At 38.6% G+C, this 121,896-nt stretch overlaps 5 protein-coding genes across 10 annotated transcripts; 2 read left to right on the top strand and 3 right to left on the bottom strand.

The window, feature by feature from the left end:
- Nucleotides 1–3,142: 3,142 nt before the first annotated feature.
- LOC129243990 (protein fem-1 homolog B) lies at nucleotides 3,143–39,161 on the bottom strand. Of its 3 annotated transcripts, XM_054881538.1 has the most exons (10): nucleotides 28,222–28,286; nucleotides 28,033–28,129; nucleotides 11,294–11,576; nucleotides 10,868–11,220; nucleotides 10,404–10,793; nucleotides 10,151–10,333; nucleotides 7,532–7,761; nucleotides 4,442–4,544; nucleotides 4,247–4,379; nucleotides 3,143–4,142 (listed from the first exon to the last, which is right to left on the bottom strand). In XM_054881538.1, the coding sequence occupies exons 1-10, from the start codon at nucleotides 28,239–28,241 to the stop codon at nucleotides 3,979–3,981; spliced, it is 1,956 nt and encodes a 651-aa protein (XP_054737513.1). In that variant the 5' UTR covers nucleotides 28,242–28,286; the 3' UTR covers nucleotides 3,143–3,978. The 3 variants fall into 3 exon arrangements, with proteins under 3 accessions (XP_054737513.1, XP_054737512.1, XP_054737511.1); XM_054881537.1 differs by lacking the exons at nucleotides 28,033–28,129; nucleotides 28,222–28,286 and adding an exon at nucleotides 38,691–39,161 and having other exon boundaries at nucleotides 4,247–4,373; XM_054881536.1 differs by lacking the exons at nucleotides 28,033–28,129; nucleotides 28,222–28,286 and adding an exon at nucleotides 38,691–39,160.
- LOC129243991 (uncharacterized) lies at nucleotides 33,734–35,955 on the bottom strand. Of its 2 annotated transcripts, none has more exons than XM_054881539.1 (4): nucleotides 35,868–35,955; nucleotides 34,482–34,980; nucleotides 34,257–34,422; nucleotides 33,734–34,178 (listed from the first exon to the last, which is right to left on the bottom strand). In XM_054881539.1, exons 2-4 carry the CDS (start codon nucleotides 34,974–34,976, stop codon nucleotides 33,955–33,957), a joined length of 885 nt encoding a protein of 294 aa, XP_054737514.1. In that variant the 5' UTR covers nucleotides 34,977–34,980; nucleotides 35,868–35,955; the 3' UTR covers nucleotides 33,734–33,954. The 2 variants fall into 2 exon arrangements, with proteins under 2 accessions (XP_054737514.1, XP_054737515.1); XM_054881540.1 differs by lacking the exon at nucleotides 35,868–35,955 and adding an exon at nucleotides 35,505–35,523.
- On the top strand, nucleotides 36,261–37,769 carry LOC129243992 (uncharacterized). Of its 2 annotated transcripts, none has more exons than XM_054881541.1 (4): nucleotides 36,261–36,403; nucleotides 36,658–37,187; nucleotides 37,244–37,406; nucleotides 37,467–37,769. In XM_054881541.1, the coding sequence occupies exons 2-4, from the start codon at nucleotides 36,663–36,665 to the stop codon at nucleotides 37,649–37,651; spliced, it is 873 nt and encodes a 290-aa protein (XP_054737516.1). In that variant the 5' UTR covers nucleotides 36,261–36,403; nucleotides 36,658–36,662; the 3' UTR covers nucleotides 37,652–37,769. The 2 variants fall into 2 exon arrangements, with proteins under 2 accessions (XP_054737516.1, XP_054737517.1); XM_054881542.1 differs by having other exon boundaries at nucleotides 36,261–36,407.
- Nucleotides 39,162–42,904: 3,743 nt separating the features above from the next.
- On the bottom strand, nucleotides 42,905–55,126 carry LOC129243413 (maternal protein exuperantia). Of its 2 annotated transcripts, XR_008582304.1 has the most exons (7): nucleotides 54,995–55,126; nucleotides 54,737–54,825; nucleotides 54,155–54,400; nucleotides 53,225–53,377; nucleotides 50,701–51,616; nucleotides 50,314–50,616; nucleotides 42,905–44,273 (listed from the first exon to the last, which is right to left on the bottom strand). XR_008582304.1 is itself a non-coding variant. In XM_054880390.1 (6 exons), exons 3-6 carry the CDS (start codon nucleotides 54,335–54,337, stop codon nucleotides 50,372–50,374), a joined length of 1,497 nt encoding a protein of 498 aa, XP_054736365.1. In that variant the 5' UTR covers nucleotides 54,338–54,400; nucleotides 54,737–54,825; nucleotides 54,995–55,126; the 3' UTR covers nucleotides 49,657–50,371. The 2 variants fall into 2 exon arrangements, 1 of the variants encoding a protein (XP_054736365.1); XM_054880390.1 differs by lacking the exon at nucleotides 42,905–44,273 and having other exon boundaries at nucleotides 49,657–50,616.
- Nucleotides 55,127–59,054: 3,928 nt separating this feature from the next.
- Nucleotides 59,055–62,699, top strand: LOC129243414 (MIP18 family protein galla-1). The gene is made up of 5 exons (XM_054880391.1): nucleotides 59,055–59,230; nucleotides 59,342–59,688; nucleotides 59,764–59,876; nucleotides 61,893–62,043; nucleotides 62,117–62,699. Exons 2-5 carry the CDS (start codon nucleotides 59,469–59,471, stop codon nucleotides 62,212–62,214), a joined length of 582 nt encoding a protein of 193 aa, XP_054736366.1. The 5' UTR covers nucleotides 59,055–59,230; nucleotides 59,342–59,468; the 3' UTR covers nucleotides 62,215–62,699.
- Nucleotides 62,700–121,896: the final 59,197 nt, after the last annotated feature.

Genomic DNA, 121,896 nt, shown 5'->3' with positions numbered 1-121,896 from the left:
CTACATAATTCCCATTACTATTGAGGCATGGGTTTGATGGTGAACGAGGACAAAACGAAGTACCTCCTGCCTTCAAACAAACAGTCGGCGCACTCGCGTATCGGCACCCACGTCACTGTAGACAGTTATAATTTCGATTTTGTAAGAGACTTCGTTTATCTAGAAAGCAGTATTAACACCGATAACAATGTCAGCCTTGAAATCCAACGTAGAATCTCTCTTGCCAACAAGTGCTACTTTGGACTAAGTAGGCAACTGAGCAGTAAAGTTCTCTCTCGACGAACAAAACTAACACTCTACAAGACTCTCATCATGCCCGTCCTAACGTATGACGCAGAAGCTTGGACGATGACAACATCCGATGAAGCGACGCATGGAGTGTTCGAGAGAAAGATTCTGCGTAAGATTTTTGGACCTTTGCACGTTGGCAACGGCGAATATCGCAGACGATGGAACGATGAGCTGTATGAGCTTTACGACGACATAGACATAGCGCAGCGAATAAAGATCCAGCAGCTACGTTGGCTGGGTCATATCGTCCGAATGGATACAAACGCTCCGGTTCTGAAAGTATTCGATGCGGTACCAGCTGGTAGTAGCAGAGGAAGAGGGAGACTTCATCTGCGTTGGAAAGATCAGGTGGAGAAGGACTTGGATTCACTTGGTGTGTCCAATTGGCGCCGGTTAGCACGAGGAACAAACGACTGGCTCGCTTTGTTAAGCTCGGCCAAAATCGCGTAAGCGGTTATCGCGCCAATTAAGAAGAAGATTGAGGCATTTATCGTATCTTGGGACCAGCTTTTGTATGCCATCGTCAAAGAAGATTGCCATCTGATTAGACAACCACTGCTTCACTTCAATGCACTGCCCAATCTTTTGGTTTTGTGTTCATCAGTCAGCCTTTTTGGCACCCAGCGTGAAATTAATTCCCGATAATTTAAACGCTCGGACACAATTTCGTTAACAACACTTCTTGAGACAGCAGAAAACTTTTCAGTTAAGGACGAAATCGTAAATCGTCTGTTCTTTTTCACTTTACAGTCCACTTTTTGAATCAGTTCATCGGTAATGACTGAAGGTCTCCCACTTCGTTCCTCATCATGAATGTTTGTGCGACCATCTTTAAAGGCCCTAATAGTCCGGGAGCCAGGAGTCATTATGAACTCATCATTTCATGCCGACTAATTTTAATGCTGAAGGCAGACGCCATCCAATGGATGACGAAACCAACCGTCAGCTGGTCCAGTAGCGGTGGGTACGTGCGTGGGATGCTGCGAAACGTGTCCAAAAAAAATTTTTAACAACTCATTTAATAAATAATAAAAAAAATAGTCAGCTGCGCGGTAGAAAGAGGAAAACACGTCAGCTGAACAGGTGAACTTGTAAAAAAAAATTGAAAAGTAAAACTACTTTATGCCGATTGAAATTTGTTTACATAATTTGACACATATGAAAATATAATAATGATGGTCAGTTGCGTTTATAGTGGTGGAAAGACCGTCAGCCGAAGCAAGAATGTGCCATTGCGTTCAACTGACGTGTTTTCCCCCCTCTACCGCGCAGCTGACTATTTTTTTTTTATTTTACTAAATGTCAACAATACTCGTACATGAAAAAAATTTCAGGCATCCGTTTGAGAGCGGGCTAATGTGAAAAAGAGAAGAAACCCAGGTTATCTGGTTATGCGCTGGATTCGGGACCCGCCAAGTAAAAATCCTCCCCCAATTGAAAACAAAACAGTGCCTCGGATGAGAATATGCTTACTCTGATGACGACCACTGCAAACAACCAAAAGATTATGATTCGAGGGTATGCACCTGAACTGTCCGGTCTCTTAAAGGGGAAGGTGGCTCTGCCCGGCCCAGTACGAGTCAAGACTGACATCACTGCCATTCAAGAGATGCGATGGACGGAACAAGGCAAAAAGAACATAGGACCCTTGCGACATCTACTACAGCTGCCATGTAAAGGAGCGCAAATTTGGTGTTGGATTTATAGTTGGAGAGAGACTTCGTCGCCAAGTACTGTTGTTGTTGTAGCAGCATAAACATTCTCCATAAATATAAGTATATATAGGGACTGCTGCTGAATGGACAGTCCTTGGCCGAATATAAATTCGGATCGTTCCGGTAACGTAGAACCGACTGTAGTGGGAACGTCGCCAAGTACTGTCGTTCACTCTAGTGGACGAGCGTCTCGCAATAATCCGCATCAAAGTGAGATTTTTTAACACCGCGCACATATGCGCCCACGCATCTACGGAAAAGGATGATGCGACCAAAGATTGTTACTATGAACGCCTAGAACAGTGAGCACAGCGCCCGTCGCGACATAAAAATCGTGCTTGGCGACTTCACCGCCGAGGTGGGCAAGGAGTGAATTTGTGGTTCCACAGTCGGAAAATTCACCGTGCACAATCAAACATCCGGTAATGGACAGAGGCTGATCGACTTCGCCGGGCTCGAAGTCTATGGTCTGCAGCAGTCGATAGTCTGCAGCACCAGATTCTATTATAAAAAGATACACCAAGCTGTTTCCGGATCGAAAAACGCGAAACCAGATCGATCATGTTGCGATAAATGAAAGACACGTTGCTAATATTTTAGATGTACGAACGATTGGAGGACTCACCGTCGCTTAATGGCTCTTAGAAACACCTTTTTTTATGTTCGAAGCCAGCATCTACACCTACTTATATAAATATATTATATATAATTGGCGCTTACACCCTTTTTGGGTGTTTGGCCAAGCTCCTCCTCCTATTTGTGGTGTGCGTCTTGATGTTGTTCCACAAATGGAGGGACCTACAGTTTCAAGCCGACTCCAAACGGCGCATATTTTTTATAAGCAGCTTTTTCATCGCAGAAATACTCTCGTAGGTTTGCCATTGCCTGCCAAGGGGGGACCGCTATTAGAAAAATGTTTTTCTTATTTTGGTATTTCACCGAGATTCTCTGAATTTCGCACCAACTCATTCAACTACGGCAGCCACCTACTTATTGTATGACAATGCAAAAAAGCTACTTGGCTGAATATCATAATTGAGGGTATAAAAACTTACGTATTATTGAGCCTTCCAAAGATGACTTATTCGCACATTTTTACACAAATCATTTTTTCCTCCGAGTAAATCACCAAACCATCGTTTTGTAAGTCAGCTTACCGTTAGCTTATATTTTAAAATTTGTTATACAAAATTTTGACATTTATATTTATCTATTCATACTCGTATTTTGGATGAATGATTTTCATTATTGACGAATCGCCTACACAGATACATACAACATTTTCACAATTATTATAACGCTACGCTATCATCATCGATTGAATCGTAAAATTAGGGTTTGAGTCGAAAACTATTCACTGTTACAATAGTTAGATAATTTACAGATACACATAGATATTCAATCGATTTTTATATGCGCAATGCGTATTTTTCACCAATTAAGTGCGCGAGAGTTTTGTGTTGTGCTCGGCTTTATCACACTCACTTGATGACTTTAGATATAATTTGTGTTAAATGATTATTTATGCATTTACAACTAAAAATTCAGTCCACATTTTTCATATACATGCGCTTGGCAAAAATATTTGGCTATAATATAATATTTCAAAAACAATTAAAATATTTAAAAACAAAAAGCTTCTTCTTTTCATATGAACATAATTTGCCACAAATGTTTTAAATTTGACATATTTCAGTAAAAACAGCACGCAATTGTATTAAATTAAATAGTCCACTATGCAGATTATATCTTCTCCAATATTGCTCAATATCGCTGTGGCTAAAAAAACAATATTTTTTGCTGGATAACCAGCGTTTAGTTTTTATAAATCTAAAATAAATATTCGACTTCAAATATACAAAATTACAATACACCAAGAGGAAGTTGATAGAATTCGCTCAGCCCAACCGCTTCTACGGGCCACACTCACTTCACTCGATTGCCGCGCCAAAAGCACCAACTGCAGCAACGCTTACGCGCAGAATTTTTCAGCGCTGTGCATTTGTATAAAAGCTTCCAACGCTTTAGGTATGAAGCCCTGGTATTTAAGCTTGTGGAAAGCGATACAACGCGAAGCAATACATTTCAAGGACGTCAATGAGTTCTGGTAGCTGAGTATAAGGTTGCTAATAGCAGCTGCGTTAAAAGAAATCAAATTATTAATCAATGCTAAGTACTAATTTGGGTACTCATTTATGTACTCATTTATCTACTTTTGTACGCGCTTAAATTAGGCTTACCTGCATTACCAACTTGTGCTGCCGTCAAGCCGTTCGCATTCACCGCATCCAAATGTGCACCGGCATCCACAAAAAGTTTCACAATCTTTTCGGCTTGCGTCACAACGTGTGGATTATCGCGTGGATACTGTATCTGAAAAAGTGTAGAAAGAACTTGGGTATACTTTGGGGTGCGGCAAGCGCCTAACAACTTACACTTGAAACGAGCGTATGCAGGGGCGTATTGCGATCACGATCGACAGCCGTAACTGAGGCGCCTACGTGCACCAACAGCAATGCAGTGCGGAAGCAAGGGAAACTAATAAAGAATACCAAATATGTTACGATATGTTATGATGTACAGTGACTCGCAGTTTATTTGATGCAGCCAAAAAAATGATTAAAATATTAAATACATTTTATGGTATTTCCATTACAGAAAAAAATTTAATATTTTTTTATTGTTAAACAACATGTTTTACTTAATATTTAACAAAAAAGAAAGAAAAATATGGCACATTAAAATAATTCAGTTACAGTTTTGAGCCACAGCTTAAGGGGGGGTAAGGGATAAAAATCGATTTTTTTTTTGCATGTTATTGTAGTAAAACATTTCAAAAATACCGTGTTAAAATTTTAAGTCAATCCGAGCAAAACTTTTTAAGTTATAGAGCATAAAGCCGAGCCGCCTCAAACATCTGCCGAGACGCAGCAGTTGCGCGCGTAGTCCGTTACAAACTTTAAACGCGGTTTTCTCGAACCTTTTTTTTTAAAGTGCGTAGTCATTGGCATTTGAAAACTACTCAACCGATCCTTTTGAAATTTTGCACACATATTTTACATATAAAAAACCTCCCCCCAACGTTTTTTTTTCGCCATTTTTTTTATATTAAGGTGGTTTTACACCTACAAAATGGCGGCATTTTTTCGTCAAAAATCACTTTTTACTTCAAACGACTACCAAATGGCTGAAAATGAAAATAAATCGTCAAAATAAACGTTGGGGGGAAGTTTAACTCATACTTTAACTAAATTATTCGATTTTTTTGATTTCAGATGATTCTACGCTGAGATATGCTGACTACTGCAAAATGTATTTTTGAAAAGACGTCTACGTAAATGTGCTCTCATTCGCTCATTTTGCAATATTTTTACATGAAAATTTTATCAAATATTCTTGAAATGTTACTTTATAATATGCAACAACTTTTAATAAACTGACTTGAACCGTTTCGCTACAATAAATTCATGAAAAAAGTGTTTTTTCATTTATTTCGAAACGACTTTTTTCGGCACGGCGGGGATGAAAACAAAAAAGCTATTCAACCGAATAATTTGAAATTTGGATATGTTGTTCACAACATGTATAGCTATCGTCGGAACTAAAGGGTTTTTCAATTGGCGCGGGTCGACTTTGGCGCCCTGTGGCAGCCATTTTGTTTCGGAGACATCTGTCAAATCTTTTGTTTATTATTCAGTTGTTTATGCCAAATCATCATGGTAAGTTACACGATTGAACAGCACGTTCAAATGATAAAACTTTATTATCAAAATGAGTGTTCATTAACGCAAACGTTGCGCGCATTGCGCTCATTTTTCGGTAGACGTGGTGGCCCTTCCAATTTCTTATGGCCCATATTGAACCATATGGACCTAGACGGCATGTGGTTCCAGCAGGACGGCGCTACGTGCCACACAGCAAACGCCATTTTATTCCATTTCAACATCTACCCGCCCTTATTGAAAACCCCTTCAGAATCATAATTTTATTTAAATAATTTCCTATTTTTTAAACTAAAAAACTAGTGAAAAAACCCGATTTTACGAATTTTTTTTTTTCAAAAGTGCGCCATTTTGTCAATTTTTCATTTTTTCGATTTGTTCTAGTTCCGACCATAACTGCACTCTTTCTGATTAAGAATCTTCTTGAATTTTGTGTTTCAGATGAGTAGAAGTTTCGAAATCATCTACGCCGTCCGGGTTCGATTTTTCGAGAGGGTCATCTTCAGCGGCATTTTTATAATAATAAATATTGTTTCAAAAGTAAAAAAAAATTTTTCTGTATGCTCAATAAACGTACTAATAAGCTCGAAAAGTTGAAACATCGTTTTTTAAATTTTTAATGGCAAAAAAAAAAATCGTGAAAAAGGTGATATTTTCGTGCTCTAGACCACCGGGTACCCTTAATATTTCGATTTCATGATTACGGCTAATACTTAGTGAGGTTATACCTTTTAATTCAGAACAGCTTTTAATCGGGAAATCATAGATTCTACAAGTTTTTGCTGTATGATCGGAACTAATTTTATTCCATTCTTACTGTAGTGCCCGTTTCAGATCAGAAGCATTAGAAATATTGTGGTTTCTTATTTTATTTTCCAGCACTGACCACAAATTCTTAATAGCGTTGAGATCTGAACTCTACACATGTGGGCAGTTCCAGATAAGCCAAGTTTTTACAATACCAGACGTATGCTTGAGATGGTTGTCTTGTTAGAACATAAACTAATCCCTAATGCCCATTTTATACGCACTTTGTACTAAATTATCTTTTAGCAGATCCAGATACACATCTCTTTATTCATGTTCTCTTCAATAAATGTTAAATTTCCAACGCCTGAGTAGGACATGCAACCCCATACCATCACACTGCGCCCGCCATGTTTAACTGCAGAGCGCAAATTACATGGTTGAGGCGCGGTGTTTGGTTTTCTCCAAACGAACAGTTTCGGGGTTACAGATCTTGCCTAAGTATTTTTCGACTTCGTTCGTTAATTTTTGAGCGCTTAAATCGAGTTTTTTCTTTAACTTTGCGAACAATCCACCTCTTATCTGCATTATTAAATATTTTCTTTAGCGCAGTTCTGCCCTTATCTTCTATCCTGTTTTCGTGGCGAAACCTTTCCGTAATGTGCTGGACAATTGAGGAAATAATAACAACAATTTCTGCAATTTTTTGTTGGCTTTTCCCCTCTTTATAACGACGAATAACGTCTTCCTTTTTTCAAGTCAGGTCCGTTCAACTATTCTTTACAACAATTTTTTGAGAATGGCTTAAAACGCTAAGCTGAACAGAAAAAAATACATTTCCCCGTTATTGCATACTCAGAGAAATTATAAAATATACTGCATCATTTAAGCTGTGAGCATATTTTGATGAGAAAACTATGCAAGTCGTATACATTTTTTTAATTAAATTTAATAAACATCGAATAATTTTCTTTTTTTCTAAAAAAGTATTACCTGGATCAAATAAGCTGTGAGTCACTGCATGTGTACATACATATTTACTGTTAGATCGCTTACCGGCATATATCACTTGTATAGAAATCATCAACAGGCGTCACGCCGTTCACAGCCAAATGTAACAAAGTCTGTCCATCCGCCAGACGAGTATCGCATTTGATAAATTTCAATATGGTTGAGTAGAGTTGCTCGATTTGAGGTCGTTGAATATCGATATTGGTGTGCGCTAAGAGTTTAGTAATTATCTTGATGAGGTAGAGGGCAGTGACGACGTTCTGTTCATTTTGATCCTAGAAATAAATTTGAAACTTAAATTCTACATAGCTTGAATATGAATTTATGTATGTATATGCATAAATTTGATAACACATTCCATATGTCGGAGGCGAGAAGGAAAAGTTGAAAGACGGTTGGTCTGGAACATTCCATTACCTCAATGTCACAAAGACTGCCTGGCTATCAGTGAAAATGTATAATAGATATCATCTCCAGGTATTGCTTCACATTATATCAGTGTCACGGCTTTTATTATTGCCATCAGCTCAGGCTGAAAGACACTGCAGTGCTCGGGGAAGCTGAAAACTGAAGGAGATTTCCAGATGCACGGAATATACACCTCCGTCCACCCTGCCCTCGAGCTTTGAGGCATTAATGTATACATGGATGGACTCGCACTGTCTTACATCGTCCTGTTCCAAAGTTCCAAATTTTGTACAAAATTCACAAAAATTTTACAAATTTTCGAAAATTATCATCAAAATTTTGAACTTCTTAATCAGAATTTTTAGAAAACTTCTGGATATGCAATAAGCGGCCGCCGTAGCCGAATGGGTTGGTACGTGACTACCATTCGGAAGTGCGCAGGTTCGAGGTCCCGAGCACGAAATAAAAAAGTTCTTCTATTGGCGGTCGCTCCTCGACGAGCAAGGGTAAACTTCCCGAGTGTATTTAGGTTAGGTTGAAGCGGGTGCCCTGTGGACAAACTCATGCTCATAGCCCATTGTGATGCCGCATGGGGAACTTGTACTTATATCTCCTAAAACCAGTATGTAATTTAGAAGAATCTCTGATTTCCGCAGAAGTGAAATTTTCCAATACATTAAAATTTTTTTATTTTCTTTATTCACTCCTCTCGGGAGCATAGGACCTCGACAAGACTCTTGTCTTGCGTTGTTTCATTAATTTATTTGATTTCTAACAGGGTAGGTGATTAGCCTGCCGCTACCAGTCCTAATTACTAGTTCTGCTCCCAGACGTTCCCATGACAGTCGGTTCTACGTTACCGGAATGACCCGGATTTATATCCGGCCAAGGACTGTCACTTCAGCAGCATTATACATATATGGGGAATGTTAATGCTGCTATAACAACAACAACCAGTTCTGTCGTTGCTTAGGAACAACGCCTGATTGGAGCGCCATCTGCGTCTCACATTTTTCAGCCAGAAGGATCGCGCAGATGGTTGAGGACTTCGCTAAATTTGATGTGCATGCGCTATTACCGCGGTTGCTCACTTCCTCTTGCTGGCGCTACTGATGCAATGCGTAATTGTTTGTTTTTGCTGTTTTAGCAGGCACAATACACATATTGAGCTGACTATTTTGCGGGAGTAAGGATGGAAAAGATAAGTTTTTGGGTTGGAGGAATGAGATTTTTTTTGTTTTTTTTTTTTAGAAACAGGGAAAGTAGGTAAATTTGAAAAAGTGCGAGGAACGTGCTTTACGTCGGATTCGAACCCACAACTTCTGGTATGGCAGGCTAGTGCACTTACGCTAGACTACCGAGGCCGCTAAAAAATGATCTACCTAAAATGGTAAGCCGTCTGGATAGAGCAGGACAATGACACAGAAGGTGCAAGGTCGTCTTTTCCTTTTCGTCATCAAGACAACTTCTGCAGAAGTCATGAACTTGCACATCCATCCTCTTGGCGTGCCTACCTATTAAGCAGTGCCCCGTAATAACTGAAATCTGTGTGCTAAGACTATGCTTATTTTATCTTAAGAGAGATTCTGTGCGTTTAGCATTGAGAGTCGAGCGATTCTGCAGGTGATTTCATTGCGCCATCTTTCATTCGCTGTTCTTGGGATTTATTTAAGGATCAGTAGCTTGCATGTTTGTAAGGGTATGTCTGTGTCTATGTATCAGTATATTTCTCCTCATAAAAAAAACCTCTGTCAGTCGGAGACGCCGTAAAACCGTACGACCCTTCATTTGTGGAACAACATCAAGCCACACGCCACAAATAGGAGGACGAGGAGGAGCCCTAATGGAGTGTGCGCGTTAGTAAAACAAAGTGTAAGTTTAAAGTCTCTCGTTTGACCCAACCCATCTTACAACCCGTTCTCTTTGGTTCAATCGAAACAATATCACAATTATGCATATCATAAGTATTTAATAGGCCTCTTCTATTCGCCACATCTCTGCTCGCTATGTCTCTGCTCGGCTCACTTGACGAAAAATTGGCATGTGAAAGCAATAGCAACGTTATCAAGCAAGATTCGCCGCCAGTGGGTATGGTTATACCCCATGAAACTGGTATAACTCACTACAAATAAATGCAGTTTTAGGCAGCTCTATTCCAGCGCTGCCTAGATATGTTTGTTTATACCAGTTGCTCCAACTATTCGCCACTTGCTAACGCTTGGCGAAAAGAAGAGGCCTACTATGAATCATATTTACCGCCAACATCTGCGGTACATCCTTAGGTCCGGGATGCGCTATTTTATATTTATTATTCTCGATTTCTTGCTGACACTTCACCAGCACAGATAACACAATGGAAAGATCCAACGTTTGTTCCTCCAGCCGTAAAATCTGTGAAAATAATTGTGCGAAACGTAGCAAGTCGCGTTCGACTGAAACCTGCAAGGAAATTAGATATATAAAAACACAGTAAGTATAAGCGTATATCCCCAGACGCTTAGACACTTACATTATTGATCATGCGCAGATCGATAGCGTAATTCCACAATACTTGGCACTGTGCGAAGCGTCCTTGGTCGGCCATTACTGCACCTCGATACACAATGGGCTGCGGCAAGTCCGGATAATGTTTACCCAAAATGCGTTCGCGTATCGTTAATGCCTCCATGTGTATCGAATGGTGGTTCAGTCGTATGGCCTGCAATTCTGGTATATTTTCAGTTTCGAACCAATCGTCGTAGGCGGGCACCGGCGCCATTACGCGTTTACGTATCACTTTTTGTTCGTCCGCGTAGCGCATCTCCATGGCGCGCATCAAATGCTGATAGGCTTTCGTGACGTCATAGTTGTCCTTGTCATTGGCAAATGAGGCACCCATTAACTCGATTGCAATTATTGTCTGGTGAAGAAACAAAAAGGTGAAACAAATTAGCGTTTGCCAACTGCTATGTGGCTGTGTGAGCGCACACTTACCTCATCTTTTGTCATCAGTCCCGGGCGTGAAATAAACATCTCCACTACCGCTTCATGGGTACGTTCGGCCGCTTGCAGAACAGGTGTGAGCCCATGCTCGTTTTTTTGCATGCGAGCGCCATGGTCAAGCAACAGACGGCACACTTCGAGGTGGCCACACTCAGCAGCATAATGCAGCGCCGTGGCGCCACAAAGCGCCTGCTCATTTGGATTTGCGCCGTTCTTCAGCAACGTGTCGACAACATGGGCGTGCCCTTTGTAGGCGGCAATCATAATAGATGTGTTATTATAGGTGTTGGCTAAGTTCACATCGGCGCCATGTTCAATTAGATATTTAACTATATCCAGGCGACCTATGTGTAAAAATGGAGTAGATATTAATGGGAATTAAATACAATTCTCAACTGACGAAGTATGTACGCGTACCTTCATAGCATGCAGCACGAAGTGGTGACGATTGCGCTTTCGTATTGTGATTGACATCGGCACCGCGTTGCACCAATAACTTGACTACTTGCAAATGGCCCATGCCGGCGGCAACCCAGAGCGCAGTGGCACCATAAACCAGCAGACCGTCAAAAACGACATTGCACTCGCGCTCCAGGTCGATGTCGTATTGGGTGAGCAGCGTCTTAACGAACGTCACATGGCCCACCATAGCGGCCATGGTGAGCGGCGTAACTGCTTGTCCGTCGACTTCATCGAATTTCTATAAAGGCAAAGAAAATTTATTTATGATTAAACGATTGTACTTAAATAAATGTTCTTAAACAAAGAGACGAAATATCAGGAGTGAAAAACATTGAACTTTTACATATCAAGAACACAACATATGTACGTATGAAGTTACGTGCATTAGGGTGGTCCAAAAAAAATTCTGTTTTGTAGGAGAATTAAGTACTGTATTTTAGAACAGACAGTGACAAACCTCCGAGTGTATTTTTCCTCATAAAAAATATCAGCCGTTCAGAATCGGCTTAAAGCTGTAGGTCCCTCCCTTTTTAGAACAACATCAAGACACACACCACAAATATGAAGAGGAACTGGGACAAGTACCCAAAAAAGGTGTAAGCGCCAATTATATACAGATTTGTAATTTCTGTAAGAACAAAACCGGTGATTTTTTACATACTTAAGTTATGGAGGGAAGACTTCTTGAACTTCCTGAATAGTCACAACTGTGGATATCATAGAGAATGTGAATATCCCGATCCCCTAATCGTTGACGACTGCTCTCTCGTTCCGCTAACCGACTATGGCTGACGAGGTGACAATAGCGAGAAATGAGGTTCAGCGCACTAGACAGGACTATTTAGCTGCGCCTTCAACGGCCTGTTGAGACACGCGTAACTTTGGCACAATCACGTTCTAGATATTATAAGGAGGTTTAACTCCTACTTAACCAGAATCAATCCCGACATACTCAGTAAATGCCCGGCAAGTGAAGTTATCCCTCACGATACTAACCACCTATTCATATGCCCTCTGAAATCCACTCACTAAACACCGCTATCCCTCTGACGATGACGATCGATGAGAGCCTAGCCGCACTGGCAGAGTCTATCTATCTATCATCACTGAGCAGCGGCGGTACAGCTTCTCGCAAATGTTTACTATATTGAATCTTGCTGAAATTTTTTGTTTGTACATTACCCGGAAACGTAAGTCCTTCTCAATGTAAATGATATTCTGGTAGATTTGCATGTTCATCCAACGAATCATACCAGTCTCCGGCGACCATAGTAATGATGCATACTTGACAATTGTACGTCCATTTCCATTATAGGCGGGGCTAGCAACGTTTCTTTGTCATTGCCACGATGGCTTTTTTGCATATTTTTTCAACAATCCGATTTTTTTAAATACGAAATGAACAGTTTTAGTTTCGAACAAGGTCATCCGATGAAGGAATATATAAAGAATATACCCGCGAAATTTAAAGTAAATCGGTCCATTATAACTTGAGATATCCTTACCGCCAGCTCGAAAAGAAAGTTTTGAGAAAAACGCATTCAAAGTTGAGTTGAAGTAGTCAGGTCGGAACCGATGCCATGTCTTAAAAAATGCTATAACTCATGAAATAATAGGAACTTTAACAAATCCTCTTAATGACATATTCTTAAATGTCTAAACTTGGAATATATGCAAAAAACAAAATTTTGATTTTTTCAAAATTCTACGCTAGAAAACCTTTTTTTCTGTATAATTTTTCGTCTTGTCTTTAACCACATTTTTTACTGCTTCGATATAAAAATTACATTACTTCTACTTTTTATCAAATTATATATGGACCACCCTCATGTGCATGCGTGCAAATGGCCGTTAAGAATTTGCGCCGTTAATAAATGAACATTAAAAGAGTTCGGCGAAAACACAATTTTTTTCATTAATGTAAATAAATAATATACATATTTACAAAATTTGCCAAGACATTTGGCGGAGATTGAAACAGGAAGGCTGCCGAAATTTTTATTTTTTATTCTTTGGTTTTGTTTTGCAGAAAACCTAACAATTCGAAACATTACAAAAACATTAAAAACCAAAGAAACACGGGCATCATAAAATATTTATTTTAAGTAATATAAAGAAAAATTGCTCCTTTCCAAGTATTATATGATATTACTTCAGGCCGCAAAAAATCGTCTAGGAAATCTCCAAAAATTACATTTAATGTGAAAAATGTGTAGTATTTTATCCCCGACTTAGATTATTATCTCTTAAATAAAAAAAAGTAAACAAAAAAAATAAAAATAAAAAAAGTAAACAAAAATTAAAAAAAAAATAAAAAATTGTTATATTTATATTTATAAAATAGACGTAAATTTCAGCAAAAGCGGACACCATTAAATGATTCCTTCATATAATGGGTTCAAAACAATAAAGATTATTGTCCAAAATTATATAATATAGCACCCCGCTAGTACGTTTTTTGTGATTGCAGATTTTCTCGAAACAATGAAATTAGAATTACAAATTTTTTGCATTTTATTTTTGTTTTGCCCAATTTTTATTTCAAAAGTTTAAGGCCCTCGCCTGGCTTGAAATGGAGTTTTCTGTTGTTTCTTTAAAAGCGTGAAAACGGAAACGAACAAAGATTTTTTATTTTTGTTTTCAGTATTTTACTTCTTTATCCATTGTTAAAAAAAAAAATTTTTTTTGGCCATGCGAGGTTTGTTCAAAATCAAAAAAATGTTAGCCTTCAAAAAATGGACATCCAAAAAATGAACTTCTCATAAATGCGTGTGAATGAAGTTTTGCGAAGATTTGAGTTAGTTTAAACTTCATTTTTTTGCATTACAGATCTCTCTATCCGCAAACTAGAGTTTGAGGGTCGTGTTAGGCCAATCTTTCCAAATAGGCAGGATTGGATCGAGGGGAAAATCTGAACCGAAGCTTGCACCTCTGTCTTCACTGACGGTTCCAAGATGGAGTCGGAAGTCGGAGCAGGGGATTGCTCTAAATCAGACAATTTAGTTTTCAAGCAGAAGTCTTTGTGATCCTGCATACTTGCAAAATGCTTAGGGAACGCGGGAGCGTGGGATATATTAACATTTTCTCCGATAATCAAGCCGCGATCAAGGCTCTGACGACGCCATGGTGCAGAACGAAACTAGTAAACTCCTGTCAGGAGGTGATCAAATCTCTTGGGTGTGCAGTTAATATTTCTCTAATATGGGTTCCAGGACACAGAAACATAGAGGGAAATGTAATTTCTGATGAGGAAGGCGACTGAATTGGCCTCAGAGACCTTCTACCCGGGCATCGGCATCCCCCTGACAGTTATTAAAGGGGAACTATCAACAGCTCTGGCTGGCTGTAGATATCTGCATGTTGGAGGTCTCATATTGGTATCAAAACGGCGCTTTGGAGCTACTTGAGGAGTGCCAGACTGGCACTTCAACCATTTCACCTACCTACCTATTCGCTCAACAGATCAGTCGTATCGCCGCTTATAAAAAAACATCAACAAACTGGCAATGTTGCAACCGTTCATAGTGGAAGAAGACCGGGAAAAACGACAGGATAACTACTTGATAAACAGACATATTCAAAAGCGCTCAACCGCTGGATATCTTCCAGCCAAAGTAAAAAATTTAATGTTTGTCAGTTAGTAATCTAACAATTAGAAGACGAGAAGTTGAAGTCAGTTGTTCAGTCGAGGCCGGCTAAGAAGAAATTCATTTCAAAAGTAAATATGTAGGCCTTTAGAATTTGCGAAAGCTTAGATTGGACGGCCCAAATATGGAAGGCTGTGTTATTCTCGGATGAATCGAAGTACAATATAAAAGGTTGCAATGGTATAAAACATATAAGAGGACCAAAAGGGCATCACCCTAAGTTTTGCATTGCAACTACCAACTACGGTGGTGGTAATATATTGGTATGGGGTTGTTTTTCTAGACAAGCGATCGCCAATTCATCGAATATTAGGAGTAAAGGACCAATTCATATACACCGACCTTTTACAAAACGTGTAGCTGCCATACGCGGAAGAAGAGATGCCATTGGGATGGAGGTGCCAACAGGACAACGATCCTTCACACACGTCTAACCATAGTAAAACTTGGTTTCGACGTAGACATAGACGTTTGAAAGTGGCCAGCTCAGCCACTGACCTCAATCCCATTGAGAATTGATGGGAGATCGTTAATATGAAATTTAATAGGGAGAAATGTAGAACCAACAACGAACTGTTTGAAGCTGTAAAAGGAGCATGGGCAGGCAGATCGAAAGATGTTAATGATAACTTAATATCTTCAATGTCTAAAAGATGCGCTGCAGTCATCCAAGATAAGAGATATTCTCACAGAAATGTATTTCTTTACAACAATATAGAGGGTACTTTAGTTTGATCCATTGAATTTTTGAAGAACGCACAACCAATTTTTCATTATGGATTAGGTATAGGAATAAGTTTCCGTCCTTTCTTAGCCAAAGTTACGAATTATTTACATGATATTATGTGAAGTATATGCCATTGGAAGCTACAACTTTACTCCATCTTTCAGGCAGCATACAGACTCCTCTGAGGAACAATTCGAGTTCCTTTGACTTGATCCATTCATTGAGCAAGTTTGCGATGCTCTAGTAAGAAGTGAACCACTCTCCAATAAGAGCTAACAGCGTTGTTCGGAAGAGATGGTAATTCGAAGGTGCAATGTCTGGAGAATACGGCGGGTGCGGTGGGGCAAGATTTCCCAGTTCAGTCTCTTCAAATATTTCTGGACCGATTTAGCAACATGTAGCCTGGCGTTGTCATGCCGCAAAATCAGTTTGTCATGTCTACCGTCCCATTCCGGCCGCTTTTCTTTGAGAGCTCGATTCAAACGCATTAGCTGCAGTCGGCAACGATCGCCACTGATGGTTTCAGATGGTTTAAGGAGTTCATAATAGATGACACCCTTCTGATCCCACCAGATGCACAACATAACCTTTGAAGCATAAATATTTTTTTTCGCTGTCGATGGAGCTGGTTCATCTGGCAGGCCCAATAGCTTCAACCTTTAACAACGCTTAGGGTTATCATAATAGATCTATTTTTCATCGTCAGTGACAATGCAATGCAGAAAACTTTTTCTTTTCTACCGTTCAAGAAGCATCTCACACGTCACCAAACGTCTCTCGATATCCCTCATCTCTCTCCTTCAATTGATGTGGCACCCAGTTACCTGCTTTCTCGACCATTCCCATCGCGTGCAAACGTTTACCGACGGTCGATCTGTCAACATCCAACGCTTTAAACATATCATCAAGTTCGACATAAGTATTCATCCAATAATTATTGTAGTTGAGTATCTTCGAATTTTTTCGGTGCCCCTCGCGATCTTTATCAATCATGTAGAAATTGCCACATTGGAAGCGTCGAAACCACTCTTTACAAGTTGTATTTGATGGAACGTGATTACCGTAAATATTGATCAATAAACGGCACGTTTCAGCTACACTGTTTAGGTAACTTTAAAAGGTAATAATGAAGCATGACTTCCCACAAATGCTGTTTTTTTCGGGACGAACGTAGACATTTTTTACAACAGATAAAAAAGGATCTTTACGCTTCAAACGAATGTCAACTACTGCGATCGAGATCCCACATATACACCTTCAATTACCAGTATATTACTAGAGTGAACACAAAAATAGTATCAGCAGCGACACCTCTTTTACGAGGGCGGAAACTTATTCCCATACCCAAAATACCCTATTATCTGAAAGTACCGGGAATATTTCAATAAAACAAAACAGAGTTAAATTTCAGGTAAATTTATTTTATCTCCTTCAAAATCTGACTCGCCTAAAGCAGCACACATGTGCCAACGTTTAACCCAGCCCTCCATGCACCCCTGGTAGGCCGACGAAGGGATGGCCTTCAGCTCCTTCGTCCACTCTGTTTGATCTCCTCTATCGACTGAAATCTCCTTCCACGAAGTGGTAACTTCAACTTGGGAAACAAAAAGAAGTCCCACGGGGCCATGTCAGGTGAATACGGTGCTTGTGAGATGGTATTTACTTGGTGTTTGATCAAATAATCCAGCACAATTTGGGCTCGATGCGATGGCGCGTTATCAACCTACAAGAATTGTTTGCCCATATTTTCGGCCGCCCAGGCAGACACTAATGATCCAATGGCGCTAAAAAGTGACATATGTATGTCTTACAGTCCTGGTTGGTTGATTGGTTTGAGTGGTTGAGAATCCAACTAGCGCTACCGCATCATTTTGTTGCCACATCCTCGTTACTAACTTGTTTACCAGTTATTTACGACATGACTATGTCCAGTCTGTGCGGTTTAAGAACCTTATTAGGTTGTTGACTTCTGAGCCCGACAGTTGTTCGAGACTCTCGAACAGCGGTTTGCTCAGGGTTAACATTCTGTCCTTCCATAGGGCAGGGCACTCACAGAGGAAGTGGAATATTGTTTAGTTTTTCTCCTACCAACGTAAGAAAAAAATATCGACCGGTTCCCACGTGCGCGATTCGTTTGAATTAAACATTCCCGGTACTTCCTGATCTTAGGATATTCATTTACCAACATTTGCAAATTACTAAAAAAATGCCTACCGAAATTTTAATTAATTTTAATTTACTCCAATTTCTGATCCTAATAATCATGCCACCATAAAAGCTGTGCGACAAATTCGAGTCCACATTTTCACTAATAAATACTCCTCTGCTAATTATGCAGCAGACCGTTCAACGTATCAAAAAATTTATGGCCGTGCTAGCCGAATGGGTTGGTGCGTGATTACCATAGGGAAGTGCACAGGTTCGAATCTCCTTGCATGAAGCACCAACTGATAGAAAAAGTTGTTTCTAATAGCGATCGCCCCTCGGCAGGCAATGGCAAACCTCGAGTGTATTTTTGCCATTAACTCAACAAGCTCTTTATTTTGATCATTTGAAGCGTCGAAGCTTTTCCGATTGGGCACTGCAAAACTTATGTTAATATATATTTCTGGGAAAATCCCTTATATGCATGAAATTAGAAATATTTTCACAGTCACTAGTTACAATCGTGGCTAATAATCATTAATAAGTCACTAATGATGACTAGTACGAGGCAGCTGCTGGCTGGCTAATGCCGACATTAATCAAAATAGCAGCGTGTGTAATGAAAATATGTGCATAGGTATGAGTAAAGTATGAGTGAAGCGTGCGTATCATTTATGCTTATTAAACAAAATCAAAGTCAAGGTCTTTGCTCTTGGTCTTTGTGCCACACTCTCCACCCCCACCAGATTACAGGCACACATCGCGTGTGTCTATGAAATTCTTTGTTCGACTCTTTTCGCGATCGCCCTCAAACTAGCGTAAAATGTATTTATAGGAACAGTCCTCAATGAGCGGCAAACGGTCGCGCACATGTGCTTGATGTCCACTGTTAGGCGAGAGGGGGGCTACTCAAATTGACAACCCACCTAATATTTGAAATGCGTTCATGGGTCGACGTTTTTCGTGCGTAGTAGGAAAGAAAATAAATGTACTCGTGCTTACATTTTGTCTTAGATGATACGGAATTTATAATTCGAAAGATGCGTAGAAAAGACATCGTCATGATTTTATTTATTTTTTATATACAATATATATTTTTTTTTAATATAGTATAATTAATTTGTTTAGTGAAGTTTAGTGAATTCTGAGATTTTAGCACAATGAGCATCGATAGCCAAGTGCTGATGGCTTGAGCTGCTGCGATCCTCCCCTTCATTAAATTAATCAAATCTGAGAGCGATATTTGATTTTGAATGGTTTTACGCGCATTATTTGGAAACAAAGCAGCAAATCAAACTGATCAGATGAAAACTCAATAAGCTCCCCTAGGGTCATTGTTGTAAAATGTAAACTAAATAGTTTCACGATGACATTTACTGATATTAGGTTGGGGAAATCCATTACTTTTTGTGTAAATTTTATGCGCAAATGGTTTAAAACTGTTTTGATCTTTAGCTCCTGTGGGCGGAAGGTGAACTTCGATTATTTTTGTGATTTTATCTTTAGCATCAAAAATGCTGAACGGAATAGACGAAACCAAAATTACACGTAATTAGCTGCTCCAGTATCGGCACCATTCACCTTTTCAGTGATCTGACTTCCATTTTCGATTTTATTAAAGAAAAACTGAAAAATGTACCGAATTTTCTCTTTGTTGTCGTCCATTGTAAACACCCTGTAACTCACAATTGAATGAACAAACCAAAAACAGCAAAAGAATTTTTTTTTAGTGTAAAATGTGCAGATACTTTAAGTTGTTTGATCGATACTTTCCGAGATATCGATCACTACAACCGTCTACTGAAAAATAATCCATTTCTTTTTCTCCAAACTAATACTAATTTCTATTACCTTGGTGTAGAGTACGCCAAATAAGTTTTTAGAAGGTAATTTCATGAATTCTGAATCGCTATAACCATTGTGCCATTTTTTGTGGTTTTCCCAAAGCTTAAATGACCACATTAATGAAGACATTTTGAAGCAATATAAATATAAGTAAAAACATAAAATAAAAATTGCTGTAGTAGTCGATGGTCATATTTTCAATCAACCTACGAAAGCTGAATGGATGGTTAGGTTATGCTTCGGCTTGTTTGTTTCGGAAGTTTTTAATAAGCAAAACGACAAAATCTGTGCTAAAATTTCTGAAGACGCAAAACATGTTGTTCCAAAAGTTCAGGGTGACCACCATCTACCCTGCGTAATGGTTTGGTGAGGAGTGTCTTGTAAAGGCGTTATATCTCTTCATTTCTACGAAAAAGGGGTTAAGATCGGAGTAAAAGTGTACCAGGAGAATGTCCTAGAAGGCGTGGTGAAGCAGTTGAGCAGTACTTTCTTCAATGGAGAGCGTTGGATCTTCCAGCAAGATTCCGCTCCAGCCCATAAGGCAAAAAACCACCCAGCAGTGGCTAAAAAAATATATCTGGTTTCATAGACGCAAAAGATTGGCTGTCTGGAAGTCTAGATATGAATCTATTGGACTAGAGTTTGTGGTCAGGATTGGAGAATATGGCCTGTGGAAGACTTCACAGAAACTTGCGAGTCTCAAACAATCTTTGGTTCGAGTAGCGACGTCAATATCCATGGAAACCGTGCGCTCTGCAATAGCTGAGTGTCCTAATCGTTTGAAGGCTTGTGTAAAAGCAATTGGTGACAATTTCAAATGAGAATTCAATTTTTTTTTAATATTTACATGATTAAATAAAACTGACTTCATTAAAAGAAGTATTATAATTTCGAAAGTGTCATAATAATGTACAAAGTTTAGAGTTTTGAGTTATATGGTTTTTGTTGTAGAATGCAATATACATACATACTTTTACCATTAAAAAAAAACATTTTTTAAAGATGATAATTCGTCGCGTTCCTATTATTTTGAACACAAGTGTACATATGTACTTATACATATGTATATGGATATACGCAGAATATTATGTTGGGAGAATGACCCTAGACACACCAGAAAGCTGGCAAAGTACTGGGTTGGAGACAATAGTATTGAGGTCGCAAATGGTCAATTTCGTTGAAAAATATTGGGCTGGAAGTAAACAACAGTATGGGATACTAACTCCGAGACAAATATAAGAAGCAGAATCATTCTTCTGATCAGATGTGCGAACCTTATGGATTCTATAGGATTCTATAAGGGTCGTATTAGTACTCACTAAGTACACCTAGAACTTAGAAAAATTTACATTTTTCTTACAATATTATTTTACTCTTTACTACTATTGTACTGCTCCATGTAATAAATAAAAAATTTCAATTCGTCAATGGAATTAGGAAAGTCGGTTGCAAGAGTAACAATTATTTAAAACTTTGGTTGAATCAGGCGGATGAGCCTACAAGTTAGAGCCAAGATGCCTAAATCTAATGAGAGCGGACAACTGCGTAGAAGGTTCTGAGATGTATTCACTTCATTCACCATGCAGCTGCCGCAAAAGAGACTCGAGGTAATGCCAAGTCTCACTGCAATAATCGAAAGCTGCGGCTTTGTTAGTCTTAGAAGTTCCCGCGAGCTCCTTCAATATAAGGGTAATCTTGCAACTTTGCCAGTTGGTGCCCTTAGCCAATGCTCACTGAGTTAACGCGAACCTCACCTTTCCAGAAGCAGACCACATGTAGTCAGCCAATGACAGATTCGCTATCTATTTAGCTTATTACCACCGCAATTTCCTGCAATATCTCTGCGACCAGGTACTCATGTAAGCTTAATTCCAAAGTGTTCGAATGTGATCGAAAGGGAAGTCAGGCATTTCCCCCGATTAGTTGCGAGTGCTTTTCGCTCGGCTTTCGGAATAGGTGTTTGCACTGCAATGGTTCGGTAGCCTGAACTTGATGTTTAATGAACACTCTTCGACCGATTTTTCCGCTTAACTTTGAGCTTTCCGTGAACAGATTCACCGAATCCCTCGTCTTTAAGTATCTCAGACCAACCTACGCTTTCCGTTCCATATCCGGCCAAGGACTGTCATTTCACCTATTGAGAATGTTTATGCTGCTACAACAACAACAAAAACAACAACGCTTTCTTTATGAATATGTGAAAGAAGCTCCTTTCTCTTCTACATACATCTAGGGGAAAGATTGCCTTCTTAATATGCTCATACTAATATTGTTTTTTTTTAATATAATATAATATTTAAATTTTTCAATTAACTCGGAATTTGTTGCTTTGCTATAGAATTGATACATGTTATTATCGAATAATCTAGTTACAATCTGGATTAAGGTATTCAAATGGTAAACTCGTAGCCACTAGCCAAGGGGTATCCCCATGTAAAATACACCAGTAACTCATATGAAAAGAGACCGATTCTTTTCTTTACGTTCTACAAGTAGGAACAAAACAGCTGAACAAACAATTGAGAAAAGCGTGTTGAGTAAAAATCGCTGCCCATCACAAAGGCCATGCGCTGATAGTAAATGTTTTTGTCATCCTTTGTTTTTCTTTTTTCACAGAAGCGCGCGTCGTTTTTCTTCTTTTCTATTTTGGCAAGCGGACAATGAACGGCATCTTAGCGAATTATCTATTTATGACACATAACATCGTATTTATACTGTGATGCGAGTCTTATTTTTCCGAGCTCTTTTTGGGATATGACAAAATCCAGTGTTTATTATGGACACATCAAAATACTCGAGTATATTTCAATGTGTGCATTTTCACACCAGCATTGGGCGTGTTTTTGTACCAAATAATTTGTAAAAGTCATTACAAGCGATCACTAAGTATTTTAGTGCAAAGAAAAACTGTAAGAAGAAGAAAATAGTGCACAAAAGGAGGAGAAAGTAGTGTGAGAGAGCAGTGACATTTCAGTTTGAGGGGAAACTGTGAATTCGTGTTGGGCAAATTTAAAACAGTAAACACAGCTGATTGCAATTTAGATAGATAAGAAAATCGAATTCAATAAATTTAAACGTAAAAGTAATAATAATAAAAATAATAAAATAATAATAAAAATAATAAAATAATAATAAAAAGCATTAATTTACTACTTCAAGCAATAAATACTCTTGTTTTAAATTTTTTGGCACTTGTACCCTGGGCAATTTTAATTTACTACAACAACAGTTGTATGTAAGAACGTAAGGGAGGAGTTTGGGGAAAAAGAAATGCATTATTTTATCGGTAGATGACTGTAGTGATCGATATCTCGTAAAGTTTCGGTCAAACAATTTAAAGTTTACGATCGTTGACAAGGTGACATTTCACACTAAACAAATCCGTTTGCTATTTTTTGTTGTGAGTTACTGAGTGAAAATTCGGTACAATTTAAAATTTTTCTTTGATAAAGTCGAAAATACAAGCCAGGTCCCTGAAATTGTGATAGGTGTTTATGATGGGCGGCCGCCGTAACCGAATGGGTTGGTGCGTGGCTACCATTCGGATTTCAGAGAGAACGTAGGCTCGAATCTCGGTGAAAGACCAAAATGCCGGTCGTCCCTCGGCAGGTAATGGCAAACCTCCGAGTGTACGAGGGGTGCTTTTATATTTCGGGATTAGAGAACAAAAACAAATTTTAATCATCGAAAATCACTTTATTGTTTTTCAAAATATTCTCCATGAAGATCTACACACTTTGGCATGCGTTTGAACCAATTGTCGAAGCACTTTTGCCACTCTGAATGAGGTACCTCCAAAACATGCATTCTGAATGCCGCAACCGTTTCTTCAGGTGTCGAAAAACGTTGACCTCTCAGTTTGTTTTTTACGTACGGGAATAAAAAGAAGTCATTCGGTGCCAAGTCAGGACTATACGGCGGATGACCCATTAATTCGATGTTTTGGGTGCTCAAAAATGCAGTTGTTTGAGCCGATGTGTGAGAGCTCGCATTGTCCTGGTGAAGAGTGATCCGTCTTTGGCGATTGGGTTTCCTAATTTCTTGGAAGACAACTGGCAAACAAATGGTTGTGTATCACTCAGAATTTACTGTTCTGCGTTGTTCTAGTGGTACGGTTGCGACATGTCCAGTTTTTCCGAAAAAACAGGCGACCATTTGCTTGGAAGTGCTTCGTGCGCGAACAACTTTTGTTGGATTTGGCTCATCTTGAAACACCCATACGGTCGACTGCTGTTTACTTTCGGGCTCATACGCGTAAATCCATGATTCATCCCCTGTCACGATGTCATAGACGTGTTTCGAAACCCCGCGATCGTATTTTTTGAGCATTTCCTTCGACCAATCGACACGAGCCTTTTTTTGAGCGATTGACAAATTGTGTGTGATCCAACGCGAACAAATTTTTTTGACAGTCAAATGTTTATGCAATATTAAATCTATGCTGGTCCCACTAATGCCTAAGATTGTCTGAATCTCACGATAGGTCACATGACGATCTTGCAATATCAGTTCGCGCACAGCATCAATGGTTTTCGGGACAACAACTGATTTTGGACGACCTTCACGAAATTCGTCTTGGAGTGAACTACGACCACGATTGAATTCACCATACCATCGATAAACACTGATCCTTGATGGAGCTTCATCGCCAAAAAGTGAATTAAGTACATCCATGCAATGTTGCTGAGTTAATCCACGTCGAAAGTTGTAAAAAATAATCGCACGAAAAAGTTCACGATTTAATACCAGTTTTGGACCGAGATGAATCTTTTAAGTTACTGTAAACAACACAAATAGCGCTGGTATTTCAAAACGTTCTGAGTACGTAAAAGCCAAAAAATGTCAAACTTTGCGATACAGCTGTCAGTAGCCAGATTGCAACAGCAGGGTTGCCAAATCCCGACACATAAAAGGCACCCCTCGTATTTCTGCCATGAAAAAGCTCCTCATAAAAAATATCTGCCGCTCGGAGTCGGCTTTAAACTGTATGTGCCTCCATTTGTGGAACAACAGGAGCTAAAGATGGGCCATAAAACAGTTCTAGCCATTTGCCCAAAAATTTTACGCAAAAATAATTTCTTATAACTTTTTTTTCCCCAACCTAATATCAATATCGGAGAATTTAGCCTTCCATACTAGTTTGCAATGGTGACAGGTTTGGGAAATCACTTATGATCTGTTCATCAGTCACAGTTCAAAGTAAGTTGCGGACATTTTGAACTTCAAATTGAGGTTCCAAATTGATTCGTGTTGCTCAGTGAACAATCGACGATCAAAACTGAAAAAAAAAATGTACACGCCAAAAGTGCGTATCGCATCATACGTTCTGTCAAAAATGTACCGGGAATTTGTTCAATAAAACGCAAAATAATTGTTTTATCATCAACATTTATTTTGTCGCCTTCAAAATAGGCTCTTTTCGAAGCAATACACAAGTGCCAACGATTAGTCCATTCATCAAAAAGCACGTTTTAAAGGCGTTTGAAGAAATCTTCTTCAGCTCCTTCAGCGAATTCTTCTTAATGGCCTCTTCCGACTCAACGCGGCGTCCCTTGAGTGGCAATTTCAATTTTGGGAAAATGGGAAAAGGAAAAAGTCACAGAGCGCTAAATCCGGTTACAACGATGGTTGTTCGATGATATTTGTTGAGTTTTTGGTCAGAGAAGTGTTCACAACATGGGTCTTGTAAGACGGTGCGTTATCATGGCGCAAGATCCATGAGTTTTCTTTCCACAACTTGGGCCATTTTCTACGCACATTCTCTCTCAAACGTCGCATAACTGCCAAATAATATTCTTTATTTGCAGTAGAACCATTTGGAATGAATTCCGAGTGCACAACACCATGATAATCAAAGAAAACGAGTAGCATGACTTTCACTTTTGACCGACTTTGACGTGGGTTTTCGGGTGTCGGCTCATGTGGAAACTCATACACCCACGTCTCATCACCTGTTATGATGCGCTGGATAAACGTTGGGGCCGAATTCACTTGCTCAAGCATGTCTTCAGCCACCTTCTTCCGATGAATTTTTTCAAAGAAATTCAACTCCCTTCGAATGAGTCGAGAAGCCACGTGTCTCATGCCCAATTGATGGTGAAAAATGTTGCGAATTGATTCGTGAGACACACTATGGTCACGAGATACCTCCCTCAAACTTAAATGATAGTTTTCCAGCACCATTTCTTTGACTTTGTCGACGACTTTGTTTTTATCCGTTGAAGACGTTGATGGGCGACCAGATCGGGACAAATCTTCCACGACTTCCGTGAGCCACGCATAGACCTTTTGTTCCCTAGCGATACCAGATAGAGACCGACCTCTATGAATACTGAAAGTAAACATCATGTAGGATGTCAGCGCTTTTGGCGAATCTAAGCAGAGCTGGGAGATCCGCATTGGAGACGTCCTCCAGACCCTCAAATAATGGGGCTCGCAGGCATTTTAAACGCGTTTTTAATAATGCCGGACAAACGCGCAGTAGGTGTTCTGAAGTCTCCTTAACATCCTCTCTGCATTTGACCGTGTTAGCAATCCCTATCTTGTACGCATTTGCAGCCAATAGATTATGACCTGTTAGCATACCTATGATAGTTCTGCAGTCGTTTCGCGAGAGCGTAAGTACGAATTGAGTCAGTTTTTTGCCGTTAGTTCTACACATAACTTTTACTGTTTTGCATGTGGTCAGATTAGTCCACCTACATAGCTTCCACCCGCTTTTTCATGTAGTCGTCCATTTCGTTAGATATAGTATTTAGCGGTTTTTGTATGTCGTTCTCTTGTTCAAATGGTGCCTAATAGCACTTTTTACTATCTCATCTACTATTTCATGTCCCATAATGCCTTTGTGACCAGATACCCAATAGATATGCAGGCTACTATTTGCGGCTAGTCTTTCTATGGCCTCCCTGCTTCGTTGATCATTTTTGGACTTAATACAATATGAGCTTATTGCTTTTATTGCTGCTTGACTGTCCACCTATACATTAATTATTGAGTTCTTTCTTGTTCTTGTGTAGGCTAGCTCCGCGGCTTTCCCCACAGCAAAAACTCCCTCTTGGAAAATACTGCTGTGGCCTGGCAGCTTGATAGGCTGCCTTATCCCTTGTTTTGAGCAGTAAATGCCCACTCCCATTCCGTCTAGAGTTTCAGAGCCGTCTGTATAGATGTGAAAAGTCCTATGGCCAGGCTTCATGCCTTTGTGCCATCCCTCCTCTTCAATTGTAGTACGAAACCTTCTCTCCCAATTAAAGTACAGAGTCATGTAGTCTGTGTAACCTAAGCTCCACTTTCCTATTGAGCTGTGTCCGAAGGTGCTACAGGTGAATACTCCAGCAGCCACTAACCTCCTCGCGGATTTCGCTGCCAGGTTTTCGAAGCCAGGTTCAAACACACAAAACTTAAGACAAATTCTTTGTTCGACATTTTTATCCATAGTGAAAATCGCAGAGCACACCTGCGATTGACTGATAAAATTAAATACCAAAAACTAGCTAATTGCCGGATCACGCTCAAACTCTGCGACACTATAGACGACAGTTGTATCAACATTTCAGCAAAAAAATGTCGACTCGCGCTTTTTAAATAAACAATTCCTGATATTTTTTTGACAGAATGTTTATCATTTTTTCCACTTTCGATGAGATATGCGTGAACAACCAAATCCTTCGCGCGGTTTTTATGCCATATTTTTTATCTGCGGCGTTTTTCCCCATAAAAAAACGATGTTTACATTTTCAAAAATATTTCTCAACTCTAAACTAAAGCAAAAAATACTGCAGATTTTCAAACATCCTTCCAGTAAACGTCACTGCATACGAACTTCGTTCTTATTTGTGGTGTCTGGCAGCAACAACTTTTCGCTAAGTTACACAACTTTAACAAAAAATTATTTAAAAACTATAAGCCTCCGGAGGGTGCAATTTTCAGTTTTAGAATGGGGATATACCCTCTTAACCTCCTTTTTTCAAAGCATACTGAAAATGTTCCAAGAAAACAAACACAATTATGGAACCACAGTTTTCACATCAAAGCAAAACAGGCACGGAAACAACGCGTTGCACTGTAGAGAAAAGCTTAGCCTACGAGTATTGAAAGGAAAATGTGTTATAAGTAGCTGCATACACACACACAAATACATATTTGTCACTATTGTACGGAGGTGAGTTTAAGAAACAACTGCATTTATTGGCGTAAACACACACAGCTAGATATTCGAAACCTACCAAAAATCCTTTATCATCTAGTTTTTAATAAATATATTCCCTCTAAAATTTTCACATTTCAATCACCCTTTTTCCCCCTTCAAAAATTCTGTAGCTTCAACTCACCGCAGGATATGAAATATACGGTGAAATGGGCGTCGTACTTGTGCCCCTCCAGAATTTCGCACCAGGCCAAGCTGACTCAAATAAACGTTTGCGAGTTCTAAAAATTTAACATTAATTGAAAGAAAAATAAAAAAAAACCAAAATTATAGTTTTTTTGCATTTATCTTTGCACAGCTATTTTTATAGTACCGAATTCGTTCAGAATTCATTTGTCTCCTTCCGTACTTTATTTGTTACACTACTTCACAAGGATATAAAGCCAACTGTTTTTAGTCTGCGCATATCCTTTGAAGTTGGGAAAATTCGATAAAAATTCAGGAGCGTGCGCTAGAAAAAATACATACACAGAACGTGCGCCCAAGTGTGTGTTTGCGAGAGGAGTTCCTTTAACGCGAACTCACCGCCATATGTGCTTTATCCTGTGCGCATACAATGCACGCGCTCCCCTATTTTGCATGCAAACTAACTGTCGGCGGACGGCGTTGTGTAGCCACATATACATTCGTACATATGTATATACACACATGTATACACATACAATGGCACCTCATGTGTTCCAAATGTACGTACAGATGTTTATGCGAAAGGAATTCGGAAAGTGTCATGTGAGTGAGGGTTGAAATTTGAAATTGACTCGCGTGGCGTCAAACAGACAGCTGATGGTTACAGTTTTTGTGTTGTCCTGCTGGGAGAGTAGCAGAGAGTAAAGCTATGAAAATTACCTCTCACAGTCACAGCTGCTCTTTGACATATCCACCCTGCAGGCAACAACATCAACTATCCCTGTAGGAAAGATGTTTCAGCGCTGAATGAGCACACAGTACAATTTCGGTATCCCCATAGCGCCTACAGAACGAGCCAGCTTCAAGGCAAATAAAAATAAAAAATATAAAAAAAAAATATCGAAAAAAAACCTGAACATGGGATAGGATTAAATGGCTTTAGCGCCGAAATAATTGCTGGACATGTTTCTACTACTATTAAGCCGAGGTACTGCAGTGAATTATTTATCAAGAATTGGAAGTCCTCGTAACTTTGTCCTGAGGCAAGAAATCTCAACGTAGCGGCTAATCTCATGTTTGGTGTAATCGTGTTGCGTCCATACACAAAAAATTATTCATTATAATTTCTAGAATCCGACAATTCAAGACGATTTAACAACTTTACGTGGTATCTGCTTTCTTCTTCTATTAGCAAATCAAACATTTCCCCACATATGAGGCGCTCGCCATTTGTGGAAAACGACAGCGAGCATGTTCGTCGTCTGGGCTGCATATAGAAAAGAGAGCAAACGTAAATGGATTAATGTTTTACATTTACGAGAAGTCGACCAATTTGGTGCTAATAGAGGGGGTGAAAAGACGCGCATGATGTTGTTTTAAAATAAAACATATACAAATTTAGATTCTTTGCCTTTTAGCCACATGAGGACCTCTGCCGTTTAGGCGCTTTCTATCCATGAAAGAATAAGTTTCTTCAAATTTTTTCACCAACCTTGAATTTTCGACTCATTCGGACGTCTGTTTCCAGCACGAAATTTACGATATGTGGTTCTTAACCATCGACCATTTCCATAATAAGTTTCCATTACTTTTATTTCGATTTTAATTGAAATAATTGCAAAGAAAAGCAATTATTTGAAGCCCTAAAGGTCCCTGAAGAAAGCTTGGGGTAAAGTGTCTCCAAGTCGCTACTTTGGCCGACTATTTTGAGACATTGACAACGAAGCGTCTACACGATTTGCTTTGTCTTTGATGGATAGAGAAATTTTTCACATCAGCTAGCGTTGAGGCCTTCATACCGAGCTCGTTGCTTCATTACTTGGCAGTTTTCGGTATATTTTGTTTTTGTAAATCAAACGAAAGCGCCAAGTAAACAAGCGCAGCGAAGGCAAGCTTGGCAAATTTGATTCAAGAATGATAGATTACCAGGTTTGCTATTTAGCTATGGTGAAAATGAAAATTGTGAGGGGAAGTTTTGACGCCCCATCACTTGTGCATTCGGCAGCCGAATTCGACACGATCTTCCACATGTATTCACACATTCGTCCAATCAGTCGTTGTTCAGATGGCAACGAAGTGTTGCCATTGGTTGATTTTTTTCGTATAACACTGACACAATTTCAATTTTTTCTCATTTTTAACGACTTAATACGGAATTATGTGTAACTAAGGCGGATTGACATGCGGCCGCCGTAGCCGATTGGGTTGGTGCGTGACTACTATTCGGAATTCACAGAGAGAACGTAGGTTCGAATCTCGGTGAAACGCCAAATTAAGAAAAAGTGTATTTCTGCCATGAAAAAGCTCCTCATAAAAAATATCTGCCGTTCGGAGTCGGCTTGAAACTGTAGGACCCTTTATTTGTGGAACAACATCAAGACGCACACCACAAATAAGAGGAGGAGCTCGGCGAAACACCCAAAAAGGGTATACGCACCAATTATAATATATATATAATGCGGATTGACAACTATACTTAATCCCCATAATTTAAGGGGCAGATACCTTCAAAATTTCGAAAAAAAAAAAATTTTTTTTTTTCATAAAATGTAAATATATAATCCTTTAAGAATGTGTCAAAAAAATTTTGAACGTAAATTTAAGTATTTCTTATAATATAGATCGTCAACCGTGACGACTCTATTCTTTGCGTTCGGGCGCTGGGAGAGGTATACCTACATAGTTACGTTGTATTCAAACTTTAGACGCGTTTTTCTCAAAACTATATTTTTCGAATTGACGTACACGATAAATCGTAAAGTTATTGATTTATATTTTGCACACTTTTTTATGATATTACTTTCTATGTGAATTTAAGTTTATCAAAATTTTTCGAAAAAATAATTTTTTCGAAGCAAAATAGTAGGAAGATTCGCCCCAAAACTCATTTTTTTTTTAACATTTTATTCCGTAATTTTTTTTTTCATTTGTTTTTCATTCATATAGAAATTATGACATTGATAAATAACATCAGGTCACTGACGCCGATGCTACAATGCCCGTCGATTGAGAAGCTCCGCTGCGACCTTCCTGGAAGAATTGAGCGTACATCCGCCATTTTAAATGATTAAAATAAAAATAAAAAAATTGTATATAATTTTAATGTATAAATTAACTGTATGCCAATTTAAAAAAAAATATATTGACTTCTTCATTTTAAATAATTTCAATGAAAATCAGGGAAAATATGGCCGTTTATAGGTAGCTGTCCCCTTAAGAGGATTAAGGAATTTTCGATGGCAACATTGCCGAAAAATGACAGTTGGTATCTATTGTGAATGAAAAATAATCAAATGTCAAGAATGATAGAAAGAAGATTGCGCCCATCAGAGCGTACGTGACGTCACGTTTGCAGTGTTGTGCAGTATTGCCAACCATTTGCTCTTCGCAATAAATTTAGTGCTTTTTTATACCGAAAATGCGACAATTTTTAAGTTTGGTGTTTGTTTCTTTTTGTTTTTAATTTAAGGCTACCGAGACTTTAGGTTAAAAAAAACTGTATTGTTATACAAAAGAAGTTTAAAAAAGGCCACTCTGAGAAGATTTTAGTGCTAATGAAAATTAGTTGATTCTTATAAAATTTAGTAGTTTGAGTAAAGTTAAATAAAACTAATTGAATTATTGAACTAATTTTTAAAAAATGTATATTTTACAAAATTATAAACATTACATTCAGTGTTGTCAACCATTTGCTCTTCGCAATTTTTTTACTCTTAAAAAATTTGATAATTTGAAAGTGAAAATTTAATTTAATTTTTTTAATTTTTACACATTTTAAAAAGCCTTTGAATTTACTGAATGCGAATTGAAACCATAGAGGTGTAATCGTTCCTCCCGGCCATCAATCCTTAGTGGGACATAGGGCATCAATAGATGAATTCATTGTAAAAATAAGCCACAAAATACCAGAAAATACTAAAGAAACTATACAGACATTTTTACGAAAAGAGTACCTTATCTAGTTACAGAACTTCAAATATAGCAAAAAAGTCGTTCCCTTAACAAAAGAGTTTCGCTTAACAAAAAAACTCATAAATTAAATTGTACATAAGCATAACACATTTATTTAAAAAAAAAACGCACATTCTACAGCCAATTTGTCACGCATACAAAGTTCTTTAAGTAACACAATACAAATTTCGTGTTTTATTTTCTTTAAATGGGCATTTAGTGCGTTTTTATATCCAAAGCTAGGCAACTCTGCAGTAGCGAGAGAGAGATTTGACTGCCGAAAGCAGAAGAACACCAACAACGCCGGCAATCGCGGGCAATGCCACCAGATGTTAAAAAAAAGTAAAGCTAAATAAAACTGAGTGGATTATTTAAATAACTATTAAAAAATGTATATTTTACAAAATTATAAACATGACATTTTAATTAGAACAACTAGAAAAATGTCATGAAGAAAGAACTAAAGCTCCGAGACACAAAATAATAAAAATAACAAAAAAAAAAGATAAATCAAGTTACGAAAATGGTAATCTGGCCATACTGGTGCTAAAATCACGTAACTAGTTGTCAAATTCGCTGAGCGCAAAGTAACGGGACCACGATGGGCGCCATCTCATTATTCTTTGCATCATGATCAAATGTTTAAAACTAAGAGCAAGAAAGCCTGGATGCAATGCTAGATTGCACTGACACGCTCGAAGTTTCATTGTTTTTCATCATCTTTTGGCTCTACAGCTCTTCGTGAGCTTTGGCCTGCTGGTGGAACGTGGGACCTCCATACGTCTCGAATGTTTGCGACTTTTTTCCAGTTCGTTATCCTAAGTTTCTGGATGTCGTCCTCTAGTTCATCGGTCCATCTTGTTCTCGGCCTTCCTCTTGCTCTAGTGTTGAACGCTCTGGCTTCTACGATATTCTTCTGCGCCCTCGTACCGTCCATTCTTGTAATGTGACCCAGCCATCTTAACCGCTGCTCTTTGATGAAACGTATAATATTTTCGCCCTTTATCAGTTGATCTAGCTCGTCGTTCCATCTTATCCGCCACTCGCCGTGATCTTTGATTGCTCCGAAAATTCTTCTTGAGTACTTTTCGTTCGAAGGCTTGCAGTTTTGTTTTATCTGCTTCATTGTTTTTAAAAAAAACTTTAAATTTAAAATTAAATTTTTTTTTTTCATAAATAATTATTTTTAAATATCAGGACATATATTATTTGTCCGTTTTTGTTGCCTGCGATCCATCTTTTACCGACAAAATTATACAATAAACAAATCAGTTGTTTTCTAATCCGCGTAACAACCGACTGTCACACTACAATTTTAATCAGATTAACTGCTCCGGTAATTCGGAGTAGCGCCATCATCTGTCAATGCTATAAAGATACTTTTTTCGATTAGGCACAATTATGAATATAATCCGGGTCGTGCCGGTAACGTCGTCGGAATGACAGCTCAATTTCATAAGTCTGGTACTACCACTGGATCTTCATTTTTGATTTTTGTGTAACAAACCCCGAGTACTTCCTCCAGTTTGTGATGTGCGTCTTGATGTTGTTCATCAAAATAGAGGGCTACAGAAATGCCTTTGATGATTTGTAATTGCTTACTGAGAAATGAGCGCAATCAGATAAAACGTATATGGAATTACACAGTTAACAACAAAGCCAACCCAAATCCAAATAAAAATGCACAAATAATTGGATTCTTTAATTTCTTGCAAACTAATTGAAAAATTGTAAACGTTTTTTTTTTATTTGCATACAAGAGAATTAGAACCATAACGTTAAAAGGGCCACCAAAGTATGTAAAAAGGTTTTTACAAATAAAAATTCAATTTCAATTCATTTATACACTAATAAATTACTTTATGAAATTCAAACTATGTATGCAGGTATGCATTCGGTATCATACATTGTGACAAAACCAATTATCTGCAACTTGGAATCGTGCAAACTTAAAAAATACAGTTGTTTATTACGGCAACATTGTGCCATCATAACCATTGAAGCTCTGCTCATCTTGTGTTGTCAGATCATTATCCATAAGTTCCTCATTTTGTGTTTTTGCACTAGCCCCCAGTCTTTTACGCTGATTGCGCATATTTTTCCTCCACTGATCGTGTACGTAGTTGAAAAAGCGCATAGTGCGTTCCATGAAAAAGACAGCATCCATGTGATGAAAACGTTGCAGGAAGCACTCTACAAAGCGATAAAAATGGATTTAACGGAGTTATTGCTGCTACAGATTCCTAACCAATGTACAGAGCTACTACATACCTCGAAAAATGTCTGTGAATATGTAATTTTTAATAGCACGCTTTTTGCAACGGCCATTACCTCTGTACGAGTAATTTTCGGCCGCCTCATTTTTAAAAACGCTACGCCATATATGTTTTATATATTTGTCTGGTTCATCAAAGAGGCCTTGCAGCAGCTCAACTCTCTGCAAAATGAATTTTATAAATTTTAAATCCCGTTAATATCGAGCAATTCAAAATTCACCAGTTGGTCACATTGATCTTCGTCATCTTTGAAAATAGCATTCCAATCTTCGAACTGTTGTGCAGTTTTAAACGGTTGCGTAGGCATGACTCGTGCTTGAATATTGAAGAAGTCCAAGACAGGTCGACTAACTTTTGCTACACTTTTTACTTCAACTGGATCTTTGAGTTCTTCCTTACTGGCATTTTGTGAATTTTTCGAATTTGACGATTTTTTAGCTTTTTTCAATTTGAAACACTCAGTTTCACTGTCGCTATTATTGTAACGACTAAATTTTGGTGGTGGCGTGGATATGCTTGGACTACAGCTACTTTCTCTTTTTAATGTCTTGCCGCTGGACGCGTTTCCCATATTTTCGGTAACTTCGCGTCTCAAGTCAACAATTTGCTTTGTTAATCGATGAAATAACTTTTCGAAAGTTTGACGCATCGTTAACAGCTCTTCCATAACCTCATCGCAGCATTTGCAGCGTGGATTGCCGGATGGTTTTGGCATTTTTCTACAAGAGTATTTGAATAACATTTCGCGAATTGTGCATTAATTATTTATTATTTAGTTTAAAGAAGACGAGAAATACAATCCTATGTACATACATACGTAAATATGTACACGCATACATACACACATACATATATCGCTATGGTAGATTATTCAAAAAGAACGCTCTGCTTTGATTAAAATTAGTTCAATTCCATGAGTTTCTTGCTTACTTCTTCGCAACACCGACTAATGCACTTATAATTAATATTTTGTCAATACATACTTCAGTTTTAAGTGGTGGAGTACTGGTCTCAAGATTAACCTACCCGGCATGTAATGAGAGAGGGTATAATAATAACAGTAGGTATGTAGGTATCTAGTATGCCAGAATGCGATACCAACTCTCCCAGCTTGTATGTGGAATGTATGGAACATGCATGTGAACTATTTACATACTTATGCATATCTTAACATACATATGCACGTATGTATGTACACATATGGTCCGATTTATGTATCTATATTGCATTATAAGCAATGTACCTACAAATATGCGACTTTTCTCGTATTTTATCAAAATAGAAAAATTTGGATAAATGAGAATGTAACGCCCAAGGAGTTAAAAAATTTCAGCATACAAATAATATATTCAAATTGGTATAAAAGATGCACAAAAAATTAAGATACGGACCAATGGTATATGTACCATATATACTATATTTATAAGTATTGCATTTCACCGAACTAAAACTTTACTTTAATTATACACTTTTACTAAATTCATTACACTAATTTGTTTATAACCCGATTTTTGAACTTGTACCAAGTACGTATGTGAACTAGTTAAGCATCCATTTCTTTGCTGTTATAAAAGGAGCAGTATAATTTTTTCCTATACACAATTACCTTTTCTAGTATTGATTGCGAATAAATGTAGAAATATCTCCGTTTTTCTTCAGTATTTCTTGATGACTTACGGAAACTGACATTCGCTTCTAATTCTCATTCCTCTTTCATGCATTCTGTCGACAATCTACCGCGTTGCCAACTACACCAATATCCAGTGTAAATGTTTCTCAAAGACTACAGTGTTTTTCATTGCAATACTATAAGCATTTCTGACATAAAATCATTTGTAACTTATATTTAAACATAAATATAAAATACTTCAGTGCAATAATACCAACAATTTACATGCACCTTACAGCCCAGATACACATTTAAAATATGATTTCACGGCATAACATAGTTGGCAGCGCGTTTAGTTGCTAATTGGTATGCATGACAGCAGAATGAGAATAGAAGCGAATGTCAGGGTTCGGAAAGAGTTTAGAGAGCCTCAAATAAAACGTGTGGAGATTTAGAGCGAGTTTCGAAAATAAAAGTTGTGCGCCAAAACAAAAATATTATTTTTAAAAAATTGAATCACATAGACAAGAATTGTGGGTATATACGGCGTAAAGAAAGAAGACATTATTGCGCATTCAATAGCATTACAATTAGTTTGTTATTAACGAGTTCACTTATTCTTAAATAGCTACATACATATGTATATGGTTGTTACTAATTTAAATACACACACACATATACGCACCACTATACGCATTTATTTATAAACGTGATTTACGCACCCTTTATGCAGCCATTTACACAAATGAGTTATTGATTAAAGTTATTGCTTTTTCATTCAATTTAGTTAAAATGTCGGAGGCAAGCAATATTACACGCTGTAATTGTTGCAATGAAGTCATGGAGGAGCTGTTATCAATGCGAATATGCTTTGAAAAATTATTTCATCGATTAAAAAAGGAAATTCTAGGACTGAGGCGCGAAGTTATCGGCGCTTTGGAAAGCAAATCTCCATTAAAAGTTACACATGAACCTAAAGCTGCATCAAAAGTTTTAAAATCTGCGCTCCAAGATCCTGCTGCTGTGCCTAGTGAGGAGGCTGTGCCTACAATTGACTTAAACATTAGTGACACGGATAATGAAAGTGTAAAATCAAAGAAAATTAAAAAATCTGCTGCTACCAAATCAAGCACAAATCCAAGGAAAATAGAGAGAGTGGGCCCAGATGTGTCATATGTTGCGTCCACAGCCAGACCAGTTTTGGATTTCTACAACATACAAGCGCGTGTTATGCCTACGCAACAATTCCGAGATGCGCAACAATTTGAGGATTGGAATATACTTTTGCGGAATGACGAAGATCAGCGGGATCAGCTGGTGGGTATGACATACCAGTTAGGAATATGAAAATGCCTCATATTAACTACTTTTAGCGTGTTGAGCTAATGCAAGGAAACTATAAAGAACCAGAAAAGTACATCACACAAACTTGGCGTAATATTTTCCACAATGATGCTGCTCATCATTATTCCTACAGAGGAACTGGAAGAGACAAGCGTGCAATTAAAGATTATATTTTTACGGATATTTTTAAAGGTGCGTTTGTGTATATAAGAATAATACCGAACTCTTTGTGTTACAAAAAACCTCTTACAGAAATCTTTTTACAACGATTCTACCACATGGATGTAGAGTTTTTCATAGACCGGACGATGCGCTTTTTTAAATATGTGCGCGATCAAAGACGTAAAGCGGCATTGAAGCAGCGAAAACTGCAGGAAAAGGATGCGGCGCCAGAGGCAGAAAACGAAGTTTTGCAAGAATCAATGGATGACGAATGAAGTTTTGTGTGTTAAGACAAATAATGCAACCTTGCCATAGTTAAAGACCGGATTTGATTTGAACTAATTTTACCATGACAATATAATTTGAAGTATACCTGATTTTAACTGATATTAATAGTGTTTAAAAAAATGCGTTTTGATTTGTATATAATATGATGATATTCAGGATATGCATACATTCCCATACACACACATTCCCATGACAGTCGGTTCTACGTAATCGGAACGACCGGATTTATATCCGGTCAAGGACTGGCACTTCAGCCGCATTTCCAGTATATGTATGGGAAATGTTTACGCTGCTACAACAACAACATTATACTGCATTTGAATTAGTGACACCTAAGATTGAATGGGGTAGCAGAAATAGAAAACATTTGTTTAAGTGCAAAGCGTTAGATTAATTGCGATTCTGAACTTGTGAGGGAGTACCATTTGGTGGGTCTTAGTACGAGGCTCACTGTAAACACAAAGCATCAAGTTATAGTCTATTATATTGCATTAGCAGGCAATCATAAAACTTCGATTGCATTCTTGCGCTAACAAAGCTTCTTAAAAACGATCTGCTGTTCGGAATCGGCATAAAATTCTAGATCCCTTCATTTGAACGCTGTTGTTGCAACGAAGCACACCATAAATTGGAGCTAAAATTCAGTTAAGAACGTAATAAAGCATGTACGCGCCAAATGAAGCGGCAAGGCGTATCTATGTGACTGACATTTATCATATCTTACCGACTGCAACCATATCGCATATGGCTGATTTTGAAAGAAATTAACTAAATCAATTCTCTTAATATGCTATGAACAAAAATAATGTTGTGAATCATGTTTCAGCACGTTCCCAGAGTAAATATACGTAAAATATATTAATTTCTTATGCTGCTTCTCAGCCGTTTATAATTAGTGTCAAACCTTTGCGCAAAAAAAAAGAAACGAAATTACTTATTTAATAATCACAACTCGCGAAAAATCACACTAATCATATAATATACACGCAAGCATATATAGGCATTGATAGGTATAAAAATGCTCACCAAATTCACTAAATAATTGACCAGCTCTCTGTTGTGTATATCATTGGTGGCGGCCAGTAGCCGTTTGGCATGATCCAATCTGGCGGCGTAGTAAATAGTTATAAGCAAGGGCGCATTCACTTTTTCCCCCGGAAAACGGAGCTGTACCTCCTCTGCTAGTTCTTCCATCATCGCGATCGACAACGCACGCACCTCGTTTCACATAGAACGTTAAGATCACACGTATTATAAAATTTTAATAACTCCACAAAAAGGAAAATTCGAATTTTTTCCCCAATTTTTTTCACTCTTCTTGATTTTATTCTTTCCAAATAGGTTGGCACTTGGGTATTTATTGCGATTTTATCACTATATAATATAAATTAAACGCACTTTTTATTTTATTTTGCTCCCTCCCACCCACTTCTCAACATATTTTTCACAATGATTTTCCGACCGCAGCTGTTTGAAAACTGACAAAGTAGGGAAAAAAGATTATTCACAAATTTTACGCAGCTGATCGGCTGCGGAGTTGCCAACAGCAAGAAACATAAATAAATACAGTGGTGAGGAAGAATATGTGCAGCGCTGTTGAGAATGCAGAGGTAGCGCCTTCCGCAGACTACTACTTTGTTCTTGGCAAGGCGCATTCATTAAAGGTGGTGGCACTAGACTAACAATAATGTTCTGTACGTTTGATTGTCAAAGCAAAGTATTGGGCAATTAGAAAACAAATAATGAATTCGCCTTGTTTCATTCTGAGCTGACAGCGACATGGACACGGCGAAAGAAAAAAACAAATCAGCTGATTTACCAACACCACCTTTAATATATTTGCCTAGGTTCTTGGCGAATAGCTGTTGACTGTTTGACAGAATCACCCGGGACCCGTTTTGAGTAACGTAAAAGTGTGGCGTGAAGCGTAATCAATGAATATTCTGATTTTTTAATTGAACAAAGTAATAAAAAAGTGCACGTGTTAAAAAGCGCGAATCATAATAAAATCTATAAATGCAGTTTTTTCCTTTATTTCCTCTTGCATTCGTTTATTCTACCTCTTATTTTCTTCTGTTTATTTTGTGCCCGCGTCATGGACTCAAATGACCGAATCTCGTATTCCCTCATTTTTGAGTGCATGCACACTCTTTCATAACTGTCGGATTTACTGAACGGAGCCAAGATTTTGGGTATAAATAAATCAAGATGAGATTTGCACTTTTGTGCAAAGGTTTTCCGTCTCAGCGGTAAGTTTTGAAGGTGGCTTTATTTTAAAGAACTTAATACTTCCCTTCCGCTGTAAAACTCGACTTAATGTAGCCAAAGAAGGTCACATTCAGCCTTGGTATCACGTTAACTCTTTACGTGCCGGCTCATAAAGTCGACTATCTCATCTACCATGCACGTTAGTCCATTGCAGTTAAATTGCAGAAGCTTCAAGCTTCTTGGTAGGACTGTTGTAGCTCGGGATGTGAGGGATGGGTGTAGGGCTCTGCAGCAGAGGGCAAAGTTGTCAGTTGACCACTCACGGGTGGTGCGCAGGTCAGAACATCTCCGAAAGTGGCACCAGCCATTGCAAAAATTGCATTTGACTGATGCCAAGTTCCAAAGTATTCTGGTCTGACACACGGAACAGACTGTGTGGGGGGCCAAGAGCTGCTCGTTTATCCCCGCACTGGGGTTGGAGCAGGAGGAAATCGGCTATGTTTGGGGAGTTGTGTTGCGCTGCTAAGCTCCTTACCGTGTGGGTGTGGGTTGTGGTGGCGGTTGGTAGTGCTGGCCTATCAGGGGATGTGGTAGTCGTTAAAGCATTGGAAGCCTGATGGCGAAGGCAACACAAGGCCACATACCGTGTGGACCACTTCCTATGTGACTTAAGGCCCAAACAGGTCTTAAGGTGGGCCCACTCGTTGCACTTATTGCACCTAACCGAGGTGGAGTTCGGGTAGAACCGTTTATGGCAAACGCAACAATAGAATACCCCTGCCTCAGGGTGGGATTCAATACCAGCTCTAAGGAGAAGTATATGGAGCAAGATTGCTGCATGAAATTGCTCCTGTGGCGCGATAAAGGGGGGATGATAAACGGTTTATTAAACAGGGCAGGTTTACTGGGACTGGAGCCCTTGGTCGGGAAGAACCCGAGTCATTCCGGTAACATAGAACGGGCTGCCAGTAACGTAGAACTGACTGCTTTAATTTTTTTTAATTCCCGCTGATTATTTGTACCCGTAATTTTTTCTTCCGCAATTTTTTCTTTTTTTTTAATCTCGCACGATACAATTTCTATTAGAAGGCCTATTTCTCGACATGGCTTTTTTTCGGAAGCAAAAGCTAAAAGTTTACCATTTTTCATTTCTTCGTTTTGCAAATATTTGTCTGCTCTCTGTTTTTTGTTATATTTGTCTACTCTCTTCTTGCTTAATACACATGATGTTGTTTTTGTTGCTTGATATGTGAACTTATTTCTCTTTACGTACTTGCGAAAGTACAAGTAAAAATATTTTCTCTAAAACACAATAGAAAATGTAGGTAAACTTATTGTGCGCTTATAATCAGGAAACGGGGTGTAGTCGTTTTGCTCACAAAATTCAACCACTTCTCCTTTTACAGTCTTTTGACGTTCACACATCTCCAAGAGATGTAAAAATATCATATTGAAATCAAATTTGAAATGTAGTCTCATTGGCTCCGTAAATAGGTGAAATATTCGTTACTACTTTTGCTTGCAGAACATTTTATTATTTGCATATTCAGCAAAAACAAGCAAAAGGTACAGCCGCATTGTGTTTCTGCTACTTTTGACGTGATAACGTTTTATAATTCGATTTAGCCGGCTGTACGCACGAAAAAATGTGTCGTTACCTTACTCATTTGTCGTTACCTTGCTCATATGTCGTTACCTAGCTCATTTGTCGTTACCTTGCTCATTGCCGTTACCTTGAATAAACTGCAAGCGAAAGCGCGGAACGAACGACAAAGCAAACGAACGGCAACGTTCGACATCTTGCTCTCTCCTACTTAAGTGAGCGTATATATGTATGTATATACGCATATGTACATATATAAATTCACGTATTTGTATTTGCATATGCCTTCTTATTGATTATTATTAATTTGATTTACTTGAAGAATTTAAAATAAAACCAAGTTTCTTAATAATACCTGTTGTTTTAATGTTATTATTATTAATTTTTTTATTATATATGAAAAAAAAAATGTATGGTAATATTTACCACATACCTTATAAGATATGTTGTAGACTAATATATGTATATAAACATGCATATACATATACAATTTCGCGCAATTTTCAAAAAGAACAAATCTATATGTAAAGATGCATACAAGTCATATGGACATATCAAATATACGAATCTATTCTGTACGCAAGCAAATGTAAGCTAATGTGCTTGAACTGCAAGCGAGAGCGCGGAACGAACAACAAAGAACACCATCGGCCCCCGCGTTCGGCAACGTTCGACATCTGGCTCTGTCCTACTTGAGTGAGCATATATATGTATGTATATGCGCATTTGTATATAAATTCATATACTTGTATTTGCATATGCCTTCTTCCTGTGTGCATGATAATGAACCATTTCTCTGTTGAGAATAGGAGATGATAGGAAAAGTAGGAAATGAAAGGCGTGTGTTTCGAGTGTAAAGTGTCTTGAAAAAGGCAAATCGATGATGTTGCCTCTTAGTGTTGTTGACTTATTAACGTCTGATGCACAATCGAAATTGAACATATCTTTCATGAATTTGATAAATGTTTCGTCATTTTTCACGTTTGTATAAATGTAACTTGACCTATTCCATTGCAATTCCATTTACTTCCTCCTCTATATCCATACAAAATATCTATCAAACAAATAAAATTAAAATGTTTGCTTTGAAAATTGCAACCATTCCGTCAATATTTTCTTATTACGTTGTCACGTTAAACTATCGTCAGTAAACCGACTTTACAGACAACCTCTTTTTTTTCAAAATGTTAGCCACAGCAACCGAAGTGCGCTGCAGCGCTGCCATGTGCAGTCGCTTCTGCTATTCATTTTCTTCTAAATAAAAGCCGCTGCCTACTGTTCGTTTTGCCAACGTCGGTTGTGCTGTTACGGTCGCTTGTTGTCAAAGCCAAAGCAGGAATACAAATCATTGCTGTAGAAAATATTCAAGCAAGTTTAAAAACCCTGACTCAAAGTTCCATTTCCCACATCTCCCACTAAAATACGTCAATTAAAATTGATTTTTGAATTTTTATTTCAAATAAAGTACAAGAAGTCACAACAGAATATTAGCAAATTTTCTTTTTGAACAGAAACAATACAAAAAAAATGTACGAATATTTAGTTTTTAATTAGAACTCGGTCGTTTTGTGGCGCATGAAATAAGAAAATGGACCTCTTTTCGAACTGGATCCATTAACTTGGGCGGGAAAATGCAATAACATTTCATTGTATGTAAAAATAATTATATCTGCAGTTCAAATGTAAGATTCTGCTGCATTGCAATGCAAATATGAGCACAATTATGGGCATACAAGAAAATGTATGTATGTATGTGCGTCTGCACATACCTATGCATGTTAGACTGCTATGCCTATTTATTACTCATGTGCGTTGTATTGTTGTTGAATCTACTGATCTAAGTTAGATTATTTGATATGTTATAATTGTTTTATTATTGTTTTAATGTTGTTGTAAATAGTTCAGCTATAGTTTTTTTTTTCATTTTTCTTTTGTAGAGTTCATACATACTAAAATTAAAGTGGCATCTGGAACTAAGCGGAATCGGTTCCATATGGATTCTGTTCAAAGAAATAGGCATTTATAAATCAGCTTTAAGATTCCTTGATCTCAGAAAATTTTTAAAAGTGTAAATGTAGTGTGATATGTATGTATGTCGTCACTACCAGATATTCTTCTCTGTATGTAATATTTTTATATTTTAACAATAAATCAATAATAGTTTTACCCCTCACGCCATCGGCATAGACTTGCGAGGTTTGTTAATAAACTAAAAATGAAAATTCCGCTTTATCCCGCGCACCTTGTGGCCAGCTAGCTGGCATTGATGAGAGACAAGTTGTTTGCTGCAAATCACCAACAGATAAGTCAGTCTCTAATTGTTTTGTGCTCCGCTGTTGATTCCACTTCGACAGGATCACGCTTTGTCGAGGCGATCCCAGACATGTATGGTTATATGTAATTGTTAAATTCAATAATTTTTGCTTGCATTGTCTTGCGGAAAATCAATTCTTGTTACTGGCATTGAAAGCATCCAGGTATGGTTGATTGTTGTTGCATTTCAAATGTCGGTTACTTTGGCTTGATTTATTCGCAAAAATTTGGTTAAATTTCAAAGTACACAAGTAAAATTTTTTTTTCACAGAAATTTTGCGCAAGGAGTTTATGGGGTCGGCGAAATTTTTTCGTTCTCCTTTTTCATTTTCTTGGTTATTTCATCGGATCATGCCTCCTAGTGTTTGAGCGAATTAAATTTGTTTTTTTTTTTCGTTTTGCTATGTATAACTGCAACGCACCAATCAATTTTTGTGTTTTGCTTGTGAAGCTAAACAGTGGGGTTTTTTCGCTTTAAATTTGAGCTAAAATTTGAAAGAAGTATTTTTTAAATAAATGGTTGCGTGACAGGTTAAAAAAAAAATATTAAAAAAGAAAAAAAAAAATTAAACAAATGAAACAAAGCAAAAAAAAAAATAAAATAAATGCAGGAAATAAAGCAACAAAAACAAAAAGAAATGAAACAAAGAAAAAAAAACATTTAAACAAAGCAAAAAATAAAACACAAATGAAAAAAAAAAACAAATGAAAAAAAGAAAAAACGAAACAAACAAATAAAAATAGAAAAAAAATTAAATAAAGCAAAAAAAATAAATAAATGAAAAAAAGCAAAAAAAAAACAAATGAAACAAAGCAAAAAAAAAGGAAAAAAAGAAACAAATGAAACAAAGAAAAAAAAAAAACAAATGAAACAAAGCAAAAAAAGGAAAAAAGCAAAAAAAGAAACAAAGAAAAAAAACAAAGCAAAACAAAAAATAAATGAAATTAAGCACAAAAAAAATAAATAAATGAAAAACAGAAAAAACTCAAATGAAACAAAGAAAAAAAACATGAAACAAATGAAAAAAGAAAAAACAAAAAAAAAGCAAATGAAAAAAAGGAAAATAAGAAAAAATGAAACACAGCAAAAGCAAACAAAGAAAAAAAGGAAAAAAACAAATGAAATAAAGAAAAAAATTAAATAAAGCAAAAAAAACAAAAATAAATGAAAAAAAGCAAAAAAAAAACAAATGAAACAAAGCAAAAAAAACATGGAACAAATGAAAAAACGAAAAAAAAAATAAATGGAACAAAGCAAAAAAAATTAAAAAAAAACAACAAAGCACAAAAAAAAATAAATAAATGAAAAAAGTAAACAAATAAAAACAAAAAAATGAAACAAAGGAAAAAAACATGAAACATATGAAAAAAGAAAAACCAAATGAAAAAACGAAAAAAAAAAAATAAATGGAACAAAGCAAAAAAAATTAAAAAAAAACAACAAAGCACAAAAAAAAATTAATAAATGAAAAAAGTAAACAAATAAAAAGCAAAAAAAAAAACAAATGAAACAAAGCAAAAAAAAGGAAAAAAAGCAAAAAAAGAAACAAATGAAACAGAGAAAAAAAACAACACGAAACAAAGGAAAAAAGCAAAAAAAGAAACAAATGAAACAAAGCAAAATAAAAAATAAATGAAATTAAGCAAAAAAAAAATAAATAAATGAAACAGAAAAAACACAAATGAAATAAAGAAAAAAAACATGAAACAAATGAAAAAAGAAAAAACAAAAAAAAAACAAATGAAAAAAGGAAAATAGGAAAAAATGAAACACAACAAAAGCAAACAAAGAAAAAAAGGAAAAAAATAAATGAAATAAAGAAAAAAAATGAAATAAAGCAAAAAAAATAAATAAATGAAAAAAGAAAAAGAATGAAACACAGCACAAAAAACCAAGAAAAAAAAACAAATGAAAAAACGAAAAAAACAACCAATGAAAAAAGAAAAAAAACAAATGGAACAAAGCAAAAAAAAAATTAAAAAACAAAAAAAAGAAACAAAGCAAACAAAAAAAATGAAAAAAGAAAAAAAAATCGAACAAAGCAAAAAAATAAAAACAAAAACTTAAAAAAAAAACAAAAAAAACAAGACAAATAAAAAAGGACAAAAAAAATCATGAAAAAACACAAAAGTACGTTCAAGGTGTGCCCAAAAAACTAGGAATCAAAACGGCATCTTTTAAAAATAGATATTCTGGCAAGTTCTACCGTACCCTTACGATTTCTTCTCATGCACACTACAACATTATAGCAACACCAACAACACTTCTTTTTTAATATTGTACATATCTCCAAAAAAACCAAAATAACGCAAACATTTTCAAGATTTCATCAAAACTTTCAGCTTTTTAACCAGAATTTTTAGAATTCTTCTGGGTATGCAGTTTTATGACCCATTGAATTTTAGTAAGTGCAAGTTTCTTGCGAATGCTAGGGATACTTTGGAATACCTACTTTGCAACAGCCCTGCTCTTTGTAGGGAAGAAAAGACGCGACCAAAAGTTAACCTTGATCCCCCCCGTGCTTACCTATGGTTGCGAACTATGGACACAAAAACTACTGACATTAAAAACTACTGACCGATGGTATTGGAAAAAAAAATATTGCGAAAATTTTTAATTTTTTTTTGGAGGGTGAGGTAGAGTTCAAAATGCCTTCGCACTTACAGCGACCGTCGTCTACTGCGTCGTGTGATGTGGCCACTAAAACGATCCCTCCTCTCCTTCTGGGGAGACACCCTTCCCGGAACTGCTTTCTATATTACTTCGGGAGGGCCCAGGACAGCACACATAAAGGACCAATTCTATTCACCCACCTATATAAGGACCTGTAAGACCGCAAGACGGTACCCATCGAATTAGATATAACCATGAGCTGGAACTATTAACAAAAAACGAAACGGTGATAAGATTTATAAAAACTCAGAGGATAAGATGGCTCGGACACGTATTTAGAATGCCCATGGAGAAAACAACTCGAAAGGCAGTTGATTTACGCCCTGTTGGAGGCCGAAGAAGAGCACGCCCGAGGAAAAAATGTCTTGAAGACGTCGAAGTTGACCTTGGAAAGCTAAATGAGTGGCTGTGGAAGGAGGTATCCTTGGATAGAGACAGTTGACGCAAGGTTGTGAATAAAGCAATGGTTCACCAAAGACTTTGATGATAAGAGGAGAAAAAAAAACCAAAGTTTAGAGGGTCCGTCACTCGAAGTGTAACCAACTTTCGACTACTTGCTCAACTGATGCACGGGCATCAGCTGTCTGTTAGCTGGCTAAATGACAGTACAGAGTATTGTTTGCAAGCGCGCGGAAATCTTGTGAATGAATTTTAAACGTAATAGTATGATCGTACAAGATCCAAAAGGCGCATGCTCTCACACCAAAACAGCAACAAGTCAGACCTGAGACAGCGGAGTTGCCTCGCTTGGCCGAAAGCGGTCAATTTCCGAAAATTGTGTTTTCTGACGAGAAAATTGTTCAAATTGCACAACTCGTAAACTCCCAAAACGATGGAGTTTATTTGACCGACCGTTCATACGAGAATTTGAGTCATCGATTGACCACCAGGAGGCAGCACCCGCCACAGGTAATGGTTTAGGCCGCTGTAACCGTAGATGGGTGCCCTTCAATCGTTTTCATCTAGCCTGGCGTCAACGTAAATGCGAAATATTATCGGGAAAATATTCTGGAGGTTGCTTTGAAGTCGTGGGCGGACAAACGTTTCGCTGGCAGACCATAGACGTTTCAACAGGACTAGGTACCGTCTAACAAAGCACGAATGAACCAAGAATGGCTAAACAACAACATTCCGAACTTCATAACGTCCATACAATGGCTCTCAAATTTACCAGGCGCGAATCCGATTCTCCAAACGGATCAAACGGAGAATCACTCTTGCTAATAGGTGTTACTATGGGCTAAGTAAGCAATTGAGTAGTCGAGCCCTCTCTCGCATGACCAAACTGACACTTTACAAGACGCTCATCATACCCGTGTTGCTTTATGGCACAGAGGCATGGGTAGTGTCACAAAGCGATGCAGCCGCTCTTGGGGTGTTCGAGAGAAAAATTCTTCGTAAGATCTTCGGTCCTGTGCGCGTTGGCGAAGACTACTGTTCAAGAATGAACCACGAGCTGTATGAGCTCTACGCCGACATTGACGTACTTCAACGCATCGCCATCCAGCGCCTGCGTTGGCTAGGGCATGTCGTGCGTATGGATGAAGAAGCTCCAGCAAAGAAGGTGTTCGAGGGCGAAGTCCAAGGGAGCCTGGAGAGAGCTAGTGAGGTCGGCCGTAACTCGGTAACGGATTGTTATCGCCACCTAAGTAAGTAAGTAAGAATCCGATGGATTAGTATCCTTGGGCCATTTTGGAGAGCAAGGTCCAAACTAAAAGATTCACCAGTCTCAAGGCGCTTAAAAAAGCCATTGTCCGAGATTGGAGAGAGATACCTCACATTCGGGCAACTTGCGATGCGTTTCTGGACCGTCTCAAGGCCATTCTTTTTTTCCTTGTTCACTCCACTTGGGAGTATAGGGCCTCGACAAGACTCAGTCTTGCGTTGGTTTCGTTAATCTTTTTGATTTTTGACAGGGTAGGTGATTTGCCTGCCGCTACCAGTCCTAAGCGGTGGAATTTCACCTGTCGTTGCTTAGGAACAACGCCTTCTTACTGCTTGGATCACCATCTGTGTGTCAAATTTTTCTGGCAGAAGGGTCACAGAGATGGTTGAGGACTTCGCTAAATTAGGTGTATCTGCGCTTTTACCGCGATTGCCCGCTTTCTCTTGCTGGCACCACTGATGATTTTCTTTATTATTTTCCTTGTTTCAGCAGCCACAATGCAAATAATGCGCAGACTATTGTGCGGGAGTAAGGATGGAAAGGATAAGTTTTTGGGGTTGAGGAATGGAATTGCAGGATTTGTTTTTGTTTTTTGTTTATTTTAGAAACAGGGAAAGTCGGTAAATTTGGAAAAGTGTGAGGGGCCGTGCTTTACGTGGGATTCGAACCCACAACCTCTGGAATGGCAGGCTATTGCACTTAGGCTACACTACCGAGGCCGCAAGTTTATTGATCCAAGCTATCCAAGTTCATTGATATTGATATCATTCGGCCTTAATCGGCTAAATCGCGCTGTTAATTCTGCCTTTTCCAAACTGGGTAAAGAAGCAAAGCGAATGGGTCGGGTGGTGAACGAGGACAAAACGAAGTACCTACTGCCATCAAACTAACAGTGGGCGCCACTGTTGCAATGTGTAACTGTGTCTTTTTCTTTATTTGTTTGCTTGTTTTAGCAGTCACAATGCAAGTAATGCTCTGACAAGGCCATAGTCAAGGCAAAAGATGTTTTCATATCGAGCAAAAGTAAGTGGATTCTTCATTTCCACACATTTTTTACTTTGAATTGAATAAAAGTAATTTTCGAAACTAAATTTATGGCTGTTGTTGTTGTTGTAGCAGCATAAACATTCTCCATACATATATCGATGGTTTTCGAGAAAAGCGACACAACTCAAAATTCGGAGTTTTGCCGTTAAAAGCAAAAATCAACTACAGAGTTTATATATTTCTATCTGGAAAAGCGTCATAAGCGAATCTTGCCGTTTTGTCAGGTGATCGAATTGGCGCGTCACTTATCTAGAAAACTGGCCCAACTCAGTATTTTGTATTTTTGAATTATGTCACTTTTCTCGAAAACCATCGATATGGGGAATGCTGTTGAAGTGACAGTCCTTGGCCGGATATAAGTCAGGGTCGTTCCAGTAACGTAGCACCGACTGTCGTGGCCTTTTTAATTGGTTACACTTCGAGTGCCGCACCGCACCCTGTATAGGGGCGTGTGCATAATAAATAATTGAACATGTGAAGCTTAAGTTAGAAAAAAATATTTGTTTATACATATATTTCTTGTGCATTCTTTTTAAACAAAAATTTCAAAATAGCATAAATACATAAATATCATAATAGGAATCATAAAACAAATATTAAAGCGCAACCTTCTAAAAATTCAAAATTTCAATTCGCGCAAATAAGCAAGGTTGTCAAATTCTTGTAGAATCCTCTAAGACGTCAAACCAGAGGTTAGCTAATATTTGTTACATTTTATTTAACTCAACTCTAGTAAAACTACGAAATAAATTATGAAAAGCTTACACCTCTGCCTGCGGCTAGCAAACTAATTTATGTTGTTGTACTTTGTAGCGTAGGAAAGCAAATAAAATAATAATTATTAATGACTTCAATAATCAGATATTTTTTAAACTAACGTCATCTACAATTGGGTATTGTAACTGCTAACGTTAAACAAGCGTACAAATATATATATACATATTTCTTTTGCTTTTGTTAATTATATGCATGTACGTTTAGCTAATTAATACATGTAATAATAATTATAATAAAAATATGTAGTATATATAAAATTAAAAATTCAAATTCTATTCAACTTGCATACCAGCAAATATTTCTGGCGTCTCTCTAAAGTGTCTACGTTGGTGAAAACTATCACAAAAAAAAACCAAATTACTTGTTTTTTTATGTTGCAACAGCGCCTGTCTTGAATCTTAGAATGAACTTCTTAGTTTTTAATTGGTTGCTGTTGCCGTTGTATTGCTCGTGTCGACGGCGGCGCTTGGCAGCTGTGTTTTTATGGAGTTATTGCGTGAGCGCGGATTACGCTTGCCACGCTGCGGCTTGCCGCCGTTTGGCGGAGATGGCGACTTAATTGTGGTGTCGGGCAGCTGACCGCCAGTGACTTGCTTGTCACCGCCAGCTCCTTGCTCACTACTTGTGCGAGCGCTATTGCTGCCGTCGTTCTTCATGTTGCGTACTAAGTAATAGAAAAGAAAAATGAAAATCACATGGGTAATTGCTTTTTAATACACTTCAACTGAATGCATGCATGTTGCACTACCTCCGCGTCTATTTCGGCGGCGATTGTTGTTTTTTACAATCGGCTTAATAGTCGTCTTTACAGGATCGAAGTAACTGTCAAATAAATCAGCCAACTCCGTCCTATCTTCAGGTTTTAACTCCTCAATGACTTGCAATACTTCGGCCAATCCATCCTTTTGTTTCTCACTCCAAATTGCATTTAGCGTCTGCAGGTCATAACCCTGTTCCGCAAGTATGATGCGAAACTTGACTGCACGCACTCGATGGTAGAGTGTGGTTTTAAAGTAATTTAAGAAAACCGGACGGAAAGAATTTTGACGTTCCAAATTCTCGTTTTGAGTTTGTAGTTCATTCAAATCGCATTCGATGGGCTGTGCATACGTTTGCACTGCGGCAATCATATTCTCTAATGCAGCCGACGATTCGATAGGCACCTTGTGTTCTTGATTGCTCAACTGTTGTGCCACCTCATAGGCCAACTTGGCACGCACACTAGCATTACCATCGAACAGCTCACGCTCCTGTGCCAGAGCGCCCTTTTGCAATGACTTTTGGGGGCTCTGACACTCGGCTATGCCCGTTGTTGAGCTAACATTGTTTTTGATTTCACCGTCACTTGCATTTTGATTATTGATCACTTCATGTGCTTTGGCGCTCAACACTTTGGAGAGTTTGCGCAACGTGTAATGTTGCAATGATTCGTTGGCATTGGCTTTGGCTAAATTGAGGCCATTGGCAAATGATTTGACTGTTTTAAGGAACCTGTCCAACAGGTTGTATTTGTTAAGCGATTCCAAAATCATATATGGAATAAATTTGCGTTCCTCATGATAGACTAGAATGACACCGTTCGATGATGTATCTTCGGCCTTAAGCGCTTCCAGCCAATCCAGAAAATCTTTCAAGGCAGCGATCTCCGATTTAGACTTGATAATCTGTGGAATATAAATGCATTTTATTTTATGTTATTTAATCACAACTGCGACTTAATAATCTGAGGAGCATAAATTTGATTTTATTTATTCATAATTACGGCATTTTATGCGTTAATACGGGTAACGTTTTTAAATTTTTTTTTGCATTTTTTTTTTTATTTGATTTTTTAAATGAAGAACCTTTCAAGAATATTCTGTGAAAATTTTAGATGAATCGGAGCAAAACTTACAAAGATACAGCCATGTAAGTGTTGCTACCTACCTGGCTCAACCGCGTTTAGCGTTAGCGTTAAAGCATTTTTCCCACAACTTACGTTTTCAAAGTCGGTGCCCCTCATAACTTTGAAACTACGGCACCGATCCTTTTGAAATTTTGAACACTTTTTCTGTAGATGTTTTACAAGGTAACGCCGAAGAGTTTTTTTCGAATTTGTTGATACTTTTGTTTTTACGGTAACTAATTCACCGATTTTTGACTTTAACGTGTTCCCAAAAATCGAAAAATTTTTAATTTCAAAAAACCCTCTCGACGTTACCCGGAGAAAACGATTATCTAACGAAATAACTTTGGTTTTTTGATTTCAGATGATTTAACACCGACTTATGAGGGGCACCGCAAAACTACTTTTTTTGAGATGCGTCCGAATAATTTCTGCCATTGCCGTATTTTTAAATATTTTTGGATGAAAATTTCACAAAATATACTTCAAACGCTATAGTTTTATGTAGTAAAAGATTTGACGAATAAATTTTAACTGTGTCATCAAAAAAAAATTCATAAAAATGTGCCTTTTTTCTATGAATTAATGTTACAAAAAAAAAGCCAGACCCGCGTGCCCAACCGAAGTTTTTTTGAAAAGGAGCTTAAAGTAATTTGCATTTTTAGTTCAATTTATGTAAAGGGTTTTCCAATAACAGGTGTTATTTTGAATAGGATTGCGCTATCGAGAGATGATTAACGATTTTTTATGGCCGGAATTGGATGGTATTGATCTGGACAACGTTTATTTTCAACAAGACGGCGCTACGTGCCACACAAGCAACGAAACCATTGATATTTTACGGGAAAAGTTTTCGGACCGTGTTATCACTCGAAGAGGTGATCACAATTGGCCACCGCGATCTTGTGATTTAACACCTTGTAACTTTTTTCTTTGGGGCCACGTGAAAGAGAAGGTCTAAGCCAACAGCCCAGGGACAATTAAAGACCGCAAAGATGGAATTCGTGAGGCTATCGAGGACAGCCACTTTGCAATTCGGTTATGGAAATTTTTTTCTGAAAAGGATATTGTCCTATAAGCGTGGTCGTGGTGGTCATTTGCCTCATGTTATTTTCCACTATTCACGGCATCTCTTCCTCTTTATAATGAAATCAAAAACCGATCATTTATATTAAAAAATTGCATTTTTCTTTGAATATCAAAATAACGCCCCGTACTGGAAAACCCTTTATATAAAAAATATTTTTAAATAACTGTATTTACACTATTATATGCAACTATATTTCTTGGTAATTACGTAAAAAAAAAAAAATATGGCAACTTCCAATCAAACTAATTGGAGTTGCACAAATGAAGTCCAGTCACTTAATGTATTCTTTTTTCTCACCTTATAGGTTTGCATTGATTTCAACATACGATAGAATCCAATAGAGATCACACGCACTTGGTGACGTTGGCGAGCAGCAGGATTCAAGTTCATGTATGGCATAATATATTGTTCAAAATGATCTTTGGGCGAATACGCGGCCAACTGAACGATCTGAGGAGGAGAAAAGAAGAGAGAAAAATAAGGCATCACAATTTTATGCTTTCGTATCCTCTTATAACTGAAAAGAAAAATTTGTGAAAAATCAAAAAAAAAAAAAACGAAAAAAAAACATTGCGCACAAATGTGGAAGTTTTAGTTTTGAAATATATGTATATTACATATTTGTATAAACATCGGCTATAAGGTTAGAATAAATAAATAAAAAAACAACAAAAAAAGTATAATTTGCGCAAAGAAAGTAAACGTTTTCAAAGGCCAATGACTTGTAGTGGAACAGTAAAATTAGACGAAAACCAAAAGCCGAATCATGTAAAAGAAGTGCAGTTATCAATGCACAAACAACATATTCATGTAATGCATCAGCCATACGCACAAGTTCATGACTTTATAACAGTAAAGCGGATTAGCTGCGAAGCGGATGCATTATTATTGTTTTTTTTTTTTTTTTAGAGAAATATATTTTCCATGCGCATATGAACAGTTTTTATGCACATTCTTGCAAACTGAAGCCGTGGATTTTCACATATTTTGCTTCGCTTATAACAAACTAAAATTAATCGTTTGTATATAACAAAAAAATAATTACAAATTATTTAAATTAAAAATTAAAGTAAAAATTAAAAGAGCCGCGAGTCGGCTTACACACATTTTTAGGTGAGAAGTTTAAGAAATGCAAATGTTATTATAAGGATAGGCATTTCACAAACTGGCTTGAGATTGTTTAAAATATACATAATATACATTTAAAACACACACACGCATACTTACTTCATCGATGAGTCGACGTCCAGTTGTGTCAATATCGACGCCTACTAAAGTGTACCTGCCCTTGGCCAAAGTCTTGTGTCCGCCAGCGACATTCATTGTGCCATTGGTTGTTACTCCATTAGAAGTTCCTACTACTGGAGAATTGACTACACCGTTTTGGCTTGCATTCGTTGAAGCGACCATTTTCTAAAATTTCCAATAAAAATAATCCAAGCGAAATCGGACTAATTTGACTAGTTAAATGCGCTGAAAATAGACAAAAAGAAGATTCGGGTTAAAAATGTGTTAAAAATTCTTGATTAAATAATTTAAAGCCAAATAAATATCTTTAATTCCATATGACAATTTGTAATGCAATTTTTAAGCAGTAACAAAAATTAAAAAAAAAAAAACAAAAAAAAAAAAAATTGACCATTAATTAAATGGCCAGCAAAAAAATTTCATAAAATCAATATTGAATTTTAGTTCCTTTCTTGAATCGAAATTACTTTCGTCAAATTTGGTTTTCAATTTAAAAAAAAAATATTAACGCCAGCCCATTGCAATTGGCCAGACAATTTTTGTGTCTTCTCCCGCCATTACCTGAATCAGCTGAACTCCTTTCTCTCTGCTAACAAACGAATTTTTCTGAACGTACTGAATCGAAATTTTTCTTAAAGACAATCTAATCCCTGTGAATATAGAAAGAAACTTGAATTTAGCAAGTGATTTTTCTTAAAATTTAAAAAAATAAAACTTGAATAGAAATGCAAAACAATTTCAAAAGAAAACTTCCAAGCTGAGTAGTCTATCACATGTTTGATTGCTTGCTTAATAACGATAAAAAAAAATCCAACTAACAGAACTGTAATTTTGGTACAACTTTGAGAGTTTGTACACTGTTTGTGTATACGCGAACCACGCAGTTTGACTTCCACGGATCAAATAAACTAGCCGCTGTCAGCGCTAGACGTTTCAAGCCAACGACGTAACTTTACTCACTCACTTTGCTTTGGGTAGCTGCTGATACATACATAGGTATGTATGTATGCACATATATTGTCGAATCTCAAACGGAAGTAAGCGCAGTAGGTGCATCAAGAATCGTTTCGACAAACGGTGGTAAGGACGTGGGCGGAAGTCGAGTAAGAACAACTCAACTCAGTACGGTATAATTTCCAGTTACGATCCACTATTATTGTAATTTTTCCCGGTGCTAACTTGATCCTTTATGCTGCCCTCTTTCAATTGTTCCAATTGCTTCGTGCAAATGCGCGCTTTTCTTGCTCGTGCTCCTTCTCTCACAGTTTAGATACAAACAATTTCAAGCCGTGTATTGATCGTTGACAGGTGGACATCCGAAAGCAAAGCAGCACTCAGGACTGGAGGGAAAAGCGCACCAAGAAATGAAATAATTCGCACGAAAAACAAAAACCAAATGATCGCCGATCTTAACCGTATTTATGTATGTAAGTACATGTATGTATGTATTTCGTTACAACTCTAAAGAAAATTTGTGCAATCGAATGACGCCTGCTGGGCTGGGGTGGTATTCGATCGAAATTTCCATTATCATTTATGAGTGCCTAGAATTGCAAGTATTTTCCGTTAATAATCTGCTAAATAAGCCAACTTTTTAACATGAAATTGTACGCTTCGCGCATTAGCTTGTTTTTTAGCGAGTAGTGAGGCAAAACTAAATTGCCCTTTCTACAGACGCATCCCTCAGTTGCCTTATCACACAGCACTTTTCGCCGCGCCGCACCACAGCCGGTTGTACGCTACCAGAACTACCCGGATTTATATTCGATTAAATAATGTCACTCCAGTCTGTCACTCCGCTTTTCCCAAACATTTAGGGGGAATGTCTATGCTGTTACAACAACAACATCGTCACGCGATCTTACCGAGTCTTAATCACCAAGAATTTTGCACTACTAGGTTAAGGCCAAAGTGAAGATCATTTACATTCAAATTATTTCATATGCACCTGGATCTAATGGATAGCTAAATATTGCAAGTCTTTTGTTGCAAGTTGTGTGAATTTCAAAAAAATAAATTTTAAATGCAATATTTTGTTGAATGCACTTCTGTTTTCTGGGCCACGATGCAATAACCAAAAACCTTAAAAGTTTAACAAGAAACTTTACATATTCTAGAAACGGCTGCGCACCACACTTACCCAACTGATAAGAGGCGAGTTGAAAACTTGTAAGCGTAAATGGCAGCATTTCACCGCTGTTGTATGTATGGCCTCCACGACATGAAAAGTATGGTGCGATTTTAATTGTGGTGAATTTGTAAAGTAAGTTTAACAAGTAGCTGAATTTAATGCCAATTTCAATTTAATGATTATTGTTGTAACAGGATGATACCTTCGCACACATTTTTGACAAGCTTTGGACATGTAGTTGTATGCAATTACTGTGTTGCCATTAAATCTGTGACAAATTTTACAATGCGTACGGCGAGAATAAATTCGCAGAGAAAAGTTCCGTTATTTTTGCTTTTATTCGTATGCATTATCTATTTACAAATTATGTTCCGTTTAGAGGTAAATTATTATTAACAATGGAGTGGGGAGCTAAGGAAAATCGCATTGAAGTGATTGCATTACTTAAGTGTGGTAAAAGTGCAAGTGAAATTTACATTGCTGAAAAAAACTTAATATTTCGAAAATGTTTGGATACGCACGATCAATCCTTTCTCCCAAACGTCTGAAGACACAGACAGAAAAAGTAGTGGTCGTCCTCGCGTGGTTCGAACCAGTGCAGCCATAAAAGCCGTTCGGGAAAGAGTTTGTAGAAATCCCCTTAGAAAGCAGAAAATCAAGTCCAGGCAAATGAATGTATCGACCAGATCCATGTCAAGACTAATTAGAGATTATCGCCGACCTTCCGTCGCTCAACTGGTCATATTTTGACATGTTGAAGAAAATTAGACTTAATAGACGCCAGTAGCTCCTTTGGTGGCACGCGGTCAACGGCCATGAAAATATTCCTTTCACAGATGAGAAAATTTTCACGTCTGAAGAAGTTTTTAATAAGCAAAACGACAAAATCTATGCTAAAACTTTTAAAGATGCAAACAAAAATTTTCCAAGTGTTCAGCGTGACCACCACCACCGTAATAATTTGGTGAGGAGTGTCTTGTAAAGGCGGCACATCTCTTCATTTCTGAGAAAAATGGGTTAAGACCGGAGCAGAAGTGTACCAGGAGGATGTCTTAGAAGGCGTGGTGTAGCAGTTGAGCAATACTCTCTTCAATGAATCTTCCAGCAAGATTTCGCTGCAGCCCATAAGGCAAAAACCACACAACAGTGGGTTCATAGCCAACAGAAGATTGACCGTCTAGAAGTCCAGACCTGAAACCATTGGACTATAATTTGTGGTCAGAATTGGAGGACATGGCCTGTCGAAGATCTCGCAGAAATTTTGAGAGCTTCAAACAATTTTTGATTCAAGCAGTGACACCAATGTCCTGGAAAGCATTCGTGCTGCAATAGCTGAATGACCTAATCGTTTGAAGATTTGTGTAAAAGAAAATGGTAACCATTTCGAATGAAAACAGATTTTTTTATTTAATATTTACATAATTAAAACAAACTTAATTAAAGAAGAAGTATTATAATTTCATATCTATACGGACCTAACTTGTAACAGAACTTATGGCAGGGCTAAGTAATGACCAACGTGATATTTTAACTAGTTTTATTCTACTTTTCTTTTATTGTTTTAATTTCAATTTATTTATTTATAAATAAAGTATAGTACATTCTAAAACGAAAGCCATATAAATCAAAGTTTCAAACTTTGTGCAAGATTAAAATAAAATCCAACAAATATTCATAAACATTTTATTACTATGCCACTGTCCTCTTAATTATTTCGTACACTTCATCTACGATTCCATTTTGGCGACGTTACGAACATTTTTCGAGTTCAATCAGCGCAATCTTTGTATTATATGACTCTTGTCATTTTGTTACGATTATTCTGGGTTGGCGCCAAGGTACAAAGTGGAGCAAATTGATTTCATATTTTTCGATATATTTGATTTGTAAATGATTACATTTTTTTTTTTTTCAAATTACTCTAAATTACAATTTTCTTAAAAGTTCGTTATTCTATTGATCACATACAAAAGCAAAATAGATTACACTTCTTATTTTTCTCCTGTTGTTACTATCTGTTCATTGTGCTTTGGTTGGGGCAGGAATCGAACAGAATATACAGCCAAAAGTTAGACAGATACTGTAACAGCCCCACATAATATAATTCAAGGCGAATCTATTAAAGGTGGTGTTAGTGAATCAGCTGAGTTATTTTTTTTCACCGTGTCCATGTGGCTGTCAGCTCAGAATGAAACAATGATTATTTGTTTTCTAGTATCTCAATACTTTGCTTTGGCAATCAAACGTACAGAACAGTGCTGTTGGTCTAGTGCCTACACCTTTAATGAATGACCAATGCGCATTCATAATCATATTGCATCTTTTAGCGCACGCATTTATATTAGTTTTATACAAGTTGTATGTGCATAAGCTATTTTTCACAAATAATTGCCGTCGGGCGTTGGCAGGATATCACTTTGAAAAACTTATAAAGGATACCACTTCCGTAATGTAGCTTTAGGATACCACTTGAGGAAATCGTAATGTGGCAACTCTTCAATTCGTCTTCGTCCTAAGTGTGGTGGGAAAAGTAGAGAAAAGCGAGGCGAATTCATACAAGGTGAAGCACTAGACCAACAACAAAGTTTGGATGCAATTTGGCAGTTTGAACGTCGAAATTCCAATCGGAATGTCTACAAATAATCAAAATAACAACAGAACAAAAGATCACTTCGACTTTCCAGCAACCAAATTTCAAGAAAACACAAACTCAATTACACACTAACAGCACCTTATATAGATTCGCCTTGTTTATATTCTCTACCGCTGCTTTATCGCTTTTGTTGTGCTCGCAAACGACATTAGCGCTTTGTTTTGATCTGACGTTTTGGAGCGAAAGCTTTGCATCAGATGTTATTTAATAACATAAAAACAAAAACAATTATTTCCATAGAAAATCACGCAACGTATCAGGGAACAAAAAGGTAAACTGTTAAGAATTTGCCAAAATATAGCGTATTTATGTACCGAGTGCAAAAGTTCAAAGTAGTATAAACTGAATAACAAACTAATTACACTGTCTACTGTTTTTGTAGGATCGGAGTTACACACGAACGAACAAACAACAACTCGAAGCAACGCAAACGTAGATTAGACAGCAACGAAAGAGTGGCATATTATCAATTGGCTTGCGTATTTTGTGTTGGTTGAAGCGCATTGATAATGTTGTCTTTCATCAGACGAAAATTATCAGAGTCCGAGTCAGGAGGCGGCAGCAGTACAACGCTTGCGAACGGCCCGACAATCGGTACAATAGATAATTTTCTTGCACAAAAAACTAGTAAAATGTCTTTGGATAATGAAGCCATCGCCATTGGGGAGGATGCATTACTGCAGGAGCTGGGCTACAAAAATGCAACCGATCTGCAAGAAACGGTTTATGGTATGTAATTTCAGAAATTCGTTTCTTCTTTTTCTTTATTGACTTGACAAAACTGCATTTGCGCCCGTTGCTTAGATGTGCTAAAGACGATTCGTGATCCGGAAAAACCATGCACGTTAGAAGATCTGAATGTTGTTTATGAAGAGGGCATTATTGTGCAACCGCCAACGAAATCTAATGTTTCTGTGGTAAGCTTAAACTTTTGGATTATTTAATGTAATCGCTGTTTACATAAACGCTGCATCTGCGTTTTTGTTGTAACATCGTAAATCATTTCCCATAAATTTTGTGGGAATCGCCCAGACATAAATCCGTATCGTTGCAGTAACGAATTGTTACTGGACTGCCGTTATTGCGTTGCGGGGATAGGGGTAGTCAGAGGCCCGAAAAAGTGATGATTTTCCATAATTTTTTTTGCTATTGTACAAAAAATAAAAACATAGCATTAATACTTCGACTTGACTTTAGCAAAATTTCAACAAAAATAAAAAAAATTAATAATTGTAAAAGTTATCGCTGCTTGTGTGGAGCTCGTTTCTCCAGAAGTCCCTTGCGGTGGTCATCACAAGTCCTTGGAGATTCATCTAAAATCAATCGGACAAGTAAAGAGAAATTAGTTTTATTAATAGATAATCTTCTGCCTGATCGAACCTTTTTTTTTCAAAATTAACAATATGGCGGCCTCAGCAAATATTTTTCAGATTTTCGAGAAAAAACCGACAAATAATTGTTAAAAATTATCGAAATTAAAAAAAAAAATCCTTCGATCAGGGACGAGTTTTTTATGTTTTTCAAAAGCAGTATAAATTTTATTGAAATCTACCAAGCGGTTTAAGTTACAGCGATCACCAGTTCAAAAAACATAGTTTTGAGAAAAACGCATTTAAAGTTTTGCTATCGAGTTCCGGAGCGCCAGAGCGCCCTTTGTTAATTGTTGAATAACTCGAAAAGTATTTGTCGGATTCACTTCAACTTTTCACACAATATTTTTAAGATATTATACTTTAAGAAAATGTAAAAAAAAATCAAATTTTTTGAAAATTCTGACTACCCCTAACCCCTTATACGAAAACTGCTGCTGCAATTTTTTTAATTGTTTATAGTCTATGGTTCAGTTCACTTGTTGTCGATTGCATAAAATTTTGTTTTTACCAATAGCGCATAGCGGGTGATTTTATAGCTATTATCTTTTTAAACAGTTGGTTTAAACAGCTGACGCACGTTTCGTGTTTTGTTTCACTGACAAACATCTTCAGTTTGGTCTATAATTTAACAATGAATCGTCTTACAACCGAACAACGCTTGCAAATCATTGAATTTTATTATAAAAATGCGTGTTCTGTTAAGAAAGTTTAAGATTAACTTTTTTATCGAAAAATTGTGTTCAGCGACGAAGCTCATTTTTGGATAAATGGGTACGTAAATAAGCAGAATTGTCGATTTTGGAGTGAAGATCAGCCAGAAGAATTGCAAGAGCTACCAATGTATCCAGAAAAGGTCACAGTTTGGTGCGGTTTATGGGCTGGAGATATCATTGGACCCTACTTCTTCAAAGATGCTGCAAATCGTAACGTAACGGTGAATGGTGAGCGCTACCGTGAAATGATATCCAACTTTTTTTTGTCCAAAATGCAAGAGCTTGACTTGCATGACATGTGGTTTCAGCAAGACGACGGTGCCACATGCCACACAGCACGCGTAACCATTGACTTGTTGAGAGGCGAGTTCGGTGAACATTTTATTGCACGTTCGGCACCTGTCAATTGGCCACCCAGATCGTGCGATATAACGCCTTTAGATTATTTTTTGTGGGGCTATGTTAAAGCTCATGTCTGTTCAGACAAGCCTGCTTCAATGAACGCATTGGAAGACAACATTAAAGCATTTATATGTGAGATACCCGCCGAAACATTGGAAAGAGTATGCGGATGGACCATTTGAAGCGCAGTCGCGGTCAACATTTGCATGAAATAATCTCCAAACATTAAATTATATGGACTGTACTATCAATTTAAATAAAAAATTTCATGCATTTTTCTGAATTTTACGTGTGTTTTTTCGAAAAACTTTCCTATAGCTCTTAAAAAATCACCCTTTACAACTTTAATCACATATTCCTCGTAAATGTTCAATGCTAATCACAAAGGTTTTATGGATTTCACCTTATTTTCGATTTGTAAGCTGTTTTGTTGTGCTCTTTGCAGGTACGCATCGAATTCAATCCCACTGTTCCACACTGCTCCTTAGCTACGCTCATCGGCCTATGCATACGCATTAAAGTTGAACGCAGTTTACCACATAATATTAAATTGGACATTTACATCAAAAAGGGTGCACATACAACAGAAGATGAAAGTAATGTTCTAATATGAATTCTTTTAATTTACCCAAAAAAAAAAAAAATTAATTGAATTTCTCACTCTTGCAGTTAATAAGCAAATAAATGACAAGGAGCGCATTGCGGCCGCTATGGAGAATCCAAATTTGCGTGAACTTGTAGAGAATTGCATACAGGAAGAGGAATGAACAACAAAATAGGCAACTCAAAATCAAACTAAATTATAACTAAGGTTCCCTAAATTAAGAAAATCTATATTCATTAGTTAACTTCCTCACAAATGTATATATTCCTATTTTATATGTACAAATCTGTATTTTTAATATATGGTCACAAGCTGTACGTTGTATTTTGCCTGTTGACAATTATAGTACCGTTTTAGCACCTACTTACAGTAGCGTGCAATAGTGAGCACATGTTGGGCGATTTAACTTTAAAGTCTCCGATAAAATCTAAATCCACAACTTAATGAAACAAACTTTCAGCATTTATTCGTTGCTTAATTCTTAAAATAACGGCTTAAAACAAAAAATACAAATGTAGGAATGAGAAGGAGGCAATAATATAAAAAAGTACGTATTTACTCAGTTTTGCACGTTTTGTTTATGTAAACCGAAAGGAGCTGTAACATTTAGTACAGTTGTAATTATATACCGTTATAGTTTTTGTTTCATGTTACTGTGTTTTTACTTTTGTTATTAGTAGTAAAAAGGTGTTCGAAGTTAGACAATCGCTTTCCGATTAATATTAATATCAATTATGAAGAACATAAGTGTGGAGCTCGAAAGCAGCGTCGTGGTTTTGACTAATAGTGGAAATTCCTCAAGAAAAATTGCTGAAATATTAAATATTAGCCAACGCACAGTTATTAATGTACAGAAGCGAAGAAATGTAGCGCATGCACCGAATGTTGGAGGTCGACCACAACTTCTTTCGGACTCATACGCACGCCTTATGGTACAAGAAGTACGCAAAAACAGTTTTGAGACACCAAAGAAGGCTGCAGCAATGTTAAATAAGAACATCAGCGAGTGAACCGCGCGTAGAGCATTCCATAGAATCGGGTATAAATCAGCTGTAAAGAAGAAAAAGCCGGCGTTATCGCACAAAAATATTAAGGCCCGTCGAGCATTTGCTCGAAAATACAGAAATTAGAATGTTGAAGACTGGAAACGGGCAATTTGGTCGGATGAAGTAAAAATTAATCGTTTTTAGTCCGTCGGAATAAGCTATTGCTGGCGCCGACCTACATAAAGGATCCAAAGGCATCACGTGAAGCCAACTGTTAAACATGGCGGTGGTAATTTGATGGTGTGGGGTTGCTTCATTTGGTGGCACATCGGACCACTCGTTAAAATTAATGGTATTATGAAAAAAGAAGATTACTTACCATACATATATTGCAGACTAATTTGCCAGAATTTGTTGATATGAGCGCTTACCCAGAAGAGGAAGTTATCTTCCAACAAGACGGCGATCCCAAACATACCGCCAAAATTGTTAAAGAATGGCTGTCGCAACAAAATTTTCAGGTAATAGATTGGCCTGCACAAAGCCCGGATCTAAATCCAATTGAAAATTTGTGGGCAATAACCAAACAGCGGCTGGGAAAATATCGCAGGGCTCCTGAGAACACGACAGAGCTATGGGATCGGGTACAGCAGGAGTGGAACCAAATTCCGCGCACATTTATCGATAATCTTGTCGAAAGTATGCCCAAACGCATTAAAAGTCTAAGAAAAAATAAAGGCCTATGGATTAACTATTAAAATTTATTAGTTTTTAGCCATGAGTGCCAGACGTGCAAAACTGAGTAAATGTGTGCATTTTTATATTATTGCCTCCTTCCCATTCCTACATTTGTATTTGATGTTTTTATTTAAGCCATTATTTTCAGAATAAAGCAACGAATAAATGCTGAAAGTTTTGTTTCATTAAGTTGTGCATTTAGATTTTTTCAGAGACTTTAAAGTTAAATCGCCCAACATGTGCTCACTATTGCACGCTACTGTATATACATACATACATTCATTTCAGCATATCGTTGCGTTTGGTGCAAGTATTATAGGCGTAGCGTCGGGCATGTTTCTGCGAGTCTTATCAAATATAAACATTTTAATACTTTACTTATGGGTGTTTGTAAAAATTTGTATGTCAGGGTATAAAGCTCACGCACAAGTACAATATGTAATTATGAATATACGTACATACATATATACAGGCCTTATGCTTGACGAGGTGATCACAACAGCAGTAAGTAAGTGAGTACATATGTATGTATATATATGTGTGTGTGATTAAATAGATTACTACAGGGTGGGCCAAATAAGACGTACTAATGTTAAGCACAAACAACTTTTTTATTTTTTGACATATTTATTTTTCTCTTTTTGTAGGTTATAATTGAATTGTTGGAAATTTATTATGGAACCCTACAGTACAACACAATGTGTTAAAATTATCGAGTTTTTCTATTCTTGTCAACGATCAATTGTTTTAACGCAGCGTAAATATCGGCATATGTCGGATGAAGCGCATTTCCATTTAAATGGTTATGTCAACAAACAAAACTGTAGATTGTGGGGCTCTGAAAATCCTAGGGCAACACACCAACATCAGTTACACCCATCTAAATGTACTGTTTGGTTCGGTGTTATGGCCACTAGAGTTATCGGTCCATATTTCTTCGAAAATTAGGATGAAACGCCGGAATCGATTTCAGGAGTTTGTTACAGAACATTGATTGAAAACTTTTTGCGGCCAATGGCGGAGCAGTATCCTAATATGTGGTTTCAACAAGATGGAGCAACGGCGCATAGTGCTAGGAAAACTATGGACTTGCTGCGTGAAATTTTTGGTGAACGTCTGATTTCCAAAAATTCAGATTTCCCTTAGCCACCTCGTTCGTCAGATTTGACTGCGCCCGACTTCTTTTTATGGCGATATTTAAAAGACAAAGTGTATCTTAATTAACCAGAGACTATTAGACAGCTGAAGCAAAATATTCGAGACGAAATACTGAGCCTTCAACCAGAAACATTATGTGGTGTAATGGAAAACGCGTTAAAAACAGCCAATCTTTGTATCGAGAAAAATGGTGGACATTGGTCTGATGTAATATTTCATACATAATTTCCAAAAAAATAAAATATATTCAATGTATAAAAACAATTAACCAAAATAAATGATTATTGTAGTCTTAGTAGGTCTTATTGGTCAACCCTGTACGTCGCCGGTGTACGAAGTGGCGGTACTTATAGATATTGTGACGCAAATCTTTTCTACGCCATTGAGTGATAAGATCGCTTTCGTGTGCAAACCCAACATGGCTGGTGTTAGTCTAGGCGCGCGGCGTCTGACTTATCGCTAAATAACTTCTATATCCCTACTATCTATTTTTGCTTATTTGTACGCCCATCTTGCATGTGTTTGAATTATTTTATGAATATTTTTTTATTTTATTTAATAACACTTCCTATGAGGCAATCTATAATGCCCTATATCTAAAGGAGGTATGTGAACCCATCACTAGATAGATAATATTCATGCTTGGGCCGCTGTAACCGCAGATGGGCGTCAAGGTAAATGCGAAATATTATCGGAAAAGTATTCTGGAGGTTGCTTTGAAGCCGTGGGCGCACAAACGTTTCGGTGGCAGACCATGGACGTTTCAACAGGACTCGGCACTGTCTCACAAGGCTCGAGTGAACCAAGAACGGCTAAAAAAAGGGTCCGAACTTCATAACGTCCACATAAGAGCTCTTAAATTCACCAGCCGCGAATTCGATAGATAATTCTCTTTGGATCATTTTGGGGAGTAAGGTCCGAGTCCCTGAAAAGTCATTGTCCGCGAGTGAACCAAAATACCTCACATTGAGGTAACTTGCGATTCATTTCTAGACCGTCTCAAGGCCATAGTCAAGGCAAAATATGGTCATATCGAGCAAAAGTAAATTGATTCTTAATTTTGTATTATTTTTACATATTTTGACGTGATAACGTCTTATAATTCGATTTAACAGGCTGCACGCACGAAAAAATGTGTCGTTACCTTGCTCATTAGTGTTACCTTGCTCTTTAGTGTTACTTTGCTCATATTAGTGTTACCTTGCTCATATGTAGTTACCTTGCTCATTGCATTGAATGAACTGCAAGCGAAAGCGCGGAAGGAACGACAAAGCAAACAAAGCAAACGAACGGCAACGTTCGACATCTTGCTCTCTCCTACTTAAGTGAGCGTATATATGTATGTATATGCGCATATGTACATATATAAATTCACGTATTTGTATTTGCATATGCCTTCTTATTGATTATTATTAATTTGATTCACTTGAAGAATTTAAAATAAAACCAAGTTTGTTAATAATACCTGTTGTTTTAATGTTATTATTATTAATTTTTTTATTATATATGTACAATATGGGTATCAAATGAAAGCTGTTGATAAGTGCTTTAATACGGGGTAATTTACATACCTATTGATGACTAGGGTCTCGAAATATATGCCAAAACGTGGACCCGCCGTGTCTTTGAACCGAATTAAACCAAACTTACACACATTGTTAAGTAGGTATTGAAGATGATTTCCGTATAGTTTGAATACCTATTGGTAGATAGGGTCTCGAGATATAGGTCAAAACGTGGACCCGGGTAACCTTCGGACGTGTATGTACAATATGGGTATCAAATGAAAGCTGTTGGTGAATGCTTTATGATATGATATGTTATGTTATGTTATGTTATGTTATGTTATGTTATGTTATGTTATGTTATGTTATGTTATGTTATGTTATGTTATGTTATGTTATGTTATGTTATGTTATGTTATGTTATGTTATGTTATGTTATGTTATGTTATGTTATGCTATGTTATGTTATGTTATGCTATGTTATGTTATGTTATGTTATGTTATGTTATGTTATGTTATGTTATGTTATGTTATGTTATGTTATGTTATGTTATGTTATGTTATATTATGTTATGTTATGTTATGTTATGTTATGTTATGTTATGTTATGTTATGTTAAGTTATGTTATGTTATGTTGTGTTATGTTATGTTATGTTATGTTATGTTATGTTATGTTATGTTATGTTATGTTATGTTATGTTATGTTATGTTATGTTATGTTATGTTATGTTATGTTATGTTATGTTATGTTATGTTATGTTATGTTATGTTATGTTATGTTATGTTATGTTATGTTATGTTATGTTATGTTATGTTATGTTATGTTATGTTATGTTATGTTATGTTATGTTATGTTATGTTATGTTATGTTATGTTATGTTATGTTATGTTATGTTATGTTATGTTATGTTATGTTATGTTATGTTATGTTATGTTATGTTATGTTATGTTATGTTATGTTATGTTATGTTATGTTATGTTATGTTATGTTATGTTATGTTATGTTAAGTTATGTTATGTTATGTTATGTTGTGTTATGTTATGTTATGTTATGTTATGTTATGTTATGTTATGTTATGTTATGTTATGTTATGTTATGTTATGTTATGTTATGTTATGTTATGTTATGTTATGTTATGTTATGTTATGTTATGTTATGTTAAGTTATGTTATGTTATGTTGTGTTGTGTTGTGTTGTGTTGTGTTGTGTTGTGTTGTGTTGTGTTGTGTTGTGTTGTGTTGTGTTGTGTTGTGTTGTGTTGTGTTGTGTTGTGTTGTGTTGTGTTGTGTTGTGTTGTGTTGTGTTGTGTTGTGTTATGTTATGTTATGTTATGTTATGTTATGTTATGTTAAAGTATATTATGTTATGTTAGTGTTAACTCATTCTCTATATCCATACAAAATATCTATCAAACAAATAAAATTAAAATTGTCTTTTGAAAAATGCAACCATTCAATCAGTATTTTCTTATGACGTTATCACGTTAAACTATCGTCAGTAAACCGACTTTACAGACAACCTCTTTTTTTACTTTCAATTGAATAAAAGTGATTTTCCAAACTAAGTTTACGGACTTTTTAATTAGTAACACTTCGAGTGCCGGACCCTGTATATAAAAAACAACAACAATAACAATGATAAGAAGGGCAGTAGGGGGAAGATGGGTAAAAATACCAGTTTAGTTTACGCGGAGTTTAACACTAACCGGCGCTAGATGCTTTGGGATCGAGTGGGCTAGTAATCAGCACCCAAAGTAGGAGAGCGAAGAGACCCTCGAAGAGTAACAACTGCAATTAGGGGTCCGGTAAGTTATCGATGAAGCAGCTCACACCAGTGAACACCGTTGCCGTTGCTGCCAAGCATAAAATCCGATACTGCAGTATGGCCCAGAGAGCGGCAGGGCGTTCCCGTCGCAGCAGTCCCGAGGAATAAAAATGGTCAGCACACCAGCTATTCTGATGATCTCAAAGGCATTCGCTTGGCGGAACGAAAACGCTAAGAACAGAGTGCCGGTACAAGCCTTTTGGATGGCCTCTATGGACACAAAACGTTTTCCTTTCATGGTCAAATGCAATTTTTCGAATAGGTAGAAGTCACAGGGAGCCATATCAGGCAAATACGGTGAGTCATTGATGGTTAAAACGCGAATCCACTCTCATGAAAGTAGCGCCAGCTTTGCGGTATTCAACGCGATGCAACAAACGTTTCAAAACGCTAAGATAGAAAATATCTCTTGTGGACAATACCCTTGGAATCGTAAAAACAAATGAGCATCGACTTGATTTTTCATTTCTCCATATGCGAGTTTTTGGGTGGTGGCTCGTCTGGGGCCTTCTATTCGCCACTTTGACGCTTAGTTTCTGGTTCATGTTGGAAACACCACGTTTCGCCACCCGTTACAATGTTGTAAAGGAAGTTCTCGTATTTTCTCGCCTTTTTAATGAGGTCTTTGGAATGTTGAATTCTGAGCAACTTTGGTCCTCAGTTAACTTGTGCGCAATGAAACGTGCACCGACCTTTCGTAAGCCCAAATGATCAGTTGAAATGCAATAAATCATTGTTCTGGAGATATTCAACTCCGATTCCATGAATTTTAACGATGATTTCGGTTTATTTTTGATAAATTTACGAATAATTTCTGTGGAGTTTTCGGTGATTACTGATTTAAGGCGGCCCGTATGTTCAATGTCATTTACGTCCTCACAACCATCTCTGAAACGTGTAAACCACTCATGAACTCTGGCACGAGATAGACAATCATAGCCATACACTTTTTTATCAATTCAAATGTTTCGGTATATTTCAAATTTTTAAAATAAAAATTGGGTATTATTAGCTCTTTGTTCGAAACTCATTTTTGTACCGATGACACCAACATACCGACTCTTTAGACACAATAACTTCGCTTCCACTGAACCGAATGCCACCAAGCTTTCACTGGAAGTCAGCTAGGAATGTAACTTCCAACGCACTAACTCACCATCACTTGGGCTGAGGCTAAACATAGCCATATGCACGAGGTGACAGCCCTTTTTGCCCGAGTTGCTCGAATACAGTCGAGAGTGCAGAACATGTGGCCTTTCACTGTAGACGTTTCAGTGAAGAACGAGCAATGCTGGCGAAGGCATTCGAACACCCGGCATCCCACGCAAGATTCGTCCAGGATATGTGCTTGACCAAAACCAGCAAAAACGTTCGCGGCTACAGTCGTGATGAGGCTCAACCGCATTGACTGGGAAAGGAAAGCCCAGAAACGACAGCAGCAGTTGCTACTGCAGCAACAACAGCGGCAGCAGCAGTAGACGCAGAAAGATAGACTAAGTATTCAATACTATTAAGATACTAAATTAATTAGGTAGCAAGACCAGCTAGATTATTTTTTATGCAATGTGGGGCGGAAAAAAAAAACAAACAACCAAACAACCTTATAAATATAAAGCCTATTCGTCGATTACAAAGTTTTTGGTACCTTTGCTAGCAGGTGGACAGTGGAGATGAACTGTTTTAGACAAACCGACGACATACACAGACGCTTGAGCCAAACACTCACAACAGTACCGAACTGAAGACAAGACAATAGTTGTGAGTATCGGACTATTGCATTTTCTCAGATGTTTAACTCCGCCCACAACAGCTTTCGAAGCCAGTGGGAGAAGTGAATACTATCGATGGCGTAAAATCTCCATACGCCAAAAGGAGCGGAACCTGGACGCAGGAACCTGTTGTGTCAATAGACATAAACGCGGCTCCACCTTGAAGAAATAATAACGCGGTTCCAGGGTGGGAATCAGCCGAGGAGGAGGAGTGTTATAGTGTTAGTGGGAGCATGCCCGTCATACCATTGGTGTGACGGCACCTTTGATGATGTTTCAGACATTTTGATTTACACCTCCTGACTAATAAAAAAAAAAAAGAAAAAAAGACTTGTTTATTTTGGACTTCACCTTGTACACATAGAGAAAATTCACAAGACTGCCAGAAAAAAATTTCAAAAATCAAAGCTATTTTAGAGCCACTTGAAACTTACACTTTTTTACACCAAAATTCGATGGCCAATAGTACTGCATACACACAAATTTTCTAAGAATCCCTATTAAAAAGTGAAAATTTGTTGGAAATATTTTTAATCTGCACAAAGTTTGAAACTGGAATTTATGTGGTTTTTGTAGGGAAATGATTTACATTTTCATAAAAAAATTATTCGAATTAAATGCGTATGCGAAATGAGTTGGCAAAACTTGTCAATAAGTCCCTGTGCTATGGTTATTTAACGCAGTGTAGCTGCATAGAGAATGAACGCGAACTAGTTAAGATGCCAAACTTATCAGAAATGAACCAGTTCGGAACTAGTGGATTTATCTGCAGAATTACTGTAAAGGAGGACCTTCTAAGGTCTTATTGAAAAATTCACGCATGCATTGCACATATATGTATATGAGTGTATGTATATGTATATATGTATGTGCATACCCACCTCAACACATATCTACACAACCACTTTTGAAAGAAATTGCAATGAGCATTTCCGCGATGCACACCAGATCCACATGCGTGCTTTGTCGCTGGCAGTTCAGTAGGTTGGCAATATGCAACTATCTACTATAGTTCGAGTTGCAGAAGCGGCAAATGGCAGCGGCCATTCTCGCTAGCACACAAACCTAAAATAAAAATAATAATAAAAGTAATAAAAAGTGCGCGCAAGTAATTGATATTAAAAATGATGATAGAACGCTAGAAAATTGGAGAACGGCAAAGGGGGAAGAGAGCGAGCGGTAGCTGCATAAGAGTGAGAAAGAAGAAACACAAAACGAGATTGCTGAAGAATGAATTAATAAAAGCTTTTAACATAATTAAAGAATAATGTAAAGAAAAAGATGAAGTAAGCGGTTGGCAAATTTCTGGAAAAATTTAAGAACAGCGCAATGCCATTCTGCCATTCGCATTCGGACGGAACTACATATAACGGCTATTTGGAAGGATGCGGAATAACCTAAGCAACAATAAGAAAAAAAAATCGGAATGTTTACTGTTTAGTTTAGAGAGAGTGGTGGCCGATTGTGGAGAAGAGATATGAAATAGAAAGTTATTTGAAATTAAGTATCACTCCAAGATACTTAACCTCCTACGAATGAAGGAGGAGACTGCGAAGTCTAAAGTGCGGAGGTTTATATTTTTCAGAAATAGCATCAGCTCCATTTCATCTGAGTTGAGTCTGAGGCCGCAACTGGCAGCCCAGCGACTTGGCAGAACCCTTCCAAGATCTCAACGATGACTGAGGGAAACGGTCCCAATGCCATTGGGACCAAGTCATCAGCGTAGGATATCATATTTACCTTACCCCACCCTCAGCCAGACTTCGTCAATAGCGACTAGCCAGAGGAAAGGCGAAAGGACACCACTCGGTGGCGTCCCGCGGCGCATTAATTTCCCTACAGCCTAGCAGAGAGGAGATACTGAGACGGTCTTTTCACCTCTAGTCTATCTAACGCAGTGACAGTTGACAATTTGGGTTCAACGTGCTCTCGCTTGTGATAATCGAGCCTTGGGTATGAAAACAAATTTTTTTTTTTCAGTTGACGGTGACGTAATTAAGAGCGATACACGCTAGGCCTTGCTACCTATTTTAGTCATAAAAATTACTTCAAATTCTCTTTATTTCGAACTGTAGCATAATCACTCTCCCCATTATACAAATTGTTCTTTAGGAATGACAAAATTTACTGGCTTCTTATACGGCAATGCTCAGGGAACGTGGAAAACGATTCATTAGTTCACTTATATCATCTTATTGGACTTTGTTCTCAGTGGGAATTGTGCTTCGAATTTAGGTCTTTGACGGCGAGATTTCGTTTGCGTCCTGTGGCGAAAAATTCCATCAAGTACGACCTAATTGCACTTAGATAAGATAAAGAGTTTCTGGCACCTTGCGGCTCGAATTTTAAGTCCTATGATTCGTTATTGGCCTAAGATTCGGCACCCATGATTGGAGGAGAAAAGTAAGAGCGCCCGGAAGGAGGAAATGCAACAACGCCTACATTTGTAATGAATAATTGGAGACGAGAGACAAGGCAGAAAATATTAAAAATAGGTAGGTACACAAAAATTGTTCTGTACGATAATTGGCGCGTACACACTTTTTGGGTGTTTGGCCTCTTCCTATTTGTGGTGTGCGTCTTAATGCTGTTCCACAAATGGGGGGACCTACAGTTTCAAGCCGGCTCCGAACGTCAGAAATTTTTTATGAGCAGCTTTTTCATGGCAGAAATACACTCGGAGGTTTGCCTGCCGAGGGGCAACCGCTATTAGAAAAAACTTTTTCTTCATTTTGTTGAGATTCGAACCTACGTTCTCTCCGAATTCCGAATGGTAGTCTCGCACCATTTTTAATGGCTGTAAGCGACCGTCGTATCCGAATGGCTTGGTGCGTGACTACCAAAGACTGAGGCACCTGCAGCGGTTCAGATTTTGCCCTCGTTCCATTTTTGCCTAGTTGGAAAGATTGCCTAGGGACAAGCTTCAAACTCCAGTTTGCAGATAGAGATACATGTACAAGAGAAATATTGCCTAAAAATGCTACCATGTCCCTTGGCAGATTCCCTCCAGAGGCCAACCACCTTTAACCTAATTCCACTTTGTGCTCAAGAGCATATCCTCAGGGAATGTCCAACTGTCAAAAGATAAAGATTCGTTCACCTAGGTGGCACGCCACCAAATCCCTTGTTGATATACCTATAGAATAAAAAAGCCTGAGGAGATACTCAGATTCATGATACACCTACGATTCGTGATAAACTTTGCGTTCATCATCATCGTAACATTACATTAACCCAAAAATGTGAAGTCCAAAATAAACAAGACTGGCGCCATCTTTTTAATGAGTCAGTGCGTTAGAAGTTACATCCCTAGTTGACTTCCAGTGAAAGCTTGGTGACATTCGGTTCAGTGGAAGCGAAATTATTGCGTCTAGAGTGTCTGTATGCTTGTGTCATCGTTACAAAAATGAGTTTCTAACAAAGAGCTAATATCAAATTTTGTTTCAAAATCGGTGAAATGTTTACCGAAACATTTGAATTGATGAAAAAAGTTTAAGGCGATGATCGTCTATCTCGTGCCAGAGTTCTTGAGTAGTTCCCACTTTTCAGAGATGGTTGTGAGGACATAAATGACAATGCCTTCGGTCATGAAAGGAAAAAATTTTGTGTCCGTAGAGGCCATCCAAAAGGCTTGTATCGACATCCTGAAGGACACTCCGGTCAATGTCCTGAAACACTCTTTCGAAAAGCTTTTAGATCGCGCAAAACAGTATATCGACGACAGAGGGGACTATTTTGAATAAATAAACTCGAAGTTATCAGAACAAAGCTCCTGTCGTTTCTATTTATTTTACCTTAGTCTGGTTTATTTTGGACTTCCAACTTCACCTTGTAATTCGCCTCCACATCACTCAGCCGTCAGTTTTTCGCTTGTATCAGATATGCCCCTAGCTCCAAAGTCGTCTGCAATGTTATCTCTCCATCGTTTTCTCGGCCGGCCTCTGCTTGTGTCGCCTTATGGATTTGTTTCGAAGTACCTTGCGTTCAGACACTATAATAAAATAAATAATTAACTGACCAAATTAGCGATTTTCTCGTGAAAAGTATGTGAATTTTATAGAGTAGAGAGCGAAACTACAAAGCACACACTTGAGAAAAGGCCTTCTGTTGTTGTTGTAGCAGTAACTTTGCCCTGTTAGTGTAGTGTAGTCACCGGTTGCCTTTGTCTAGCTCATCTAACGGTAGGCCAAGGAAACTTGCTGTTTCGGCAGGTTGGGCCCAGGGAGAGGAGTATTCGATGAGTGAGTTTGGGATACGTGCAGGACATACGTTTAGGATATCGGGGTCCATTCTAGATAGGTAGGAGTTTAACCTGTTACAGTATCTAGAACGTAATTGTCTGACAGCACGATGAGTTCCAAGAGTTTAGAGCCCCTTTTAAAGCTCCGCACGGAACCGAGAAATATACCATTCTTTAACCCTTTAAAAGGAGCACATAAGATTTTAGAGTCGCAATGCTCTACACCCAAAAAATAAAAATAATAATAGCATCACAAAAATTTATGTTCAAATTAAAAAATGCAATTTATGGACTCCCCCGAAATTTTCTTCAAACAATAATCAAGGAGTTTTTATGTAAATTATGTCACTTCAATTGAGTGCATTGATGGCTAAAAAAAAATCTCTAACAGCGAAAGTACACATCTGCAATTTTATCCTCCTCCGCAAGTTGTCACTCAACTACATAAATGGCCGAGTATGCACAGCTGAATGGAACGACAGATAAATTGAACGAGAGTTTGGCCTTTTTAATGGCCTTCAGCGCTCGTTTTTTATGAGTAAACACACACATACATACACTTTGCACCTCGTTTGTTATTTCAATTTTGCATACTCGATGCGCATTTTAGTTTTACCAACTCATTTCCTCTACACTTTATGACACTTCTATTTCTTGACACGACTTGTACGCCATGTCCTTCGATGAATGGACGGCAAAGTGGTAAAAAGTGAAGTATCTTCAAGGCGCACGGATCCGTTACTACAGTAATAGTGCATATCTATGTATGTGTAAGTTTACGCGGCATGCAAACGCAATCAAAGTTAGCAAACGGACGTTCGACGTTAGGTGGACACGGCAGTGCAGTGTCTTGCGCGGATGAATGGTCCTGCTCTAGGGAATGATGGCAGCCATGAACGTGGACTATAATGGCACTTCATTCAAACTGCAAAGAAATTATTAGTTGAAGAAAAAGAAACAAAAAATAAGGAGTTGTTGGACTTTCGCGCAAATGAGGCGCTCTTCTAGGCGCACAGGAACGTAACCGGTTTTACGCGCATAGGCAAGTATGTCTGCACTTGTACTTGTATGTGTGAGTGGTATGCAAGTGTGTCCGCACTAATCGAGTATACTAGTTGCTATAGTTCGAACGTGGAAAAGTGAATGGATGGCAAAAAATATGGCCAACATCAAAGCAGCTGCTCAAAGCGCCTGCGAAGAACACGAATCGTTCTGATTGCTATGCCAATTATCGTAATGAGTGCAGCGGCGCGCATACGGCAGTTTTTGTGCCAATTTCTTTATGCCCTTTCGTGCACTTCATTGTACTTGTATTACAACAATGCGTGAAAAAACATTTTACTACAGTTTTTTTCTTCGTCTTCTTCTTCTTCTGTACATACTTTGTGCTGTGTTCAGCACTTTTTTCGGTGTCTACCAGTTCATAGTTACATGACGACGTTATTTGCATGTATGTATGTGTGTATGTATGCACTAATGTATGTCTGTGTGGAAAGCATTTAGTACCGATGAAGGCACTTAAACCTAGTTTTTAAGATTTTTTGCCCTAAATGTTTAAACTACCCTTTATACATGTGTGTATTTGTGTGTGTGTGTGCATATAAAACATGACCGGTCAAGGTGTGGACAAGTGTTGGTTCAAATATTCACATGTTTGTATGTCTCAGTTACTTTTATCTGTGTTTCTCATTTTAATGGGTTGGAATTTATGGGCGGGAGTAGCTGCTGCGTTAGACAAAAGTGCACTTCGCGATCGGACAGACAGAGATTGAATCAATGTATTAGGTGCGCAACTAAATTCTCGCTGTTTTCTTGATGAAAATACAACTTTACTCTGAAAAAATGGTTATAAGTGAATCATTGAAAGTATTGCCCATCGCTGGCTACTACTTTTTCCCATCTTTCTGGTAGATCTCGTATACCGTCGCGGTAAAACTGTTCATCTTTTGAGGCTATCCACGGATCAAGCCATTTTTTGATGTCTTCTCCATGTGCCATCGATCGGAACAGGTGATAATCGGACGGCGCAATATCTGGAGAATATGGCGGGTGGGGTAGGATTTTTCATTTCAGTGTTTCCAGGTAGGTTTTAACGGCTGCTGTAGTGCTGAAGAACCACTTTTTCACGCCTCTCCGCGTATTGCGGCCACTTCTTGCGCAGTGCTCGGCTCAATTGCATCAATTGAAGTCGATACCGATCCTCAGTGATGGTTTCGCTTGGTTTTAACAGTTCATAATAAATAACACCAACTTGGCCCACCAAATACATCATAACGTAGCATAACCTTCGTAGCGTGAATATTCGGTGAGGCGACGACGTAAATAGAAGTATGACCGGGTAGTCCCCATGACCTTCTTTTCTTTGGATTGCTGTAATGAATCCATTTTTCATCACCCGCCACGATGCGATGAAGAAACCCCTTCCTTTTTTGCCGCTGGAGCAGTTGTTCGCAGGCGAAAAAACGATGTTCAACATCCCTTGGTTTTTTTTCTGAATCATTCCCATAGCATGCGATCGCTTGAAAAATGATTGGCGGGTAACTCCTACATTAAAACGCAGCCGCTCTTGGACCTTTCGAGAGGAAAGTACTTCACAAGATTTTTGGCCCTGCTCGCTTAGATGAGGGTTACAGCATGCGAATGAACCACGAGCTGTAGGAGCTTTACGGAGATATTGGCATAGTCAAACGAGTCACTCGTCCGTATGGAAGGAACTGTTCTAAGGAAGAAGATGTTTGAAAGGGTAATTGGCGGTCGACGGCGAAGAGGACGTGTTGTTGTTGTAGCAGTAATACAAGCCCGGTCAGTGTAGGGTATATCACCGGTGGTCTTTGTCTGGCTCATCTAAAGGTAGGCCCCGGGAAATATGCTGTTTCGACAGGTTGGGTTCACAGGGAGAGGGGTGTTAGATGAGTAGGTTTTAAGGGGCATGTGAAAAGGTAGTTAGTGTCGTGCGGGGTGACTTCGCATGCCAGACATATGTTTGGTACATCGGGGTCAATTCTGGTTAAGTAGGAGTTTAACCTACTACAATGTCCAGATCGTAATTGTGTCAGTGTTACGCGGGTCTCACGTGGAAGCTGGAGCTCTTCATCTGCTGTAGTTGGTGGTTGGACTCCGATTACGGCATTCGGTGGATGGGAGCTAAGAAGGTGGTAACGGTCTCCCGGTGAATGTCGTTTAATGTCTGTCTAAACACTGTCTGGTCCAGTAGATGTCTGTTAGTTTTGTCGTGGATTTAGTCGGCGTAGTTTAATAGGTGTCTCCTGACGTGCCTGGGAGGCGGCTCTGGCTCAAGCAGGTGTCTGCAAGGGTGAAACCTGCGGTGGCACCCTAACAGGAACTCTTTGCTGAGCAGTTTGTTATGCTCCTTAACGGGTAGCATATTGGCCTCGTTGTGAAGGTGTTGTATTGGGGACATCAGCAGACAGCCCATCGCTGTCCGAATAGCAGTTTCTTGGCATGCTTTGAGCTTTATCCACTGCGTGTCACTAGTTCCAGGCGACCAGACAGGTGCAACAGAGTTTAGAACCGGCCGGAAAATTGCTTTAAATGTTGATAGCAACAATTCTTTGTCTTTGCCCCAAGTGTTGCCGGCAAGCGATTTGAGGATCTTGTTGCGTTTTTGAACTTTAGTGGCAATTGCGGTTGTGTGCGGAGAGAAGGAGAGTAAACTGCCGAAGGTTACACCCAAAATTTTGTGATTGTTTACAATCGGAATTGGTGTGTCATCGACTTTTACCTTGAGTTGCAGTTTGACCTCCTTTGTGCAGGTGGTAAAGAGGGTCGCCGTGGACTTAGTGGGGGAAACTTGGAGATTCCTCGCAGTGAAAAAGCGAGAAAGGTCGATGAGGTAGATGTTCACTTTGAAGAACAGGCCATCGATATCATTGCCCGACGTCATTATCGTGCAGTCATCAGCGTATAAGACCAGGGAGACTCCCTTTGGTGGCTGGGGGAGTTTCGAGACATTGAAGTTGTTTTGATCTTTGGTCACGAAAAATCACTTACGAGTGACAACCGCTCGAAGATGACATCCTCGTGTCCGGTTGAAGGAGCACATTGAATATGATATGGCTTCTCTTGGCATAAGAAATTGGAAAAGGTATGAAGAAAACAGAGACACCTGGCGAGACACTGTTCGGCAGGCTGTAATCCGATAACGGGTTGTTAATTAATTAATTAAAATAATAATCAAAATGACTATATAATTTTTCAAAATATTCTCCTTCGAAGTCAATACCCTTCTGCATTCGCTTGAACCAATTTTCAAAGCACTTTTGCCACATCAGGAGTCAAAAAAACCCTTGACCTCATATTTTATTTTTGATGTTCGGGAACAGAAAGGAAATCATTAGGTGCAAAATCAGGGCTATAAGGCGGGTTATCCATTAATCCGATCTTTTGAGTGGTCATAAGCGCTCCTATGGGAATCGATAGCTAAGAGCTCGCACTGCCTTAGTGAAGGATAATTCGTCTTCGGCGGTTGGTTTTTCTTAATTCTCCAAAAACTTCTGACAAACTTCTGGTTATGCAGAACTCAGAATTGATTGTTTTAAGTTTCTTTAGTAGTAGAGTTGCGATATGATCAATTTTTCCGTAAAAGTAAGCGACGTTTTGCTTTGAGGGACTTCTTGCGTACAACTTTTGCTAGATTAATGTCATTTTGGAGCACCTACCAACTTTGAATTCCTGATTTACTTCCGACTCATAAGCATAAATCCAAGATTTTTTACTTGTTACGACCTCATAGACGTGCAAGATCACCCCGGCTGAATTTCTTCAACATATCTTCATGCCAATCGACACGAGTCCTTTTTTGGGTAAAGTACGGTGCACTAGATAGGGCTAGTTTACTGGGGTAGCCCTTGGTCGGGGGAAAACTCGAAACATTCCGGCAACTTTGAACCGGCGGCCATGAAAATGACTTGGCTGCGCCTGTCTGGTTGCCTGACACCTGTAATTGGTGTATAAAGCTATAGACATGACAAAATACTGCAATCAGGACAGCTACGAGATAGATGTCCCACCTGCAACACTTACCCAATGAGATAGCAATGCTCGCCGTCAAGGAGTACAACAAAATACTCAGCAAGCAGGTTCTTCTAAGTTGTTACAGAAGGTATCACCCCTACAGACATTTTCTAGAGCCGGAGCCACCGCCCACGTACGTTACGAGGCATCTCTTCAACTGCACTGACGAGATCCAGGATAAACTACAATTATTGTACGCCGACTAAATGACTTTCATCGGGAGATATTTCCCACCTTCCTAAACTCCTAACCCTTGAATGTCGTTATCGGAGTTCAGTCAGCACCTATTGCAGACGAAGTGCTTCAGCTGAATCGCGAGACCCCCGCAACTTTGTCCCAGTTGTTAGACGAAGACGACCGACAACAACAGCAACAATGCTTTTTTGGTCAATTGCCAAATTAGGTTAGGTTAGGTTAGCCTGGTTGGCAATAAGCCACACATAGACCTTTTGGTCCCTAGCGATACCAGATGGAGACCGACCTCTATGAATACCTGAAGTAGACATCATGTAGGATGTCAGCGCTTTTAGCGAATCTAAGTAGGGCTGGGAGCTCCGCTTTAGAGACGTCTTCTAGACCCTCAAACAGTGGGGCTCCCAGGCATTTTAGTCGCGTTTTTAGTAATGCCGGAAAAGCGCACAGAAGGTGTTCTAGAGTCTCCTCAACATCCTCTCTGCATTTCCTGCATTTGTCCGTGTTAGCAATCCCTATCTTGTACGCATATGCAGCCAGTAGATTGTGGCCTGTTAGCATACCTATGATAGTTCTGCATTCCTTTCGCGAGTGCGTAAGTACGAATTGAGTCAGTTTTTTGTCGTTAGTTCTACACACGACTTTTGCTGTTTTGCATTTGGTCAAGTCCACCTAGCTTCCACTTGCCTTTTCATGTGGTCGTCCATTTCGTTGTATATTGTGTTTAGCGGTTTTGGTATGTCGTTCTCTTGTTCAAATGGTAGCCTCACAGCACTTTTTGCTATCTCATCTACTATTTCGTTCCCCATAATGCCTTTGTGACTAGGTATCCAGTAGATATGCAGCCTATTGTTTCCGGCTAGCCTTTCTATGGCCTCCCTGCTCCGTCGAATATTTTTGGACTTAATACAATATGAGCTTATTGCTCTTATTGCTGCTTGACTATCCACGTATATATTAATTGTTGAGTTCTTTCTTGTTCTAGAGTAGGCTAGCTCCGCGGCCTTCCCCACAGCAAAAACTTCCGCTTGGAAAATACTGCTGTGGTCTGGCAGCTTGATAGGCTGCCTTATTCCTAGTTTTGAGCAGTAAATACCCGCTCCCACTCCGTCTGGAGTTTTCGAGCCGTCTGTATAGATCTGAAAAGTTCTATGGCCAGGCTTCATGCCTTTGTGCCATCCCTCCTCTTCAATTGTAGTGCGAAACCTTCTCTCCCAATTAAAGTACGGAGTCATGTAGTCCGTGCCACCTGAGCTCCACTTTCCTATTGAGCTATGACCGAAGGTTCTGTAGGTGAATACCCCCGCAGCCATTAGCCTCCTCGCGGATTTCGCTGCCAGGTTTTCCGCCATGAGGTCAATAGGTGGCATGCTGAGTATCTTTTCCAGCGCCGCCGTTGGAGTGGTCTTCATCGCTCCTGTTATGCACAGAGCAGCGAGGCGTTGAATCCTTTGCCAAATTAGGTATTTAACGAAAAAAGTCTTCTTGACGATAAACGCACAACATCGATTCTTTCCGACACAACAACCATTATTGACTGGCCTTAACAAAATTCATCTAGCAAAGATAGACGGCCTCGTTGGTAAGTTGATCAATGCATTCATGTCTCGATAATCTATATCGAAAATCGTAATAAACCACAGCACAAAAGGTAGTCAGGTGAAATGGTTGAAGTGGCAGTCTGGCACTTCCCAAGTAGCACTAAAGCGCCGTTTTGATACCATTATGAGACCTCCAACAGGCAGATAACTACAGCCAGCCAGAGCTGTTGATATAATGGAGGAGATTGATGGGATTTAGGTGAGCGCAGTGCCCCAGGCTGTCGAAGAAAGGAGCACCCAGTGACCTTAGTCGTCTAGCTGCCAAACCCGGACATTTACAGAGAAAGTGCTCTACAGTCTTCTTTTCTGAAAGGTCCCCACGGCTTCTGCAATGGGAGTTAAATAGTAACCCAAGCTTTTCCGCGTATGTACCGATCGTTCAGTGACCAGTAAACACAGCTACGAGTTTGAAAATTGAATGGTGAGGAGTCCAAGGGATTTTCTGAGTCCTCCGTATATTGTACTGGGGCCAAAGAGTTTTCGAAATAGCACATGAAGAAATGGAGCCCCATCTTTTTTGCGATTTTTGAGAAATAATTTGTGCAGATCCCCTTTAACAACTGTCGGGGGGATGCCGATGACCGGGTAGGAGGTCTCTGCGGCCATTTCAGTCCCCTTCCTGGAAAGCTCATCAGCAATTTCTTTCCCTCTACGTTCCTATGTCCTGGAACCCAGATCAGAGAAATGTTACCTGTACACCCAAGACATTTGATCTCCTCCTTACAGGAGTTTACTAGTTTCGTTCTGCACCATGGCGTCGTCAGAGTCCTGATCGTGGCTTGACTATCGGAGAAAATGTAAATATCTTCCTCGCTCCCACGTTCCCTAAGTATCAGGATCGCAAAGACTTCTGCTTGAAAAACACTAGCAGTGTTCGGCAGTTTAAAAGATATAGATAAATTGGCTGATTTAGAGAAAACCCCTGCTCCGACTCCCAATTCAATCTTGGAACCGTCAGTGCAGACAGAGGTGCAAGCTTCGGTGCAGATTTTCCCCAGCACCTAACCTAACAAAAAATTATTGCAGTTCTTTGGCCCCCACTCAAATGAATGGAATAGTCAAAAAGTCTTGCAGTACCTAATATCTTGGGTTTACCCCCATCTCTGATTATTACGAGCGACTTAAACGACTTAAAATTGCGATTATGCTCTAAAAATTTCGATGGTAACTTTTAATAAATGGCGAATGATAACTGGTTCGTGACATTTTGACATTAATTGATCACAAAAAATGGAAACGTGCGTGTCTATTTAAATACAAAATTGTTATATTCCTATTTAGAAACCCGTTATATCGAACATACAGGGTAGGCCATTTAAAGCGGGCCCATTTGTTTCTGAAAAAAAACATTGAAAAAAACATTTTTTTTTGTGTTGATATGAAAAATCATTTATTTTGATTCAAGGAGATTTGTTCCAGCTAGTTTTTGAAAATGATATCCTTCAAATGTTTGCCTCTGGCCTTGATGGCCAAATGTGTCCTTTTTTCGGCGTTTTCCATCGTTTTGGCCAATATTTCGGCCGGTATGGCGGCGATTTCGCGTCGGATATTGTTTTTAAGTTGAGTTAGAGTCCTTGGCTTGTTGATGTATACCTTGGATTTCAGATAACCCCACAAATAAAAGTCCGGTGGCGTCAAATCTGGTGATCTCGGTGGCCACGGAAAATCACCATTTTTCGAAATCAACCTTCCAGGGAACAATGGCTTCAAAAAATCGATTATAGCGCGTGAAGTGTGGCATGTAGCCCCGTCCTGTTGGAACCAGTAGCCTTCCATGCGCCTGAGTGTGGTCCTGGCGATGCCTAATTCCTGAGAACGACGATAACTCGATGTTCGCGGAGCCTCCTCAACACTGGCTCGTACAGCCTCGATATTTTCAGCAGAACGTCGTGTACGTTGTCTGGATGCGTGGCTGGTATTGCTGAGCCTACCGTGGTTAATAAATTTTGCGTATAAACGCTGTAAAGTGCTTTTGGATGGCGCACTTTTAACTTTATTTTTTTTTTTAAACGCACGTTGAGTTTTCACAATTGAGAAGTTATTTTGGATGTAAAGCTGAATTATTTCAGCGCGTTCTTTTGGAGTGTACTGCTCCATGGTAAAAATTGTCTTGGACTGACGCTTCCAACGCGCTATGTCATTAGTCGATCTGACGTTCCTGTCAAAAGTTATAGGGTTGCCCGATGGGCCCGCTATAAATGGCCTACCCTGTATTTCGCGTTGCAAGCCATTTTGAAGATTCCCACTATGGTTTAACCCATTAGCATTTTCTTACACTTCCCTTAATTTTCATTTATTTTTGCTTTGCTTGGTATTTCTTATTCCGTAAATCTTTATTACCTTTTCTTTCTGCCCATTTAATTATTCGTTTGTCTGCGCGTCTCGAGACAATGGCGCTCATAAGATCGACAACCTCACAGGTAATTCAGCATCTTTCACGTTTTCACATTTTAATCGTCTTAATTCTGACAACCGTGGGGAGAAACTACTACATAGCGGCGGATGTCCGGTTGGAGTGCAAACACAAAAAAAAAAAATAACATTACATTAAAACAAAAACAAAAAATTAAAACAAAGCAATGGGGGAAACATAAAAGTACCGGAAATGAAACTGTAAAGCAGAGCAAGAGTTAAGAATTACAATGGGACAAAAGTAATTAAAGCGACTACTCACGGCAACTATACCAACAACAAGAGTTAAGTGAACTATAGCAACAAAAACAAATACTCGTATAACACTAGCAAAAAGAACGCGAAACAATAACAGTTAAGAATAATTGCAGGCACACATGCCGCCGAACTACCAACGACCGTCGAACAATGCGCAAGACGCGTTTAACCGGCGCGCGGCGAAACGGAAAAATGGCACAGTGCTGCTCAGCTACACTACGCGGCATATGCATTAAGGAATATAAAATCTGAGCGGTTTAAGTGAGTTGTAAGATCAAGTAAGAGGGGGAGTAAAATGTTTTTTTTTTTTTGCCGCAGTTATGTAAGGGGTGTGTTTTCGGAGGAATTATATTCCTTGTCTTTAGTCAAAATGTAAAAAAAAAATCAACATTTATTGTCTTTATTAGTTAAACATTTTTTGTAGGGTATTAACTTAATTTTATAAAGTTAAGTTAAGTTAAATTCATAAAGATTATTTTATAAAGTTAATTATAGAGCAAAATCTTTAAAGTTTACCGTAGTTCAGAATGATTGAAACTTATTACGAAAATGGTCGACCTTTAAGGACAACATATCAAGAGCGATTTTTTTTGGTGGAAATAATCATTCGAATGTGTCTACAAGATTCAAAGAAACTGGTTCTGTCGAGGGCAAGGAAAATCGACTGGCAATCCAAAAACTGTACGTTCTGTTGAGAATATTGCTGCTCTGGCGGAAAGTGTAGCGGAAAGTGTTCCTAAATAACCTTTAACCTTCAGCATCGATATTTCGACATTCTCAACAATTAGGTATACATTAATCGACTGTTTAGCAGATTTTATCTGTAGACGTGGGTGCTCAGGGTGGACATTTAAATGATGTATTTTTCACATACGAGGTGTGTTCAAACAGTATCGCGAATTTCGAATTTTCGCAGGTTACGTATATTCGAATTTCAATTTTTTTGTGACAATATGTTGGTACTCATGTCTCTCACTCGTGCCGACGAGTTCGGCCATTTTGAATGTCCAGTTAATTGTTGACAGCTGCTTTGCTTGCACGTGTTTCGGCTCGTCTTCGAATTTTACCTATTCGAAAAAAATGGATCAAACAACCTGTATAAAATTTTGTGTGAAAAACGAAATTAAGTGCGCGGATGCATTCCGAATGTTGACTGTGTCATACAGAAAAGCTACTTTGGACCAAAACAACGTTTATGGGTGGTACAAAATGTTCTCAGAAGGCCGAGAAGATGTGAACGACGAAAAGCGTATCGGACGACCGAGCACTTGAACAACAGACGAATGATGAATTGAAGAAAATGGTATTGACCAATCGTCGAATCATCGTTAGAGAATTTGCTGAGGACCTAGACATATCTATTGGCTCGTGCCATTCGTTTTTTTTAATGATTTGAGCATGAGACGTGTCGACCCGAATTTGCTCCAGAGGGTCATGACGCGTGACGAATCGTGAGTTTATCGTTATGACGTGGAAACCAAAACTCAATCCTCTCAATGAAAGCTGCCGTATGAACCAATACCGAAAAAAGCGCGCCAAGTTTTTTCAAATGTAAAAGTTTTGCTTACCATTTTCTTCGATTGCAGGGGCGTTGTTCATCATGAGTTCTTGCCACAGAGTAAAACGCACAGTAAGGAATATTACCTGCAAGTTATGCGCAATTTGCCGCAAGCAATCCGCAGTCCGCCAGAAACACCAGGATTTGTGGAAGAACTAAAATTGGCCAAAAACAACACACTAATGATGCCAAAGCCACCCCAGATCTGGCCCCTTGTGACTTTTTCTTGTTCTCGAAACTGAAGAGGCCCATGAAAGAACGACGCTAGGATTGATGAGATAAAGACGGCATTGAAGGAGGAGCTGTACAAGATAAAAAAATAATTTTTTGAAGAGCTTCGAGGATTGGAAAACAGGTCGGCACAAGTGCATAATATCTCTTGAGAATTACTTTGAAGGGGACAAAATAGATATTAATGAATAAATAAATAATTTTTGAAAAATTATTATAAAAAATTCGTTACACTTTTTGAACACACCTCGTATAATGCGATTTGCCAATTTTTTGTCGATTTCGCGCAGGGACTTGTTTTCCATGTACAATTTAATAACAATTTTACGCATTTCTAATGGTAAATTTGCATTTCGTCCCATTTTGCCACTTTCAATCGAAATATTACGCGCAACTGAAACTGAATCAGCGAGAAAAACAAAAAAATCCTATATTATTTCGTTTTCAGCAATATTATTTAGTAAAAACACAAACGATTTTTATTATTACAGCGCGCGCTCGATAACGTGAACTAATTCAAACCAATGCAGTTCACGTTTTGGAATGCCCAAAAAGACTAAGTAAATATATTTTTTCACATCCAAATTCAAATTTTATTCTTGTTTTCGTTACATATTAACTGAAATTTAAGTCATACGAGGGTTTTATTTAAAAAAATCAGTCATCTTTTTTGTATCTTCTGTTTTTCTAAAACTTGAAGCACAGCTTTCTCCTTTAACCGTCTTAGCACACTCATATCATTTTAATCGACGTCTTCATGACCAGCCCATATTAACGCCTTGTTTAAAATTTCAACTGCTTCAGTAGGCTTAATTTTCTCCAGCTGCTCTGATACACTATCATCATCGGATTCGTTCTCTTGTTGATGATCGTCATCTGCATTGTCCTCCTCGATATCTTCGTTCCATTCATGAATGGCTGGTAACGTTAATTCAAACTGAAATTTTTAATAAAAAAAAGTGTTTTCAATAACCCACAGGAGCATATCTGCGAACACGAACGAACCTCAGGATTAAACTACTAAGAAGATCGACGGTGTTGCTCATCAAGGTACGAAGTTCAGCTTCCCATGTTTCTTTTAAAACCGCCAACGGAACATTATCTTCAGGATCATCATTGTTTACCGCAAAATTTAAAATACTGTTCCAGCACTTAGCTATTGTTGCTTCACCAATACGAAACCAAGCCGCTTCCAAAAGATTTATAGCTGTTTTTAAGTTAATTTTTTTCAACGACTCGAGCAAATCAGACTTTGTCGCTGCTATTGAAGCTAGAAGGCTGTTTCTGTAATGCAACTTAGTGATTTTCCATCGGTTGAATGAGGGGAGTAACGTTTGGGGGCATAAACATTGCCGAAATTTGCCCATTCTCCGCTGTCAGTTCAGCTTCATTTGGTGGAGAAGAAGCGTTGTCGATTAAGAGGAGAGCTTTAATTGGTAAGGCTTTCTCCTTTAAAAACGATGTAACCTTAAAAAATAACCAGTTAACCTAAAACATCGGACAAAACTTAAAAGGAATATTCACCTGTGGAACAAATGACTCATGAAACCATTGCTTGAAAATAGCCGACGTCATCCAGGCGGATTTCGAGCTCTTATAGTCGTTTTTAAAGCAGCGTGGATTCTTCGTCTTTCCAATTACCAAAAGCTTAAGCTTGTGGGATCCAGTGACGTTTGAACGGCATAAAAACGTGATTCGCTGCTTCTCGGACTTTACCCTTGGGGCTCTCTTCTCCAAACTTGACGCGTACGTTTTCTCTGGCAAAAGTCTCCAGAATAATCCCGACCCATCAGCATTATATAACTGATCGTTGCATAACTCCAATTCGGCCATTTTAGCTTTAAGTTTTTCTTTAAACGGATCCACTAGCTGAGGTTGCGAAGATAGTTTTTCGCCTGATATTTTAAGAAGACGAATACCGTACCTCTTCTTGAACGTTATCGAGAGTGCGCTGTACTTTTGTAGCGGCAAAACTTTCCTTTACTACCACGATATATTTGAATGGGGGGCGGAGGGGGAGGGAGCGTGGCACCACCCACCCCGCCCATTAGAAAGAGCAAGGTCACACCATTATAACTGTGAAAGTCCCAACCTCCTAGTGTCCCTATAGAACCCCCAGGAGAAGTTTAAAAATTAGGTTTTTTCCGACCGCATTTGCAGTTTGTACTGAAATACAGTTGAAGAGAAGAGTATACAGCAGTCGTCAACCCAGCAAGCATTTAACTTAGGTTTTATATTTCATAGCACTTATGAAAACGTTGTTTTATCGTAAAAGTTATGAGTGCCGATAGCGAAAATTTAGACCAAAAATTGTCCGATTTTGCATTATTTCTCTATTTATAAATTTTTTTTTTTGTAAAAATATTTGTTTTTGTAATATGCATGTATATTTGAAATCAAAAAAGCGCCGCAGGCGAAAATTTGGACTAAAAATCGCGCGATTTTTATTCCAAATTTTCAGTATTTGTAAAAATTTTTGTTTTTGTTATATATGTATATGTATATTTGAAATCAAAAAAGCGCCCCTATAAATAATAAAAATAATGATAAAAGAATTGTTCCCTTTTGGTTGACTGGGTTTTTCTTATTTCGATTTGTTCTTCTCTCTCTCATCGTTGGTTTGACAGTTCGCTCCTCAAATTTATTCTGCACGGTATTACAAACGGTTAGAAGAACATTTGTAATAATAGAGTTTTAATAGAATTTGGACTATTATTTAGTAAAAATAGCTTTAAATCGAATCTTAATGTAATAAAGAATGTTTATAAGTGATTTTGTTACTTTTCTGTGTTTGTATTTAAGTGAAATAAGCGTCTGTAATAGGGCATTTTTTCAAGCTTATGCAAAAAATATGCATTTTTAACATTAAATATTGCTATTAATTCTTTATTTATAAAAAGTAATATAAATCAAAAGGCTGATATAGTGACTACATTTGCGTGTTATAATTTTTAAATTCGGTCCACGAACTTAGACATTATAAGCAAATATATCGTGGTAGAAAAGGAAAGCACAGCCTTTGTAGCAATAATATCATGAACTGAAAGTATACGAATAAATGTTTTGCAGCATTTTGCTACGTCTGCCTGCTTTCCTTGGAACCCCTCAGTGTGAGTTGAAGTAACGGGACCTTCGGAATTACATGATTTAATATAATATAATATATATAATATAATAATAACAATATTTGTTCTATTTCATCATCGCTCTCAGATGAAGAACATTCCATTAGCAATTGCAATTCGCAAATTTCAATTCATGTTTATTTTTACTTTGCGATCAGCTGTTTTCTAACTTGCAAATTCTTACAAGTAAACATTTGTCCAGTAAAAATTTCCAACTTCCCCTCAAAATGAAATGTCATTTTGCTCTCTCACTTTCCCCTACTTTCCAAGATTTTGGATACATGAACACCGAAACGTGATAATTCGTAACAATTTGTTATTTTATTGTTATTTATTTGTCACAAATTATTTGCTTCATGAACAGACCTATAGTTGCAAATGATTAAATTTCATAGAAAACCGTATAAAAAATGACGTAAAAATTCAGATATTTCTCAATAAAAAACATTATTATAGCTAAGAAATATATTAAAAATATTTGTTATTGTAAATTTTCCAAGCCAAAGACTTTATTTTGCATTTTGTCCCTATTATTTTTAATGTTACCATAAAAATTCTAAATTGACATAGCAACCCCGCCAATAAGCTCAAGAAAATACACCCAGCTCTCACACCATCACACACTTGACTGCCTGTCAAACTCACACCAAGTGTGCCAGTCCAAAAAATAAGAAAAAGCAGAGAGTTTTTTTTTACTTGTATTTTTCTACAATGTCCATTAGGTACCCCAGATGAAATAATTTTAATGGAATTTTTGAATATACCGCTAATAAATTTAAGTGCAGCGCCACCTTGCGCGCAAGTTCTTTACTAATTAGTCATTTTACTCTCATTTCCCCATATTTGCGAGAATTAACCAATTTCCCATATAATTGCATGCCGCAGCATTTGCAAGTTGTATGTGAAAGTACCAATAAAATTCGCTGTGTGAAACAACGAAAGAACAAATTCTCACTGCACGACTCATTATGGAAGTTTTGCAGTTATGGTTACAGTTGTTGCGTTTACCAGTGGCGGCAGTGGCCATAAAGAAAATTAACCCATTCAAATAAAACTTATACGTAAAAGTATTTGTTTGTGTGATTTCCTTGAATCTCATCTTGTGGGGATACCAAAATGTACTGGTATGTGCTTGAGCTTGCTTGGTACACGCACATTAAAGTACATAAAAAAAATAAAAAAAAAAAACACTTGCATCTGCGCAAAACTAGTACGCGCACTCGTAGTATGACAATTTTCTTCCATTGTCGCATTTACAAATTTTTGAGCATGATTTTTAATGGCAAAAGCTCAGTTGAATTAATTGCGTCTGGTTGTGTGTGTGTGTAACTACGTAACCATGCATGTGTTTTATGTTTGTTTTTGTCTGTTTGTCGGAGAATCGCTTGTGGCCATTTGCTCTCATTCACTTTGGCGCCATTCAGTGCATGTGTCTGGTTGTGTGTGCTCGTGCAAAAACCCCGCAGGCGAATTGTCTGCAACCGAACTAGTGCGCTTCTAGTGAATTTAGAGCTACGGGGGGGTTGAAAAGTAGTGCAAGCGACATGGTGCTTACATTCAACGTAAGCGTACGCCCGTATCAGCTGACATGAGGAAACTAATGAAAGCCCCATGTAAATGAATTCTCACGTTTCGTTCCGTAGTATCGTAGATCGTTGTTTTATCGTGTCAGCTGATACAGGGGTAAGGGCGTATGTTTACGTTGGTGAGTGTGAGCACCAATACTCATTAAACGGTGGAGTAATCAAAATTTATAAGCCTTTAATTTCATTTTTCATTTGAATTCAAAAACAAAAAAATTTATTTGATCTGTCAATTTATTTCTTGTTTTCAGGCCATTTGAAATTGACGTGTCAGTGTAATTTGGTTTTTTTTTACAACAAAAAGAACCGAATATGGTAACATCTTTGATTTCGAAGGCTTAGCAGCAGTTTATATAAAAATAACGAGTTTTTTCAAAAATTATTTATTTATTCATTAATATCTACATATTTTGTCCCCTTCAAAGAAATATTTTGCACTCGTGCCAGGGTTTTTTCCAATCTTCGAAGCATTTCAAAAAATAATTTTTTGTATATTGTTCAACTCCTCCTTCGATGCTGTCTTTATCTCGTCAATCGTAGCGTCGTTCTTTCATTGGCCTCTTCAGTTTCGGGAACAAGAAAAAGTGACAAGTCACAGGGGCCAGATCTGGGGAATACGTTGGATGTGGCATCATTAGTGTGTTGTTTTTGGCCAAAAAGTCGCGCACAAGCAATCCTGCTCACAGGTCGTTATCGTGTTGCAAGAGTCAATTTTTGTTCTTCCTTAAATCCGGGCGTTTCTGACAGATTCCTTCGCGCAAATTGCACATAACTTGCAGGTAATATTCGTTTGACGGTTTTACTCTGTGGCAAGAACTCATGATGCACAACGCCCCTGCAATCGAAGAAAACGGTAAGTAAATCCTTTACATTCGACCGAACTTGGCGCGCTTTTTTCGGTCTTGGTTCGTGCGGCCGCTTCCATTGAGATGATTGAGCTTTGGTTTCCACGTCATAACTATAAACCCACGATTCGTCACCAGTTATGGCCCTATGGAGCAAATTTTGGTCGACGGTAGTCGCGGACAGAGTCCAACATTTCATTAACAATGTTCATGTGATGCTGCTTTTGGTCGAAATTGAGCAGTTTTGGTACGAATTTTGTGGCGACCCGTCTCATGCCCAAATCATTGAACAAAATCGAGTGGCACGAGCCAATCGATATGTTTATGTCCTCAGCAACTTCTCTAACGGCGATTTGACGATTGGCCAATACCATTTTCTTCACTTCATCAATTTTTTCGTCCGTTGTTGAAGTTCTCGGGTGTCCGGCACGCTTTTCGTCGTTCACATATTCTCGGCCTTCGGAGAACATTTTGTACCACCGATAAACGTACCTTTTCCGTATGACACAGTCAACATTTGGAATGCATCCGCGCACTTAATTTCGTTTTTCACACAAAATCAAAAACTAACTGAACATTCAAAATGGCCGAACTCGTCGGCATGAGTGAGAAACATGAGTACCAATATATCGGCACAAAAAAAACGAAAAAAATGAGTACGTCTTGGTGACGTGAAATGCTTCCACTGTGACGACTGCATTTTGGTATCCGGGTCGTACCCGTACACCCAGGACTCATCACCAGTGATAATGGTGTTCATGAAGTCAGGGTCACTGTTTATGGAGTCCAGCATATTCTGTGAGGCTTCAACACGAAGTTCCTTTTGCTCCGCCGTCAGCGGCCGTTTAGCCGCCACTTTCTTCATGGCCAAATCTTCGGTCAGAATGCAGTGAGCCGAAAAAGTGCTGATATCTACCTTGCCTGCCATTTCTCGGATAGTCACACGGCGGTCCCGCATCACCACAGCGCTCACTTTGGCAATGACATGCTCATTTCGGCATGTTGATGGCCGACCATTTTGCTTGTATTCAAAAACCGACGAGAGCACTAAATACCATGTTACGTTCACACTGCTTGACAGCAACTGACGCTCGCGACAGGCGGGATAAAATTCACACATGTGCAGGAAGGTTACAGGTCTGCTTATGCAAGCGCGCGTAATTCAAATTTGTCAGGTGTTAGAAATAAAAAACAAAGTCGGATACTTTTCTAACAGACCTCGTAAGCAAGTGATGAATTTGACATGACAATGTGCTAGGAGACGTCTGCGGAAATCATATCGTGTCATAATGAGTGTCATAATCCGAAAAACTTAAATGTCGAAAAAAATGATGCCAAAGTTTTCAATTTATTATACCTCCCCAAGTTCAAGTAATGACAAATTTTCAACTAATGAGATATTAATTAATTAATAATAAAATAATTTATTAATTACACAGCATAAAAAATTGATTTGCGACTTTTATGTGTAATAAATTGGTTCGCAATTGCCGAAGTCGCACTAGTTTTGAAGCAGAATTTTTTTTTGTTTCGCTAGTGTGGAATTTCACTGCTGGGTGCACTATCTGCAAGTCCAATAAGTATGCGTGTATGCAGCGAATGTGTTAAGTGGCAAAATGGCAACTGTTTTTGCTCTGAAGTCGATGCTAAAGCTCACAATGGCAATAATATTGTAATAATAGCAGTGAGAGTTACAACATCAGCAGCAACAAATTGTGAATCGGTAACAGAGGCGAACGAAAGAGCTACAGTACAGTAACCTACACAGCAGCAGTGCATACTGATAACACGCGAGTGTGCATGCATGCGAATGCAAATGTAAATGTAAGTGTAAATGTAAATGTTAATACTCACATGTAGTATACCACCTTGCTCACAACAATAGCAGCGCGACATATTGCAATGTTTTGACTATTTTTTGTATTTTTTCCTGAATTTTGACTTAAAGTTATTAACTTAGATCTTCAAGCTTTCTATGAAATTAAAAAAACATTCAACAAAATTTGACCAAAATTAGATTTTTTAAAGAGATTTTGATTATGTACTTTTATAGCCCATTACATTTAGGTGTCAAAAATAGTAAATTTTATGTGGCTCAAAAGTAGCGTCAATTTTTGACAATTTCCTTTTGCTGTAAGTTTTGAGGACTTTCTCGACGGAAAAAAATGGGGGCACTCGAAAATGCATAACACCGGCAACATAAAAATTATGAAAAATCAGTTTGAATTTTGAGTCGTTTTAAAGTGGAACTTTATTATATCAAAACTCAAGGGCTATGAACGAATTACAAAGTTTGAAATTTTATAAAGGGTGGTTAAGTTTTAAGGGCCGGTGTTGATTTTGAATAAAATACAATTTTTTTTAGGAAATTATAGTTATTTCTCTTTATTATGATAATATTGGTATAGCTCAATTACGTATGGAATAAAATATCGGCCAAATGGCCGCCGCGGCCTCGGCGGCAAACCTCCAAAAACCACCAAATGCAAATAGTTCCTTATCTAAAGGGTGGTTAAGTTTCAAGGGCCGGTGTTGGTTTTGAATAAATACAATTTTTTAAAGAAATTATTGGCATTTCTCTTTATTATGATAATATTGATATGGCTCAATTACGTATAAAACAAAATATTGGCCAAATGGCTGCCGCGGCCTCGGCGGCACACCTCCATCCGATAGTCCAAATTTTCGATAACGTTGAGGCATAATTGAGGTTCTATGCCGTTCATGTGCCGAATTATCTCATCGCTTAGCTCTTGAATCGTTGTTGGCTCATCTTTTCTTTCAAATAACCCCAAAGAAAGAAGTCCAACGGTGTCGTTGACGTTTAGATGTGGTTCACATTCAACATCGGCCCTTGAAATTTAACCACCCTTTATAAAAAATTTTTGTTTTGAAATTTCGAGTTATACTTCTAGTTTTGATTGTACTATGAACTATGTATATTTTTATAAAAAAATAAAAATTATGAAAAAAAAAAATTAAATAAAAAATAAATAAATAGTCAGAAACTTTTGTCGCGCTGCTATTATTGTGCACACAGATGTACATTGTACACACACACATACACACACATTGGACATAAGCTGTCGCATTGTGTTTATATAACGGCCAGGCCATTGTGTTGCATGCTGCATTGTCGTTGGTGTTGACACAATTTCGACAAGAGTTTCTGTTGCCGTTGTTATTGTTGAAGCCTTTGCCTTTTGGCGCTGCCATTATTGCTACGTACGTCACCTTCTCTCCCTTTATTAACACTACCAGTATAATAACTTAATGTGCAATTTAACACAATTGCAAATCGGAAGCGTGATTATGTCCACCCAACCGCTGGAGATTTGTCGGCTGGGGTCTGCTGGTTTGCATATTTGCTGATGCAATTGGAAATTTTCGAGTAGGTCAGCTGCAGAAAATCATGTCCTGCGTATCTCGAAATAATTTGAGCGCCATTTGCTTTCATTAATTTCTATCGATTTAATGTTTCTTGGCTGCGTAAGAGGTGTCGTTTTCTCCATCAAGAAACCCCCATTTTCACTTATGCGTTCACTGCATCGCCTTCGAGATTAAGGTCTCCGCCTTTATGGAGGATAAAAAAAATTCTTACATAACTAAGCAAACCAAACTGCGAATTTTCACAGCATGCGCCAAGTCCATCCTGCTATACGGCTGTACAATGTGCAAGGTCACCGCAATGATCACAAGGTGTCCCCAAACGTTCATTAATAGCTGCATGTGAATGTCTGGCCTCGAACTATAGGGCTTGATTGAAAAGTAATGGGCCTTCCCGCGCGGAGCGTCTGCCAAGCGATCAACCAAATCGGCTGGTGGGGGAAAATGAGCGTTGGACCTTCCCCTTCCACTAGAAAGCGGTCCCAGTTCGCTGGCAAGAGCGGTGCAGTCAACATCGCTCCGAAAAGCGCGCCAAGTTTGATCGAATGTAAAAGTTTTGCTTACCGTTTTCTTCGATTGAGTTCTTGCCACAAGGTAAAACGGTCAATAAGGAATATTACCTGCAAGTTATGCGCAGGCGGCCGTCGTAGCCAAATGGGTTGATGTGTGAAATCATTCGGAATCCAGACAGAACGCAGGTTCGAGTCTCGGTGAAACACCAAAATGAAGAAAACGTTTTTCCGAATAACTGTCGCCCCTCGGCAGGCAATGGCAAACCTCCGATTGTATTTCTGCTATGAAAAAGCTTCTCACAAAAATCATCTGCCGTTTGGAGTCGACTTGAAACTGTAGGTCCCTCCATTTGTAGAACAACATCAAGACGCACACCACAAATAGGAAGAGGAGCTCGGCCAAACACCTAAAAAGGGTGTACGCGCCAAATATATATATATATATGCGCAATTTGCGCGAAGCAATCCGCCAGAAACGCCTGGGTTTGTGGAAGAACAAAAATTGGCTCTTGCATCACGATAACGCCACTGCTCATACGTCATTGCTTGTGCGCGGCTTTTTCGCCAAAAACAACACACTAATGATGCCACAGCCACCGTATTCCCCAGAGCTGGCCCCTGTGACTTTTTTCTTGTACACGAAACTGAAGAGGCCCATGAAAGGACGTCGCTACGCTACGATTGACGAGATAAAGGCGGTATCGAAGGAGGAGCCTTCGGAAAACACTTGGTGGGTTTCCAGGTGTCAGTAGGTTGAGCTTTTTTAATGAAACCTCTACTTCCGCAATACATCAGCCAGTTTTCGGACATTGTCACACTCTGACGATAGAAGTCACTATTCGCGTTATGAATAATCAGATTAGTTCTGAACCAGAGATGGCTTCATTATCTCAGGTTCTCCTTTTGGTGACGTGTATTGCCCGTTTCATGCAGTTATAAAAACCTCGTTTGATAATAAAAATTGTGGTTTGACCAACTTTGACCCGATAACGCTGCCTTCTTGGTATGTAAGCTTATCTAAAATGTAAGCACTACAGGGTGGGAGCTACAAAAACAAAAAATGCATATTTATGGAGAAACAAAAAAAGTAAAGAACTGTATGCAACTGATGTACTAATGCTGACTTTGTTCGCCTTCCATGTGTGTAAACCCATACATACACACATATACACATGCATGTGCACGCCTACATTGCATATATAATGTGAAAATATATATGTGTGTATGTATATGTATATGTATTTAAGTTTGCACAAATATAGTTCCACTAAAAAATTTAAATTTGATTTGCATTTTAAGCGCTTTTTGGGTTGTTCGTAATATGAAGTTAATTAGAAATGATTGCTGTAAATTCTTTGAGCAAACTGCGGTAAAATTTTAAAAATTTATTTGTGGTTCAAATTTGGATTTAGCGAAAGTTGAGCAGCAGGGCTTGTTTATTTTTCCTTCAATAATGCCCGTAACTAGCGAAACTCAGCATAAACGAAAGTTGCGCATTAGGGTGGCATAGCAAAAAACTAATAAAAGGGAATAATAATACCTACTACATTCTAAAACTTTTGGTAAAGTATTTCGAAAATTTTTAGTAGGGGTGGGGAATAAGTTCGTAGCATTTTTACAGCAGATTCTATTTAAACAAAAAGAATAACTATAGCAATAAATTAAACAATTTTATATTCGCCGTCATTGTTTGCAATTCTGCTTCTCGACTAATTTGTTGATGCCGTTCTGCCAAAAACCGTCTGGTTTGGTGTCAAAGAAGTTTTTGAGCCAGTTTTTAAGGACCTCTTTGTTACCGAAAGTAACGCCCTTCATATGGTTTGACGGGGAGCGGAATAGATGGTAATCGGTCGGTGCTAGGTCCGGAGAATACGGCGGGTGCTGAAGGACCGCTCTTTCGAGCTCTTGAAGTGCAGCTTTGACAACATGGCGCCTGGCGTTGTCGTGAAGGAGTATAGTTTGACCATGTCGATCAGGTCTTTTGAGTCGAATCGCCTCATTCACGGAGTGTAGCTTCACAATGTAGAGCTCTTTGTTGACCATGGCATTCTTTTCCAGCATTTCCCAGTGTACCAAGCCCTCCCGGTCCCACCAAACGCATATCATGATCTTCATTGGATGAAGATTCGGCTTGACTCTCGACTGGAGCCACCCACTACTTTCTTTGCTTCATATTTATTCATGGGCACCATTTCTCATTTCCCGTAACGGTTCGGTACAAAAAGCGCTGTTTATGACGGCGTGTTGCTCGATGGCAGGCGAGATGCTGAGAAGCAATTTGAAGGCGACTTTCTTTGTTTTTTTCGTTGAACTCGTGAGGCACCCAGGATCCCAATTCTTCTCCACTGGAGCCAGAAATTGGCCGGAACCACGTCTTATCACCAGTTACAATGTTGTAAAGAAAGTTCTCGCCTCTTTAATGAGATCTTTCGAAAGCTGAAATCTGAGCAATTTTTAGTCCTCAGTTAAGTTGCGCGGAATGAAACGTACAGAGACCTTTCGTAGGCCCAAATGATCAGTTAAAATGCAATAAATCGTTGTTTTGGAGATATTCAACTCCGGTTTATTTTTGATAAATTTACGAACAATATCGATGGAGTTTTCGGTGATTACTGATTTTGGGCGGCCCGTATGTTCATTGCCATTTATGTCCTCACAACCGTCACTGAAACGTGCAAACCACTCATGAACTCTGGCACGAGGTAGACAATCATCGCTATAAGCTTTTTTCATCAACTCAAATGTTTCGGTAAACGTTTTACCGATTTTAAAACCAAATTTGATATGAGCCCTTTGTTCGAAATTCGTTTTTGTACTGATGACACAAACATCCTGACATTTTAGACGCAATAACTTTGCTTCCACTGAACCGAATGTCACAAAGCTTTCACTGGAAGTCAGCTAGGGAAGTAACTTCTAACGCACTGACGCATTAAAAAGATGACGCCATCAAAAACATGTTTATGACGCCAGTCTTGTTTATTTCGGTCTTCACCTTGTACACCTTTGTTAACTCCAACAGAAATTCTGGCGAAGCAAACTTTAGTAGTTCATGAGGTATTCTATTTTCTAATGGCGCTTTATTTGTTTTATCATTTTCAATTTTTTTTCGATTTCTATAAAAGTTATATCTTCATTTTTACATAGCGTAATAAATATCTTTCCCTAATTGCGGTTGGTTTAATAGAGTACGCAGTAGTTATTTCTTGAAAATTACTTGATATGAATATTTCGGAAATATAATAAGATTTACGTGCGCAGAAACAGTTTGAAGATAACTCCAAAAATCTAGTTTTTGACGTGATAACGTCTTATAATTAGATTTAGCCGGCTGCACGCACGAAAAAATGTGTCGTTACCTCGCTCATTTGTCGTTACCTTGAATGAACTGCAAGCGAAGGCGCAAAACGAACGACAAAGCAAACAAAGCAAACGAACGGCAACGTTCGACATCTTGCTCTCTCCTACTTAAGTGAGCGTATATCTGTATGTATATGTGCATATGTACATATACAGCTGTCCACAAAATAATAGGAGTGCCGACATGAAAAATGTTCAAAGTTCATTTTTTTAGAATAAAATGGTTTTATTTCAAAACTTTTAGCGTAACATTAATCACATGAGCTTTATACATCTATTCGTAGTTAAAACATTTCAATTAAACGTATACATAAACTTAAAATTTAATTCAGGTAAAGATATATAAAAAATTGCTTCCACATAAAAATAGGAGTGATTTGTATAATACTTAGTTTCTCTAAACTTTTAACACTAAATGGTCTTAAAACTCTTCAAAACTATTTAAAGACATTAATACTTCTTGGTATATCCTCGATTTCTTAACACTGCTTCGCACCTTCGTGGCATTGAGTCGATGAGATCCTGACAACGCTTAATTGGGATTCCTTCCCATGCCTCTTTTACCACCTACCATAAATCTTTCGAATTGGTGGGTTTTTGTTGATCAACACATTCTTTAATATCGGTCCATAGATTTTCTATTGGGTTGAGGTCGGGAGATTGAGCAGGCCAGCGCATAAGCTCAATCCCATTGGCTCTGAACCATTCTTTCGCTGACTTACTCGTGTGCTTAGGATCATTATCCTGTTGAAATATCCATTTTAGTGGCATATTCCATGTGGCATATGGTAGCATAACTTCTTCTAACATCCTCACATAAACCTTTTGATCTATAATGCCTTCGATTAAATATATTGGACCTGCGGCGCCATACGAAAAGCTACCCCATACCATGACCTTAGCGTCACCATGCTTCACTGTGTTTGTTGTGAATCGAGGATTATATTCCATATTGGGTGGGCGTCGAACATACTTTCTGCCAAACAACTCGATTTTACTTTCATCTGACCACAAAATATTTCGCCATTTACTTGCCAGCCAAAATTTATGCTCCTATGCAGACTCTAAATGGGCTTGCACATGCTTCTTTTTTAGAAGGGGCACTTTCCGGGGACTTCTTGCGTATAAATTATGATTGACCAAATGTCTGCGTACAGTTTCAGCACTAACTGGTAAATCAAGATCGTCGCGTATTTTCCTTGCGGAAACAAATGGGTTACCTTTCCAGGTGCATATGATGTTGCGATCGTCCTTAGAGGAAACTTTTTGTTTTCGCCCGCGTTTTTCAGCTTTTGTTTTATAATACAAGGCGTTTGCTATCATTTGTGTAGAACATCCAAGTATATTTTGAATTTCCTTGTACGTTTTTCCGCTGTTCTTGAGACTTTTGATTAAAGCTCGCTTCTCTTCCCTACAATGCTTTCCTCTACCCACTAAGACAAAATAAATCAACCCAAATATTAACAATAATTCTTCGAAATTACTAGTAACCTTCTTTCTTTTCGATTTTTGTAAATATGTTTGCTAGTTTATCGATATTTTAAGAAACAAAGTTCGCACTCCTATTATTTTGTGTAGCGCAATAACAGCCTTCTACAACAAAATATATTACAGTTTTAAAATAGGGAAAGCAATAATAAATTTCGATTCACATTTCAATACTAGTGACCCGTTAGGTGTACCGTTATGAATCGGTGTCACTTGCGTTAGCGATAAAAAGAATTGTGCACTCACTTATATTTTTCATATCGGCACTCCTATTTTTTTGTGGACAGCTGTATAAATTCACGTATTTGCATTTGCATATGCCTTCTTATTGATTATTATTAATTTGATTTACTTGAAGAATTTAAAATAAAACCAAGTTTGTTAATAATACCTGTTGTTTTAATGTTATTGTTATTAATTTTTTTATTATAATATATATGAAGGAAAAAATGTAATATATGTATATAAACATGCAAATACATATACAGTTTCGCGCAATTTTCAAAAAGAACAAATCTATATGTAAAGATGCATACAAGTCATATGGACATATCAAATATACGAATTTATTCCGACGCAAGCAAATGTGCTTGAACTGCAAGCGAGAGCGCGGAACGAACGACAAAGAGCACAATCGGCCCCCGCGTTCGGCAACGTTCGACATCTGGCTCTGTCCTACTTGAGTGAGCATATATACATATGTACGTATATGTATGTATATGCGCATTTGTATATAAATTCACATACTTGTATTTGCATATGCCTTCTTCCTGTGTGCATGGTAATGAACCATTTCTCTGTTGAGAATAGGACGATGATAGAAAAAGTAGGAAATGAAAGGGAGTGTTTCGAGTGTAAAGTGTCTTGAAAAAGGCAAATCGATGATGGTGCCTCTTAGTGTTGTTGACTTATTAACGTCTGATGCACAATCGAAATTGAAGATATCTTTCATGAATTTGATAAGTGTTTCGTCATTTTTCACGTTTGTGTAAATGTAACTTGACCTATTCCATTGCAATTCCATTTACCCCCTCCTCTATATCCATACAAAATATCTATCAAACAAATAAAATTAAAATTTTGCTTTGAAAATTGCAACCCTTACATCAGTATTTTCTTATTACGTTGTCACGTTAAACTATAGTCAGTAAACCGACTTTACAGGCAACCTATTTTTTATGAATAAAATTTGTTTTTATAAAATATTTTTTTGTTTTTTAACTCACCTTAGATGATGCGGCCAAACTTAATAGATTTGCATCAAATTGTTTAAAAATTTTATCAAAATTTTGAGATTGTTTATGCTATTTTTGACTTCTGTTTGAAATAGTTTTTTGTGCGGACCACCCTAATGCTTATATTTAATTTCTATGCTCTACTCGTATATAGATGTAATACATAAATATATAAGTATAAGCTTTTCTAAACTTTTAATATTTTTTACTATATTTTTCACATAAATTTTCGATTTGTGCAGGAGCTTAAATTTAAAATTTAAATCTAAATTTATTTTAAATTTCTTTAGTTGTATGAAGTGAGGGACTCGTGTGCACATTTGTATGTATGTATGTATATGTGAAGCAAACTTTCTACTACGTTGTCTAATAAAATACACACACACACATACACACGCATGTACGCTCTCCGTTGATACCTCTTCAAATGAATAACTGCTCGCATAACTGCTAATCAGCAGTACCGCAATACTTCTTCTGCAGCTAAGCTTGGGAAAAATCTAAATTTATTCAAGTTTACCACTTGAAATCTATTATGTAACTAAGTAGCTCTTCTGAGGCATGAACTTGATCATGGCTCTGCTATTGATTAATGAATGTAGCGATGGATTTTATGGCAATAGTGGGATGTGTGCTTGCAATTAACAAGAATTGAACTCAACGAGCTATAGCGAATTCATGAACTCAATTATGCTAATTAGGTCATGGTTATTTGCGATGTACTACGATTTGCTACGTTAGTGGGGGGAGTACAGACACACATTGTTACATATTCTCTGAGTTGAACATATGCACATACATACAAACATATCTATATATGTACACACTCGTATATCTTAATGAATTAGTGTAAGTGGTCGTTCTGCTGCCTTTTAATGAATGAAGTGTTGTGTTGTGTGAAAGTTCATCAAGTGGCCTAATCAGCTGTGAGTATAACAAAAAATAAACATATAAGTATGTATGTATGTATGCGTGTGGTAGGTAGCCTGTTGTCAAATGTACTGGCGCTGAATTACCTTTCTAGCAGCCTGCCATTCTGTGAAAAAGATTTTCAACAATGATGTTGATAATTGGCGCTTACACCCTTCATTTGAGTTGTTTTTTACGACGATCTTTTTGTTTGGTGATGAGCTTTTTTATGATCTCTTTGATGGCAGAAATATACTCGGTGGTTTGCCATTGCCTACGGAGGAGCGACCGCTATTGGAAAACGCACCATTTCATTCGACTACGGCAGCGAAGTGGTGATTTATTGTGTGTGGGAATAAGTTTCCGTCCGTTTTTAGCCAAAGTTACAAATTATTCAAACAATTAAATACAGGTAATTCATGATATTAGGTGGAGTACTTTACAACTTTACTCCATCTTTCTGACGAAATATTCGAGTTCTTTTGAGTTGATCCATTCATTGAGCCAGTTTGCGATGCTCTCGTAAGAAATGAACCGCTATCCAATAAAGGCTGACTATATTAATCGGAACAGATGGTAATCTGAAGCTGCAATACCTGAGGAATACGGCGGGACGGACATGATTTTCCAATTCAGTCCCTGTAAGTATTTCTGGACCGATTTAGCAACCGCTTTTCTTTGAGAGCTCGATTCAAACGCATTGGCTGCAGTCGGTAATGATCACCAGTGATGGTTTCAGATGGTTTAAGGAGTTCATAATAGATGTCGCACTTCTGATCCCAACTTTTTCGACGCTTAGGGTTATCATATTAGATCTATTTTTCATTGCCCGTGACGAAGCGATGCGGAAAACCTTTTCTTTTCTACCGTTCAGGAAGCATCTCACACGCCATCGAACGTCTTTCGATATCCCTATCCTTCAATTCATGGTGAATTGGCACCCAATTACCTACTTTCTGGACCATTCCTATCGCCTGCAAACGTTTACCGACGATTGATCTGTCAACATCGAACGCTTTAAACATATCATCAAGGGTTCGATATGCGTCTTCATCCAATAATTGTTGTAGCTGAGTATTTTCGGTGCCCCTTCGCGATCTATATCACTAACGTGGAGATTGCCACTTTGAAAGTGTCGGAACCACTTTTTATAAGTTGCATTTCCTGGAGCGTTATTATCGTAAATATTGATCAATATACGACACGTTTCAGCTGCACTTTTAAGGTATCTTTAAAAGGTAACAATAAAGCGTGACTTCCCACAAATGCTGTTTTTTCGGGACGATCGTAGAAATTTTTGACGTGAGATAAAAAAGGATTTTTACGCTTCAAACAAATGTCAACTACTGCGTTGAAGACCTCACATATACACCTTCAAATCACCAGTATATTACTAGAGTGAACCCAAAAATAGTATTGGCAGCGGCACCTTGCACTGCAGTTGCGTGATGCAGAAGCTCTCTAGAAATTTCAGTATATCTGTTTTAGATCGAGCGCGGACAGGCAGACTGGCAATGCCGCACATTCAACCTGACTTGGAAATCTGTTACACAGAAGCGCCGAAGCTGGCGGATGTTAATACTGGTGCGAGTGCGTTTGAGCCGAACTTTAACCAATCGATACCTATGGGCGATTGATTGTATTTGTTTGGGGAAAAGAAATCGATTATTTTCTCGGTAGTTGGCAGTAGTGATGGATATCTCGTAAAGTATCAATCAAACAATTTAAAGTTTCTACTCGTTGCCAAGGTGACATTTCACACAAAAAAAAATTCGTTTGCTGTTCTATTCAGTTATGTGTTACACGGTGTTAAGACTGATAAACTGGCTAATGAAGGCTCTACAAGCATACCACCTGCATCGATTCAACTATGTATTGACGACGTCAATGAAAAGAATTGTGAAAGAATCAAACAATAAGTGCTTTGTGAAAGAACTAAACAAAAAACTGGCGATCTTTCTCCTAAAACTTAGTAGAACGGATCTGAGAGTACTGGCGGATGTAATTGCAGGAAATCATGGGAATCATTGACAACCCAATATGCCTATCCTGCCGGTAAGACGAGGAAACTGCAGAGCGTTTTCTCTGAAGCTGTCCGGCGTTTTCTAGAATCAGACTTAAGCTGAGTATGGGCTGAGTATGGATCAAGCAAATGCGATAAGCGTCAACCCTAACAAAACTGAACTATCTCTATCTGGAATTCCAAAAATAACTCGTCCGACTCTAGCTGGAACGACTCAGTCATTTAGTGATGAGGCCAGCTACTTAGGTCTAATACTAGACAGAAAACTAAGTTGGAAGGCAAATGTCTAATATAGAGTAAAAAGAACGACAATAGCACTCTACCCTTGTAAACAGTTAATAGGACTAAGTTGGGGTCTTTCCCTATCTATCGTATATTGGCTTTAGACAGTAATCGTCAGACCAATCCTAACAACCGGTATACTAGTATGGTGGACGGCTTTAGATGAGATATAATAAAAAAAAAACCATGGTACATGCACAAAGAATGACCAGTCTTTGGATCTGCGGGGCCCTTAGGACTACACACACAGAGGTACTAAATATTATGCTTAACCTATTACCAATAGAGCAATTCGGCAAGCAAACGGCTGCCAGCTCTCAGATTAAGAGAAATCGGTCTACTCAGAACGAACCAGAGAGGACACTCTTCAATTTTAGAAAAACTCCCCTGCATTTCTGGTACAACGGATTTGTGTAAGACCAAGGATACCAACTTGGTTGGTAAATAAATCCTTCGTCACAGTATTTCCTTCCGAAGAGTAAGAAATACAGATGGTTCAAAACTAGACAACAGAGTAGGTGACGGGTTTACTCCGATAAACTCGGAGTTAGCCAATCTTTTCGCAGTGTATTTCAGGCGGAAGTCACTGCCATAAAAGAGGGACTTACGGTAATAAAAACAAGAGTATCATCCTCAAATGAAGTCTTCATATACTCGGACAGTCAAGCAGCAACAACAGCGCTAGAATCTAAACAACACTCGTCAAAAACAGGAGTTTTCAGTGACAGCCAGGTGGCACTGAAGGCCCTGGAGAACGTGAAGCAAAAACTAATAGATTGTTCAAGAATGTATGAAGCCGCTTAATTCTGTCGCAAAACAAAACAGGTTTGTACTTATATGGGTTCCAGGACACTCCGGTGTTCAAGGAAACGAAATTGCCGATGAATTGGCCAACCGTGGATCAGCGGTTCTCCCACACGGGCCAGAGCCAATAATCGGAATCAGTTCTGCAGGAATCATGAATTAAATCAGCGATTATGTATGCAATTTACATAAAGAGCGATGGTCCGGTCTAGAACGCTGCAGAAGTGCAAAGTGTTTTGTGACAAGTCCGAACAGAAAACTGTCAAACTTTCTACGAAAACTTGGAAGGAAAGACGTTCGGTTGATGGTCGGTATTATTACAGGACACAACCCATGGGGCCAGCATATGACCACCATTGGAATCATTGAGGACCCGATGTCCCTGTTTTGCTTGGAGGTGGCTATCCGCCACTGAGCACTTTCTCTATGAGTGTCCTGCCTTTGTTAGAGCACGGCTACGAGTTTTGGTTTCCGATGCCGTGAGAATGAGTAATATTCGTACTCTAAAACTGGAGGATATTTACAGATTTACCAAAGAATCTGGAAAATTCTCACAGATCTAACTACTTCTGTCTCTGTCACTGTCTCTGTCTCTGTCTTTGTCTTTGTCTTTGTCTTTGTCTTTGTCTTTGTCTTTGTCTTTGTCTTTGTCTTTGTCTTTGTCTTTGTCTTTGTCTTTGTCTTTGTCTTTGTCTTTGTCTTTGTCTTTGTCTTTGTCTTTGTCTTTGTCTTTGTCTTTGTCTTTGTCTTTGTCTTTGTCTTTGTCTTTGTCTTTGTCTTTGTCTTTGTCTTTGTCTTTGTCTTTGTCTTTGTCTTTGTCTCTGTCTCTGTCTCTGTCTCTGTCTCTGTCTCTGTCTCTGTCTCTGTCTCTGTCTCTGTCTCTGTCTCTGTCTCTGTCTCTGTCTCTGTCTCTGTCTCTGTCTCTGTCTCTGTCTCTGTCTCTGTCTCTGTCTCTGTCTCTGTCTCTGTCTCTGTCTCTGTCTCTGTCTCTGTCTCTGTCTCTGTCTCTGTCTCTGTCTCTGTCTCTGTCTCTGTCTCTGTCTCTGTCTCTGTCTCTGTCTCTGTCTCTGTCTCTGTCTCTGTCTCTGTCTCTGTCTCTGTCTCTGTCTCTGTCTCTGTCTCTGTCTCTGTCTCTGTCTCTGTCTCTGTCTCTGTCTCTGTCTCTGTCTCTGTCTATGTCTCTGCCTCTGTCACTGTCTCTGTCTCTGTCTCTATTTTTCCCTATCTCTTTCTCTGATATTTTTCCCTTTCCCTTCTTGACTATCTATCCTCTTCCCAGAGCTCTAAATACATTGAGTTTTTTCCCCTGAGTGTTTTAGGAGCCACCAAATCTCCTGGTGCTCCTTGGCTCGACCTATTCAAATTTCAAAAAAATTTCAAGAAGAAACTTCAAAAAGACAAGAGGCGTTCGCTTTACAAATGAATAAGAGTTTCGCGAAAGAAAGCCTACAATAATTACATAATTTGAGATTTCCCCTAAATAATTTGCCTTAGACAAGCGTGTGCCGAAATTCTTATTCGAGTTATAGGAGTTTAACTGTATATAGTTCCATGGCTAATTGCTTGCCTACTAACATGGAAACGTACAAATAAACGACTGAACAACTCATATACGTCCGCATGTTTGGATATAGCAGAATCCCAAATTGCTTCCCTTTCATTACTATATTTTCCAATTGCTAGCAGCGAAGCGAATCTGTTGCGCAAAATGCCAAGCTGCTTGCCTGCAATTTCAAATTTAAATACGTCAAAAACAAAGTTTCGAATTTCTTCAATTACAAGGAGTGCATACGGTAAATAAAAACATGATTTCATGCACATATTTGCACACACTCATACACACCCGCGTGTGTACATAAACTCATAAGACCATAAACAAGTATGTAGCTGTAAATTTTGTGAGTTGCACGAAGTACAGCCATTGCCAGCTGCGTACGCGCATTTGATTGGCTGCAATTCGAGAGTTTAGCAATAAATAATCGAAATTAAAAAAGTTTTACCTGCCGAATACTTTGAGCGTATTTCAAGTTTGCAAAGTAATCCATATGAGCAGTGCATAGATTGCGCAGCTGCACCTCGCAGAGATGTGCTTCATATCGAGCCATGTTTGTATGGGATTGGCGTGTGTCGTGGAAGTGCAAATTAAAATGACTGATTGAAAGGCTGTGCAGAACTATGACTAATGTGTTTTCTTCATGGGTTATTCTTCTATGCATATACATGCATACAGCTGTGAACATGAAAATAGTAGTACCCTAAAAAAATATTTTGAAGTAATTTATTTATTTTTTCCTATAAATCATACAAAAGAAAATTCCAGTATCAAATATTTACGAAGGGTTAAAGAATTTCAGATATGTGGAGTTTATTAGCAGAATGAAGAAAAGAGAGACCGATAGACGTAAGTCTGGATAATAGGACGAAGAGATGCGGTACAATAGGAAAAACGCCCCAGAAAGTTCGCCTACCAGAGAGTTCGGCGGCTTACAGAACGTTTCAAGACCGAGGCGTTTTGCTATGAGAACAAAGACAGTGATATGGTGCTTGACATCCAGAGCGCACTTAAATTATAGAAGTAACTCTTTTCAAACTTGCTAAATAGTGACAACTTCGCATGCTACAGAGAATGTGAAGATCGCGATACCCCAATTGTTGACGACGGGACTGTTGGGATGGGAACGCGAATTTGGCCGAGTTTAACAAATCGCGTGCCGTTTCTTTGTCGTGGTAAACGGCGCCAGTTGGACACACCAAGTGAAGCCTAGTCCTTCTCCGCCTGATGTTTCCGACGCCGAGGAGCCCTTCCTCTCCCTCTGCTACCACCAGCTGGTACCGCATCGAAGACTTACAGAGCCGAAGCGTTTGTTTCCATTTGAACGACATGACCCAGCCAGCGTAGCCGCTGGATCTTTATCGCTGCGCTATGTCAATGTCGTCGTAAAGCTCATACAGATCATCGTTCCATCGCCTGAGATCTTCGCCGTCGTCAACGTGCAAAGGTCCAAAAATCTTCCGCAGAATCTTTCGCTCAAATACTCCAAGCGTTGCTTCATCCGATGTTGTCATCGTTCACGCTTCTGCGCCATATGTTTGGATAGGATTAGTCTTCTAAATATCGCGTAAAAGGTATATTGTGAAAGGCTGAATCCCACTATCAACCAACTGATTACACTTTATCAGTGTGGCTTTTGACCTGGAAGATCTGCAATACATCAAATATTCACAATACGTCAAGTCTTGGAAAAGACCCATGAAAAGAGAACCTACACACACCATCCATTTGTCGATTTTAAGGCTGCATTTGTCAGCATGAATAAGAGTTATCTGTATGCCGCGATGTCTGAATTTGGTATCCCCACAAAACTAATACGGTTATGTGAAATGACGTTGCTCCATACCAGCAGCACCATCAGAATTGGAAAGGACCTCTCCCAGTCGTTTGATAACAAACGAGATTTCTGACAGGGCGATTCGCTGTCGTATGACTTCTTTAACCTGATGCTGGAAAAGATCGAGATAGCCGCATAACTTAATTGCTCAGGCACAAGTTTTTATAAGAGCGTGTAACTGTTGGCGAATGCGGATGAGGCATTGAGATGCTACATAAACTCCGATAAAAATGTCAGCCCTTAAATCCAATAGAGAATCTCTCTTGCCAAAAAGTGCTACTTTGGACTAAGTAAGCAATGGAGTAGTGTAGTCCTCTCTCGACGAACAAAATTAACACTCTAAAGGGCTTCCATCATATCCGTCCTATTCTATGGCGCAGAAACTTGGTTAGTATCGTAAGCGATGGAACAATGAGCTGTATGAGCTTTACGACGACATAGGCATGGCGCAGAGGATAGAGATCTAGCTGCTTTGTTGGCAGGTCATTTCATCCGAAAGGAGCCGAAAAAATAGGAGGAAATAAAAAAAAATTATCTAAATTCCTCCAAAGAGAATCCCAAGAGGTCAGCCATAAAAACAAATTTAAAAAAATGGTGAACTTAAATGTTTCTGCCAAAACTGTACGTAGAAGGCCAGGGAAAGCTGGAGGTTGAGCTTAGCAACTCACAGCTCACGAAAAAAGCCACTGCTGACACCAAAAGAAAAGACAAAACGTGAAGGAAAACATGCCAGCTGGACAACTGAGCTGTGGCGTAATATTTTATGGACTGTCGTGTTTAAAATAATTTTGTATAGCGGCACGAGTTCACGACCTAATGTCAGACGTCCACCTACCAGCGAAAATCAGCCACACTAAACTCTAAAAACATTAAAAATGGGGGCTAAAAATTAAAGGTATGGGGATGTTTCTCATATTATGTCGCAGGCCCCCATACATAAAATATTGATGGCTAATAGACACCAATATTTATGTGGAAATAATGTAGACAGTTATGTTGCCGTATTATTTTGAGGAAATGCCAATAAAATGGGTCTACCAGCAGGATAACGATCCGAAGCACAGGAGTGGGAAGGCTAAGCGTTGGTTTTGCGGAAATAAAATTGCGATTATGGAAAGGCCAGCTCAGTCCCCGACCTAAATACTTTAGAGAATCTGCGAGGGAGCTTAAAAAAAGCTGTACACAATGGCAAACCGAGTAGCTATCAGTAGCTTTGAGAAAATGTTAAAGTTGCGTGGCTGAAGATTCCGAAGCAGCGACGTGGACGCAATGCACTGTCTTTGTGCAGCCGTAATGAAAAATTTGGGAAATTCAACTATAGGGTTTTCTAATAAGAGGTGTTATTTTGATATTCAAAGAAAAATTATATTTTTTATATTAATATAAATGATCGGGTGTTTATTACATTATAAAGAGGAAGAGATGCCGTTAATAGTGGAAAATAACATCAGGCAAATGACCACCACGACCACGCTTACAGGACAATATCCTTTTCAGAAAAAATTTTCCATAACCGAGGTTTGAGGTCTTGAATCGTCTCAGGGCTGTTGGTGTAGATCTTCTCTTTCCCGTGGCCACAAAGAAAAAAGTTGCAAGGTATTAAATCACAAGATCTCGGCGACAATTGTGATCACCTTTTCAAGAGATAACACGGTTCGGAAACTTTTCCCGTAAAAGATCAATGGATTCGTTGCTTGTGTGGCACGTAGCGCCGTCTTGTTGGAAATAAACGTTGTACAGATCAATACCGTTTAATTCCGGCCATAAAAAATCGTTAATCATCTCTCGATAGCGCAATCCTATTCAAAACAACGCCTGTTATTGGAAAACCCTTTAAATATTAGTTTCAACCTTGTATTTGCAAACTTTTTCAAATGTTTTTTAATAGCTTCCTTTAATTTTTTATAAACCTGGTCAGAATGCGTTCCTTATATGACTACTGCAATTTTAATGTTAGCCTGAACTTCTATATTTTGCTATAAAAAGTTTTGTTTTTCGCTACAGAATTGATTTAAGTATGTTTTCAGTCAAGGAAAGAAAGTAAAATAATTTTTCAAAATTATAATAAAAACTTTCTAAGCACATCCGAGAGTGAAATTTTTTTGAAAAAATCTAATATTTTTTTTGTACTGCTATTTTCGTGCTCGGTACTGTACATATGAGTATACTCAGCTAAATTATATATTTATGCACAAACAAGATGGCGCAAAATTAATCATCCCATTTCGTTTAGGAATAACTTTAAAAAACAAAAAAAAAAAAATTATTTATTATATTATATTCATTTTGAAGTTTACGCGCTGCATTGCTTGTCTAGTTCACAAGTGTCAAATATGATTGACGCACGACGCCGATTACAAAAGTTAGGGTAATTAATTTTGCGCCCTTTCGGAATATAAGACGAAAGACTCCGGAAAAAAACATCGGAAATCTAAATTGAAGGGATGCCATCCTGCGAGAAGCCAGCCTTAATTCAATACTGGGCCATATGAACCCAATTAACCGGCACTTCTAATTCAAGAAAAGCTTGATTCGATTGTTGTTAGCCATTAGTTAGTTACAATTTTTGTACATATTGACTTAGCTAATAAGTAAATAAATAAATAAATGAATAAATAAATAAATAAATAAATAGATTTTCGATAGCAATCAGGTTCACCAAGCATCTGTGTGCTGTTATATGAGGCTCTCTCAGGACCTACTCCCATCCCGCACTGTCAACCAATTTTAACCCATGGCAGAACATAATAAATTCCTTACTCAACATAACAGACTGAATGCGCGCTCACCTGTGGATATGATGACTTTTTTTATTTATTTTTTTGTTTTTGGTGGGTGAGGTAGGGTTCGAAATGCCTTTGCACTTACAGCGATCGGCATCTACTGTGTCGTGTGGTGTGGCCACTAAAACGATCCCTCCTCTCTTTCTTGGGAGACACGCTTCCCGGAACTGCTTTCTATATTACCTCGGGAGGGCCCAGAACGGCATCCAATTCTATTCACCCACGTTTGGGTCTACCATATTTGTAGCCAGCTTTCATACTAAGGGCTCGTCTTCTTGTGTCTCTATTTGTGCGGCTTCGCTTTGTTGCACTGTGTCGAGGTCAATCTTTTTCCCGTAGTACTTTCTCGATGTATTTCTTTACCGCGTTCCAGCTGTCCTCGCGATCGAGCTTTTTGCTGATTATGTTGCTCGGCGCGATTTCGCGAAACTGCTCCCTCAGAGCATTTCTTTCCGCGAGCCATCTGTTACAATTAAAAAAACGTGTGTTCAGCGTCATCGCTTCGCAGTATATGCACTTGAAATCGCTTACCTTGCCCATGCAGTATAGGCATCTCCGGAAGTATCCATGGCCCGAGAGGAACTGAGTTAAGAAGTAGTTCACTTCCCCGAAGTTCCTTTGGACCCATTTGTCAATTGATGGAATAAGTTTCGCCATCCATCTGCCACTCGGTTCAGTGTCCCATCGGCTTGCCACCGTTCTGAGAAGCTAGTGATGACTTGTTTCTTCTTAGAGTCACACGTTCTCATTCGTTCCCGGACCATGAGGTCGACGGGTATCTACCCGCTGATCACGAAAATTGCTGCGCCTGAGACAGTGCGGTAGGCTGAGGCCATTCTGAGTGCCGCTGTTCGTTGTACAGCCTCCAATGCTTTACGTTTGGCTTTGCAGTTTAGCACAATTCCCCATACTTCGCTGCCGTACAGGGCAATTGAGCATGTGGCCGCCATAATTAACTTTCTTTTGCTCTGTGTTGGCTCACCGATGTTTGCCATTAATCTATTTAGTATAACCGTAATCTTTAGTAGCCGTATGCCGTATCTGGGCCCAGAAGGTAAACCTGCAGCCAAGCTGAATACCTAAGTATTTCACTAGTTTTTGGGTCACTAAGGACGTTTCGGGCCTATTTGTATACTGACCTCATGTGGCATGTGACCTCGTGTCAAAAGGATGACTTCGGTTTGATATTTGGCGAGTTCCAGGCCATGGTCCTCAAGCCATATTTGCGTCCTTATCATGACTTGGTTGAACTTCCTTCTAGCGTTTTCAGTGTCCTGAGCTGGTATGACCGCCGCTATATCGTCCGCATATCCCACTAGATATGTATCTTCTGGCATTTCTATGCTCAATATCTCATCGTAGCTCAGATTCCATAGACCGGGGCCGATAATAAATGCTTGAGCTGCGCCAGACGTTATCGCTTTTGTTTTCTGACCATCTGGTGTGTCGTGCAGCAGTTTACGATTACTCAGTTTTTTTTTCACTCAGGTTGTTCTGGAGAATCCCTAGCAGGTATGCAGGTATTCGAAGCATTTCTTGTAGTGCCTTTACAATGTCTATACATCGTATGCTGTTAAAGGCGATTCGTACATCAAACGTTGCCAGGCGTTGGATACGATGCGATAACCCTCACACTGTTCGCCGTACTACCGCTTATGCTTGGAAGTCTCCTTCTGTCAGCCAAATTTGAGAAGAAGGATAAATAAAGAAACTCACTAGCATTAGCCGGGTTCTCTGGTATGTTTACTTCGGCTGATTCTTCCTTTGTCAACTCTGAGTTCAATTACATGAGTGGATCAATAAGTCTCTCTTAAATCACGCAACTCTGACCGGTATGTGGACATTGATCGACATCGCGCAGGCCATCAGTAGATTTACCACGGAGCTCACTTGTGGGATAATTAGCCTGATATGGCTTAGAATAAGTGAAAACTGAACTAGGCTCCTCACCAATCTATACCGGGCACTGCCTAATCAGAACACATGGGAAGCGTATGAAGTTTACTTTAAATGTTTAACTCGCAGCTACAGAAGCGGGGAGGAAGTGGCGAGTGTTGAACACTTCCTCGGCCATAGTCACGCTCTTGCAAGTACGTAAAATTGCTGTCTAAACTCTTACCTTTTTCGTTGTCTGGCAGACTTGGAATCTGCAGCCATCCACAAATATCTCTTCGTTTGTCGGAGTGACAAAATGGTCTTAGCACATGCGGAATTAAAGCGGTAGACTTGTGCCCAAAGACGTAGTGGCACAATGAGCCTCCAGACCTAAGTGCACTCACTTCCACACTTCTAAGGGGTGTACTATATTAGACATCGCAATTTAACCTAGGTTATCACCAAATCTCGTCGTTTAGTTCAAAAATTATGTTTGGGATACGCAACTCTTCTTTCAAAAAAATCCGGAAAAGTGCAAAATTAAACAGGCTGAAAATGATATCGTTTAGCTGTAAGTTCAAAATATTTGATCTGCCAGCAACTACTGGGTTGCCCATATTCGACGGACCCGACGGATTTCGATGACTCTTTGGGCCCATTCCAATCGACGAGGCTTGTCCGCAGGCAACAATCTTTGCGTCAATTGAATCTTATACGGGAATAAATGCAAATAAATGCGGATAATTCGTTGTAAAGTGGTCCGAGCAATGCCCAACTGCTAAAAACGGCGATTTTGGGATGTTCTTGGCGACGTATTTCTCATCCGATCGCCTCGGTCGGTTTTAATTTGGCCTCTTTGGATTAGGAAGAGCATCACCAGTCGAAAATGGTGTTCTTAGAAGGCGCACTTTTCACATTATTTAATTTTTTATACGCACGTTGAGTTTTCACAATTGACTTCTTTTGTTGAATGTAAATTTCAACAATTTGGGAGCGCACGCGTGGCGTATACTGTTCCATGGTAAAAATTTGCTTGGACTGACGCTTCTAACGCGGTATGCCATTAAGCGATCTGACGTCTTTGTCAAAAGATACGGGGTTGCGAGATGGGTCGGTCGAATATGGGCAACTCATCTCCCATCTCGACTCCTTTAAAAATAAAAATCACCAAAAATTCTATACTCCTTCTAACTGCGCCATACTGAGCCCACGGGAATATTCAGCAACATTTCAAAGTAAATGAGAGCAGAAGCAAATTTTTTGCAGAAAAACAGTTGCATTGAAAAACAGAAGATGTTAAAAGCATTTCATAGACTTTTTTCACTGCTGCTTGGTGTGACGCTTGTGGTCGTTGCAACATTTTTTGTGCGCTCGTTTCACGTTGAGTCACGAAAAGAAATTGAAAAATTCCACTCAAAAATGTAATTTTTCCTCGAACAACAACAATAACAACAACAACACCGAGCAGAGTTGTAGCCCATTTTTTAACTGGCTGCACATAAGCACCGAGTGTTACAATATGACTGTGTGCCTTTAGTCGAAAACGCTGAGGTGGGAGGGCTATTGTGACAGCTGGCAGCGGCAAGTTTCGCATACAAAAGTGCAGTGGAAGAAAAAATTGCCTTTTTATTTAGAGCGACGTGTAGACAAATGGATTTGTCGGCTGCAACAGCTGACATATTTACTGCAATAAACGAGTACTTAGTGACAATGCAGTACAATGAAATGCGAAGCGAGCATATGGCCACACTTGACAGGCGGCGTGGTGTGCGCACAAGTGGACATGAATACACGGACATGTGTGGGGGTGTTTCCTGAAGAGGTTACCAGTGTTTGTAATACCTATGTAGACATAAGATTTTTTGAAATATGGTATGAAATTGGAGTACAAATTAGTGTTAGGCGGGACCAAAATGCTATGTAAGTACCAATTTTAGGCGAGCTTGATTAAATGGTTTTGGACGTGCGCGCAAGTGGTGGTCGTACAACGATTTTCGTGGTAACACAAAAGGAAGTGGCATTAAAAACAGTTGGAAATGTTATAAAATCGAAATCATCTCTAATCCCTTATCAGCTCTATATGCCCGCTAAGATGCTTAATTTAACCAGATTTAAGCTCCTGCTTATTTTTTTGAGGAATCCCTTGAAATCGTCCACAAGCAGTTCGCGCCAATGGGCCAAACCTTCAATGCAATTTTCCATCTTGGCGTTTTGAAGAGTTTGTTGCACCGCATTCGTCGAATTCGCTTTGAATACCGCGAAGGTGGAAGCTGGCGCTTATTGCATGATGATGCACCATCTCATCGATCCACTCTTGTGACCGATTTTTTGACTACAAATCGCATTGTACCCATCAATCACTCACCGTATTCGCCTGAAAAGGCTCCTTGTGACTTCTACCTATTCGGAAAATTGCATTTGGACATGAAAGGAAAACGTTTTGCGTCCGTAGAGGCCATCCAAAAGGTTTGTACCGACATCCTGAAGGACATTCCGGTCAATGATTTGAAATACTTTTTCGAAAAGCTTTTAGATCGCGCAAAACCGTGTATAGAGGCCAGAGGGGACTATTTTAAATAAATAAACTCGTAGCTCCAGTCGTTGCTATTTTAGCTCAGTCTTGTTTACTGTGGACTTCTTCTTGAATATATAAGCTCCTCAACTGGAATGGATGTTGGTACGAAACATTCCCACTGCCTACATACATACTAGGTTGTCTAATAAGTTTTGCGGTTTGCGGTTTACTCAGTGTAGGTTCCTTGAGCGGCCACCGTAGCTGAATGGGTTGGTTCGTGACTATCATTCGGGAGTGCGTAGGTTCAAATCTCCGTGCATGAAACAGCAAAATGATAGAAAAAGTTTTTTCTAATAGCGGTCGCCCCTCGGTAGGCAATGGTAAACCTCCGAGAGTATTTCTGTTTTGAACAAACTCCTCATAAAAAACGATTTGCTAATTATTTATTAATTTTTTCATAGTCTCCCTGAACATCAATACCCTTGATCCAACGAGATTTCAATTTATGACTTCCATCCTTGAAGTGAAAATTTGTAAGGGCTGCAAAATACGCTTACACAGCTGTGATGACCTCAACATTTGATGAAAAACGCGTTCCAGGTTTGAATTCTTTCAGGTCTGGAAAAAGATGGAAGTCGCTAGGGGCCAAATCTGGTGAATACTCCAAGGTGGACGCTCCAACAAATCAAACTTTAATTCATGGATTTCATCCACTTCAAAATGCTCTTGTGACACGGTGCATTGACCTGATGGAATTTGTTTTTTTTATTTTGCAAACTGGGGCTTTCCTCGGTATACTCCGACTTGGTCGATGGGTAGGTAAGAAGATAAGTGAAATGGTTGAAGTACCAGCCTGACACTCCCTAAGTAGCAGTAAATTGCCGTTTTGATACCATTTTGAGATCTTCAACAGGCAGATATTTACAGCCAACCAGAACTGTTGATGTAATGGTGAATATTGATGGGATTTAGGTTGGCGCACTGCCTCATGCTGTCGAAGAAAGACGCACCCAGTGACCTTTATCATCTAGCTGTCAAACCCGGACATTTACAGAGTAATAAAAGTGTTCAACAGTCTCCTTCCCTGAAAGGTTCCCATAAGGTTTGCAATGGGGAATTAATGGTAAACCTCGCTTTTCTGCATGTGTACCGATCGTCCAATGACCGGTAAACACAGCTACGAGTTTGGAAATTGAATGGCGAGAAGTCCCCAGGAGTCTGCGCCCCGCATTTCTTGTACTGGTGCCAAACGGTTTTCGAAATAGTACACAAAGAAATGGAGAAATAAGTTGTGCAATGCTCCTTTAACAACAGTTAGGGACATACCCATGACCGGGTAGGCGATCTCTGATATCAATTAAGTCGACCTTTTCCTGTCAATCTAATCAGCAATTTCATTTCTTTTTATGCTCCTATGTCCTGGAACGCAGATCAGAGAAATGTTACCTGCACATTCAAGATATTTGGTCTCCTCCTTACAGGAGTTGACTTATTTCGATCTGACTATCGGAAAAGATGTTAATATCTCACTTGCAACTACTAACCATTTTGCATGCAGGATCGCAAAGACTTCTGCCTGAAAAACACTAGCAGTATTCGGCAATTTTAAGGAAATAGATAAATTGGCTGATTTAGAGAAAACCCCCCTATTCTCACTGACGATAAGATTTTAGAGCAGAGAAGAAGAGTGAAGATAGGGGTACCATCTAAGGTACAGCTAAACAATACTGCGAGATATTGGAGTCGTACTTATCAGATCGCTACTTTCAAATCAAACAAGATGATACTTATTCAAGTCCTCGATAAATAAAGGTGGAGTCCCTTTCTGAAGGAGGTTTAAATCAAAATTGTCAGTAACATCTCGAAGGTGCTGTCACACCAATGGCATATGGGATACGCTCTCATATCGACTAATTCTACCCTGCGACCACAAAAGTATAGTATTTGGGTAAACAGCGTTTATCACCGAAGACACAACAGGTACCTGCGTCCAAATTCGTCTCCTGCAGCCATATGAAAGCTATGCGCCGTCGATAGTCCCAATTACTCCCACTGTGCTCAAAAGTAAAGGAGGCATCGGAAAAGTTGCAATATTAAATATTAACCCACTACTTCCCTGTCTTCTGTGCGATATTGTAGTGAGTGCTTCACTCCAAAATCTATGCTTGTCGTCGGCTAGTCAGGAACCGTCCGCCTTTACTGCTACTGCTGCATCGCCTTGCGCTCGCAATTAATATGGCGGAGCCGCGGCATCATCTCACCTGCGAACGTATGGACTGCCTCCCATTTACTGTTTGTTGCGCGCATACCTCGTACTAGGGCGCTGGGTGAGCGTTGATGATCCAGGTCTTGTTCAAGAATAGCTCACAAACGAGCTGAACCGGTCGCAATAAAAAATCACATGTTTTGCGATTTCGTTAGTATACGGACAGTTTGGACAGAAAGGGCTAATTGCCAGCTTAAAACGATGCAGGTATTCCCAAAAACAGCCATGTTCACTGAGCAGTTGCAAAAGGTTTTCTTCCTAATCACTCATCAAAACATGGTATGAGTTTGTAGGTCCAATGACCGCTTTGTGACTGATCCCACCGTTACTGCACCGGCCTATTGTCTGTTAACGCTCAGCTGTTTTTTGTATTGGCATACTCCGCGCTCCTTACACGTTATAGAGCCGATTCATTTTATCCGCCAAAAGATTCAAGATGCCAAGAGGGAACTTATTACAGCTATGTATTACACAGATCGCATCATCAGATACCCTTCTTTACGCGCAAACCACACGCAGCGCGTCTTGCTGTGTGCCTGGTGCAGATAGGTGCTGCATAAAACCTTATGGAGTCAGCAGCCAATCGCAGTAGTTGCCTGGGAGCTAAGTGGAGCACTCCTATCTTAGAGATGAGTCGCGTCAGGGTACCATTGATAGAAGTCGCCTTAGAATTTGCATTTATTAAATGCTGCCCCAAGCAAAGTACTATGGCAAAGGCAGCGTTCTTGGGCCTCTATTGTATCTTACCTTCACACATAAATTATCGTCTGATTCTAATTAGACGACTTCAGATGACTCCGAGTTGATTGCGATTGGTGAAACTTAAAGCGAATCGACAGCCACATTGCAAACCGCTTTAAATTAGTTCGCACACTGAACTAAAAACTGGAAGGTTAAACTAAACCAAACAAAATCTGTACGCGTAGTTTTCACAAACATTAAAATACAGCATAGACCACTGTACATAGATGACCTCCAGCTGTCATACTCAAACTTTGCAAAGTACCCAAGTATGATATGACATTTTATTGTAAATTTCGATGGCAAGAACTTGTTAAGAAGAAAAGACAGGGATTGGATATCAAACTCAAAAACATGCGATGGCTCATGGGTTGCAAATCAGCTCTAACTATAGAAAATAAAATATTAATCAATAATCAGATACTAAGACCAGTATAGAGTTATGGTGAGCAGTTATGGGGATACGTCCGTCAAAGTACGAAAAACAAATCCAACAGCCTTAGCGAGCTCATCGGCTCTCTCATTTTCTTATATTTCTTTGTGTCCTGTTGAACACATTCCGAGTTAGTCCAAGGAATTATAAGTGCTTTAATTACCGTCTGGCTATCAATGAAAATATTTGTCCGAGTATAAAGAGGAGGCGGCAGCCGTAGCCGCATGGCTTGGTGCGTGACTACCATTCGGAGTTCACAGATAGAACGTAGGTTCGAATCTCGGTGAAGCACCAAAATTAAGAAAAACATGTTTCTAATAGCGGTCGCCCCTCCGCAGGCAATGGCAACCCTCCGAGTGTGTTTCTGCCATGAAAAAGCTCCCCATAAAAAATATTTGCCGTTCGGAGTACAAAAGTACACCCAAAAAGAGTGTACGCGCCTATTATATATATATATATATATAAAGAGGAGTTAATTCCAGAGCTATCCCCTGTTGTCCCCTGTCGCCCCTTCTCTTCGCGATCGTTCTTGATGACATCATGAGCTAACTGGCCCTGCACAAAAAACTTATCGTATGGAGTTTCACCAGATATCTTGAATAACTGGACTTCGCCGATGACATCTACCTCCTCTCTCACAAACTCTCTGGCAAGCAAGCGAAGGCGGATAAATTAGTTGCGCCTGCACAATAACGCAAGGCTGATATTTATTGACGAATGCCCAATGGAATTTGTCGAACGCTTTTGCTACCTCGGCTGCATCATCACGGCAAATGGTGGAGCAGATGAAGATGTCAACTGCAGGCTACACAAAGTAAGGGCGGCATGCATACAGTATGGGGGAGTTCGCAAATCTCCAGATGCACTAAACTACGCATATTCGGCTGGTGCGTGAAGTCCGTAGTGTTGTGCGGAAATGAAACATGGCTGGTCTCTAACACCATCACACAAAAGCTACAATCTTTCGTCAGTAAATGCCTCCGCATAATCTGCTGAATATTCTGGCCAAACACCATCAGCATCGACGCACTGTGGAGATTACTGAATGAGGAACCCATCCTTAGGCAAATCAAACGCAGAAAGTGGCGATGGATAGCCCTTTTGCCAAATTTAACTCGTGGAATTACGTAGAAAGACTTTTCGTTTGGCCTACTAAGACCAATTTAAACTCTTTGGCCCGGAGCCCATTCTGCCACTCCTTTCTACAACCATCAAAGCCACGGTTAGCAAATTTGTTACTACAACCCACAAGCGAGCTTGGCAGGCTAAAAGATGTTGCAGATGGACTAGACTGATGTTACTCGTCATGTCCGTACGACTGTCGCAAATCCTGCTGTCATTAAGCAGAAGCACATGGAAATGGTGGGCATATCAGACAGTGTCCAGGGTCCAACTTGTGAAGAGGAGGGTGAGACTGTGGACCACTTCCTGTGCGTCTGCCCCGCCTTCGCTCGAATCAGGTTTGTGGTCTTTGGCACTGATGTGTTAAGAAGCGACCACCTTGGCTCCTTGCACCACAAGATCTACTCAGATTTGTTCGGAGGTCGGGTAGATTTAAAGGAAATTAGAAAGGAATCCGAGTGAAGTATAATGGACTTTATTGTGTTCGAGTGCTTTCCTGGCTAGTTTGTCCCGACAAAAAAAAAAAAAGAAAAAAAAGGATCAGTATGGAGATATGGTGCGCAGCTGTGGGAGTGCGCCAGTCAAAGTAAGAAAAACCAAATCCAACAGTTCCAAAAAAAGGACCTTATGTGCATTGTCAAGGCATCATAGTGCCGCAGAAATTCCTACATTGAGCGCGACCTTAAAATAGACTCCGTCAATACTGAAGTCGCAAAGATTTCCGGGGGCCATAAAGAAAGACACACAATAAACCACATCAGTGAGGAATAATATAATTAAATTGAAACCGATGGACTAATACGAAAGCTCAGGCGTCTAAAGCTAGCAATCTCATACTTCCATAAAAATGCTTTAATAACATAAATATAGAGTGAAAATTGTAAAATGTTGGCATCTTCAAGTTGCTTGTTAGTCTCTTGTAAATATTACACAATATTTATGAGCAAGGCACAAAAAAGAAAAAAAAATTCCAGCTTAAACATGAAAAAAATATCCGCATTCCAATTCAAAGTCCGAAAAATTAAATTTACACACTTGCGAAAAATCACTTCTGGCACACGAACAAGTAGATATATGCCGTTAGTTGCCTGTCCATAATAAATTTTCGTAGCACTTCGTGATCCTTAACAAGGCCCACTTAAATCCACAGACAGCAAATTGTTGTCGTTTACCTAATTTATTCGCATCATCACTTAAAAATTTAATTAAACGGAAAGTAATTTTAAATTACATTGGCCAGTCAACATCAATTTCATTGGTATTTATACTTCCGACAACAGCAATAGCAGCAACAACAGTAACAATAACAACAGCTAGTACGACCACGCAAGGGCAACAAAATTGTGTTGTCGCATTATCCTTACACCAACACTGATGCCTTCAATGCCGACGCGATGGCCGGGTCCGTTGAGGCCACGGACAGTGACGCTAGCGCTGGTGCCCCTGTGGCGACTAGTGCGTCGCACCAAACCGGCTAGCGCACTTAAAACGCGCAAAAAGCAGCAAAGCATTATACGTATGTGTGTGTGTGCGTGCATGTGTAATCATCACAACACGGCAGAGTCACGTCACAAGCGTATGTGAATATGAGTGAAGTTTTTGAGCTGTGGCGAAATTCACGCAAATACCCAAACAAAGCTTTCACATTGCGCCGTGCAGC

Source organism: Anastrepha obliqua, chromosome 4 (genome assembly GCF_027943255.1).
Source record: "Anastrepha obliqua isolate idAnaObli1 chromosome 4, idAnaObli1_1.0, whole genome shotgun sequence".
In the NCBI taxonomy this organism is placed as follows: domain Eukaryota; kingdom Metazoa; phylum Arthropoda; class Insecta; order Diptera; family Tephritidae; genus Anastrepha; species Anastrepha obliqua.
Note: the sequence above shows the minus strand (reverse complement) of the source record. Positions and strands in the feature narration are given on the sequence as shown.

Bases quoted from the DNA above. Each gene is read 5' to 3' on its own strand.
- LOC129243991 (XM_054881539.1), bottom strand. From the start codon at position 34,976: ATGCCAAAACCATCCGGCAATCCACGCTGCAAATGCTGCGATGAGGTT. The intron at 34,423-34,481 runs GTGAATTTTGAA...TTCATTTTGCAG, and splicing joins AAGATCAATGTGACCAACTG to AGAGTTGAGCTGCTGCAAGG. The intron at 34,179-34,256 runs GTATGTAGTAGC...ATCGCTTTGTAG, and splicing joins ATTCACAGACATTTTTCGAG to AGTGCTTCCTGCAACGTTTT.
- LOC129243992 (XM_054881541.1), top strand. From the start codon at position 36,663: ATGTCGGAGGCAAGCAATATTACACGCTGTAATTGTTGCAATGAAGTC. The intron at 37,188-37,243 runs GTGGGTATGACA...AACTACTTTTAG, and splicing joins AAGATCAGCGGGATCAGCTG to CGTGTTGAGCTAATGCAAGG. The intron at 37,407-37,466 runs GTGCGTTTGTGT...AACCTCTTACAG, and splicing joins TTTTACGGATATTTTTAAAG to AAATCTTTTTACAACGATTC.
- LOC129243990 (XM_054881536.1), bottom strand. From the start codon at position 38,861: ATGATGGAAGAACTAGCAGAGGAGGTACAGCTCCGTTTTCCGGGGGAA. The intron at 10,334-10,403 runs GTAAGTGTCTAA...ATTTCCTTGCAG, and splicing joins ATCTGCGCATGATCAATAAT to GTTTCAGTCGAACGCGACTT. The intron at 4,143-4,246 runs GTAAGCCTAATT...CTTTTAACGCAG, and splicing joins AGCACAAGTTGGTAATGCAG to CTGCTATTAGCAACCTTATA.
- LOC129243413 (XM_054880390.1), bottom strand. From the start codon at position 54,337: ATGGTCGCTTCAACGAATGCAAGCCAAAACGGTGTAGTCAATTCTCCA. The intron at 51,617-53,224 runs GTGAGAAAAAAG...TATATTCCACAG, and splicing joins AATCAATGCAAACCTATAAG to ATTATCAAGTCTAAATCGGA. The intron at 50,617-50,700 runs GTAGTGCAACAT...TCTATTACTTAG, and splicing joins CCGCCGAAATAGACGCGGAG to TACGCAACATGAAGAACGAC.
- LOC129243414 (XM_054880391.1), top strand. From the start codon at position 59,469: ATGTTGTCTTTCATCAGACGAAAATTATCAGAGTCCGAGTCAGGAGGC. The intron at 59,689-59,763 runs GTATGTAATTTC...CCCGTTGCTTAG, and splicing joins TCTGCAAGAAACGGTTTATG to ATGTGCTAAAGACGATTCGT. The intron at 62,044-62,116 runs GTAATGTTCTAA...TCACTCTTGCAG, and splicing joins ACATACAACAGAAGATGAAA to TTAATAAGCAAATAAATGAC.